General features: G+C 38.1%; 1 protein-coding gene across 1 annotated transcript; it reads left to right on the top strand.

Moving 5' to 3' along the window:
• Positions 1-1,172: 1,172 nt before the first annotated feature.
• LOC135248259 (glutamate receptor ionotropic, NMDA 2A-like) lies at positions 1,173-119,558 on the top strand. The gene is made up of 13 exons (XM_064322666.1): positions 1,173-1,850; positions 6,949-7,356; positions 65,319-65,911; positions 72,852-72,966; positions 93,337-93,539; positions 102,505-102,673; positions 102,760-102,913; positions 103,343-103,468; positions 104,274-104,503; positions 107,138-107,298; positions 109,607-109,794; positions 111,474-111,712; positions 113,411-119,558. Exons 1-13 carry the CDS (start codon positions 1,833-1,835, stop codon positions 115,220-115,222), a joined length of 4,416 nt encoding a protein of 1,471 aa, XP_064178736.1. The 5' UTR covers positions 1,173-1,832; the 3' UTR covers positions 115,223-119,558.
• Positions 119,559-144,179: the final 24,621 nt, after the last annotated feature.

Below are 144,179 nucleotides of genomic sequence, written 5' to 3' on the forward strand. Positions count from 1 at the left end.
AACACACATACGCCCCCGTGGAAACAGAATGTTCTATAGCACAACTACCAGGGATTAGTACAGCAAAATCCGCTTCAAAACAAAATATGGCGATTAAATCAGTAAAACTGCTTGATAGAAAACACAGAATTAACAAAAGTGTGTCATGTAGCAAACCTGTTAATGTATTCGCCACGCAACGTTTTTAGGCGAAGATTTGAAGTTCTTACACGAGCGTGGGGGCTGAGAGGACAGCGACCCCTCGGTCAGCTCGGCGCGAATACTTCAAATTTGGTGAAGGATGGAGATCTTTAATCTTTGTGATAGGTTCACATTCACGTAAACGAATGTCTCTTTTGTAATTTCTTTATTTGAACGACACGGGGATTTACTTGCAGTTATGTAGTTTGCTGCCAAATTAACTATGTCACGTGACCATCAATTGAAACATTAGAAAAACCTGCAGTTTTTACACATTCATTACATAACTTTTGAGGTAACGTTTGACTATAGTATTCCCTCGCAATTATCAGTACAATACAATATTGCGGTGATTACCGAAGAAGTGTATTACCTTGCTATAAATTTCATAAGAAGATACGTTTCTACTTTAAAAAATGTAACCGTATACAGAATAACGGTTTACAAACAAGTGATTCCTGCGCCTTTAAGGAATTGGCTATACTGGGTATGCAGTTCTTACTGGAAAAAGACACAAACATAAAATGGCATGTATGTGTACGTAATGGTCCATGGGTCTCACATAGGCTACGGCAATCAAATCCTATTGCGCCCTTTCAAAAACAGTCATAATGAATTGAATATTGAATATCTTAAATGTGTCCAGGTCGATGAAATCGTACTGACACCAGATTCTGCAGCGAGTCATGTTTTCTCATAATGATTGAAAGAAGAGTGAAGTGGATTTTTCCAGACAATATTTTGTTATTTGCTATGAATGGTTATAATATATGCTGTTATTAAATACAGATTAAATAGACACGTACATATGCATTTTCCTGAGATTTTCGCTTACCCTAAACATTTTAACTGAAAACGAACAGTAAAGTTGGAGCAGCCGCTATTGCTTTTGCATGGGCATGTCAAATTTCAAATTAGATAACCACGTCATCGATAGGCTAAAACTCCCACCAAAAAGATTCCACTGAAAACAATACGATCAGGATTTAAAGATTCCTCAACCAGACGAAATTTTGAGTGTAATCTTAGCCTTGTTTAGCCTACCTGTAAGAAAACGGTTTTGAAAATGATACCTGCATTATTTATTGAAACGACCCCCGTCCGCCCACCACCACCTCCTTTTAGAGCTCAAGACTCGATAGCGCCGGAGTGAGTTGTATTGTGATATTTACATACGTGTGATGGCCAACAGAGACCAATCTGGGCAGTTGTTATGTTTATTTGATAAGAAGTTTACTGCATTGCTAGTTTGATCTTTTCCAGAGGTTTACTGAAACAGGGTGCAATTCTCCTGTTCACCTTAAGGATGTGTTACTTGAAAGAAACGCTCAGTTCCCAATAAGCTGCAAGGAATGCAGAGATATACTCGAAGCTGTCCAGCAGTCCTACTGCAGAATTACATATTCCAAATATATTAGCGGATTCATTATCATTCTCTTACAACCGTTCTCAGTGTGGGAAACTCGGTGATGCAGGACTCTGACATGCTCGTGGAAACCCAGTAAAAATGAAGACTCTTGGATTTATGTAATACTGTGTTTTTGGGAAGAACTTGGAGGATTATTCTGGGTTAATTGTTATTCATATCTATCACAATACTGCCTAATGGAACATTCGGTTGAAATGTCATCTCAAATTACAGTCTTGGAGCTATGTGGAACAGCGATGCTGTAAGTAATTTCATCCATTTACTGTTTCTGTTACAGTTACTTGTTTTGCACAGTAGGAACTGTCATATTTTTCCATTTCACTCCTTTAGCCTACTCACCAAAGTACCGTATTCTAAACAGAAATGCATCTTCGAAGAAGTGCTATTTTTCATGTTTTGTGCCATAACGTGAAATTTATATTATTGCAGAATTCCTCCTTGTGTGCGTTTTATACTCTTTCAGTGGTTGAGATGGTGCGTTTAGACACATTTTCATGTGATTATTAATTTATTTTGTTGTTTTTTATTATGTTAATTTTGTCAAGGCTAACTATTTTTGGTTTAAACATTATTTGCCATAATACATATCAGAATACAATTTCTTTCATGTGAAAACACCGATGATTATTTTACCTACAACTCGTGTCGTGATCATGTGAATACCAAATCTTTGAAGCCACTCTGCCTTCGACGCTGCTTCTCCCTACGGGTTTACTGAATTATCGCATTGGAAAATGGCGAAAATGGTTAAGGATTTTACTAATGGACTGCAATGTAATGTAATTATTAATTTCCAACTTAATCATGTTGGATTTTAACCCGTTGCGATTTTGTATTTCTTTGTAGAAGAGCAACTTTGCTTACTTTCCATCTTGGTTAGTTGCTTACATGGAGGGATCTGATCGAGAATGATCATTGGATACGAGCTTTTCTGCCTTGAGAGTTATATGGAAATAAACCTTACTCTTCGATGCCAGGATTCACGACATGCCAAATCTTCAAACATGACAATCTGCAGATACATTTTTTTGACATTGAAGGTATGTTCTGATAATATGCCATTGGAACAAACTACTTACTTACGATCAGACGGAAACCCTGCTCAAGGGGGCGCTGTTGTATAAAGATTATCCCATGAAAGTACTAGCCTCAACAAGAATCCACATCCAAATTTTTACTCTTTATCATGCTCTGAATGTAGTCACGGTGTAGAAAAGGAGGTGTACATTAAAATTATTTCTTCAGTTTTTTATGGTCCGAATATTCAGCTTCTTCACATGTAACGTTGGAGACTCGGAGTAAAAATGCAGCCACTTTGAGGAAATATGAGGCATACACGTGAAAGCAAGCACACACCAGACTATATGTATGATTGCATATATGACGGACTAATTTATTTCTAGGCGAAATGTAACTGTATTTCGGAGGGTAGTTGCCTAATCGGTATTGGAGACATCTTTTAACAGCAGAGCATAGTTGTGCGCAGGTGCATAACGTGCGTTCAGATTGAACATAAATTGTATTATTTTAGATTACATTTAAAAGAAGAATTACAACGAATACATGCATACATACGTGCATACATACAGACATACATACATATAATGTTGAAAAGCTGAAAAGCATGCATACGTAAGACGATGGAATTCGAAGCATAAAATACAGGCGAGGACAGCCCAAGCTCACGCACGTACGCGCGCGCGCACACACGCATACACAAAGCTGGGAATTCTGTTTGTATTTTCAAAGTGTAATATTTAGAAGCAGATGTGTAATAGACTGCCACAAGAATGACTTGAATAACCAATAATTTAATTAGTCCTGCCCTCCACATTCCAATCATCTCAACTTATTACAATGTCGATAATCACTTAAGATGAAAATGTGTTTGCAGTAATTCTCTGACTAATCCATACACATGCATGGTGCGGGTGGTGTTTTTGACTTATTTACTCGTGTTTAAACGTACTTTCATTTTTTGAGTAGCCTATATGTAATTTCATAGTGAATGAACGAATGAGCGATAATATCGTTTGAATATAGTGATTCCCATACCCATAGTCATGCACTGGAAGTCATTCAACTAGAGAAGCTATGCCGACGTTGTAACTGCCGTGACGCCCCTGGGAAAACATTTCTGCAGAGCGATCTGGTCTTTGAGGATACTGATCCATGGCCTAATTGTAAATATCAAACCAAAAACCAGTAGCAATTACTGAGCTACATTTCATTGTTAACATCAAACGTGTGAATGCAGTGGTCCAGCATCGTGCATATAGCCTACTGTAAAACACACACAAATGGATTGCTTTCGTCAGTGTGCCTAAAAATACGTAATCAATTTTTGCTGGATCTAAGAATCCATACGTGTCAAATTTTATTAACGATTGGGTTTAGCTTTGATGCTGTTATTGAAACCTTTAGGCTATAATACAATAGGTATTCGACATTCACCAAATATAACTTCCATAGTTCACACTCAGGCGCAAAGGCAGGCGAGTCGAGAAGCATCATCTGCACTGAGTGTAATCATTAAACTAAAAAAAAAAAAACACTTTTTCCCCTTTTGTTATCAGAATGACAATATTTTGGACGCAAAAATCAATGAATGTTTAATCATAATGTAATCGACACAAAACTAATTTGGGCTGTATCACTGATGCAGAATTTTAAAATATATATCTTATTTTCCCACCAAAATAATACCCATTCGATGGGAATTCAGTTTTAAAAATAATAAAGTACAGTTAATGCATAATCGGATATGGCATGTTATCACTTGTAAGTATGGCTTTAAATTAAGCAATTGCATTTTAATATTCTATCTTGAATTATGCTATTATTTAAGCAAGAATGAGGTATATACAATGCCATCCAAAAGTATGGTAATGGTGGAGTGACATCTGTTGTGTTTGCTATATACTGAAGGCATTTGGATTTGGGAACGAAATATTCACCAACCGGCTTTTATTTCATGGTATTTATGTGCATATGTGTTTTACCCTTTTTCAGAAATTTCTGTTTTTGTGTTGAGTCCCCCCATTTTCAGCTGTGCAAAATTAACATACAGTGCTGTGACAAAGTATTTGCCCATTTCCTTATTTTCTCTATTATTGCACATTTGTTGCAGTGAATGGTTTCAGATATTTAGACAAAATGTAAAATTAGACAAAGGGAAACTGAGTAAACACAGAACACATTTTGACAATTATTATTTCATTTATGTACTGAAACAAGTTATCAAGAACTCATCACCCATGTGAAAAACAAATGCCAAATACTTTTCACAGAAATCGGAAGCATACACCGTCATGAAGTCCAGAGAACTAACTATGGCTAAAAAACAACTAATCTGTACGTTGATAGAACAGATAAATTCAATAAGAAGGATATGACAGAAAGTGGGTATATCAATTACAGCCGTAAGTCTTTAAAAATGAAGAAACCACTGGTGGACCTAACCATATAGGTCAGCCAGGGAAGACATTTGCAGTTGATGACAGAGAAATCCTAAGAGCTCTGAAGAAAAAGCCAAAAACACTGACTACGTGACATCAGCAGCAGTCTCCAGAGGGCAGAGGTAAAAAATATCATAAGCCACAATATACAGAGAAGAATTATAGAGGCTACACAGAAAGATGCAAACCTCTCGAATCAAAAGGCAAGATTAGAATTTGCCAAAGAATACAGAGATGATCCAGAAGAGTTCCAGAATAGTTTTATGGACTATTGAGAGAAAAACCTTTACCAAAGCAATGGAAAGCTGAAAGAGTGGAGAAAGGAAGGAGCTTTGTCCTGCAGCAATCAATGACCCCAAACACACCTCCTACACAACCAAAGCATTTATAGATGGGAAAAAGTGGAAAGTTTTGGAATGGTAAATACAGTCGCCTGGTTTAAATACAAATACAGCATGCATTTCCTTTGCTGAAGAGGAGACTGAAGACGGAAACCCTCTGAAACAAAGATCAACTGAAAACAGCTGCAGTGGAGGCCTGGAAAGGCATTTCCAAAGTAGATACCCAATATTTGGTGACGTCAATTGGCTGTAGACTTGATGCAGTTATTGCATTTAAAGGCTATGCAACCAAATAGGCGTACTTTATTTACATTATACTTTATCAAAATATCTGGACACCTGCTTGTCTGAACATCTCATTCCAAAATAATGGGCATTAATATGGAGTTGGTACCCCCTTTGCTGTTATAACAGCCTCCACTCTTCTGGGAAGGCTTTCTACTAGATGTTGGAACATTTGGGGGATTTGCTTCCATTCGGCCCCAAGAGCATTAGTGAGGTCTGGCACTGATGTTGTAGGTCTGGCTTGTAGTCAGCATTCCAGTTGGTACCAAAGCTGTTCAATGGGGCTGAGGTCAGGGCTCTGTGCAGCCCAGTCAAATTCTTCTACACCGATCTTAACAAACAGTTTCTGTATGGACTTTGCTATATGCATGCAGGCACTGTCATGCTGAAATGGATAAGGGCTTCCCCAAACTGTTGCCTCAACAGTGGTACCTTGACCGAACCATGAAAAACAGCCCAGACCATGGGGTGTACTGATACTTTTGGGTGTACTGATACCAGGTTTAGAAGAACATGGTAACATTTATGTAATTTACATCCATGCCCACAAATGCTAAAATGTTGTATCTGCTTTTCCTTCAGTATGCTTGTCTGTTTTCCTTGTTGAGACTTGTTTTCTGATATGTCAGGCACATGTTTTACAATCCCATGTAATCACCACTTTAAACTGATGGACATAAGAGACTAAATACTGGTCTGTAATTATTCATTCCAAGGCAAGTCTCAAAGTAATGCCTTACTTTTGGGCATGCAATGATTAGATTTGTGTAACATTTTTATAACTACTTACACTTAACTACTTAAAATGGTTTACTTTATGTCTATCCATCAATCCATTACCTATAACCACTGATCTTGGGCAGGGTCATGGGGGGTGCTGGAGACTATCCCAGCATGCATTGGATGAGAGGCAGGAATAAATCCTGGACAAGGCGCCAATCTATTGCAGGGCACACAAACCATTCACTCACCATTCACTCACACATTCATACTTATGGGCAGTTTAGTCTCCAGTTAGCCTACCTGCATGTCTTTTGACTGTGGGACGAAACCAGTGGAGGATGCCACGTGGACACGGGGAGAATATTCCACTCCACTGCACCATCGTGCCACCCTCTACTTTGCATATACATAGTTTAAAAAGTGGCACGGCATAGGTACAAAAGGGACATTGCTGATGCTCAGTCATAAAAAATGTCTCTGTGTTATGTCATGTTGCTGAAACTCCCCTCTGTTTGTGCCACTCTTTCTGCAGGGGATGAAGTTGACCACTATGGGGAATTTAGTATTGGCACTCCTGACACTCCCAGTTCTTATTTCACACATCGACGTGGCCTTTGGAGCAGAGAAAGTCCCGATCCTGAACATTGCTGTGATCCTGGGACGAACCCGCTACATCTCGGAACGAGACATTCGAGCTCTGTGGAGCAAGGATGATCCCATTGACGTGAACATGGTAACGCTGCTGGTGAATGAGACTGACCCGAAGAGCATCATAACTCACGTGTGCGACCTGATGTCTGGGACTAGGATCCACGGAGTGGTGTTCGGGGATGGCACAGACCAGGAAGCCATTGCCCAGATTTTGGATTTTATTTCATCCCAGACATTTATACCCATCTTGGGCATCCATGGAGGGTCTTCCATGATCATGGCAGATAAGGTAAGCATGCAGCATATTACACAAAGATAAACCATAACATTTTTAAGGTAAAGGTAGGTATAAAATAGAGCAATGACGTCACATATTGTCTCTATGAAAGCCTTTGAAACCAAGACCTATCTACTGATGACAAATATTAAAACTTCACCTTGGGTTGCTCAGTGTTTACTACAAAGAAACTCAATTGAAGAAAAAAACAATGAACTGTACAATAATTTTCTCTCTGGTAAAACTATGCTTGAGAGTCATAATTGTGTGAATTGCAAGTGAAACACCACTTTGTTGACTAAAGCACTTTGTAATTACCCAGAATCAGGTGGTTCATTGTCAACTATGTTGAAAATCAAGGTCCTTGGGCCATGAAAAAGTTTTTTCTCATATCCAGCTTGTTTAATTTTCTTTTTATGAGAGACTGAGGCAAGAATGTTTCAATTCTTTCTTGAAGTGGATTATATACTGTAAAGCTAAAGTAATAATGTCGACTACATGTTGGATTTACGTTACTGAACCTGTAATTATAGCCAGTAGTTTGTGTTGATATTTTCTACTTCATAGTGTTGGACAACTGAAACATTAGCTTTACCCATTGCATAACTCACAGGAATTATAATAGTTGCCTAGGCAACAGAAGTGTTTGACCGGCACCTTTTTCCACAATGTTTATTTATAGCTTTTGAAGGGAAAACTTAAGCTTTACTATTTTTCAGCAAGGACAGCTTGGGCTAGTTCCTCCTTTTAGGTCTGAATGGGGGTATCCAGAATAATTTAGCTATGCATAAGGCTGATCAAATCAAATCAAACCTGTTTCTGAGCAAGTAAAACCTTGAAGAATGTGTTATTTTGGATTTCAATGCTGAATGCCCACACTGAGTATGTGCTCAGTTGCCTTTACCAAACCAAGCATTTTATGTTGTTTCCTTTTGAGAGAAAATCCCACTTTTGAACAATTTAACAACGCAATGAAAACAAATGAATAAACAGCAAAAAAGTGAAAAAAAAAATGCTAATGGATAATCGTACAACAATGTATATTGAGTACATGTGTTATCAAGTCCTTTGCACACTTGGTTTTTGGATATTCTATTTGTCCCTAATGGAGTTTTTTTTGGAGCATAGTGGTTTGCTCAGTGTGGATCTGCTTTAATGACAGATAGGTGGGATGTAAATGCTAACATCAAGCACAATTGTGAAGACACCAAATGTCAGAATTCTCTATTCTTCACAATAGCTCTGCACATTTGCAGTTTACGTAAGCTGTGATGCAGATTTCTTGTCAATGATGAGTGGGAACAAGGAACAGTGCTGCAACTCAATACTAATTCAGCTATTAACTGGGACCTTACAAGCCATCTTTTAATCAGGACTGCTTGTGGCATAATACGCTTTGGCAATTCCCCTCTCTTTCAGCAGCTGACTTTGAAAACTGCAAATCCTGCACTTGTATAGTCAGAAAGATTATGTTCTCTCTCATTCAATTTGCCAACTTTCTTTGTTTATAACTTGTTTTCTGTTGTAATCTTCACTTAGGCAGGTTCACAGAAAACTAATGAAAGTATGTAAACAAGCAAATCTAATGCCTTTTCTGGGTGGCCCTTCTAACAGAGAGAACAAATGTAGGGGTTAATATTAAACTACAGGTTCTGCTGTAATATTCCATTGCCAAGTTTAAGTGCAGTTGAAAATGTAAAGTATTAAAGAGATTATCTGAGCTGTCCATATTTTGATTGTCCATTAAAATGTAGGATATGTTTGGGGACCTCCTATATGAGGCAAGTTACACCCTATAAGAAGAAAAAAATTAACATAGAAGGGTCCCCACATATTAATCATATTCTTATATGGCTGGGACAAAACTGATAATAAGAATAGATATGTGAATTACTGTAGATATGTATGTATCTAAATCAACTTGTAGCTGTTAAGCGACTGTCTCCCTGTCTTGTGAAGTGGCACAGACAGTCACACGACAGACAAGGTCTGCTATTAGAGTGTGCATAGACCTGATCAAGGAACAAGAACCCACAAAGCACAGCCAAAACAAGTCTGTGGAACAATCTACATTAGACTTCAGATGGTGACCATGTATCAACATGTAGCAACAGTTTTCAGTTGTACAAATATGATTTCTTGTACTTTATTTCAAAGCACAACAAACTCTATATTTAAAAAAATGATTAAAGGGGAATTTCACTTTCAAACACGTATGGGCTTATTTTGTTTATATTGTCCTTCTAATGAATGTGTCGACCTTCATTTTTCGATTAGTTATTTCGTTTTAAATGTCTAACGTTAGAAACCAGGACCTATTTTTTTTTAGCGCAAGTCCACATAGTAGTACGGTTTCTGGTTTTTTCTTCTTCTTCAAAGAAAAGCATGGTGGTGAAGTCGCGCAATGATATGCTGCCTAGGTCTACTTCCTGAATTTGTAGAGGTAAGCAACAAAACATGATAAAATATTAACAAAACAAAATAACTAATCGAAAAATGAAGGTCGACACATTCATTAGAAGAAAATTAGAAATAAAATAAGCTCATATGTGTTTTAAAGTGAGATTCCCCTTTAAACTAACATTTGGTGGGTTAAATTTTTGTCCCAGTCCATCTCCGAAAACACTGTAATTGACTGTTTTGAAGACTGCTTGTCCATGAATTACTTGTAGGGGGGCCGCAGCCCCCTCTTTACATCCCCCCTCTCTCTTCTGCTACCTGTAAGTCTTCAGTTAATTTGAGCACCATATAGTGGGATCACTTAATCATCCTAGATTTTTAACTAATTTTCTTCTTTCTTCTGTAGTGCCCCCTTTTTAAACACAAGCCAGGCAGTGTACCTTTAAATTCCATACTGTATGTGCAAACATGTTTTAACTCCTGCACATCAACAGCATCCTGTGTTCTGACTATAAAAGTTACATGTTTGGGCTAATGCTTTGCTACAACTAAGCCCACACTCACAGTTGCCTTGCATCAAATATCAGCTACTCTGTCTGCTTTCCCTGAACATTGCCTGATTTAGTTATCATTTTGAGAAGGAGGGCTGCATATATTTAACTCTACAAGCAGCTCAGATAGGAAATACAATGAGCTCCATAACGTTTCTTAATTTGGCCCTGTACTCCATAATTTTATGTTTGTAATCACACAATTCTGCTTTTATAACCAAATTTTACCTTCTACCTATAACTCTTAGCCCAGAGGAATTGTGACAGATATACTGACAGATATACTTCCACAATGGATACTGATGCCCTCTTGTAGAAAGGTAAAGCTCTGTCGGCTATTTACATGCTGTAGTAAAAATAGGGCCCTCAATTTCTAAAGAACCTGTACTTACATAAGTGGAGATGGCTTTCTAGTGAATTTAATGAGCCAATTTTATGAAGTGCACAAATGAATCTTAATTCTTAATACCTTTCTGAATTTAATGTTCTTTGTCCATTGTGAAACACACAGATATGCTCACGTGGGCACGAGCCTAGTTCAAATGGGAGGACCAGCCTAATTATTGGAATTTTTCCCCTGGGCAACACTGGCATTCGTCTGTGCAACACTCCCTTAAACCTCCATTTTGTTTACTGTCTCATTTGGCTCCAACTGTGAACATCAAAAACTGTTGTCCACCACATGCCACTGGACGAGGAAGTATTTGGCAAATCGTCTGGTTAGTGGTTGTACAGTTTAAAACAATGATGTCATTCACACATCAAGGATGATGAATATTATCAAAATAAGTCCACTGCTGAGGGTTGTAGTGTACTTCATAACTTTGAAGTGATTTTGATCACTTCAGAACAGTGGTAACCAACCCTGTTCCTGGACATCTATCATCCTGTAGGTGTTCACTCCTACCCTAATAAAGCACACTACAGCTGAAGATCTGCATTGAGCTGCTAATTAGTAGCGACTAAGGTGTGCAAAATTAGGGTTGAAGTGAAAATCAAGAGGATGGTAGATCTCCAGGAGCAGGGTTGGCTACCACTGCTTCAGAACATTTGAACTCACCAAAGAAATGTCTTTAAGAATAAGTGAATAAATTTGTAGTACGTACCTACACTACCAGAAGACTGATATTTGTAGAATGGCATGACTGTGATGACTCCCATCCTGTCAGAGTATCAGGTCATAATGCTGATTTATTTTTGTATTGTATTTGTTTTTTGGGTTGAGAAGCAGAGAATATACAGATCAGTTTTTGCAGATCATGTTCCAAGACAAAACAAAAATCTCTACATAGGGACTTTAAAATATGAAAAAATGGATGATTCAAATTGGAACAGCACAACAGATCTTTTTGCATCCCCTCAGGACAAATAAGGCAGACAGCATTGCTTGATTTAACATGATGTTATTTGCTTTTATCTCTTGCATTGTTCAGGTTTAAATGGACTTTTTAACGACCTTGATTAGGTTCCAAAGCAGTAATGAGAGTAATGTGGTGCAAGGAACTAAAAATGAAAGGCAGTGATTCGGCGGCTGGTTTCATTTATATATCGGAAACAATCCAGTGTTTTCGATGGCTCTATGGCACAGGTGAATCTTGTTCAGTCGTAGAATGCAACCGTACATTTTTTTAAACATCCTGGTGGCTTATCATGATCTTCAACATATTTAATCTCAGTGAAACATCACATTCCTTTAAAGATATCTATACAAATCTATATTTATCTGTAGTTATATGTACCAACTATGCTGATAACTGATAACATAGGTTTATATGGGACTGTGTAGTATAACGTGTTAGTGTCTTGTAACCGAAAGGTCACAGGTTTGATTCCCTGGTATAGGGCACTGCCGTTGTACCCTTGACCAAGGCACTTAACCTGTGTTGCTTCAGTATATATCCAGCTGTATAAATGGATAGATGGATATGATGTACATGCTGTGTAAAAAAAAAAAGCCTGCTAAATGCCTGTAATGTAATGTAATGTAACATCTAGCTCTCAGGTTTTGGTATCAAGTTCAGTGTCTTTGACAGCACATTTATTTGAAGAGAACTACTTTTGCCATTTTTATTGATTTGGCAGATGCTTTTGGCCAAGGACACTTACAAAATTCATTTCACATAGTAAGAAAATACCACTAGAAATCGGCAAAATTTCAGTCATTTATGTGCCACCATCAAACTGCATACCTCAAAACCTGTGAGATAATGAGGTAATTGCTAAGGATTATTTTGTTTTTTGTTCTGTTTTATTAAATAGAAAAATTGTGATGTGGACTAAAGATATTTCAGTCCATGCCACAGACTTCTTGAGGACACTTAACAAAAGAGTAAGACAGAATTATGTCCTTCAGCGGGCAGCATGGTGGTGCAGTGGGTGTTGCCTCACAGAAAGAAGGTTCTGGGTTTGAAGCTAAGAGTTTTCAAGTTCTCCTCGTGTCTGTGTGGGTTTCCTCCCACAGTCCAAAGACATGCAGGTAGTATTCCTGCTTCTTGCCCAATGCAAGGCTGGGATAGACTCCAGACCCTGGCCAGGATGAGTGGGTATAGATGATGGATGGACATCCTTCAGCTTTTGATATGAATTGACTAATATTCTACATGATATCTTGGACACTTGAGTAAAAATACTTGCTGTATTGTTATAATAATTGGAAGTGGCTTCAAAAATGGACAGAAATGATATGTGTCATTTGGAGGAGGGAAGCCTATTATGTACTTTAGCAGCAGTTCATTAGTAGTTCATTAGGGGCGACATAGCTCAGGAGGTAAGAGCGGTTGTCTGGCAGTCGGAGGGTTGCCGGTTCGATCCCCCGCCCTGTGCGTGTCCCTGAGCAAGACACCTAACCACTAATTGCTCCCAATGAGCTGATTGGTACATTGCATGGCAGCCTTTCACCGTTGGCATGTGAGTGAGTGCGTGTGTGTGAATGGGTGAATGAGAGGCATCAATTGTAAAGCGCTTTGGATAAAAGCGCTATATAAATGCAGTCCATTTTCCATTTAGTCGGTCACTCGCTGTACTGTTCATAAACTGACATGGTGTAGTATACGGTGTATTCAGTAGGGTTACAAAAATACCGTACACTTACTCAGATTTTTTCAAGGCTTTTTCACTCAATATTTCCGTTACATTACATACCTTGTGAGCCATTTTTACCGCATAACAGTGAAGTAATGCTTGCACATTTTATGTGCTGCAGCATGCCATTTAAGTAGCTACATGTTCATTACAATAGATTTACTTGGAAGTCTCTTTTGCTCAATGTCTGATATCAGAAATATGACAGAAGCAGCTAAATTGGTATATGCTTTAGTCATGGTGCCTCATTGCTCAGCTGTCTCTCCAGTCTCTCTCAGATTCTGAGCCCTCTGAGCCCCATTTTCAGTAGGAAGAGTCTAATTGGTTTTAGCTTTAAATCTCACAGTGCATTGACAGGCTCTTAATAAAAATAATTCTAAAACACTTTTAGTCAATTATATTTCAGTGCAGTGTCGGCCTGAGGAGATTTATTTGGTTTCTTTCAAGATTGAAATTAGTGATCTGTAGGGTATTGTGCCCTCTATGTATCAGATGACATGACAACTGTGCTGTGTGATTCTCAGGCCTGTGTAGTTTTTTAAAAATTAGAACTGAAATGTCTTTTTGCCATAGTCTAATCCTAAAGCTAGTGTAAAGTCACAATCACTATCAATCACCAATAGCTTGCTGTTAATACCCGTGTTTAGTAACTTTTCTATACATTATATGTCTTGAGCATCTGTTACATTGAATAATGTATATTGAAACATGACTTGATCCACAAGCTGTTTCTTAGTAGATCAAATAATACTCTCCACAGTCTGTGGAAATACATATGGAATCAGCTATTATGTCGACCTAAATATATTAGAATTACTTACTGTGGTTATATTTTTTGGAAGAGATGCCAAAAGCGCCTGACAATATTTCAGTTTTTGTTGATGAATCTGTCTAACTGTAGTTTCACATGAGGAGCTATTTCATATTTTCTTTGAAAGATTGAAATGATGGCACACTGCAAGAAATTCTACTATTGAGGCATATCATTTGTAACAATCCACAGTATTTCTGTTTCTAAGGGGAAAAGGGAATATTTCTCTTCCCGTTTGCCTCTTTAAAAAAATGAAAAAATGTAGAATACAATTGTGATTATTGAAATTCCTTTTTGCCGTAGTTGTGCAATTTTGTGTTGAAAGCACTGGAGTATGCTAAAACACAGAAAGTGGAGGAGGCCGACAAATTGCATATCTATCCCATTTGTGTACTGCATGTTATTAGTCTCACATTTATATTATGTACGAAGACCTGGTGGATCATGAAAAAAAGTTAATTGCTAACAAAAGCAGGATGCAATTAGGAAAGAAATTCACGCCATGTCTCTGGGTGGTACTCTAGGCAACATCCAATTTTGAAGATGCTGTAGTGCTCAACAAAAATGATTTGCATGTGAGTTGAAATTATTAAACTGATCAGCAGGTCACGTGATAACTGTCACTTAACTCAGTGTGGTTAAATGCTATCAAAATGTTTTTGTGAAAAGAAGAGCTTCTGAGCATGACAATACTTGGCTGCTAAATAGCAACATTCAATATTGGTCCTACACAAAAAAATATATGTTACAAAAAGGCAAAAAAGAACAATATACTGTATATTTTTATTTCCATTTTATGTTAAGCTCTTCTATAATTACTTTAATCTGCTACATATATTCTATAATATGATGGCATCAGCAGGGTTTTTGGGAAGTATCAAAACAATTACAAATCAGCCTATATCAAAGAAAAATTATGTAACCTTGTTAATATAGCTTATTTATCCATCCATCCATTATCTGCACCTGCTTATCCTGGTCAGGGTCACGGGGGGTGCTGGAGTCTATCCCAGCGTGCATTGGGTGGGAGGCAGGAATACACCTTGGACGGGTCACAAATTTATTGCAGGGCACACACACCATTCACTCTCATTCACACACTCATACCCATGGGCAATTTAGAATCTTCAATTAACCTACCTGCATGTCTTTTGACTGTGGGAAGATACTGGATTACCCGAAGGAATCCCACACAGACACGGGGAGGACATGCAAACTCCACACAGACAGGTCCAGGCCTGGATTTGAACCCAGGACCATCTTGCTGTGAGGACTCAGTGCTCAATAAACATGTGGAGAAATAACGAATGCAGATGCTTCCATACAGATGTACTGCAAGTTACAATTAAGCAATTAGCATCATATCATTCTCTGTGGCATGTGTAAAAATGTTGAGCAGACCCAGTTGACCTCAATTTTGGATCAAGATGGCAAGAGGGAAAGACTTAACTGACTTTGAAAGGGGGTTCATTATTGGGGCGTGGATGGCAGGAGCTTCAGTCACAAAGACAACTGGCTAGTGTTTCAATAGGAACAGTGAATAAAGTGACATCTGCATTTAGATCCATGGGAAAGACATCAGTAAATAGGATTGGAAATTGTGGTCAAACTGTGCTTCTTGTTCATTAATGCGATATGTAAGGAAAAACAGAAGAGCAACTCTTCCTCAGGTGACTGTCAATGCAGATTGTGATCAGACTGTGACAGGAAGAACAGTCCGTCGACAACGACATATAGAGGGATACTGTAGTAGGGTTGCAGTGCATAAACCTCTCATTACAAAGAAGAATGTACATTTGAGATTTTGGTGGTGCATAAACCATAAGCACTGGCCCACAGAGATGTGGGAAAAAATTATGTGTCAGATGAGTCATCCTTCACCATTTTCTTGACAAGTGGGCAAGTGCATGTGTGGCGTACACCACGAGAATGGTGCAGGCCTGAATGCTTGACCCCTGCAGTGAGGGGGTCCGGTGGCTCTGCTATGCCGTGGCATTTTCCTGGCGTTTGGGTCCACCTGTCCTCTTAGAGGGAAGGGTCACTGCAAATCAATACAAATTTATTCTGAGTAATCACCTAATCAACAATTTTATCCTGATGGGAGTGGTTTCTTCCAGGGTGACAATGCCCCCATCCACAGGGTACGAGGGGTCACTGAATGGTTTGATGAGTATGGAAACGATGTGAATCACATGGTATGGCCTTCGCAGTCATCTTCAACCCAGTTGAACACCTATGGGAGATTTTGGACCGACGTGTTAGACAGTGCTCTCCACCACCATCATCAAAATACCAAATGAGGAAATATCTTTTGGAAGAATGGTCTTCCATCCCTCCAGTGGAGTTCTGAAAATATTTGTAGAATCAAGGCACATTGAAGCTGTTCTGGCAACTTGTGTGAAGGCACTTCATCACATTGGTCTGTTTAATATTTATGTTGAGGACCAAATCGTTGGCATTGTTCCAGCAGAAACAGTTGTGTGTGTACTGTGAGTGACAGCAGACAATTTCATCTTCATTTGGTTTTCAGTTTTCTAACTATCATACTAGATTGAAATAGTTAGAAAATGTTTTGAGCATCATTTCCATTTCAGAGATAAGTAAACTCAGTCATTAAGGCTGACTAAAAATGGGGCATTGTTTGAAATTGTTGGTTGCCTGATGACTGATTTAGTAAAATAATTTAAACTGAAAATGTAAAATGTTAAACAGTAAAAATTTTAATTGAGAACATGTCAGACAGCAGGTTGTTGCATTACTGTAGGCTTGACAACATCCAAAAGTGAAAGAGCAGCTGACAGGTAAGTTTCATGCCTCAGGGCATACGAAAAAGCCAGAGCAGCTGGGGAGGAGGCGTTGTCAGGGGTCAGCTATGTCACTGTGAGCTCCAGCAACAGAAGCAGCAGGTCAGAGAGGAAATCTGTCTATTTTAGAAGTTGATTGACAGTTGCTGATATGCCCTGCATGTTAGAAGTTGATGATGTTAGAAGACAGTTTTTGCTCCTTGAATTTTATAGCAGAGTTCCACAATATAGACTTTACATTTTGGTCAGTTTGTACTGGGTGTTACCATTACAGTGTGGTCATTATAAAGAAAACAACTTTGGTGGTCTACTCACAAAAAAATCTTACTATGATTGCATTATAATTTGATGCTTTCTTTAGACTCTACACAACTTAAAGTTTTTATAAGTATACACAAACTAAGTCACACTATAAGAAGCCTTGTCTAATCACAGAAATACTGTAGTAATTCCACAATTCAGAAATGCTCTTTTCAAATGTCTCACATTGATACTCAACAGTGAAAGCCATTGGCATTTCTTCATTTCTAACTTTGGAGCTTTTCTTTTGACTGGTGTAATTAGACTTTGGTGTGAATGGTTTCAATAGTTATTCAGTCATTTAATTAAATTTGTATTGAATTCAAAATATTATTGTGTGGAATCACTTTAGGGGTCTTAGAAAATAATGAATTTTCAAGTTGCTACGTAATATTTTGCAGTTTGTTGATTTGTTATGCTAAATGTACTCCGCATACTCCGCTCAGTGTGCATTTTCAGTTTCATACCTGAGTCAAATTTAAATGAGTGTATTTATATAGTGTTAAGGAATATTATGCATGACATTACTCAGAATTGTATTGTCTAAATAATGAAACATGTAGGAAATGCTGCTACTGACTAATAATGAATGGTAACTATAATTCAGCTGTAATTAATACATGGAAGCTGCTGCTGTGGCAGCCCTTATTTAGCATGTGTATTCTGTGGTGTCTGTGTCCCCTTGCCCATAGTCACTCATCTATAGTGTAAACCAGTTCTTGTTCTACTTCTTTTATGGGGATCTTTTTTAATCTGCAGACACTTTGTAAAAATAGGTCTAAAGGTAGGGAAGATAAATGAGAAAACATCTGCTATTTTCAGGGTCAGCTTTGACAAACGAGGGAGTGGAGCTGGGAAGCTAGGGAGGGCTTCACAGTTAGGTCAGTGCTCTCAGGAGGCTAAAAGAAAGTTATTGTTGTTGCTGTCCTGTCTAAGGCTGAACATACCATGAGCTTAAATAGGGACATTTCACACAGGTGGGGAAAAAAGTTACTCAGACCCAAAAAAACTATTTCTAAAGTAAAGCCACTGAACAAAGTCCTGAATTTCATAAATTGTGAACAATCCCAAGCGTCACTGATTTTGCTGAGTACATTTATTTATCAGTTTTTGTTCTGAGCCTGTTTTTGTGTTTCTTACATGCCAGTTTTACACCTTCTGCTTTCCTGTCACTTGTTAGCTTATGTTATACTACAACATGATATTCACTACTTGGCATAAACTCAAATGGAATAAAACCATAATGCGCAGAGGAAGTTGATGTCCAGGAAACTGGTGCTCCTCTGATTTTGCAGTACTCACAAGGGCTGTGTAGTTATTTAGCCTGATGCTACTGTTGTGGCTTGGGGCTATGAAGCCTATCAAAGAAATGGATGGTGCAATCAGAGAATGTGGGGAATTTGTTTGCAGGCTAGAATTGCTGAATTGCATGCCCTGAGTAAATGAACACTAAAATTTATGAGAGCTGAATTGAAAATACATTAAAACATATAATTGACAATGTTAAATAGACGGTCATTGCAAAATTTGAAAATCTGATGAAAAAAATATAATTTTTTAGACTAATTTTTTGTTATACTGCTAGCAATGGTGAGTGAATACTTGGCACAAGTGTAGAGTTGTTAAAAAATGTTAAAGTTGAATTAACACTGGACATTTTACTGTATATATATATTTATAAATGGGTTATTCATTTATAAATAATTTCTATTCATAGAAATTAAACACTTTTTTAACATTTTAGAGCACCATAAAACTGTGTGATTGGTGGTTCTGACTGCAACCACAATCTCTGAATTTCAGATGTCTGAGTTTCTACTGGATTTATCTCTTCCCAGAAGATTATTTTATGTGAAAATTGTATCATTCTGATGATATTACTATTTCATAGTATTTATTCTGCTGAGTGTCATCTGAAAATCTTTGAAGTAATTGTCAGTTTGGTAAATCTCCAACATTTTTTGCATTGTGTGCTCTAATTAGAACACAGTGAAATGCACTGTCTAATTTAAGTGAATATGTTTAAAAATTCAATACCATTATTATGCTGCATAATCCTTCAATAGAGTCGGTATGAGAATATGTGTTTATAAGTTTTTAAATTTTCATGTTCCTGAATTTTTCAAATCTTTTTTCCAGATTTGTAGTATTTTAGGATTAGTTCTGAGTTCTGAAAGGAGCAACAACACATTTACTGCAAATTCCCTTTCCTGTTGCAATCATTTTAACACATTTAGACTCGTAATTTTCAGTTTAAATAAATTATTTAAATTATCTGCTGTTAAAAGTTGAATTAAACAGCCTGATGAAGCAGTATAAAAGCAATATTTTGGAGGCAGTTGATTCATTGCGAGCATTCATTGTACCGTCCATCCTGAGTAATTTGAACCCATTGAGGAGATATGCATTTTTAAAATAAAATAGTAACATGAGGTAAGTTTTTCTGAGATGGTGCCTTCTTAGCTGCGAGTCACTCATCATACTCCCAATGCTGTGTGGGCAGATTGATGTATAAATAAAGCAGATGGTGAGCAATAATAGCAGTATGGCATTGCAGAGTTGACACAGAGAGAGCACTGAGTGGGATAAGAGGTGCAATATAGGACCAAAAGTCATTCAGTGACTCACTGCATTCACTCTCTACGTTAACTCTTTGCATCTTTAAGGGGATGCTTGCAATATAATATCATTATGAAATTTGGGGTGAAGTATTGCCTCTCAAAAAGCCTCACCTGCCTTACCTTTCTGGTTTAATCAACCATTTGGCTTTTGCATCATCTGCCATGATCCCTTACTGCAAACAGACTGTAGTGAACATTTCCATATTATTCTGCAGTCAAATGAATCTGATTGGTATGAATCTGATTGGCATTTACATTTAGGTGTACCGATCCAGTCGGCAATGTACTGTGATAACCAGAAGAGGTAACTGACTGTCTTGTCAATAAAACTACATTGCCTGAATTGATCTGCATGTTCACAAAATGGCAGATCCTGTTGTTGCTGTTTGGCATTTACTTATGGGAAGAGAAGAACAGGTTAAGTGTATGTTCAATTGATCACGTTTGCTATAAAAAGACATTGGATGGCCATAATGACCTTTTAAGGCATCTTACAGCAATTAAGTCAGTTGGGTTTCTGCTTTTTATGTCTGCCTTCGGTCATCTTTGTGTTTGAATTACTACTGCTTCTTGCTCATTGACTCTTCCAGGGACAACAACAAGCCAGCCTTGGAAATGCACATCGATTACAGTGTAGATTTGTTCACTGTTTACCAAAATGGCTTTCTTCCCTTTCTCCCATACATTCTCAGTATACCAATTATGTGCATCTGTTTGCTGCGAAGATTAATAACCTTTGGAGCGCTGCCTCCCTGGATTTCTCTTGCGCTTCTCCCATAAGCCACATATTGAACCTTGGATCAATGGTTCATCCTTTAAATGATAAACAAACTGCAGACAGATTGCAATTGTGTTCTGTGTGGCACAGTTCACTGTTAATAAATATAATTAAACCTTACACAATTGTTTAGGGTTACAGCCATCTGAGTAACTCTTTGTAGTATGGGCAATGTCAAAGTCTAATAACAGTTTTGCCCTTTCCTGGGTCAAACATTATTTATTGATAATACTGACTTTGAAGGGCAGGCAGATTACTTTGGGGAAATTAAGAAATATGCCATTTCATGTTGTAAGTGAAAAACATGATTATTGTTAAATAAAAACTCCTAAATCAATATTAATATGCTCAGAAGCAGCCAGCTTTCCATCATAGCCCAGACATTACAACATTGTGCTCGCTGCATCAAGCAGATGGTTCCAATAGACTGAATGCACTTCTTAAACAATTTATACAGTAACATTTTAGATACAGATTTTTTTTTTTCAACTTGTATTTTATATAAAGCCTGTACTTCTGAGGGTGAACTGGGATCACAAAGAGTTCTGTGACTAGTCATTGAAAACCGTGGTCTCAAGCATCCTGGCAGGATAATGGAGGGCCTTTCTTTGGCTCTGCTGACAACAGCACAGGCACCATTTATATTACTGAAGAGTTTTTTCCTCTCGTCATTATTATTCTCCCTGCCTCCCCACCCCCATAATGCAACTGTTTTATCTTGGGGCAAAATACCATTAGGAAATTCAGGAACCATGTCGGCTGTGTCTGTGGCTGTCTCGAGGAAAGGGCAATGATAAAAGTGACGTTTTCCAACTGGTCAGTATTTTTAGAGCTGTGTGCAAGCTCAAAGAAGTCTTGGCAGCCCAAAGAACTGTACATGCTTGACTCTTTGATGAATAAGAAAGATCCTGGTTAAAAAGATGTCATTTGGGAATTTTCTATCTAGCTGAGTGTTTCACTATTCAGACTATTGGACAGGTTCATTGGTCAAGAATATTTGCTTCACAAATCCTTCATTCTGTAGAAAAAAAATATCAACAATATAAATACATTAAAAATGTTTTATTAATATAAAATTCAGTTATACTTTTCTGGGAACAGGATTAATTTAAGTCCTCTTGTCATCTTGCTCTACACGTATGCCTGTTTCATCCCTGAGCACAGTTGCACGCATGCACTGTCAAGCATGGCCCGTCGGAGGTTAGTGTTCCTTTGGCAGGTCTACTTGATCGAGGTTGATCTGGCACCAGGGCCTTTGTCTTGGGGGTCACAGAAGGTACTCTACTATGAACTCACAGCTGTCAGCTGCAGCTCTTGTGTTACCACAGTGTCATGACCAGAGCCTGTTTTCTCACTCAGCCAGCTCAAACAACCCCACATCCAAACCCAACTTCACTGTATGTACCTACATCATGGAACAGAGCAAGAAGGGTATAGAGGGTATGCATTGACGTCACTTTCCCACCGGAATACGCCCCCTCAGTCAGGACTGAGTGGCAAAACATGCTGCGACATGGCTGCTTTTAGTAGAGGAAACTGCAAAACCGGGAGTAAAACAAACGATTATCTGCTTAAATTAAAGGCAGTTGGACTCGACAGTGATCCTTACAACTTACCAAAGAACCAGTGGTCCATGGACATTCAACAAGAAATTGGAGCTATCTTTTTATAGACTGCTGAAAGCTAAAGAAAAGAGAAGCAAATGCATCGCAACTCAAATCCAGGCATCGAAACGTGGATTTGCGGTTGTTATTTTGTGTCAGGTATGTTGGATTTTGGGTAAAATCATACCTTAATAATTTATATGCTTGGCTAGCTAATACTATCTAACCATCCCCCCCTTTGTTGGTAGAACACAAGGCTCATCATCATGGATGTTTTTAAATAAATGCTGACAAAAACTTTACAGTTACACAGAATATAAATGAAAAATGCTAAATATTTAATTGATGAGTAGTCAATACAGTACATAACTTAAGGTATGAATTTAACCAAAAATCCAACATACCTGACACAAAATGACAACCGCAAATCCACGTTTCGGTGCCTGGATTCCAGTTGTTTCCACAAATTGCAGCGATCCATTTTCTTTAGCTTTCGGCAGTCTGTAAAAAGAGAGCTCTGATTTCTAGTTGAATCTATTTGTACAGTCAATCGCACAACAACTCTTTCCCATTTTAGATGTGTTTTTTGTGTTTTTGCGGCATTCAAACTGAATGCTAACGCTGCCACTCAGTAGTCTTTCTGCGACTCAGTGGGTGTAACCGCAGTGACTTCCACTTACTGTGACGTCATGTGCATACCCTCTATAGGCTTCTACCACTGTTTATTTTCCTCTGAATCCATAGTACAGCACATCTTGGATATTATTGTGCTTCTGTTTTGAACCACAGAGTGAGGGACAGTACCTGCCACACCTTGTGCTATTTTTACAGGTTATAGTATTTGGTCTGTTCAAATAGTATGTATTTTGTGTGTATTCACATGGTATAGAATAACAGAGCAACCTGTCATGTTTCCAATAAGCTCCTACTCTAAGTTCATCCAGGCACCTAAATACGATAGTATGGTCTTAACTGAATGGTGGCTATATTAATGTGAATTAAAGGCACGAGTGCAATTTGCAATTCTGTGTGGATGTGAAGGTGAATATGACAATGTGAAGGGCTGAGCCCAACTGCTCTGTAGAGGCCATATGCCCTGCATCTATGAAACATCTTGGCAACGGTACCTCTGGGCTTCCACCTTACACCCCACTTTTCTTTTGTTGTTGCCATTTCCCCCCCATTTTCTTTCCAATTTTAGTCTTTATACCAATTCCCCGTGTGGACCAGCCACAGTCCTGGTTGATGCGCTATCCCCTGTCGGTCTGGGGAGGGTGTGGACTGCCACATGCCTCCTCCGATACATGTAGAGTCACCAGTCGCTTCTTTTCACCTGACAGCCTGGAGTTTCACTGGGAGAGCGTAACGCGTGCAGAGGTTCACGCTCTATGGTTTACGGGAACCTGGGGTGGATGTCGCGGGTATCTATGAACTATCATATGGCTGGTGGGCGGAAATTTCCTTTTATCGCTACACAGAGTGGCCATCAAAGTTGCCAGGATGTGGAACACCGAGTGAATTTGTTTTCATTTTTCTAGCTGTCTCAGTGCTTTTCAGGGCCAGCCTCATGAGAAGAGCGTGTCCATTAGTCCCCACCAGGGTCTTCTGACAGCCCAGGCATTCCTGTGCCACCCTAAAAAAAGAAAAAAAAATAGTCAAAGTCTCTGAAAGCAGTGATTTTATTCTTCCCTTCAAGGCCTGTAGTCCCCAGCGAATAGAATTATATTTAAAATATTTATTTTTTCCAGTTTGATTCTGGACATGATTTTCCCTCTCTGTATAGAGACCTGGTTCACATTTTGATTCTATGTATTTGTTCTGTGTCTTGCTGCTTTATGAAAATAAGATTCAATTCTAATTCAATTCTTTCTATCTGAACATGTTAAATCTCTAATAAAATAAACATGCAATCCCAGTGAGAGGAAAAAGAGGCAGGTTATAGAGAATCAGAATGCTCTGTAGAATTAGCCTTTTCATAATTGATAGTAATCCACAGGAAGTGGCTTGCAGTACACAGAACAGTTTAATCTTTTAGGAGTGTATTCACAACAGCCTTCTGTTACTGCAGTATATCTCATGTGCAGAGGACACTACAGTTACAGTCAATGTGGCAGTGTACCGTATGTCATGAATTGGCTATGAATGGACTAATCATATGCAGACTTTTGGTGTGAATTAAAGTCAAATCTTCCCATTGTTTATGCTCAAACAAATGGTTGATAATATTGAAGGTATCTCCTATTTTATGGATTTTTATGAATGCCAAGATAATGACAGAAAACCCCACACAGTGTCATGGATTCATTGGGCCTTTAGGTAATACTGTTTCTGTGGTCCTTTCTTTCAGTAATGTTCAGTCAAGTATTATCAAATAAGAAAGAACTGGGCCACATTCCCTAACGATTTTCCAAGATTGTGATCCCATGTTGCAAAGACTTTTTTAAATATGATTTCTTCTGCCCTTTAAAAGTAATTATAAATTTACTGAAACTGTATAATTCCATAATTAAAACATTCATCTTATTATATCTGGAGGCTGTGTAACTAATGGATATTGTATTAAAGACTCATAACTAAAAAGAAAACCTGAGTTGGATGTGTTTGAAAAGTCTCTGAAACATATACATTATGTATTTTAAAAGACATTGTATCTAGGAAAGTGATACAGTGATGTTAATTATTGAGTTGAATTTATTTTTGAATTTACTGCATGAATTCTGACATTACCTTACAATCAGATAATTGAGATGATGAGAACTAGGTATGCAAACAGTGACCACACTGAAAGTCTCTAGTTAACTATGACTGCATTACAAACAGTTTGTTGAGCTAGCAACAAAGACTGACGACAGTGACCAAAAGTACCTAATGCATTTATGATCTTCTTGGACTGGGCTTGAACTGTTTTTTTTCAGGGAAAAACAAAAAAAGCTTACCTTGGCTATGCCACTGTAATGGCAAAATGGAAATACACCCAAGATTAAGACACACACATAAAAAAAGTTAAATATGATGCATCATTTAGGCCACAGAATAATTAACCTGAATAATTAAAAATGACTTAATTCCCTCAACTACCCAGGGGAGTATTTGAAGCCATAAGTTTGACCCACATATTGCAAATAGAGAAATACATTTTTTCTGAGAAGTAGCCTATCTTGGTGTAGAACTGTAATGGAATCTGTATTGGAGAAAGACCTTCAGGCATTGGATACAATCATAAAAGGTCTCAACACAAAAGCGGCTTCAACATATCTGAGTGCAGTGCCATTCACTGGTACTGTACTACTCAGGGAAAGCTTCAAGAAGCCTAATGGATGGAAGACTGCAATGAATGAATGCGCTAATGTTCTAACTAGCTGGCAGCAAATACCAGACATAATCAGACCATTGCAGAGAGGACATTTCTCCAGGTTACAGGAGAAGACCATTATCTCAGTGCAGTGTGGCTTCTGATTGGCCAATAGTCCAGAGAGTCCTAGGCATGCCAGCGTATTTCTCTGACCTTTAGAGAGATTACATTTCCTTTTACATTCCTGAATATGTTTTGGTTCATTATTTTTCAGGCTACTGAACAGTTTATTAAATAGTTTATAAAATAAACAGCAGGCATGAGGATCATGCAGGCAAGACAAGAAAACAGCTTCTCTGGCTATTTGTAAAGTCAAAACAAGAATAATTGGTTTCTACAGTGATGTCTTGGCATATTGTGATTCTCACTGATAGTACACAGTAAGAAAATAGCACAAAATAAATAACATTTAAATGAGTATTCACTTGAATTGGCACTTTAAATGTGAATGATCAATTTAAGGTTGATAAATTGCGAGAGAGAGAGAGAGAGAGAGAGCTGTTACACCACTGAGTATAATGGTGACTTCCAATATGACCCAAAGAAGCACACTAAGAAGCTTCAACTGTTGTGACCACACAATTAAATGCCCCATGTTAATTGAGCTATAACAGATAACATTTGATCACATTCTGGACTAGGGTTAAATTAACACTGTCAGAGTTGAATTAACACTGGACATTTTACTATGCATATACCGTTAAATCCAAAAGTATTCAAACAGTTGTGGCAAATTAGTTTTTTTGCTTAGCATATTTTGAATTACGTTACAACAGTACCATTCAATGAGATTATTTGAAGTATTGCACTGAAGCTGACTGTTACAACTTGTTATAAAATGAATATTTTGCATGTGTCAGCAAGTGTTTAGAGAGAGACTGCTAAATAAAAGGTAGAGAAACACCGTTGTGAGTCTGAATGGGAACATTGAGGAGATATTGTGAACATTAGGGGTGTGAACACAAGACACAGGAGAACAACACAAGCATAGAGAGCTGTGAATTGTTCTTTTTCTATCAGGAGTAAAACAAGGAGAAGTCCCGTGGAGAGTGACAGGGAGGTGAGAAAGAAACAGATGAACCAGGTGATGGCAGTTTAATGAATCTCTCACTGAGCACCATGTGGTCAAGTGAATAATGTACCAGCAGATGTAGGGATTTATAAATCATTACTGCAGGAGTGGTTTTAGGATGGGCTAACATGCAGAGAGCAAAGAGCTTTGAGATTCCAAACCTATAAGCAGGAAATTCTGCCTTCAAGGTGCGTCCTAGATTCGTTGCCTTTTGAGGTTCTTTTTCTGGTAGGATGCTATCTTCAGAGGGAGCTCAACGATGCAGGTAGTGAGTCTGTTGGAATAACAATACCACGGCAAGGTTTGTCCAAAAAAGGATCTAAGTAGTCCATGTTTGACCTAAAGTTTGACCTAACGTCTCTCACTACTTGTAGGACTATGCCCCATTTATGCTGTGAGATATTGAACCTACATAGCCCAATTAAGTACATTATATACATATTCTGAAAGCTCTATTTTACTTACTTTCTTATCTATCTCATCTTTTCTTATTTTAGTGTATTACTTCTTCCATTGTTTTGCCGTGTTTTCACTTCGCATACACAGAGGCTCGAGGCTAACATTAAACAGCCTATTTGCTGCATTGTTAACTGTGCATTTGACAAGGAAACTTTGATTTGATTTGATTTAATCACTCAGTTAATTTGGTAATAGACTAGATATGTTATCTGATGTTATTAATAAGCAGAATTATAGCTTACCTTCAAGAAAATGTATGTGTGCTTGTCTAGATTAAGGTATTGGCATTCATCTGCGAGTGTGATCGTCCACTAAGGCTGTCAAAAGTGCCATGAAATTGAGTTCGAATATTGCTTTTGTAATTAGTTAGAGTTTGAATATATTCGAATATCATTTGCATATAATTCACAAAACTAAGCTGCTTATTGTCGGGCGCAATATGCACGTGACACTCCCTCTAAACTGGCCTGCACGTTATTTTCCACAAGCGGGCAGTGGAATAGAGGACATTGTTGAACTTTCATACTAGGTTACTACATCTGGGGCCTCATTTATAAAACATATTTTAGATCAACTGTGTGGCGCGTACGTAGAAAATCACGTCAAAGTAGTGATTTATATCATTTCAACATGACTCGATTTTACCGTGGAAACGGTTGTGGCTCTACGTCAGGTCTTCACTTGACGCATGCACGCAAGTTCGTTTTATAAATGAGCCCCCTGCAGTTTCTATAGCCTAATGCGCAAATGAATAAAGCACTTTCTTGTTGATGTAATTTGCCACAACTCGGCATTTATTAATCACAATAATAGGGGAATGATTGTTTATAGGAAATCCCTGTTTATTTGTTAACACAAAAACTATTCAAACGGCCAATATTTGTTGCCAAAAAAACATAAATTACTTACTCTCTTTAGTTTGTTTAACTTCTTTCATCATCCAATTTTATCAAAATCTTCAGAACAGAAAGGAAACATAGTCTGCCATGGGAACATTATTAAGCCTAAATTGTTAGCTGACCAGATCTGTTGAACGAAGTGAAAGAAGAGGCTGGCTCGCGAGGCTAGCTGACCAGTAACGTTAAGTGTCCATGGAGCTGAAAGTATCACCGGAGGTTATTGGCAAGGAAAACCAGACGATCCACTTGCTCTGGGTCCAGGGCAGAACGTTTTTAGTTGACAGAGGAAGCAATGTTAGCACAGGAAATGAACTTTGCGTGCATGAACATGATTCGCCGTATGAAATTAAAGCCTGTATATTCATGTTAATTACAAAACGCGGGATCCAAAACTAATATTTGAATGCTCAAATTTAGGTTCAAACTTAAAAAAAAAAAGATTTTCGAATATTTTTCGAACTTCGAATATTTTTTGACAGCCCTATCGTCCACAAGTTTCATTCACAACAAACACTTCTTAGTCTTGGGCTTGGAAAATGGAATAAAAATAACACCCTACCTCCCTCCAGATGTTTTGGCTTATGTGTCTAGTTTGCAAGTTCCCCAACAACACTTCCAGAAGAAGCTTCGTTACTTGTAGCTAAAGTTTTTCCTGCTTTCAGATATGTTGTTGCAGACAATATCGACAGTAGATGTCGGAGAAAGTGGTATATGGAAAACGTTTCTAAGCAGGGACTGCAGTGTCATAATTTGGTAATGGTCAGCTGGCTACTTCCATCAGATGACTTTAATCAGATGTTGTTATATGTAGATGAAGCTAAATGCCCAATGGGGATAATTATTGACTGTGGGACTGTAGCATTTGTGGTGATGCAATCGGCAGGAAAAAAGAAGGGCTTTATAGTATGGACGTGTGAAGTTGCACCTGAATTTCGTGTGTTTACATGAGGTCAGAAGGTACAGAAGTTAATGTTCTTAGGGGATGAGAGTTTGTGGTCATTATGGTTATTTCTTTAGGAAACCAGACTGGGTGCAGTATAGGTATGGGACATGCCCTGCCAAGTCGCAACATACCTGCCATCCCAATCTGGGCATGATAATAAAATATACCAGTCATGAGTACATTTAACCTCTACCTTTCATGTCACAGACCACTTATTTGGACAGTCTTTAATATGTAGCAGGTACACATACATTTGATTTTTAAAATGTGCACCTTTTTAGATTCAGTTTCAATTTTAGATTTCAGTTTCTTCAGTCATGCTGTACAGGGATCTATAAACTATTCATAAAATTCTGTAGACCTGGGCCAGAGGTTCTGATCAACTCCTCTGTTCTGAAGTTACAAGCCCTGGGTGTATGCTATTATGTCTCCTGTGAGCTGGTTAATGTGAGAGAATAACCTTGCTGCCCTTTTTGTCAAAAGCAATACTTGGTCTGTCAATACCCTTGGTTTGGCCTGTGGTAGCAATAACACAATATTAAAAAGTTATGTGAATGCAGAAAAAATATCATTACATTCAATTCAAATGCAATTCTTAAACAAAATGACACAAGAAATGATATAGATACAAGAATAATATCTTTCTGCAGTCAACAACCGGGTGAGAAATATGCTGTTGAGGGGTAGACCTATAAGCACGAGGTTAAGTATCTCTAGTGCACTGGAGCTGTAGCTTCCATAAAAAATAGAGGATTTGACAAGGGTCACAAAGACGATACATAATGAACAGGAGACATTGCTAGTTAGCAGACTTGAACATAATGTTCACTTGCTATTGTCTGTTTGCTAGTAACTTGGATCTTAGATTTCAGAAAAATCCAAATTCAGGAGACATATAGATTGCTGATTGGGCTGGGGATTTGTAAGATTTTTCCATTTTGAAGTTTACCAATTTTGCCTAATTTCAATTTCTCATATAGGCCTCTGAGGAAGCCAGCATGGTCACATTGATTAAAATATGTCAGATGTGTGCTGAGCATGTGATGGATGAGATTTGAGGTCTGTTAGCTAGCATGTTAATGCTACAAATGATTGCCATTTAATTACAATGGCTATAAACACAATAACGAACGGTAGCATTTTGAGTGTTTGTCGCTATCTTAATTAGTCATTTTAGTCATTTTTAGTCATCATAAGTGAGGCCAAATTGTTATTTTAGATACGTTTCTCGTGATGTTTGGCTTTCTCGATAGCCAAAGTTTTTTGTGGCTGTTTTTATTTGCATTACTTTTACAGGTGCCCCAAGCATACCTTTAGACCATATTTGGACAATAATTATCAGTTTAATTAATCAAGTCGTGACATAGTCAATGATCAGCAACTCTGATTGCTGCGATCTGATTGCTGTCAAAGTTAATTAAAAAATAATAAACTGGCTATGCAGTGTAATGGTATAAATGCCGCAGACTAGCACTGAAACATACATAATGTTTTGCCTATGTGTCATTACTTGAATTCTGTATTCACCCACTTAGCCAACAACATTGAGCGTGCCTGTTACAGTCACTGTTACCACACTTTTCACCTGTTACCAGCACAGCTGAATGGAGCTGCTCCTTCTGTCACCATGTTTGCTTACTTACCCTTGGGCTCCTTGCAAACAGACACTTATAACTGTTTATGCTGACTTTCCTTTTTTGCAGTCCCTTTTGTGCTAAATAATTTACTCCACACATCATCTACGTTTGGATACAGCGGGACCATAAAATGCCAGGAAATGATTTTTCTCATTGGATTAAGAATTTAAGGTTTTATTAAATTGTTCTGGTGAGGAATTGAAGTTTATGGATGCCAATATTGTTTGAGAACTTAAAAAACAATATTTGTCACAAATAAAAAATTATTCTATGATGAAAGTTGGTCTGTCTTCTTTTTGATAAATAGATATACTAGAGGACATACTCAGCCTAGAACAATAATGTGCACAAAGACGTCTGCTTTTCTGGAGTGTATTCAGGGCTCTACTTTCATTGTGTTGTACCACTTAATGTCCTCCAGTCTGCTGCCCATTTCTTCCCTGTTAATATATTAATGATTAAAAAAGATTGTACCCTGAAAAACTTAATTTGGAGGAGTCTCAACTGTAGAGTGTACTCAGAAGACTCCTTTCTATCAGCTTATGTATTATATATAGTTTTTCAGAGGGAAGAAACTTCTAGAAATAGGAGTACTAAATTTAAAACTAGGACAGACATCTCCTAATTAATAAGCAATAAGAAAATAAATGATAAACAAGTCAGCTTATGATCAATTTCATGTCATGTCAGTAAGTTCACAGAATACAATTCATTCATTAAAACAACCCATAGATCATTTCAGACATTTTTCAATTCTTGAATTAAATTTCCATTCACCTTCTGAATTGAATAAATTAAAATGGACTTAACTCGTATACTGTATATGAGGCTTTCCTCATAACAAACAAAAGACAAAGATCCCTATGCGCACATAGAGAGAGAGAAAGAGGAACATTACCATTAGCCCTAGAGACCGGCAGGTTTAATGCCACTCAGGGGAGGACAGACTTTGTTTGTTGTGTGAGCTAGGTGAAATTGAGAATGAGGTTCATTTTTTGTTTTACTGTCCTGTCTACGAGGACGTAAGGGATGTACTTTTTAGTAAAATGTCCTCCATTTATGTTGACTTCTTTGAGCTGGATGATTATGAAAAACTTGAGTTGTGCTTCAGGAAGGGAATTTTCTTTGTAGCAGATTTTATTTGCCAAGCTTGGGAGAGAAGGCAGAATATTTTGTTTAAGACCGAGCTATATAATAATCTGTAATTTTGTAATGAAATGAAATGTAATGACATATTTGACAACTGCAACTGTATTTTTGGTGTCTTATAAACCCATAAGGGTTGGGCACTTTGTGTGCATGACACGAAAATAAAAGGAAATCAATCGTTCCTCATGCTTTTATAATCACATTATATTTCTAAACTTTATGTTCCATTGCATGTACTTTTGGCAAGACATCTGGCAAACTGGCCTGATTACTTTCTCTTTCAATTCAGATATATGCTATGAAGTATGTTGTGATTATTTTAATACACTATAATGGTAATAAAGTTTGAACTCTAATAGGATGCTGTAATTAAAGCCCAAACCCCATGGGCTTTCTAGTTCGTCCTCCCACCTTAATGACTCCACATAGTATTTTGACGGCTGCACAAATTGTAAATACTAGGTTTGCATTTGTACTCATAACAAAGAGGCATGCGGTCTTTGGTGTTCTGTGTCCTGATTCCAGTGTGGTTAGTGGGCTGAAAAGAGCAATAGGTTTTATCCTGTGCTAATGATCTCCCTGTAGGTCAAAGGAAACTTTCCACTAGTCTGCGAAGCTGCAGACTGAAAAGAATCAAGGCTCCTTTTGGGAATTTCAAAATACCTTCATTAATTCCGCTGTCTGATTTTAGAATAATAAGCCTAATTATATACCCAGAATCAATTTCACTGGGGTTGCACTTGAAACATGGGTGTGGGGGCCTGAGCCCCGTCCATCTTAAGGCCTGTTTGATTGAGTTGTGTCGAAAAACTTCTAAAATGGAGCGCCTAAAATGGAGCTAGCATGGACTAAAAAATTTCTACTTGAAATTCCCTAATTTAAAAAAACTAAAATAAAATGCTGCTCTTGTTTTATATACCAATACTTATGGGTGTGAGCCTATATCTACTGTACATTATTATTTACCCCCCCTTAGATACCTACAGTATGTATTTCATTTCCTCCTGGAGATCTGGAGATCTCATATTTTAATGCAGCCTGATCTTAAGAGTTGCTCAGCTTCTGATAAAATTAATTCCTGTATAATTAATAATTATGGCTCTCAAATGAATGCATTTTAATTAATTAATTATAAAATAACATGTTAAAAAACAACGCAAATTAACACATATAATAATATTTAATGTTTATGTTAATTAATTGATGTACCGATGTTACTGTAAGTTGCTGCGTGTTGAATAACACTATCTATCTTACAAACGACGACTGAAGACTGACCTCTTCAGGCTGCACCTCTCCCCATCCCTCCCTACCCCCCTGTAAATGGCTGTAAGCTTAGGGTTGTAACTAGGCAGCTGTTTCGTAGGTAAGTTAGGTGCATTAACTGTCTTAACTACTGCTTGTATTTTTTTTTCCATAGATTGCGTTGTTGCCGTTCTCAGTTTAACCTTCAGGGTCCAAGTTGAACTATGCGGTTGTTCCCTGCACTTGAACCGGTACTTCTCTCTAGGGGTTTCGTCAAACTTGTTCCTGGTTATGGTTATACACTTTGTTGTACGTCGCTCTGGATAAGAGTGTCTGCCAAATGCCTGTAATGTAATGTAATGTAATGTAATCTATATTGCCAAATAACTCAACCGTCGCATTTTGCCACACTGTCACCCATTATGAGGTTCAGACACTCAACCGGCCCTTCAGCTGGAGCGGTCGGTGTGGCTCTGAGCCTCTGAGAGCAGCGCTAATTTCTAAACGACAAGAGAGCACTCAGGGTGCCACTGACACCACTGGAGTGAATTTACGAACGCACCCATCTGACACCGTGCGTTGCGCAATGGTGCGTTAGTTGCGCATGTAAATAGTATGTTAATAGTTTAACAAGCACGAAACCATCCAGACCCACGGCGCACCTGTACAAAGTGTCATGAGTAAAATTTGGCTAACTATATAGCAAGCTAGATATGGCATGCCCTCAATTCTGTAATGGTATTTATTGTTCTCTGTGTGTCCATACATCTGTATCGGTGGTACGTGCTAAGTAGGTTAACTAAAGTAGGCAAAACGCTAACATGTTAGAGTTAGCTAAAGTAACGTTAGGTGATAAAGCTGTGCTTAAAAATCTTGTGCCGTTCGAAGTGGTGATTCTGGGAGATGCACTTGCGCATACGTCCCACCAAACGTCCCTCTCAGGTCGTCCGTGAGTGAGTCAGTGAGTGACCACAATTTACCATGCATAGCCCTGTTAGCCCTGAAAAGACTGTTATGGCCACATTGGTGCTTAAGTGGTAAGCTTATGTTAAATAATAAAAAATAAAAAAAACTGTTATGGCCACATTTTAGGTTAAGTGATAGGCTTATGTTCAATGATAAAAAGACATGTATTTGGAAAAATGATTGGAAATAAAACAATTTATTGATTTCTAATGCCCCCTTTTGATATTTCTATTCAATGCTTTACTGATGTGCCACAATAATGTAATGTTTTTGAGTTGAAATATCTTCATTTGGGGACTTTTCCAAGCAAACATTGATATATGCGATTAATTACGATTAATTCGATTAATTAATCAGCATATCATGTAATTTGATTAAAAAATTGACAATTGACAGCCGTATTAATAATCTTAATTATTTACGAGCATAGAAAGAACACTCTCTGTGGTAATAAATCTAGAGAAATGTCTTGGATGGGCATGCATGTATTTTATGTATACATATGTTTCCATTACATCAAAATATCAAGGAAAGGAAATAATTCATGTATCTACTGATTCCATCCCATTCTGGCGTGCATTCAATCAACATTTTTCCTTTGCTTGCCAAACTGTCTGAAGATACAAGCACTTGCTTTTATTTCAAATTCAAAGGTAAGGACAAATGTTGACTGAATCCAAGTATCAGAGTAATTTTGGAAAGATATCTGCAACCTACGTATTTGTCGGTGCCATGGTAACTACACAGCATTGCCATGGACATAATTACTCACACAAAGTTAACATCCAATGGCTTCCCTCACTGTTGCATAACATCAAGCATAATGCAGAAAACCTGCAGCATGTCTGATCATGATGTAACCACAACCCAGAGACATATACGAACATACACATACACAGACTCAAACATGCAGCGACAACAAAGGCAGCGAGATCTTGAATTTCAATGAATTCATGGTTATTAAAAGCCATGGCATTCGCACAGTTCTCCATGAGCACAAAGGATATGTTTCTTTCAAGCATAGGAACCCTGACACTTAAGTTGACTAAAATCCTTTCGCCCAATTTATTTTGCTGCGGTGCGAGAGCTCAGCTGAATAAGGTTTCTCAGAGATTGCTCAGATCACACTTGACTATTGAACCGAATTTCATCTGTGGTAGTTTTGACATAGAATAAATGCAGTAAACTATTGAAGTAGCTTTACTACATAATGCATAAATTTAAAAGTCAATGTGCAATAATAAGGTGGAAATAACCAGAGATTGTATTTGTTGAAGTTTACTTGCAGTTTTGCCTTTACGCGGTTTCTCTTCTTTCTCCGTATGACACTCAGTCATGTATCTAATAATGTTCAAGCAGTAAAGGTAAAATGAAAGGTATGCGCACATGATGCTGAGCACAGTCTCACAGTGAACGGAGTACATGCTATTCAAAGTTTATTAGTGGAAGTGGTTCTTGGACCGGTGTGCTGTGCAGAGGGTCAGTATGGACATGTAGTGTCTCTTGGCTTGGCTGGCGTAGCTGCTTCAGCATGAAGCTGCAGGAGGCTGGCCGGTAGAGGGCTGCACACATCTCCAAACAGCGCTGGCTCTGCACCCGGGCTCTGTGCTGTGGCGCTGGGGGAGATGGCCTATAAACGCGGGCTGAATGCTGAATGTGTCACGCTGCAGCAACAGCCCACTTATCTAAGTAACCTTGTTAAATCCCAAAACTCCCCACACATCCCCGCTGCTTCCCTCTTTTATCATTCAGTTTTTTCCTCCCCTCTTCTCTTTCTCTCTCGCTCATTTGACTGTGAGGCAGAAGGTGGATCAGTCCTGTCCTGTTTCTTTTTTTTTGTTGAACAAGCATGAAGCAGTAGCTCCTCTTTGCATTTTTGGCTGATGTCGTGTGCTGAAATATGCTTGATGGACGAGGTTTTTTTGGCGCCGTCCAGGGCAGATGTTAATGGCTAATGACTGACCCTCCGCTGTAATTGCTTGGAAAGTGGGAGATACTTGTCGAGGCTTGCAGTAATGAAAGTCATATAACATCAATTTGTGTAATGACAGCCATAGCCCTTGGCTCCTGGCAGATGTACACCTAGAAGCTTTGAATGTTAATTTTACCTCTGCAAAATATGACAATACAATATAATTTTTATAAGGTAATATGTAACTGGTCATATTTCAATAATCAGAAATTGTTTGTTTATTTATTGTTGAACATGCAGACAGCAGGCATACCACAAAGGGTAGGTCTATGTTTACAGATCGCACAGTATTGTAAACGATTTTTTATTCTTCCCTTCTGGCTGATATGTATTTTTGCTCTTTGCAATATAAATTGATTTGTAAGAACAAAGGCCTGCAAGATGCATATCTACGTACAAAGGAAACTAGTATTTCTCTGAGGACATGCCACAGTGTGGAACAAGAAAGAACAGTCTGATATCAGAGCTATAAGGGATGTTTTATCATGTCTGGAGATTTCTTTCAGATAAGGTTTGTTTGAAAATCAGCTGAATACATTGGATATGTACTAGATAGAGACATATGCACCTTTTTGATTGAACTAGATTTATAGCATACAGGATACATTGCCTCTTTAATGTTGTATTATTAATGATTTCCAAATAGACTTCATATCCAAAATGCATTTTGTATCGGTTGTTCCAGGCAGCCTAATTATTTAGGTATGTGCTCTATTTTGAATATGTTTGCTGAGAGAAAACTATCATCGTAGTACTGTGGTCTTTGCTATTTCCTGGGACATCTGTAATCATATTTTTTGTCACAGTGTGGTATTATTATTCACTGTCTTACAGTAGATATGGTACTGGGTGTAGAAACAAGTAGCAGGATGCAGCAAAAAGGTGCAGCCAAAAGCCCTTTCATTATTGATGGCACAATTAATTTTGTCATTAGCAGCTGAATTGGTCACCATCAGTTTATCATACTTTACTTACTTCACTTGCTGTAATTAGAAAGGACTGCCAAAATATAATATGGCAGCAACAACACAGAAGCACATGGCTGCCTGTCTGCAGTAATGGACAGAAGGCTTGTAATGGTGCACTCATTAAAGCTTATTATATGGTTTGCTTTGCTGTCAAGGATCTCACTTCTCATATATTCTCAGATACTGAACTGTTTTTGTCCTGCCGAATGGAGGTACCTGATTAAAAAGGGCAGTATGAAAATGTCTAGGTTATTATTTTTTCAAAGACATAAGCAGTATTATGCAGCATCATAAAGTAAACATGCACAACCTCCTTGACTTTGCTGCTGAGCCCGATTATTGGGGATAAGTTGTTCAGCACTGTGACAGCGAGTTGTCTCGAAGGCTGCAGTGTTCAGTGTGAATTGGCATTTTAAAATCTCATACCCTTTCATTCACACAGCCTTCTTTGGAACACAGTCAGATTGCATCAGATCAAACACATTTGCCCTCAGTTTCTATAAATGCACTGTAATGAGCACAGCCCCAACCTCTGCCCATACAGGCCCAGGCTTCATTTCAATTAGCCTGTTGCAGTTAACAACCATGAAATCCGATTTGGTCATCCACTCGATCTGTGGTCAGCTGCACTCTACAAGAAGGATTAAGGTCATCCGTACATTTTTAAGGCAATCAAAAACCACATAAAGCATGACGGATTTTATGTTTTTCTGTGTGTCAATACAAACTGATTGCACATTAACTCTGATCCAAAAGTATGATTTCTATAAATATTAGATAAGCTTTTGATTCAGGGTCAAATAGTTACTGAGAACCTGGATACAGGTTGATATGAAATCCACATAGCAAGCAAGAAAATTCCATGTCTCATTCTATGTGTGCTGTGGGACATTGAGGATTGTGGTCCTTATTATTTTACATATTATCACAATATTACAGCCCGCAATCTTTTAATGCCGCTTTGCTACTTATAAAAGTGTAAGAATAATTTAACACTGTATGTTACGTTTGTAGCTAGTCCTTATTTTTTTAATGAAATGTTACTTCAGCATTATTTCATTTTGCATGTGTGTACTGTATCAAAATCAATACATATTTTTAAATATAAATAGTATTCCATAATTGGGTAAAAATGAGATAAGGACCACACCACCATAAATATCTTTTATTTGCCGGAACGTTTCAGGCAAAATTCCCTTCTTCAACATACAGTGAATACAAAAAAGAATACAGTGAATGATTTTTGTCATTGGCCATTGGCCGTGAGGATGTGTTCTTATGTTCACTACATATACTTTGGTTGCCAACAAATTTGCCAACAAATTTGGAGCCTATTGTGGGAGCCGACAAGCACTCACATAAGACTATATGGTGGATGTTGAAAAAGAGGCTATCTACGAAGATGTCAAATTGTGAATGACGTTCATTGGTTAAATATGTATGTAAAGTATAATCTGAGACACAGAAGCATAGGATATTATGGTTGATTGGAATTGATGTTTCTGTGGTAACTTATGATAATGGTACCAATTTCAAGAATTCTAATCTGTCAATTTAAATTATTACTTACATAACTGTGACCACATTTTTAATTAAGTTACTCTCATTTTTAGCTATAAACCTTAGTTAAAATGAACCCATAATCAAACCAGCTGAAATAAGGATCTCATTAGAACTGCTTCTTCTATTTCTGCTTCCCGAACATACATCGTTTCAGGGACCTTTGCTTTCGTTTGCGAACTGTTAGATTTTTTTCTGGTCTTTCTTTATGTCTGAAAGCAGTGCAGTGTAGAGTTTATTAATAGCATCTAGTTGTTAGATACTGTGGTGTGGGGATGGCTGGTTTAAGCAGCCACACCTGCCCTGGGTCAAGCTAATTAGACCTGGCCAATTGGATAATTGGTTAATAATTAGATAATTGGCCAGGCTAATTGGACCCAGGAACAGGAGTGGCTGCACCTGTGCGTAGTGAGGTAATCACTGCGCACAGGTTAAATCTGCCATCCCCACCCACATCAGGAGCTTCTCTGTCATGACAGTGTTTGAGATCTGCTCATTTGGCTATACCATCTTGCCAAACCCTCATGGAATAAATGTGGACTGTTTTAACATCATCTCCCTGTGTCTCTGTGCTGGAGGGCCCCAAAGAAAGCCACTTCGGTGGCCTGTGGCAGGCGTGTTTGCCACAGTGGCGCCCAACGTGGGGCTCCTCCGGCACAGCAAAGAGGCACAGGAGGGCCAGCCAGGAAGCACACTGGAGGAGGGGCGGCTGAGGTGTTCCCGACAGGGCTTCGGGCGGATCCTCCGGGCCAAGAATGGGGAGCGGAAGATGACCAGGGAGGGGAAGGAAGCAATCCTCAGCTGGGATGCTGAGGAGCTGCACCTGGCCGAGAAGGCAGGTCAGCGACGGGCGGTGCACGAGAGGTGGTCGCGCCGTGAGCTGGACTTGGCCGGGAAGGCGGGTCAGCCACGGGCGGCGCACGAGCGGTGGCCGCGCCGTTTTGCTTCCTTTCTCGTCTGTTTGGTTGTTTTTCGTTCTTTGTTTTGGCCTGGTTGGTTTGCCCGGAGTCCATGAGGGGATAAGCCTGCAGCCGCCCGCCAGCAGAGCCGACTGGCGGCCACCACAGCCACGAGGGTTCCTGGTCCCCAGCACCACAAGGCCAGTCCACCAGCCCACCAGCCCAGCCACCCCACCACAGCCCGTGGAACAGCCCAAGCCGGTGACGCCCCCACCAGCCAGCAGAGCAGCCCAGGACTTCCCGTGCTCCAGGAGGGAGGAGGAAGAAGGGCTGCCTTGTCGTCCGAAGGAGGGTCACCACATGTACTGGACTGTTCCGGGGCCACCCACCCTGACTTTTTTTAATTATTTTTTTTTTACCGTGTTTGGAGTGTTTTTGTTTGTCTTTTGCTTTCTTGGGAGTGTGGGGGTGGGGGTGGGGGTGTAGGCTTCGGCCAGTGGTTCTCCCTGGCCTCAGTTTGGCGTTGGGGGTATGTGGTGTGGGGATGGCTGGTTTAAGCAGCCACACCTGCCCTGGGTCAAGCTAATTAGACCTGGCCAATTGGATAATTGGTGAAGAATTAGATAATTGGCCAGGCTAATTGGACCCAGGAACAGGAGTGGCTGCACCTGTGCGTAGTGAGGTAATCACTGCGCACAGGTTAAATCTGCCATCCCCACCCACACCAGGGAGCTCTCTGTCATGACAGGGTTTTTACATCTGCTCATTTGGCTGTTACCATCTTGCCAAACCCTCGTGGAATAAATGTGGACTGTCTGAACATCTTCTCCCTGTGTCTCTGTGCTGGAGGGCCCCAAAGAAAGCCACTTTGGTGGCCTGTGGCAGGCGTGTTTGCCACAGTGGCGCCCAACGTGGGGCTCCTCCAGCACAGCAAAGAGGCACAGGAGGGCCAGCCAGGAAGCACACTGGAGGAGGGGCGGCTGAGGTGTTCCCGACAGGGCTTCGGGCGGATCCTCCGGGCCAAAAATGGGGAGCGGAAGATGACCAGGGAGGGGAAGGAGGCAATCCTCAGCTGGGACGCTGAGGAGCTGCACCTGGCCGAGGAGGCAGGTCAGCGACGGGCGGTGCACGAGAGGTGGTCGCGCCGTGAGCTGGACTTGGCCGGGAAGGCGGGTCAGCCACGGGCGGCGCACGAGCGGTGGCCGCGCCGTTTTGCTTCCTTTCTCGTCCGTTTGGTTGTTTTTAGCTCTTTGTTTTGGCCTGGTTGGTTTGCCCGGAGCCCATGAGGGGATAAGCCTGCAGCCGCCCGCCAGCAGAGCCGACTGGCGGCCACCACAGCCACGAGGGTTCCTGGTCCCCAGCACCACAAGGCCAGTCCACCAGCCCACCAGCCCAGCCACCCCACCACAGCCCTGGAACAGCCCAAGCCGGTGACGCCCCCACCAGCCAGCAGAGCAGCCCAGGACTTCCCGTGCTCCAGGAGGGAGGAGGAAGAAGGGCTGCCTGGTCGTCCGAAGGAGGGTCACCGCATGTACTGGACTGTTCCGGGGCCACCCACCCTGACTTTTTTTATTTAATTTTTTAGCGTGTTTGGAGTGTTTTGTTTTGTTTGTCTTTGGCTTTGTTGGGAGTGTGGGGGTGGGGTGGGGTGGGGGTGGGGGGAGTAGGCTTCGGCCAGGGATTCTCCCTGGCCTCAGTTTGGCGTTGGGGGTATGTGGTGTGGGGATGGCTGGTTTAAGCAGCCACACCTGCCCTGGGTCAAGCTAATTAGACCTGGCCAATTGGATAATTGGTTAATAATTAGATAATTGGCCAGGCTAATTGGACCCAGGAACAGGAGTGGCTGCACCTGTGCGTAGTGAGGTAATCACTGCGCACAGGTTAAATCTGCCATCCCCACCCACATCAGGAGCTTCTCTGTCATGACAGTGTTTGAGATCTGCTCACTTGGCTGTAACATCTTGCCAAACCCTCATGGAATAAATGTGGACTGTTTTAACATCTTCTCCCTGTGTCTCTGTGCTGGAGGGCCCCAAAGAAAGCCACTTCGGTGGCCTGTGGCAGGCGTGTTTGCCACAGATACGAAAGAGGATTACACAGTGACACTATTGTGCACAATGAGAAAAAAAGAACATACATAATAATCAGATGCACATAAACACACTAAGCAGAAGTGAAGAAAAATGGATTTCAACCATTGCAGGTCTTCTTCAGATAAATTCTGACCCTCACTTCTTGCTAAACAGTCCAGTTGCAGAAGATCAGCATATTAGCATATACTTCTTTGCTTAGACTGTCCATTTTGCCTGCTAATTTTGTGTCTAAGGCCATATTCTGCCCAGTTACTATGATTATTTGCTTTAACAGAACCCCCATTACCTCCCTTTTACCATTTAGCCTACATTTAACTATTGATACCGAGCTGGCTAGTGGAGGGAAGGCTCCCCTCTATGGGTTCCTGCTGAGATTTCTTCCAACCAGGGAGTTTTTCTCACCACAGAGTCTTTGTTCTTCCCACCAGGGAGTTTCTGGTAATCTCACTGGCTGTTTTTTGGGGGGTGGGGGTGGGGGGGTGGGGGGGTGTTCAGCATTTGTCTTTCTCAAGATTCTTATTTCCTATTTTTCTCTAAAGCTTCTATGTGACATAATTGCAAAGGAACAATATCATATAATCAAGTTTCAGCATTAACCTTTTTAGGCAAAGTCCCAGAACATTGCTTAAGAGAATATCCAAAAGTACAGAAGTTTTACTTTTCATAATGCTGAGTTTATTGCATATTAAGAACAAATCTACCCTAGGCATATCCTTGGTGGTTTCACCAAATTACTTTCTGTGATCAAACCAATGCATTAACACAGCTGCACCTATCACGTACATTGTCTGGAATGCATTACTGGTCAGATGGGAACATTTAGATAATTAGCATGCCTTCAGATACAACTATTGTGTGGGGAAGGTGAGGAAGAAAATCAATTCTGGCAGAGACTCACAGAACACAATTCTGTGGAGGAATTCTGCCTGTGATTCTTTCTTTTTTTGTGGGCAAATATATTTGGAGCGACTGTGCTCTAAACCAGCATGAAATCTGTGCATGCACGTTTATCAGAATCATTAATCAAAATGTAATTTTATCACTCTTTTTGCAAACAGTATAAATCCCATATGCTTCTTTGGGAAATTAATTGAACTTGATGCCAGAATGATGAAGATTATCTAACAGTTGCATCATATTAAACCCAAAATACTTTACTGCAGCTCGTGATATGATCTGCTAAAAATGGCACATATGTCTACATAGCGCCAGCAGCCATACCACCATGTATTCTGCTCCTGCCAAATGGCTGAAGAAAAGCAAGTGTGGGCTTGATTAGTACTTGGGTGGGAGACTAAAGTTGCTTCCTGGGAAACTAAGTTGCTGCTGGAAGTGATGTTTGTGGGATACTTGGGGGTCTTCCTTCTGGTCAAACAAACCCCAATGTCCCAGTGCAGTGATGGGGACACTGTGCTGTAGGAGATGCTGTCTTTTGCATGAGATGTAAAACCAAGGTGTTGGCCAAATTCCCAACCTGACTTTGACAACCTGCCACCTGACCATCCCCCAGTGTAATTGGCAAAAACAGTTGTTCTCTCCCTCTCCACTTCAGCTAATTTGCTTATCAACACCAAAACCTCATCCCAACTGTGAAACGTTGTGGAGGGACCTTCATGGTTTGGGGCTGCTTTGCTGCCTCAGGGCTTGAACAGCTTGCAATTATTGAAGGAATAAAGAATTCAAAATTGAATCAATAAATTTTACAGATGTCAGGGTAGAGAACCTAAAGCTTAATAAAAGTTGGGTACTGCAATACAATGACCCAAAACACATGAGTAAATCAACAAAAGAATTGTATGGGAAACATCTGGTGGATGTCATTGCTGCTCAAGGGTTCACAGACTTTTCCAGCCTGGACTGTTACAATATCATACTCGCAACAATGTTAATGATCTCCAAATCACATCTCACGAATAGGTTGCATCCAGCCTCTGCCAACTTATCCAGCATCCAGCCACTGTCTAGTTATAAACTGACAATGTTTATAGTTTAGCCTTTGTTTATGAATATAATTCAATTGTTGGCTAGCTAGCTGTCTGTGATATCAAGCAGGCTATGAGACCATTTTGACCAAATACCAAAGTGAATTTTAATATTAGGTCAAGACAGCGTACCTCACATAATCTAGCTTGCTATTTAACCCAGTTGAGAGAGGAACTAGAAAGAAGTGTTTGTTGTTAAGTGATACAGGGTTTGGGATATTTGCTGGAATACTTAAATAACATTTACATTGCAGTAGAATCACATATTTTGAAATGCATGTTTTTATGACAGTTGTGTTTTTTTTGGTAATCCGTATAAGTGGGATAATGAGCTTGGGGTTGGAAGCATTACGCAGTTTGAACACCCTTCGGCTTCACCTCAGGCAATTTAGCACTGCTGTGGCATTCAAACCGCGTAATGCCCAGCTCCTCGGTCATTATCCTTTATATCCCTTGTGTGTGTGTGTGTGTGCGTGCGCACGCAAGGGGCCCTATGTCACATGTTCTCATGGGGTCTGTGATTCCTGGCAGTGTCAGATACAGCTAAGATTCAGTAAAATATTCACTACATTTTTTATAAATATAGTAGAAAAAAAAACTGCTTACCTTACAAAACACTTAATAATTTATTGAATTTATTTGGATAGTCTGGTAGGTGAAATCCAGAGATAGTATGTACTATGCTAGTCTATACTGTATATCCTTATTATAGCAACTGCATCCATCCATCCATCCATACATTACCCGCTTATTCCAGGGCAGGGTCACGGGAGCTGCTGAAGGCTATCCCAGCATGCATTAGGCGAGAGGCAGGAATACACCCTCGACAGGTCGCCAGTCTATTGCTGTACACGCACACTAGTTACTCACCATTCACTCACACTCTCATACCTATGGGCGATTTAGAGTCTCCAATTAACATATTTGCATGTTTTTGGATTGTGGGAGGAAACTGGAGGAAACCACAGACACAGGGAGAACATGCAAACCCCACACAGAAAAGGCCCATGCCGGCATTCAAACCCTCCTTGCTATGAGGTGACAGTGCTACCCATTGCACCACCATGCCACCCTAGCAACTGTATCTCCATCTTAATTTTTCACCTATGTGATTTAAATTTTTTTTTTCATTTCTATGCGTAATTATTCTGCCTTGATACTTTTATACAGAAATACTTTCTCATGCCTGTGTCTTTTTTGAAGGTTGCCCCAGCAACTAAGATGATTTCATTTCAATACCTGTATTCCTTTATTTTGAAGTTGAAGGTATACCCACACTATTGAAACACACTCCAGGTGTCCTAGTATTGCGTGGGCTATTATTATATTTTACAATACTGAGAACTGGGTTTAATGATAAGCATCTGATAATCTTTCATGATTGTGTCTTGGTTTGAATTTACATCTTCCTGCTGAATTTCCTTCATTGTCCTGTCCAGTATATCAATGCTGTACGTAATGTAGCACTCATATTCAAATGCTAATTAGGAGGTCCATCTGTTTGCGGCTGAGTCGAATGATTGAAGCTCTCTATTAGTGAAACTCTCAAGACTGTACTGACATCATTATATATTCTGTTGCCTAAATATTCTTTTGCAACTCTTTCTTACAGTGACTTACAATTTTTTTTTGACTGTTCAGGATTAAAAGCTAGTTTACCTTGAACTACAGTCCCTTGACTGAAATTCCAGAACATTTATAATGCTATGATTTCACCCAACATCGACTAACATTGTAATTGTTTGAAAAAGTTTAAATACATTCCAGTGACATAATAATAAAATAAAATAAAATAAAATAAAATAAAATAAAATAAAATAAATAATGTTCATTTACAGGATCATTCAAAATATTGCTAATATACTGCTCTGTTATTGCTCAACACTACCATTTTTAATTACATTTAACTTTTTATTTTAAGTTAGTTTATGAAATCTTATACCAATCAACTCTCTCGGGCTGTGATGGGAGAAAAGCACAACGTAAAGCACGATAACAGTATACATAATAGAAATCAGAATGAAATTAACATTATTTGACATTATATTCTTGGAATATAATGTTAACATGAACATCATTAACTGGTGCTAACAAGAGACATTTCACCCTAATGAGGGTGGTGTGGAAAAGGGTTCGCATTGCGATACAGGGAGTTACTCCAAGTGTCGGCAATAATGCCAGTTTTATAAGATGTGCTGCTCTGCATGCTATTGCCACTTGGTTAGTTACCTAGATATAGCCAAATGAACTATATAACTAGCTAGTTTGCTAAGATTATTAGCTATGTAGTATGTTACTACTTATTGCTTAAGGGAAGTGTTTGCATTTTTAGCAGCTGCTGACTAGGCTCTTTTTTGGCATATTTATAGTCACCGCATCATAGAAATATTGCAGTAACTATATTTTACAGCTTTTGCACAAATAGTCGATCACCCACTGTAGATAGCTAAGTGGTCAGTGCTAGCAGCGCTAGTTGGGGTTAGAACAGGGCTGTCCAAGACGATGTTTAACCTAACACTGGAGCCAGTGAGCAAGTCAGAGTTCAATCTATTTCAACTCTGAGTGGTGTGATCAGTGACCATCGCTGTGGGTGACTGTAACCCAAAGTATAAATCAAATTCTGCTGTGACCAGTGACATCATTAGGTGCCAGATCGATTCTTTTCCTGCATGACCTTCCAGTAAGATCACAATAACATTTTTGAATGTGAATGGATAGTTTTATGAGTTTATATGGACATAAAACATATTTTTCCACAGCAGTGCATGAGTTTTGCTATGGATCCCTGTTAGGATAATAAATTCACTTGTCCTTGAAACACAAGATTACAATGGCCCAAGGTATAATGTTGTAAATGTGCCTTTGTGCAGACATAACATATTGCTTGGTTGTATTGTTTAAATGTTTTTAGAATGTGGTATTTCTCTATGTTTATATGATGTCTTGGATGAGGTGAATCATTGCTTGACTGCAAAGGTTTTGGAATACCAAGCACCCGGGTCCCAAAAGTGGTTCCTGTCAAGGCAAATTAATTTTTGTAAGCCTTTGTCGCATCCCCTAAAAGCTGATGAGCTTCTCCTTGACCTCATGCTATGAGGTTCAACTGTCTCTCTGATTAAGTACATAGGGCGCGCCAAAGCAGGGCTGACACTTCATTCGGTGAAGCAGTGATGTGGCGGAGCAGAGATCGAGACACATAATGTCTCAACAAAGCAAAATCCCATAATTAAATAAACAAACACAGCATACACAAAGAAAGATGCAGGGCTGAGTCAAATGCATCATATTGCAGAATGATTTAAAGTGCAAAGCCACTGCAAAGTGCAAAGTTGTTTTGTGAGATAGATTTTTCCCCAAATGGGAGAGAGAAGGTTTATGATGCTTCATTCATTTGGATATTCATGGAATGTGAAGTTGTTTTGTTTTGTAGATGAGTGGATCTCCTTCTTGTCTTGCCAAAGTACCTTTTTTAGCCAGGCTGCCATAAACCCACCAGTGCCACTGTTTTTTACAGACTTAGTTCCTCAAAATGACTGCCAGTCTCCCTCAAATCTTTCAGTTTAAGAGGCGTAAGGAGAATATTTTCACTCTTGGAAAGAAAATGTTTAACAAAGATCACCACGAGGGAGATGAGGCGGTAGAACTCCATGATTAGGGTTCTTCCACCTCTGGCATTACAGCGAACTCCTCCATCACCTTTTGACGTCTAGGTATCTGTTCCACATTTGTTTCAGAACGATTGTAAAATGCCTCCCATGAGAAACAAAAGTTGTCTGAAGCTCAGCAAGTGTGGCGATGACCTTCCAAGAACTCTGTGTCCTCTTCCCACTGAAATGTGGGTGTGCTGGTGTGGAACCCAATTAGATGTGGTGTCAGCAGAGGGTCAAGCCTGTGAAGCTGTGATGAAAGTGATTTTGGATTACAAGAAGCCGGACAAACGTCAGACGAGGATTATACTGGCCAAGTTATGAAAAAATAAGCCAGGGGGGAAGACTTAAAACACAGAAAAAGAGATAGCTCTGCTATGTTTTTATTCAATGTCTATATATTTCAGTGCTGTATCTTTACCCTCTCTTTTAAATAGACTCCTAAATATAGCTTAGTATGTTCAATAAAACTACAGAACACTACATTAACAGAGTCAATGTCCAGCTTGTATTCATCACCATAAGTGACAGAATAAAGAATGTGCAGTGCTAAAATAGTAATTAAATGGGTCTGACTAACGCTAATGCATAATTAATGAACTCCCCTCTTGTAATATTTCTTTTCTGTCACAGCAGAGGATTTTGATCCCATAAAAATACTTCACCCGGTTCTCCTCCAGAATCCAAGCCTCCTAGCAACAGCCTTAAATAATAAAAATACACATAATTGTGAGGCCAGTGGGATATGTCAGCGTGCTTGCATTGTTTCACTATAAGGATTTGTTTTCATCTTGAGCTGATACTGCCAGGATTTTCCTTTTTTCCCTGTGGAAATCTCCATTCTGCCACCCACTGACACACAAGTACAAACGCTTCCTTTGCTTGAACAATTCTCCAGCCTTTAATGGCAGGCCTCTTTATGAGAGTGAAAAGGTTGTCCCCAGTCAAGGTCAATGTGGCTAACTCTCTGTTGTGATGATATCCTTTTGTACTGACAGCAAGATTCCAAAAATGTAGATGTCAGCGGACTACAAGAACGAACACAACACAAGAAAGTGGGATATTTTCCCCTAGGCTGTTTTGCTATAAATAACTGACTCGCATTTCTTTGATTTGCAAATTAGACTGGTTTTTTCCAGTCTTCATTTTTTTTTCTTCATTTTTCTATGCTAACTTTCTGTGGAAAAACGGAAGTCGTGACTGTGGCTGTGTCATTCATTTTACACGTGGGTGTAATAAAGAAAATTAATGGCTTTATCCCTCTGAAGCAGCACAGCCAAAGACTTATCTGTAACTTAAAAGAAAAAAAACACAGCAGTGTAAACTGTGACACACTGAATAAAAAAAAAAACTGGAATGACAGCACTGCAGCAGATAAAAGTGAATTGTGCATTCATCTAAATAAAAAGCACTTATAAATAAGTGGCATAAAGCATTAATAAAATCAGATGTTTTCAGTGCAGTTGCAGTGCTGTTGTAACCTTCTATAAACAGCTGTGATTATTGAGAAGCCTGTGTATATGCATGTTATTCCAGGTATACACAAGAAAAGGCTTGGCTGTAGGTCTGCTGTGCTATTCTGTCTATGAAGCTCATTTAGTGGCAGTATTTGCACCTCTGCACCTTGAACTAATGCACTTGTTGTACGTTGCTCTGGATAAGAGCGTCTGCTAAATGCCTGTAATGTAATGTAATGTAATGTATTAATTAGCGTTTAAAAGGAATGTAAATATTTAACCAAATATCCTGAACATATGGCAGAGCTTTTGCACATCAACTTTCTGGTGATTTTGTTTATTTTCCTAGCATACGTGCTGTTTTCCATCCAATGATCCCCAACCCCCTCACCCCAATATGAAGATGAACCATTTTAATCTTGCTTCAGATGAATGCATCTCTGTGCTGGCACTCGGAGACAAAGTTGAGACCTGGTGTCTAATCCATAGCATGTAGGCAGCTCCACACTCACTCAGTACAGATCACAGGGAATGGATTCAACTTGGACCTCTAATCTTTCCATCAAGCTTTTAAAGGCCTTTCAGAAGAGAGGTTTTTAAAAATTTAAACATATTAAAGTAGGTCAGCAGCTTTTCAAGTTCTCCTGTATTCAGTTCAACCTTTTGATGTTGCTAAAAAATGTAACAAAGGCATGTCTTACTTGAGAATGTAGTGAAATAGTATATTACTCTTTCATGAAGCTCAATTGCTTATTTTTGTTTTCAGCGTAGGCTGGTATTGCATAAAATAATTTATTAATTTTCATAAGAATGACCCAAATTTGACTTAGCTATTTTCATGGACATACAATTTAGACTATTATGTAAAATGTGTTGCATTAAAATGGACGTTCTTTCGGCTTTTGAACAGAATCTGATGTCATCACGGCTTTAAGGAGAGACCGCAGAAATATGCATACGTCAAAGAATATATCTCAATACTCCTCATCGGTCCTCTAGAACTGCCTGTGTACTATAGTGTTGATGAATTTAAACAATCAATACAACTCATTCAATGATTTAGACAATTTTAAATATTCTCTTCAGTTGTTGCCTCTTAATATTTTGCTTGCCAACACACAAGGAAGATATTATTGCTGCTTTAATAAATTACTGCTAGTTATAACAAACAGGCTTAAACAAACATCCAGAGGTTATGGCTAACTTGTTTTGCAATAAAATAATTCTGACCGAGGCTAAGGATAGAGAACATGAATTTGGCAGTGATATTTGGATGGCCACCAGGGTGAAACTGGGGCACTTTCATATTTATGGATATACGTACAGTACAGTAGGAGTATGTATCAGTATTTTGCAGTTACCACTCCCCCCCAACACCCCCCCCCCCCATCCCCAGTACAGACTCAGATAATTTGCATGTATCTGTTGTTTCTCCATATTGGCCTGCTATGTCTTAAATACATCTGTCAATGTGTTGAGAAAAACACATTTTACTCACAACAAATTACTGTTTTATTTTCAGTTATTTTATCTTCAAAATATCTTATGAATATGACAGGTCAACTTTGATAATTAAGAAACTGAATACACCATATTAACTTTGCATTTCCAAATAAGGTATTTGGTTTTGAAAACATACCAACAATGCAAATAGTATGTTCTTGCTCCTCATTGAACATGTCTTAACCTTTTTAAAAACCTTATTGCATATAAACAGCCAATAACAGGTCAAAATCTCGCAGGCAGCAACACCTGATCAGTGCTATTTTGGTATGGGTAAAATTGAACAGCCATGTGCATGAGGTTTCACAGCATGTGCTGGAGTCAGTGCAGACCCAAACAGTATGAAGTAGCAAATGGGATCAGTGATGGATGGGGATGCTGAAACTTTGAACTCATTTCTATATACTGTATTGAGTGTGAAAGTCAAGATTTACTGATATCTCTCACAGCATTGTGGGAGATATCACTTATCGCATTCCATGGACAGTTACTTGTGATTTTTGCTTATTTCGGCTTTTCTTAATTACATGTCTTTGGCGTTTTATTGTTATGTCATGTGAGACAATCTTACCACAATAATTTCAACTAGTTCCATGTTTGTTGTTCTATTTATAATATTTAAATTATACAATGTGAGTGGTGACTAAAGTCAGTGTCTTGGCCAGTTTTTTGATTACATATGACGTATTTTCCCAATATGTTGTATAGAACCAGCATTTCCTCTAGGCTAGTGTTAAATTACAGCTTGTATCATGTTTTGCCCCAGGATGCAAATAAAAGTCCAGAGATAACTACAGGTAACTGCAGGTTAACACCCACCCACCATAGTATCCCTCTCAGCGTTCTTGAACTGTTCTTGATGAAACTGCATGATCATGTTAGCCCTGCATTGATATTTGTAATCAACTGAATTGCTTGCCTGTTTTGTCGTGCATCTGTACTAGTACACGGGGAGTACTGTATGTGCTTTCAAGGACACGTTTACTGTAAATGATGATGTCTTTCCCTCAGACGTCCATGCCAAAATCAAATCACCTTAGATACTGTTCCCTGTGAAATATTTGAAAGTTCTTCAGTCTTTATCACTGAAGCTCCTTCTGAACATTTACCGACAACCAACACTTTTTCAAAGTCACTTAGATCTTCTAGCCAAGATAGCTAAAATAATGGGCACTGGATATGTGAGCATTTTAGTAAGTTAATTGCCCAATTCTGGAACCACACTCTTGTGGAAGCACCTGCTTTCAATAGACTTTGTATCCCTTATTTATTAAATCTTTACTTTATTTTGTCAGTTCCCTTTAGGCTTGCCATTGAACAGTCATTCATTTATTTTGCCTGCCTTACAATTATTGTTGCTTATAAATAGTCTACTAGTAATTAAATCCAGTATATTTCACTATAGGTTTTTTCTCTCTCGCAGTAACCCCAGTACTACCACTAAACTTGTGTGCAAAGGTAAACTGTCAAGATGGTAAATATCAGGGAGTGCTTTTCTATTTCTCTTTCAGGGTATTAGTCATACTGTAGGTGGAAGATTAAAACTGTTCTTAATTTTGCACCACTGTCAACAGATTGTGAACTGACATCACAAGGAATGTTCCAGATCCTCATAGTGTGGCAGTGTGTCCTGTTTTCGTCCCCGCCACCTCCAACACCCGTCCCAGGCATATCATCCAGACACAGCCCAACCTTATGCGACAGCTTGCCCTTGATAGATCACTGATAATTTTCCCATACTTTTTTTAGCATGACTATGTGCTGTCACTGCAATAAAGCCATGAATTATGAGCTGACATAATTGTTAATGAGCTGGGGCACCCACCTGCTCGCAGCAAAAGCTCTTTCCCACCACCTTGACCACTTTCACAGTGCCTCCAAGTTTGCCCTACCTTTGTCAAATCACACACGCACAAAGCGTCTACTCCTGAAAGCTGTTACAGATTCAATTTTCGCTCTTCATTGGTATAAATTTCTTCAGAACAAAATCATTTTCCTTGCATGAAGCAATTTTTTAAATATTTATTTTTAATGGAATCGGTTCAGAGATGGTGCTCATATTGTGGCATAATGTCCTGCTATTCAGAATATTATATCATTAATGGAACGGTTTTTTCAAGAAAACAGTTAATGTCACTGTTTCAGCTCTGTGGCAAGTCTAATAAACAAAGCATGCATTTTCAACAGCAGCTTTCAGGTACTACAAGCTTCATAAACAAGGTCAAGCAAACTGGCGTATGGCATTGTCAGCTTCAATAAAATCAATGATCGAATGGAGGAGGGTGAAGGGGAACAAAAACATTTCTCATGGAACATCACCCTGGGATTTGCATTGTAACGCCATAGACAATTAAGGTTACTGCACATGGATTCACGCAAGAGCACACAACGGCATTACCTATTTCTCCACTTATATACAGTATGTACTGCGTAGGTAATGTTAAAAGTTTGACCTCTTGAACTCAGGTGAGGTTGTCGAGGGCTTTCCTACCACAGTAACTCCTACCACACAGGACCTAACCTCACTGCATCACCACAACCTCCAGGCCACTATGGTGTATTTATGTTTCCCAGCCTCAGGTCTAGCTGAATAGAGTTGTCACTGAAAAAAAGTGCTTGATGGAAACCTCCCAGGGGTGCCGTTTGTCTAGTGAACTATGGCAAGCCAAAATTACTCTGTACTGTTTCCTGGCAGCATGTTAGGTGATTAAACAGGAATACCCATCAGGAGGAAAAAATAGAATATCTGAGAGAGATCTACTACCTTTATATCTGCTCTTTATATAACATTTTATTGAAGTATATAAACTTGATAACAGCTGATTGATTATGTTACTTAAATTTTTATTTTCCTTTTCTGAATTCATATTTCAGTATTATCAGGTACCACTGCCAGCAAGATATTTTTCAAATACAAAGAGAAGACAACTGTCCCTATATTGTTTATTTCCTACTGAGTTTCTCAGACTTTGCAATATTAATAGCGTGAATTCTTGTGGAACCAATTTGATTAAAATAAATCAGAATGTTGCAGTGCTGCTGGGAGCATTTGCTTTTACATAATTTATCTGGCACTCCACACCATGTACAGCCATCCTGAAATACTGCTCTTTATGGTCTAAGCAGGCCTACAACTAAATACAAAAAGTCATTCTCATTCTCAAAAAGCTCTGGATTAAAGGCAAAGACATTTGGATGCTTGGAATGTTTTACATTTGTGTAGTTCCCTTTTTTTGTGCAGGCTAAACCACTGCATGATGAAAACTGCGTGAATCTCATTGTACTGTACCTTTTCTGGTACATCATTTCAATTGCAACTGTTACCTGTAGATGCACCTGGTCAGACCACACACACACACACACACACACGAACACACCAAAAAAATGATGATCTGATTTGTTATGTGTATACAGCAAGTGGCTGTATTTCAGTGGCTCAGTTGGGCGTTTATCATGATTATGATTTATTCCCTTTAGTTTCTGAAATCTATGACAGTTACATGACTGACCAAATATCAAGCCCAGTAGGAAATTTGATCATGAGTTAAACATGTTAAGACATATTGACTTCTTCACATTGGTTTCTCCTCTATGCAGTCTTATTTGAAGTGAATGATACGGATTGCTAAAAAGCACTGGCGGACTGTCAGGGCCATCAGGGTATTCTCTGCTAGCTCAACCTAAATTGAATGTTTTTATGATGAAATCAGATTGTGTTTATTAACAAAATCATTATTTCCTAAATAAATAGCCAATTTTATTGGCAAAGTTGAATGGTTTCTTTCCATGTCATTGGACTATTGTTCAAATCTGTCTTCCAAAGGTGCATCACAAGGAATTTCCTCTCTGAGTCCAAGGCAGCCATTCCTGCTATTCCAGCCTCTGGAGGGCAAGCAATGGTCTGACTGCTTTAATATGGATTCAGACAATGAGTGACAATGCATCAGCCAATCAAATGTTGATGTGTAGTGATTAGAACATCCCACCTACTCTGTTTTGGCTACCCCTGTTTGATCTCATTATGTTTGCACCAGTAACAGTTGTTCAGACAGGTGACTATATACAGTTCTCAAAGACAATGGTAGTGTCACAACAAATCTGATCCGGGCTGCGAAAATGATCCGGGTGATGTAATGACATTCTAAAACAGCCAATATAGGCCCTTGTGACGTACTTAAAGTTCTATAACAGTGTCCGTTGCTATTCCAACGCTACCTGCTTGCTACAGTCTATGGAAACAAAGATTCTAAGACAACCCATTAATTTATCTGGTTTAATGGGTTATTTTCTAGCCTGAAATGCAACGATGCAAACTAAGATACATACGAAGAAACAAAAGAATACAAAATGTGGGCCATTCAAGTCAAATATGTACTGGAAAGCAGTTCCACATATTATCAATTCTGTAAAAGAATAAATAAAAAAATCTTCCATATATTTGTGACAAATTTACCATTGCTCATTTCCATCCAGCATCACCTTGACAGAACTCAACCTGAAGTCAAAACTCTTTGGTAATTCACTTCCTAAATCCCTTTTATGAATGTAAAAACCTATATCAAATCCTCCTTACTCTTCTTTTGTCTTAAGTCTGAAGGTAATGAGTATATTAGCTATTTCTTGTTTCCTTACATTATACTTCTACTTTTTCATACCAGAACCTTATTTAGTTGCCCATCTTTGTACTTCTCCAGTTTCCATCATTTAGTGTGGTGCGCAAAACCGCACATAATATTCTTTAGTGTGTTCTGACAAAGGCATTATATAGCTTCAATGTAACCAGGTTTTCGCATACGACTGGTCTCTCTTAAAATCTTTTGAATTGCATTAGTGGATTCCAAACTGTTTACTAAATCTCAATTAAAGGGATTTACACAATTAATTTAACACAAATAAAGGCTTGCATATGTCAAGATATGGACTTGGAATATGAGGACCATTTTTGGGACCAAAATCTCAAATATACATCAAATATCTTCCCCCTTATTATATTAGGTAAAACTGAACAGCACCCATTTAACTCAGATTACGCTGTTGCCGTGCAATAGATTACTTGGCTGGCAGTAATTTCTCAGCAAATGGAGGACCGCTCTGCAATCTATAGTAAATAAATGGACTTGATTGTGGCTCTGTCAATCTTGAATGAGAAAGAAAAAAACCAACACCAACATGGAACATGGCAAAAAAAGAAAAAAAGCACAACCAACAGACGCATTGAATTTATATTTCAACTGAGGATTACATTTGCATTGCTATTGAGAAAAATTTTCCAAAATGTCTTTATTCTGTTTTTTTTTTTTTGTTGCAGTAGGTAGTATTATTATAGCTGTTTAGCATTCACATGTTTAACCTGATAGCTTAGCATACATCACAAAATTTCAAGCTGGCCTGTTTATACAACAAGGTTGTAAAGTTAGGGTGTGCTTGTGCTCAAGATTATAAAACATTTTCATGTTGTTTTCATGCGCTTATCTTACTTCTCACACAGGGATGAGGATCACGGGGATTCAGGCCATGAGCACCAGTACGAATATGAGAACTAAGCAGTGGGAGATGCACTTCAGAGGCCGATTACTAAGAGTTTCTTTGTTGCCCTTAAGAGTCTGTATTTTCGGAGCAAGTCTACAGAGTGCAGTTTCTTGGACTGCACACGGCTTCTGAAATGCTTCCCAAGAGGCTTTGATTTAGTGTGGGCAATTTTGGTCATATATTTCTATTGTCTCTCTGTTACTAGTGCCAAGTACACTTTAATTATTTAAGCGATCTCTCATAGCATGTTCAAATAAGTTATTAAGTGTCAATTAAGATCACTGGTCTGCAGAGTACTGTAATGTTTGTGTTATAAGGCCAATAACATTTTTTGTATGATGACTTATTCACATGATGATACTTATTTTGTAAATCCAGGCTATTTTAAAGGTTTTTTTTCCCTTTTGATTTGTGACTTGATTAAGGTGTTATGCATTTTACAGTATCACGTATGTATCCAAGGCAATCCATATTCAACATAGCCAAAAATGTTAACAATTTAATTCTAAGTACTGCGCAGGCACTATACTAGTCCAAATACTCTACTCTGCCTGAAGGATACACTGTGCCTTATTGTAGCCTGAATTTACAACCATTGGCTCTGGAGTGTAGTGTGCAATAGTCCACTCAGCAGGTAATTGGTAACCTGAAGCATACAGGCCCACCATCATCAAACAGCATTACAAGTTGCAACACACCATCAGCTTCTGTCATTTAATCAATGAAGAAGCATCTAAACCCAGGCAAGCTCTGTCGTCAAGTGCTCTCTTACCTAATCAGCCAGCTATCCACTTCATAATTTGGTAAGTGAGGGGTAAAGAGAATACTATTTCTCATCTTTCCCTGTACACCAGAAACACAGAATCACTCTGGGTCAGGCTGCAGATGTGTAGTACGATACGGCAAAAATAAGGACAGGTTTACAGAGAATAAAAGACTTGATGTGATCACACCTGATGTAACTTGAAGAGCAGCCCAGTCATAACGACAACACACTGGGTTTTCAATCGAACTCTGCTTCATTAGTCAGATTGGCTTTGCTCTCTCTGACTTTTGCCACCTACCCTCCTTCTCCATCATTTCTCTTTCCATTTCTGTCTCTCTCATGGGTAAAGGGAAGTTCATTAAATATTGATCAAACTGTCCAAAAATGATCATAAATCTCGATTTTCCCAATCATGACAAGCTGAGCAATGAACCTATAAGTGATTAAACATGATCAGCTTTTTTTTCCAGGATGTACATCTATAACTTTTTTCAGAAAGGGAACAGCGATCATTTGGCTCTTGAGCAGGAACTGTAACTAACCAGGAGGAAATTTAGGGCACAGTTTACATAATCGCTACGTTTACTGTCCCGGCATGAAACTTTTCATGGTCTTAACACAATTGATCAAAGGAACAGTGCAAAACAGATGGGGATGCCTTTTAATGGACACGATATTCTGGCAAATATCGGAAGGAGCATTTCATACTTGGCAGAATGTGGTTGATAAAAATGCAGCTCCTTCTCAAAGACAACAGATGAAGATCTGGCCATCTACTGTCTATCAAAGGTGCAGCCATATTACATTTAGCATAATACATGTTGTCATGTAATGTTGCAAGAAACCTGTTGAGTTACATTTTAAATAAAGGAGGCTACATATCATCCCTATTACAATGAAATATCAGCATAATTCAAATTAAACATGCCTGACTACTGAGTAGAGCATTGCTTTTTTTAAAAATGATGCTGTGATTAAATTGGTGAAATTCCCTTACATTATACTTCAGCAGCCTGATAGAGTGAGATGCTATAAATGCAGCAGTACTTCAGTCCTATCATTATCTTCTATACTTGTTCTGTGGTGCTGGTAATCACCTGCCATTTGATGGTGTTACCCAGGAGAATTGCAAATAGTAAATAATGATGAGTGTGTTGTGATTGTTACTTCTAAACTAAGGACAATTTTGAAAATTGATGACAAAAAAGCTTGTCATGCCCTACTTTGTTTCTTAATGGAATTGGATGGGATATATTAGAGTAAGTAAAATAAAGATGCATTACCCAAAGACAAATAACCTGCTGAATCCAAGATTTTATCATAAAATAATATATCATAGAAATATAAATATCCTAAAAGCTGAAGGTTCACACAGACATTCTATATAGTGAAAATAAAGGCTAATTCCAAGATCTATAGTAATGTAAGGTTTAGTAAAGATGTCTTATTGCAATGTATTTGCGTGTTTTCTGTGTTTCTGCACATCTTTATTGAACAACTGAAATCAGTACACCCAGAAATATGCATATGTGCCAGCTGAAAGAATGTGTACAGTCACAGGTGCTAAGAAAGTGACTGTAGATGAGCATAATTAGTACTCAACTAAGGTTTGGTTCGGCAGTGTTGATTCTGAGCAATCAGAACTCCAATCTCTAGCTAAAGCCCAAACACTTCACTTGTGCAAAAATACATTGGTGGATTAATTTGGTTCATTAATATTGTAATAAAAAGTACGGCATCATGGGAAAATTATCCTTGGAGTGAACTTTTACAGAGTTCTTCTTTAAAATTTTCTGTGCCTTTGACAGTTTGCTATTACAGCAACTGCTCCTCACCATGACCTTTTCTCTTTGGTTTACTAATTTAATTTCTTGTGTATTATGTATTTATGCTTTACTATCTTATCTGTGTTGTATCTATATTATGAATTAATAGGAATGAACAAATATCGTACAAATGTTGTCATACTGTGCATTTTAAACCATCGACTAGTAGAGCATGCACAGCAATGCGGTACCGTGAGTGTTAATTTAACACAGATGGAGATCATTTATTTCTTTTAGACTTATAAAATGTTAGGTTTGAATCAAAACGTTCTATTGTCACTCTAACTTTTAGATGCCTTTGTTGTTTGGGAGTAAATGGGAAATAAGCATGACTCCTGCAGCAGCAATTTGTGTGCTGAGTTTGGGAAAGGTTTTATGCTTCTTCTGCAGAATCCAAATCATGAGCACATACAAAGCACAGTGCTAAGAAATAGGTTGCCATCTTTCATTATTTAATAGTCAATTTTCACATTTATGAGATTGATCCGATTTACAGGCCAGCTTTGATGGCACTGGGCTGTGCAGTGACTTGAGGAACTGATGGTTCATTTATAGATAGCTATGTGGTTACTATAGAGACCTACTGTGACTGTGGAATGCGATTGCTTTTGATTTTCACTCTCATAAATTTTATCCTCATTCTAAGATCGAATGATTTATAATAAATCACTGGGCTTCTCCTGCTGGGTTAACAACAAAAAAAAATTGGATTGTTCATTTTTACATGTGAATACACAGTGAAATGTCCAGTGTTATTTAAACTCTAATTATGTTAATTCATCTCTAACAGCGTTAATTGAAGTCTTAACAGATAACATTTGGTTCCATTCAGGAATGTGGGACCAAATGTTATCTATAAAACGTTGAATTAACACTGGACATTTTACGGTGTACATGTAGAGTTCTGCAATAGTTTAGTACATTTTGTCTTCCCATATGTGGCAAACACTGTGAGTGGACATGGGGGGAAAGCCAACCTTGGCACAGGGTTTGTGTGTTTTGAAAGGAGCCTTATCAATTAAGCCACCAAACAGGTTCAATCTGGGGCCCTTCAGCTGTATTCCCTTTTGGCAGGAGAGGGGTTCTCTTTGAGAAGGACAGCATTCCCTTCTGACAGGGGCCAGGAGCCACATTGCAGTAGCTAGGTGCTTCTACTACTGCCAGAAGCCTCTCCCTCTCTCTGGTTTTATTTGCATGAAAAAATAGCAATTTATCACTACAAGACATATAATGGACCAATCACACATAACAGCAGAGAGAAAGGGAAATACTAATGAGTGATAAAAAAGTGAGTAATCTCAACATTACATGTTGGAAAACAATTAAAATAGTAAAATTACTAATTTGTATACAATAAAATACTATTGTGCCCTACTTTTCTCTATCTTTAAATTTTTGACAAGAAGACAAGCAGTGAGATGCTAGCTTTGTATATGAAGTGGATATTTCAGCAGGATATCCTAATACATAGGATATATCTATGTATTATAAATGAATTATTTCTAATTAATAATAATAATAATAATAATAATTACTAATATTATTATTATAAATGAAGACAATTGATTATCTGTTGCTGAAAAAGTATTTTAAGCATGTGAGTAAATTGTAATTTAACAAGGATCATGGACAAAAGGCCTCTATTTTGTCCTTCACAGTCACCAGCTTTACTGTGCAAATAGACTAGTGTGCTGGTATTGATGATGATCACCAAAAATAAGATTTGTTCCAATGACATGCCTATTACCACTGGTTTGAATATTGGTTAATTTCAATGTTTTATAGCTGCAAAATAAGAGTAGCCTCTAATGTAACTAACAGATACAATCGATCAAGGATTCTAATAATTAAAATGGGTGACTGTCTTCACTTTGCAAAGTTGCAAGCATTTGAACATTCTGAACGATTTACATTTCCGATGCGTTCATATTTCAGGACTGGTATTGTATTGTTTCCTCGGGCATGCCTCATCTAGTGGCTCAGATGCATAACTTTACATTTTTTCCTCCCACGTTTTTCCAGTCTTTCATTTGAAGCTTCTCGAGTTACTTATTCGCAAGAAGGAGCATTGCTGCCACTGATACCAAATGCCACAATTCTGCAGGCACTAAAACTTCTGCTGCCTGCTGAGCCTTTGTAAATCTTCCCTATGACTTTTGAAGATCTGCATGTGTTAGCGTGGTGTTTGTTTTCAAAATCTATATTCCATATGGCAACATATGTAATTTTATGCTTTTTTAAAACGCATTTTGATGGGTTAAGCTTGTTGATTGCTGAACTCATTTCCCCGTGTGAAAAACAAAAAGACATTAAACTGTGAAAAGTTGATTGAATCCAGGCTTCACACATGACTCCACTGTCCCTCAGCTCACTTCTTCCACGCTGTCTGTGCTGCACTGTGCCACCCTTGGCCACAAATTCTCATCACAAGTTGGGAAATGCTTTATGAAAGTAAGACTTAATTACCTCAAGCCTGCTCCAGCTGAGCTAATTTTTAATGAATGATAATTAAGTTAAATCCAGTTTCAATTATAACAAGGCATGTTATTTAACATGTGCAAGACATTATCTCAGACTTTGAGGAGGGGTTAAGTGGTCCTTAATCTATGCATTTATGGAAGGCAGGGATGAAAGTCTCACGTGAATTACATTTTATTTTGTATTTCAACGTAATTCAAATAATTACATTGTATGCAAAGAAAAAATTGTTCGTAGAATTTCAATTCATAACAAAAAGAATGACTTCTTGATCCTGAAATTAAGCTTACTGTACCTCAATAACATTTCATGCACTGTACATTTCATGTACGTTAAAAGGCAACTATGGGTTACTAATTGTTCTACGATACAATAAAATTAAAGTGCTTTGTTGGTCAAACCTAAAGAATATTGTGATTCTAGGTAAATCACATGTTAAATAGGAACTGAATGGTGACATTATGATAATGTTTTCTGAGAAAAGTCTGTCATTCTAGATGTAAGCCAGCTGCTAAATGTAAATGACCTCTCGTAGTTGTTCATCAATATCAGAATAGGGATGTCAGCAGTGGAATTTTTGTTTATATATATCTAGGTTTTTAGGTGTTTTTGAGGCAAGCCCTCGCCAAGCTTGATAAGCCATCCAGGAGGGGGGACATCATTTTGTCTGAGTGACAGTGATATACTGATGAGATGATAGTGAATCCTTTTTCTGTCTTCAGTGATATCAAGTGTCATACTTTGCTGTAACTCTTTGAGCCCTAAGGTGAATCTGATGTTTTTCACGGCCCTCAGTTTTTTTACTGATTAAACAGGTTTATGTAATAGATAACTCATCATGCAACCCCTCATTTTTTGTTCACAAGACTTGTTCCTATCAGGAAATGTCAAGCTGTAGGTCTGGAGATCATATGCATTAGTTGGCATTTAAAAAAACAAAAAAAAACACACACATTTTGGCCTACTAAAAATGTGTTCCAGAGTATAAAAACCAGTAGTAAGTATCAGTTCAGGTATATCATCACATTACAAGAAGAGGTGTAACCACATCATGCCAGTAACCACTGCCTTATAATGTATTAAAATATTGTGATATGAATCCCAATGTAACAAACACAGTTTGAGAATAACTGTAGGTTTTCTATTCCCTGTAAAACAGTGGTTATATTATAATAGTTATAATAGTTAATACAATGTGAGAATTTATGAATAGCTAGTAACTTTTGTATTTTTTTCACACAAATAGCAAGCTCAACAGGTAACCAATTGCAATAGCGCAATTCATGTTGGTTTCAGCTTCACTTTGTCCTCAATTGCACATCATCTTCAATTGCACGGAAATAAATCCTCATCCTCAGAAAGTCTGGAAGGGGTGGGTGCAGGATTCTGGGTTTCTCATGAACAGGTCAGTTATGCAGTTTGCAGATTTGATTAATCGAAATTGATTGACTAGTAAAAGTCAGTCAAATTTGTACTTTTTATTCAAATGCTATTATTAGGCTATAATTATACAGGCATCAGAGTTTTTGCTAATGTTCAGCCATGGTGCTGTACCACAGCAGGATTTAGAGTGTCATGGTAACATAAATCCCCCGAAATCAAATAAATTTAAACATGATCACTGACAACACTCAGATACAGATACAACTTTTTGAAAAATTATCTGACCACCACAATGCATGAAACACTCAAAACTGGCATCTATAATACCGTATGCCATGTATATCATCCAAAGTTTGAAAAAGAAAAAGCCCAACTAATCTTCCATACCTCATCCCTCCAGCTGTGTAGGCTGAATAGACTTCTTACTAATGCTATGATAGCACTCTCCTACCCTGGTCCAGCCCTGCCAGATGAAAAAGTTGCCAAAACTGGACAACATGCACAGATGGGAGCTTAATCATGAACAAGGTGGGCAGTTGACAGATCCGTTTGCGGCCTGCATTGGGGGGGGGTTTAGCGGCACATTCATTACAAACTAATGATACATTAATTATTCAGACTGGATATTTCATTGTCTAGTCAGGGCCACAAACTGGACCACACTATGATTTGAAAATGCATGCATGTGTGTTTTAAGTGTTGGACTGTGTATGTGTATGCATGTGAGTGTGCGTTTGAGCAGAGGTGAGGGAAGTGTGGATGAGACGGAAAAGATAGGGGTGGGATGTGTCAAAAGGCAGTAAACCACATTCAAACCTTAGGAAGCAGTGGCCACAGACATGATACTTGGCATTAATTAGATATGAAATCAAAGCTCAGGGAGCTTGTCCGTATAAGTGTCTGTAAATGCCTATATGTAAGTATAGTTTGTCATAATTGACCTTGCTGCCTGTAAATATCTTTCAGAAAATTATACTGTCACACCACACAAAAATACCCCCCTCTGCTTGTCCAGTGAAGAAGCCAGGCCAACAATGAAAAACATTTAAATTTAAACCATTGAAAAATATTTTTCAGCACACCACAGGGAACTGCTGTTGTATTGTCTTAATTATTTACCATTTGTTTTATTTGCACAGTCTGTCAAAACCTGGTATGTTGCAATCAGTTATAATAGGACTCTTCCAGGTATCAATATTTAAGGAATTCCTTTCTCAGCAGTTTTTTTGCAACATAATTCTTGTCATTACTGTGTATTTATTTCATGACTAGAAATGAAATGTTTTATTTCCCATTGGTTAAAAATGTACATTTGTGCATTGTGAATTTGAATGAATCTTAGGGTCTATTTGATGCTTGGCCCTCATAAGTAAAGTGCGAGTCTTTAGTCCGAGGGCACTTGGCTGGAAACAAAAAGAAAATGTTGAAGAAAATGAGCAGGCTCAGTAGCAGATTTTGAAATCCATTCAGTCACCCACCATCTGTTGAAAGGAACAATCAATTACTGCTGCTTCAGCTTCAATATTTTATTAAACAGCTTAGACCAAAATAGATGACTGAATGCATGCTTTTAATGAATGTTTAAAGTTTGGCTCTGCAAAGAACTCTAATTAAGCTTGGTGATGGGTTTTGAACAAATCTGCTGAATGAAAGAGTGTCGAAGAGATTGGGAAAAAATAATGTTTAGAGAGCAGGAGGGTTCAAAGGCTACAGTGTGTAGAAGTTCATTAAGAAAAGTGAGTTTTAAAAGTGGAATGTATTTGTATGCTTTTAAATCCTTTATGTAGGCAGCTTTTGGGATGTTAAGCTTGTATGAGCCTTACCTTACTTTGGCTTTCACATAAGCTTTCCAACTGGCCAGGTCCTGTATGTATTGAATACACAGATGTGCAGTGTCATCAGCATTTCACCTTCATTATTCTTTATTTTTCACCATTTACTGTTGTCACATTCAATAGATTTGCTGGACAGAGTGAGATTGGCGTTCACTGGGGTTTTATTAGTGTGAGAGTGAGTTCATTACACAAAAACAAACAAAAATCTTCACCTTTCCCTTCTTCCAAGCAAAAATAATAAACTACTATAACAAAGACAAGACAAACAAACAAAAGTTTTCAACTTTCCACTTTTTTAGTTGTCCATTTCCTCTGCTTGGTCCTCTTGTACTTCATTCACTGACGGAGTCTCTCTCCCTGGCTGTGCGGGTTCCCAGTCTCAGCTCTCTTCTGTGGAAAGTGAGCACACCTTTAAGCTTTGGGCTGATTCACCAATGCAAACCAGGTGTGTGTGCCCACTCAACGAGTAGGCCTGGCTCCAGCCTGCCACAGCTGTTTTTGGTGGCTTTACGTGATTGGCATTACCAAGGAAGGTATTACTAAATTATGATTAGAAACAAATTCCGTTTTACATCCCAGGATGAATTTATATAGTAGGTTAAATCATTATCTTCTGGAGTGTTTAACATGAAGTCAGTCGTGTCTTCATCTGTTCCTTTTTTTTTGGTCTCAAGTCCCATATTCAGAATGGTAATGGGGTGCTCCATGAGGAGAAAGAGATTTGGCTGCTAAATCTTTCATTTCTTTATTGTTACATTGTCCTCAAGAAGTATGGCATTCATTGACATTAACTGATTAATTTATCTGAAATTACATTAAAACTTTCTCATGCTGTAAGATTTCTTTCTCATGCTTAACTTCACCATTATAAAGCAGTTCAGGCTTACTTTTGTTTCCCTTTAAAGAGAGTCCCTCCTTACTCTGGTTTATTATTAGTATGTCACAATGAGAAGACGGTAACAATACAACCATGGGATGACTTTGGATGAAATTATACTTTTGGAGGGCATATCTAATCTGTATGAAATTAAAGAGTCTTCTGTACTGAATTTTATTCTAAGATATAATTATTGTGAATGATTACTCTCACAAGCCTTTGTATATGACTATAATGGAATTACACACCATAGTGTTTAATCAAGAAGTGTTCATGTGCCTATTTTATCTTATATTAACTATAAAAATAACCATCAATGAATTTGCAAAAGCAGAAACAATACAACAATGAAGTATATTTTATAAAAACAGTCATGTCTAAGAGATTCTTTCTCCTTCAACACAATAGGCCTAAAATCTTTGTGTTCTTTTTATGATGTATTATTTGTTCTCTTTATTTATATTGTGCATGAACTTGAGGTTATTGCATTTTTTTTAGTAAATCACTTTTCTTATTCTCTCTGGTAGGATGTGAAGTCCACTTTCTTCCAGTTTGGGGCCTCTATCCAGCAAGAGGCCCTTCTGATGCTGAACATCATGATGGAATACGACTGGCACGTCTTCTCCATTGTTACAAGCAAATATCCAGGCTACCAGGATTTTATTAGCGTCCTTAAATTTACGGTGGACAACAGTTTTGTGGGCTGGGATTTACAGAACATCATCACCCTGGACGCCGTAGATGGGGATTCAAAGACTCAGATCCAGCTGAAGAAGATACAGTCCTCGGTCATCCTGCTCTTCTGCTCCAAGGATGAGGCAGCCTACATCCTGGAAGAGGCACGCTCCCTTGGCCTGACAGGCTTTGGTTTCATCTGGATTGTCCCGAGCCTGACAACTGGCAACCCGGAGATCACGCCAGAAGAGTTTCCCTCCGGGATGGTCTCGGTGTCCTATGATGACTGGGACTACCCCCTGGAGGCCCGGGTCCGAGATGGGCTTGGAATTATATCCAGCGCTGCTGCGGCCATGCTAGAGGAATTTGGGGACGTTCCAGAAGCTAAAACCAGCTGCTATGGACAACTGGAGAAAACCAAGCTGCCACCCAGTGCATTGCACAAGTTGGTCTCTCACTTTCCCTGTTGCCATTATGTCTACCTGTCTGTCCTATATCGGTCTCTGTGTGTATGTCTTGTCTCTGTCCATGCCGACACAATGCATTTCACGTAGCCTGTGGCCTATTTCCGTTTTTGAGTCCTCTCTGCTGTATGACAGTTGGTGATATGACTGAAGGTGATTTGATGTCAGAATACATAACGAAGCTTGGAATGTTGAGATGCATGTTGAGCTGCACTTCAGACTGCAGCAGACCTGCCTTAGTAAATGATGTCGGCATGAGCCTGACTTTGCTCAGCAGTCCCCCAAGGACTGTGCAGCTCCATCAGAAAACTAATGAGTTCAACTCTGCAACGTCTTGTGGGAGTACCAGGGAGAGATCTGAAAGGGCTTAGGTGAGCTCTCAAAATTTAAAGAGCTCTAGATTTGACCTACCCTTTTGTTTTGACTCTCTCTATTGCTTTAAATTCATCTCCAAGTATACACCTCCGGTAATGTGCTTAACTGGTCCTGTATCTGGTTATGGGTCTGCCTGGTCTTATTTCTAGCATCAATTTTTCCAGTATAAGTCCAGTATTTTTCCAAGTGTTTTCTAAGGAAAAGTAACAGTAGTTCAGTAGTATGTTTTAATGTTTATCGTCAAATAATGTAAGCCGTTTCCCATGAGCTGTTCAACATGTATCACTGTAGCTTAACTAAAATATCTTCTTATTTTTTAAAACAATATTATCTCACCTTGAATGTCTAGTCTATAGTATGTTAATATATGGGGACACAATCAGGTTGATTAAGTTGAATGATTTCTTACCAATCCTTTTCCTTGGATTAGGCCTGTACAGTTTTCCAGAAAATGCACCCTGTTGATAGTTTTCATAGAAAACAAAGTCAAGTCAAAACCCTTTTTCAAGGCTATATGGGGTGTAAAAGTTTTCAGTGCAAGCAGAATGTTGCTTTTGGACAGATTTATATGTCCTAGTTCAGTGCACTGAAAAATAGACCTGTACAAAATGTGGCCCATTTGAGTGAATAATGAATACTAAAAATGCCTGTCATTAAGGAAAAGTCATAACAGAATCCTCCAGCTCTCAAAGTATGTGGGACCATGTAGTTTGAGTGTGGGACTTGTCAAGTCTGCGAACAGTACACAGCAAACATTCACACAAAAAGGTCAAAGGTCAGCTCCATCCAAGTTTTCCTCATAACTAAGAAAATTTAAAACCTCAAAAACAGGCATCTTAAATTTGAGTATGTGAAAACAATGAAATGAAAACAATGGCTGAAAATCAGCCAATGAAAGCTTAACTTTACTGATTGATGGCCATGTGTAAGAAATGCAGAGAAGATTTGACAAAATGTTGCAGTAGCCTCCTGCAGAGTCCAGAGATTTACATATGCTGCTTGCCACTGCCTGTAAGTGACAAACTGAAGTGAACATATGAGGTTTTAGTTCATAGGGTCACGGTGGCACTCTGTGCTGTGAATGGTGAAAGTACTGGGCTGTAGCAATGAAGTCTATCTTCTTTGCGCCATTATCTAATAGTACACAGATGAGTCAGTTGTTATATAATGCACACAACTGCTGTCTTTTTTTCCACTCTGGTTTTACAGGGTGGAATTATTTAGCAGGAGAGGTGATATGTTGATATGTTATGAAGAATGGTGTTTGAAAATGTAAGCCATAATGACCATAAAACATTGTAATGGACATCTTAATGGAATTAATTGTTCTTCTGTTATAGTGATGTTGAAGCAGACAGGTGAAAATACATTTTGACTAAAATTTGCTTAACAGGTTCTGAATATTCCAGCTTGTACAATTCATTTTTAAATGTATTTTTGTAGACTAGAGGATAATTGGTCATTGTTAATTCAAAGTGGATTGAATCGAGTGGATTTCATTTTATTGCCCTTTTTAATTCCATGGGTGAAAAACCAATCACAAGCACTTTAACGTCCTGTGGATTCATTGCATTGTTATATTCTCAAATTCTGCTTAAGAACCATTAGTGATACTTTGTAAGCAGGAGGAAAATACATATAAATATCCTGCTGCTGTTTCTAATGGTAATCCCTGCATATTTGTGTCAGAGTTAAATGACTATAATTTTCACAGCAGGTATGTAGGCAGTGTGCTCTGTAGTGAATTTGATGGAATAGCATCCATATAAATCTTACAAAAAACCTTGTAGTTCTCACGTTGATTCAGCACATTGTAGAAATAAGCAGGCAGTTTACAGTTTCAAAGGAAACATGATGGATGAGAACGTGCTTTTGTGAAAATAGCATGTTTTCTAAGAAAGCAATTTTACCATCAGTACCGTAAGTGCTGATGTAGCTTCATGATAATATCATGGGCATATTCTGTTTCACAAGGCAGACACTTCAAAAATGACTGGGTACACAATTTGCTAAGGCAAAAATGTGTCGCATAGAGTGAATCATTGTGCTTTTTATTGAAAACAGCACTTAAAAATGATTACTCTGTAAGACAAAATTGATTACTCAAACAAAGAATCATCTACACAAAGGGTGAACTACTATGGAAAGATTGGATTTAGGTCATGTTGTCCAATTTGTCCATTGAATATAAAGCATCAGAACAACATCTGTGCCCAGACCAGGGAACACTCGGTACAATCCAGTGTAATACTAAATACATTATACCTATACAACTCCCACAGTCAGCGTGGGTCCTTAAGGTACGTTTCTTATAAGAGACAAAGTCCTGGTCATAGATGGGTAAACCCTTGGACAGTGAAACACTGCAAGTTTCCTTAATTGTATCCAGCACTGCATTGGCAGCCATTTTGGTTTCTTAAACTCTGTCCGATATTGATTGGCCTCTGTGTTGCCATGTGCTAATTTCCTTGCTCGTGTTCCTCTAGTGGGAGGTTTTGGAACTGAAATGCACAAGTCTAGAATGCTGCTGGAAATAATTCCACTGCTTAGCTCACTGGGCTCTATCACTCTTTGAACCTTCACCATTATCTGTTGCTGGCAGGGTTTGATTCTGAAGAAATCAATGCATGGTGCACTCTTTCTGAAGCTGCTGCCCACCACAAACATTCCCCTTCTTCTGTGAGGCATGAAATATTGACAGCAAGCACAACTGATTGATGTTCATATGAATAATGGCAATTTTTGTCTTTTCTTTTTAATCACTTAAATGCAGTCTGCACACAGCAAATTGCTATTTTTTGCTCTGTGGTATTCCATCACAACAACTCTATGACATTAAAGGACTAAATACATTATTCAAAAAATATCCAAACTACATGGGATCCAGAGGTGCTTTGTTTAATTTAGGAAATGACTGACATGCCAATGAAAAGCATTTCATTGACCTAAATGTGCCTTCAGCACAGCCAAAGCTATTTTTTTACTGCATCACTCCCACGCACATCGTCCCTCAGATCCTACATTCTACTGCTGCACTTCTGGAGCACTCGCTGATGCCAAAGGTTCTTCTGCCCTACTTTGAATCACACAAGCTTAAATCTACAGCAGTGGAGCACGCGCAACTGCTATTGTACCAGCTCTCTATCTGAGCCTTTTGGAAGCTATACAGAATATTTGTGAAACCTCAGGGTACATTCTTTTCACTGCACCAGGAAACAGCATCAGATTTACAATTGACTTGGTGTTTGCAAGCTTTTTACATAATGATGCCAGTCCTTTTTGTGGTGTTTATACAGATTTCCCATGGTAGACTGTCTGTACACATTTCTCAGGCAAATACAGTGGTACAGTGGGAGCATGCAGACATAGGAAGGATGCTGTGCAAATAAAATTGACCACACAGTAAACATTTAAGTGTTAAATCGACTCTTACAGAGTGCATATGGTCCCTACTGGAGTCATATATAACAGTTGAGGTAACACTGGCCATTTAAACATGCAGGATAAGTAGCCCAGCTGATAAAAAGATAACACACCGTAAGCCTCTGTACATATAATTCAACACAGATTTTGGGGAATAAATAAACACATTCTGCTACATACTGCATGCTGCTCTGAGCTCATTCACCTTTTAAAGCATTCCTCTGCCTGATATTGTAGTGCTAAGTAGAGCGAATGGATTTAAGACTCGTACAGAATATAAAAAACATCTTGCCTGCATGCACACAATAATGAATGCATCCTACATGCAACTGATGACTGCCTGCCCTCGTTTTTTAATTCTTCATCTCTGCAGAAAAGTTTTTTGTATTTATTTTATAATTAAAGACCATGTTCTCTTTCTGTCTGTCTAACACCACTATATAGTACATGGCCGCTCTCGAGAGTGACGTTCATTTGTTATGTACAGCCTCCCCTTGGCTGTCTGCATATACTGTACTATTCCATGTGTATGAGCATGGTGTCAAAATGGCTATCATAGCACACAAGGTTTTCCCCCTAAAATCAGAATTCTATTTATTGCAATAAGTGTGGTACTGCATTTAGTTTTCCAATTATTATCATCATTACTATGTATTATTATTGTTTATATTTGGGGGAAGAAGTTATAACTTCTTAGGGGGAAAGGTTCTTGGAATTGATTCCCAGGGCTGTGTTCAATCCTATTCAAGGCAATCAATAAATAAATATCAATGCATTTCTGCTATAGTACTACAATCAAAATAACTCATAAAGTACATAAAGGCATATCATGGAAATATATATGTGGCACTTGTAGAGAACAGAAAGTAATACAGAAAGGATATAACATAAAGTACTAGAACATAGTCCCATGGTAAACAAACAACCAGCTGGAAACAAGTGTATGTATAATGTATAATCCTCTTTAATAAATAGACATAATGAAAACTATTCAAGTTCAAGATTTGTGGCAATCATGGTAGTAACATTCTCGTAACCAGCTACATACGCTTACATTATGCCAGCTTACAAATAATCATTCAGCATCTGCGACACTATAATTCCTAGATCTGGCACAAATATTTGCTTGGTTAGATTAAAAACTTTTTGCTTTCAATTTGATTTTGTCCTTAAATGACTCATAATTAATCATAAACATTTTTTGTTTTTATTCTCACCTACTCCTTCAAGTACAAAAGTACCTTTGCCAAACTATGATTGTGAAGAAAAACAAATCATATCATTTTTATTGTAAGCACAAAAATCATTTTAATTGTCAGCTAAAACTGATGACAAATGTGTTCAGATGTTATGCCTGGTGCCATCAGCTGAATATATACTGTTTTCCCTTTCACAGAACTGTTTGCAGCTGATGCAGGCTTACCATGCCCCTATCCCCCCAATGCTTTTGACAGAACTGGAAAAATAGTAGTAGTAAAATAGTAATAAAATATGCTATCCTTTCAATTGGACACCTTTTATTTTTTATGGAATCTTTTCTGTAGATCACTCCATGTAGCTCATTGAAGGAATGATACATGATGATAGTTTTTATATCTCATACTTTTTTTGTATACTAGAGTTTAATATACTGGAGTTGAATTGATTCCAGAAAAGTCCCAGATATTTGTGGTTCTGAGCACAGCACAGCATTACAAAGTGGCATGAAATCTTATCTTGGCATCATCACATCTATTCAGAAAGTGAGGTCATTTGTCTGTGTATGAAATCTGTTTCACTACTTCAGGTCTGGCACAGTTCTGGCCCGTGGGGCTGGGGTGTCACAGTGTTTCCCTGCTGATTAATTTCCTCTGTCTTTCTCTCCCTCTGTCTTACACAGATGCACACACACAGACACAGACACATGCACACACACCAGAACCTTACGAAAGATCAGAAGGCAAAATAATCCTTGCCTATAAACTCAATACACAATGAATGCTGTACAGTAAGTTCCTAACGGGTTCCAGGCTGCGGGTCTCCAGAGGCCTCTGGGCTCCTCTGATGCAGCAATGGATGAGTGTTTCGTGGTGACACAACGGGGCTGGTGAATGTGATAATGGAGCTTAACCGGCTCCAGCAGGTTGGGCTCAGCCAGTTGAGCACTGACAGTGAGGCTATTGGCAGCACCACTGTGACTTCCTGTTGCAGCCTGGACAGCAGCCCAAATGTGGCTAAGCAGAGCGTAGTCCTCGTGATGGTTTGCTGCTGATTGAGCTCCTCTAAATCTGTGGGACAAATGTCTGCAGGCCAGTGTGCCAAGGTGATTGATGTGTGACCACCCCCTCTTTGGCACTTCAAGGAAAGGACTGGTACAGACATTGGTGGAAAGAATGTAGTAGCAAAATAATGAGGTCAATCTATGCTGTGGCAGAGCTGGTCATAGGAACCTCTTTATCCATATAGTACTCAGGAGCTTGTGAATCTGATTATGGTTAAATTACCTTTTTTTATGGGAATAATCAGTCAAACAAGCCATTAAGCAAGCCGCTAGCAGTCCAAGAACCTTTGAATAAATTGATCAACCGGTTCTACATATATCGGTGATATCACTCATCAATTTGCATCACTAAAATATTACAATGATTGAAATACATTTTTGTACCACCAACGCTTTAAGGCAGCTGAGAGGAGTTGTGGAATTGCCAGCATGGTGGAGCATTGAATTGCCATTAGGAGCAGGAAACAGAGTTGCAGTACTGTGCCCTCTTGTAGCTCTCCTTGGTGCATTCTGTTTAAGAGGTGGAAACAGTGCACAGTGTGTTCACTCTCACACATAAACCAATATGACAGGAACAGGCAGACTTTGTGAAATGTCATGATTCATGTTTCCACAAACCGCTTCATCCGAGCAAGAGACAGCCATTAAATCCCGTGTGATTCTGCTTCACAGTTCACATCCTGGGCCCATCCTGCTCATAAGCAGAATTTGTGCCACTAAACAACAGCTCCCCACCCCCATCAAAAACAATCATACTGCACACCATGACTTATCATTGTCCCTAGGCTTCATGTTGGTTAATGTATTGGGCAGGTTTTGATGACCCAATAACTAGGAATCTCATAAATGTTTTTGTCTTTCAGATACATGATGAATGTAACCTGGGAAGGCAGGGATTTGTCCTTCACTGAAGATGGGTATCAGGAAAATCCCAAGCTGGTAGTGATAGTTCTCAACAAGGAGAGGGAGTGGGAAAAGGTAAGATGTAACACACGTTCTGAAAAATAACCAGAATTGCATTTACTGCAAACAATCTATTTTTAGCAGTACTATGTTTTTATGTGCCATTGGGAGTAATTCTGTAATATTCTGGTCCACAAACTTGAAATTGCCGGCCCTCCCATGCTGTCCATTTTACAGTATCCTAAGGGAGCCTGGGTTGTGGCTCTACTGTAGCACGGATTGTCAGTGCTACATTTCTGTGCCTCAGCAGTGCATCCTTGTTGCATCAGTGTCAACCCTACTCATTGTCTCATTTGTACTACAAAAAATACACTGCACTCAGTCTCAATGCCACCATAGAGCAGAAGAAATCATCAGATCTTGATCAGCAGTTTCATCATTTCTGAAGATACTGTAAGTGACCTAGTACTAGCCATGCCCAAACCATAACACCCCCACCACCATGTTTCACAAATGAGGGAGGGAATGGGAGGTGCTTTGGGTCTTGGGCAGTTTCTTTTGGCCTCCACACTTTCCTCTTGCCATCATTCTGATACAAGTGAATCTTCGCTCCACAAGACCTTTTCCCCAGAACTCTGCAGGGGCTTTTGGGGAACTTCTTAGCAAACTGGCCACCCAGTTTTTACAACTATCTAGTGGTTTGCACCTTGTAGTGTTGCTCCATAGGTCCTTCAGGCAAGCTGACATCCATAGTGAAACTGGAGTGTCAGAATGAGGCAAAGAATGAAAAGCATCAGGAAAAAATGCTTCTTTCAAATGCATTGTATGTCTAAGCCTACAAAATTACAATATATTGTGGTACATTGCATAATACATAAGAACTATTCAATTACCGTGTCCAAATGCAGCCCACTGTAGATATACTCTTGGCCCTTATATTTACAGCCTAAGATAAACTTTGTTGCTAAGCAACTACTCTGCCAGCCAATACTACAAAATAAACAGTTGTCAATCATCGTTATCAATACGAAATGACAGGATCACAAAAAAGCAGCCCCCAATACTGGAAAATAACATGCTTTAAAAACAATTTCTATGCACTCCCGGAGGATGGTTATTTTCACACGCACTGTGATGATGAAGGGTTGTAACAAACATCACTTCATTCTCCTAATGATAAGTGAGCACACTAACAGATACATAGTTTAAGAAAAATAACCAAGCCTGAGAAAGATCACAAGTGAAAGATAATAAATAAGACAGCCATATTTGAAAGGCATTGCAAACAAATCACCATTTTCTATAACATGTAGCCAGAACTTCTAAATGGCATATAAACAGCCATACAGGTGCAGAAAGTATTACCTAAGAAGCAAATTATTGAATTACATCAACAGAGTAGCAGATAATCTTTTAGACTCAGCACCTCCTCATGTTTATTTTTTAATTTATTTTTGTTCCCTTACTATTTTCTCAGCACTTGTTCACTCACACTCACATACAATCAGTCATGTCACATGCCGTTACATTTTGACTCCTGCCTGGTAGCCACTGACCATTACTGAAGCTTCACTTTCACCGTGATCAGTAAAGGTGAGAGCTTCAAAGCTCAAACTGTTTTCATACAGTTTTGAATCCATGAGAAAGCTATTATGTAAATGAATTTAATTTTATTATGTAAATTGTGCCTGATGATGTTGATGATTATATTGTTTTAAAAAAAATTCTTGGTTGGGTGCATCGTTCTATCCGGGCTTTGTTTTTTCTCCTCTCCATGGTCTGCAGGGGAAAGAGACAACAGAAAATGTATCCATTAATAGCTCAGACATCAGTGCTATATTTATCAATGTGTAGGAAGCAAATCCTAGAACAATATCAAATGAATCCCCCTGTTCTCTGGATTATTTGGAACATAGTGTAGCTGCTAAGCAGGGACAGAAAATTCTACATACTTATCCTACTTTCAGGTATTGTAAGTGGAATTTCCCAGTCATTGTGAATGGAGTAGTTGGAATGCTGATGGGCAAGTGAGTTTGTAGAATTTTAACCAAAATATATTCTTTCTTATAATGCAGCAATCCTCAGACACTATATAGATATAGAATATGTCACCTCTTCTGGTGTTAAAACCATATACATTTAAAAAGCAGATTACTTCTTTTGGCTGCCACTAACATTGAATAATTTAGAAGAACCATTTGACAGTTGCATTGTTCTGGGAATCATAATGGGAGGGTAATGAAGTTCAGCTTGGTACTTGGTTGATATTAATCTGACAGACTCAATACATCAGCTTGAACTTTTAACTCTGCAAAACATACATTCAGAGAATTGGATATGACTTACTGCAGCTAAGGTGTACACTGACAAACCCTCAGACATTGTCATTGCAGCCCAGGGAGCCCTACACAGAGGCTCTTATGACTTACAGCGTTTCGTTCAAAGATTGCTTGGCTTAACAGTTAAGTCTTGAGTTTGAAACTAAGACTATGAGGCATGTATAATGACTCAAATTTAGGCATGTAAAGTATATGTGTTGTAAACCTTTTCTTAATTTGTCAGACTCATACATACATGCACCAAATATAAAGTAAAGCACATTTTTTATATGTGTGCCCAGTCACAGCTACAACAGACATCTTTGATCAGACTTTGAAATTTGGTTGGCTAGACGTAAGTTTGCAAGGATAAATGAATTCATCCCTCCAGAGAATTAAGAAAAGTCTTTACCCATTTGTAAGGTAGGCAAGCGCTTTTTATTAACTTCCAGAGTTGTTACTGTAAACTAGCTAATTGCTAATTGTAATGTGTTGCTTTACTGTGTTGAAACCAACCAACATTTATTGTTAACTGTATACAAATATCTTTTATCAAGCTTATGCTGAGTTCTGCATTTGTTTGTGGAATTGGTAGCGTGGTCACATTGCAGAATGGATGTTTATATTTTCCTTATGGACTCATGGCAAGTTTGGCTAGAGTTAGTAATAGTTAGCTGATCTTATTATTTCTCAGATACCTAGTTAGTAGAAAGCAGGGGTAGGCTGCTTTGTTTATGGTGATTCAGTCAGTGAGTCTGCTGTCAGTCTTTCTGTCAGGTCACTGGTTCAAGAGTGCCCATCACTTGTGCAAATTTTACTTATAGTTTGTCTTTTTATGACCAAATAATGCCACCTGTGATCTGCATTTAAATGTAAAAATGATTGTTTATAATTCCAAACATAATGCAAGACCCCCCATCTTGATGCCAAGTCAGAGCCCCATCTTGATGCCAAGTCAGAGCCTATGACTGTGGGTGAATCCTTTTTATCTAGGTCATTTTGTCTACATGCACTGAACTGTGCTTACTCCTACTCTGAGTCAATATTGTGAGTTCTGACTGGAGCCATGATTTGACCAATGATATCCTAACTGACCTACTGGAATGGCCAGATATTGACTAGGATTAGAAATGGAAGTATGTTTCATACATCTAATCGTTTTCTTCAAGAATGCACTGGCTGTTCACTTACCAGTGACTACAAATGCAAAATTGGCTGAGGAGCAAAAATCTAGATTTTTGTTTTCCATGTAACCCTGAAAAAACAGAAGAATGAAGATGAAAGATGTGGTGTTGCCAACTCAAAACTATAAGCCACCAAGGTACCATACCACTTGAGCTAGAGGAAATGTGAAAATAAAGCAGTATTCATATGGAAGCAAGGGCGTGCTCAGCCATATAAATCAAATAGAAGAGCACACTCAGTGTCCGTAATCTACTTTGAAGCCGAACAAATGAGCATTCACTGATGTCACACAGCCACGAGTGAACCGAAATGAAGTGTCTGCCAAGCCGGTCCAAGATTTATGACAGGCTACTAAAATGTCAAATTGACCCTTCTCCAAGTTGTCTGCCAGCATTTTCTGTTGCTATTTTGGAACCACCAAACTGAACAATAGACGAGCATCTCCTCTTTGGAGGGTTATACTCCAGCTGTTGGACTGCACCACTTAAATGCAATAGCATCAGCATTCAGAAGCTACAGCTAGATTTAATTTCCCAAACTGGTTATGAAGGAGCTGGCCAGAGGACTGAGAATCACTTATTACAATGCAAATGAGAGAAGCAGTCAGTGAGCAGAAGCCAAATATCAAGCTGCAATGGGAGGCATATACTGCTAATTGAAACAGATGACGTTTAGGAGAGCACAGGTGTGTCATTGGGCAGTTACTCAATGCTGATGTAGCAGGTGGGAGGTGGCTGCGTGACCAAGAGGGGAATCATTGCCAGCTGATGACCTACTGTATGGAGACCAATACCAAGACTTTCATTGTCTCTGACTTTGATGTTGTGCTTTTTTTTATTGTTAGTGTATGGACCTGTTAGTGTTAGTGTATTATTAAATATGATAAGTATCATCCCAAATACAAGTATCACCCCAAATAGAACTTATAGTAAATGTTATTACCAATATTTATTAATAATACATTTTGGATGTAAAGAAATTAATTAATTAATCAATCCTTGATATGTGTGTGGATTACAGTTTTTGCCGTCAATCAGTTCTCAAAAGCTGTCCTCCACTCAAAGTTTGCCTTTAGAATGCAATTAATGTCCAAAAGCTGGGGAATATTAACCTGAGATTCTGAGTGCCGGTTGTGAAATAAATCTTGTCCCATCTGTTCCCGTAGTGATAGGGGATTGACAGGTAGATGAACAGCAACCCTTTGAATCAAGGACAGGCCGTGAGTTGTGGTAAAAAAAAATCCACCTGAAGCACAAAACCAAGCGTTGACAATTAATATGTTTGAGTTATTGTGAGCAGTGCATGCTGGCACCATCGGGATACGCTTGCACTTGTGTTATACATACATGCCTTGAGAAGGTTTTAACCCCTGATTTTTTTCTTCATTTGGCTGCATCACAGTCAAGCTAAAATATATTGAAATGGAATTTGTGTTCTACTCCTATTTAAGCAACTCTTTATATTTTCAAAATTAAATTAAGTGCTTGCATATGTTCAAAACTATATTAACAATAAAAATGTCTTCATTGATAATTATTCAACTCCTTTGTGTTAACCTAAATTTGGCCAGATGTATTCCGTTTTCTTGTGATATTGCACTAAAAATGTTAACAAGGTCCCCCATGTTGATTTTGGATCAATCTGTATTCACTTGCATGCTTGTAGAATAAATATCACTGGCTTTGTAAGGTCTCACAGCTGATACAGCAGGTCATATCAGTTTCATGAACACATGTCATGAACTGTCATGAACATCAAGGAACTGCCTGAAGAATATTGAGATGAAGTTGTTAATAGACAAACACATGTAGAAGGATGTAAATAGATTGGCAAAGCTTTGAGCCTTTGTAGGGGCACTGCTCTGGAAAAGAAACATGACACAACCCAGCCAATGCCACGATCAGGTCAATTTACCTAATTGAGCTATCAGACAAGGAAAGCACCAACTGCCCAGCGACAACACCGACAGAGTTGCAGTGCTCATTAGCTGTAATGGGAGAAACTGTCCAGAGCTCAACAATCTCTTCAGTACTTCACAGATTTAGCCTCTTTTGGTAGAGTAGATAAATAGAATACACTTTTGAGACAATTTTCCAGAAGCCATGTGACCGACCCTGAGATCTTCCGGAAGAAAATGATGAGACTAAAAGTCTTTTTACTTAAAATAAAGCATTGTGTTTGTTGAAACCAAAGAGCAATATTTACTCAGATTTAATATGAATGCAACTTTGGCATCAAATCCTCTTATCACTCCCTGTTTATAAGCCTGCTAAAATGATAACAGGCAGTGACCACTACAAACCCCAAAACCGCTTGAGCCAACAGAGCCTGACCTGGCTATGCTATCTGTCTGTGAATAGTAGAGCGCCCACTGTACAACTGTGCTGATATCCTACTTCATCTCCAGAGATTATGTGACAAAATGACTGGTTGACAAGTCAAATGACTGAAATGCATTTACTTATGATGCGATAAATATTAGCTATTTATTATATAGAAATATGTTATTTCACACAAAACAATTCAATAACTGCTGTTAACTTTTTGGGAGTTATGCGTGTTATACAGTAGCTCATTATGATTCGCATCCTTATGATAAGCTCTTACAGACATACGAGATAGACATGTAATGTTAGACATGACAGACATTTTATTTATGCCATAGGCCTTTCTATGCATCATTGACTTTGGGCGTGAATGCTTCGGTAAATGAGTAAGTAAAAAATTGTTGACTAAGAAATTGTGTTTATTCTGGTGATAAGAATAATAAAAAGAATAATTAAAGAATAATTTTGAAAGGAACCATTATTCCTCAGCATTTATGTCCTTTGAATTATATTTGCTATGATTCAATTTTGTAATTCAGCTCAAAAGAGGTTTTTCCAAAATTGAAGCTCTGTGACCATCTGCACAGAATTCACCTTCTATAACCTCCCTCTAGGTATCCATGATGGAGGAAAAATAGGATGGTAAAATATGTTGGAACCCACAGCGGTAAATTTATGTTTCACCAAGGGGTGCAGACAGGCTTTAATGTAACAACTCACCCGCTGTTCTCTCTATTGAGACTGCAGCAGGTGGAAGAATGCAAACTATTAAATGAAGATTGCCTTCTGAAGTTTAGTGTTCATTTGAGAGATTGGATGAAGGAAAGCATGACAGTCTTAATCAACTGAGACCAAGCTTTTTCAGTGTGTTGTCTTTGAGAAAGGGGGCAGGAGGCCTTTCCTCTCCTGTTTTGTATGTCTTATGGGTATGAATCTGGTCTTAGTCAGCTGGCTATAACAAACCAGTGGCAAACTAATCTTGCTCTGCTTGTCAGAACCAAGGACTTCAGATCTGTTAGTTAAAAAACAAAGAGCTTGCAAAGCTCTCAAGTACAGCGTATCCTAAATTCCTTAATACTGCCAGGCCAACATAAAAAAGATTCTCTTTAAAAATAAGGGGAAAAAATTCTTGAAGGAAGGGAGCAGGCACTGCCAGTTTTTTTCTATAGGAGCACATGTTGATGGGAGAGCTGTGCAATTGGAGAAAAGCTGACAATACAAATTGATACCCTCAGAAAATGGAAGTAAATGTGTTGATGTGACTAATCAACTTATATATTCAGTTCTCCAGTAATGTTCTCTGGGAATACACTCCACAGATATAGCCTTGAGGATTCATTACAGCATTGAACTGCTTATCAAGTGTTGTTCAAATAAAGAGGATGTTCAAATACAACAATAGAGATAAAGATTGTCTAAAGAAAAGATTGTCTAAAGAAAATGTTCTTCATGAATCTGGGGTGCCTAGGTTTTCACATCTACCGAGGAAGATTGCATTATCAGAATTCATAAGCAAATTACTCAGATTGCACAGACTGAGTCCAGATTGGTTTCAAATGAAAGGGATAGTCTGATTGCTTTTTAATATTCTTTGTACATCACTTGATCTCCCTGCTCTCAGTATGCCATGGAAAGGTGTAAGGTGCAGTGGTGGCATGTTGTTTTGTTGTGCAAATGAGTTTGGGGCCAGTGCTTCCTTCAAGAAGCTCCTTCTGGGGGGTCAGTGCTGGTCTACTTGTCAGCTCTGAGAGGAGGCTCTTGACATTGCACCTTAAATCTTAGCCTCACCGATGATTTTGATGCTATTGCCTGGGAATGTACTGGAATGTCAGCTCAGTCAAACTAATCCCTGTATCTCTCTGACCTCCTTGGGGCCTGCAGAAAATTGGCTTGGCGACTAAGCCATGGACTTTGCCTGCATGTTGTGAGGTGCATCATAGCTGATATTTCCTCCCTTAAAAACAAACAACAAAAAAAACATGAGTGTACAAAGCTAGTCAGTATACGTTCACAACCTTATATAAGCAAGCATTTCAAGGTTCTCATTCAAAAATCCTTCAATCAGTTTTGCACCTCCCCATGTATCTTGTGTAATGCGATTTGTAATGTGCAAATTCCCTTATGAAAAAATCATGTATTCAAAGATACCCAACATGTGAAGAGTACACATATAAACTATAAAAATAATCCCACTCATAAGGCCTGAATGAATGAATGAATGAATTTATTTGATGATTAAAAAACACATATAACACTGCACTGCAGTCATTACATACATTAAAAATCACAGAGGATGAAAACACAATAAAGCTCGAATGCTTATTTCCATTGCGGTCCTCTAGTATAACACTTAACACACCACAGAGCAGGAAAAGGTAACCTATGCTATTTCAAGACACATGTTTTGTTTTCACATGTGAAAATTGTAGTTCACATTTCAAAAATTCACTCAGGAATTTCTCATGATTTCATATCACGTTTCGTTCTCGCATGTGTACATTTTCATTCACTTGTGAAAAAAATCACGTGAAAATGTTTAATTTTTTGTAATGGTTAATGGACATTAATACCATTAATACATGAAAATAATAACTGTAACAGCTTTTGGGACTATGTTCATGGCTGTGTGGGGGTATTTCATATGTTTTGATGTTTGGAAGGTTCAGTAAATTGCCCTTAACTAAGAAACTTCTGAAGTAATGTTGGCCAACATTTAATGGAAGACACTTACCTCTCACAGTGCAATAAATAATCATGTCAAAGGCTTGAATTTTACCTAAGGCAAACTTAGGCCCTTAAAAATTTAAAGAATAGGTTAGCTTCTTTCAAGAAACAATCATAGAAAGTACTTTTGTGATTAAAGAGGGCTGACTGGATCCAAGGGCCTTTAATCAATCTTGCCTTGTCTACTTTTCTTTTATTTTTTATGTGTATTTATTTTCTCTCAGGGTGGACAGTGAATAGGTTTGTCACTACACTTTCTGGTAACAGGACAATGTTAGTTGTGGTTGACTGCTACTGAAAAACAAAAGGAATTGCATATTTTAGAGTATTTACTGTTCTGTACTAAAGGACAGCACAAACTTATTTTCATTATATTCATAATTATAAGTCAACATTTTTAATCAACAAATTTATGAATAATTGTTTGTGACTTTTGTAATAGCCCTCACAGTGATACCTTCAATCAATCAATCAATCAATCAAATTTTATTTTTATAGCATATTTTACAGCAGTTGTCACAATACGCTTTACAGACAACCCTGGCCTAAACCCCCACAGGAGCAAGCCTAAGGCAACAGTGGCAAGGAAAAACTCCCTGTGGCAGATGGGAAGAAACCTTGGAAGGAACCAGGCTCAAGGGGGAAACCCATCCTCCTCTGGTCGGCTCTGGGTGCCGACTGGTGACCAATATGTCAGTCAGTTTTATAAGGTTTATGATGTGGCTCAGATGATGGGTGGGGCCGGGTGGCGGTGATGGGGAACAGCAGGTGGCAACAGATGTGGGCAGGGTGGAGGCAATGACGAAAAAGGGGCTGGATCACAGAGGTGGGGGAGACCAGAGGTGGGGGAGATATTCCTTAAATATTGACTATGAAAATTAAATCCGTCCCAAAATTAAACTGCAGGTTATATATTTCTGTAAGTTTCCTATATAAAATACTGTTGAAACATATCTGTATTTTAGTCCAGTTACATATGTTTGTGACATAGTCTATGCTGTGCTATGTACATGATGAAAGGTGTGCATCATATATCTTGCATTTTTCTTGTTCTAGTTTGATGAGATTCATTGATCAATACATTTCTTTTAAAGTAAGTGAATGATGCAAGCTAGGGCAGTTGACCTTCTCCTCCGTAAAGCCTCTCTGCTACAGCACAGCTGACTGGAGTAGGCAGATAGCGAACTCTGTAAGATGGCAGGATCCCTGGGCAAGTGCCTCTACGGTCTGTTAGTACAAGCTGCCTCCTCCTCTACAGCCTTAATCACAGAAGCCACAAATAATCCTTCTTAGAAAATTAGTCATATATTGTGTCTCTTAATGGATTTGTGATAGGAGCAATCTAGCCTGAGCTCTCCACTCTTGGCTTTAGAGCATAGAGCCATATTCCTCTCATATCTTCTCTAACAGAATGAGGAACAGTTCCTATGTGCTACTGATTTAATGTTTGTTGCCTGCAGGTGAGAGTGGTACAGGTAGAAGTATAGATTTGTGTAATCATCTCTCAAGTGAGATGTAGAAGGACAGAGGAGGAGGTTGAAAAGTGCGACCAGGAAATCTGAGCCATTAAATTGCCTCTGGACAGCAATGGGGCTGACAGAGCCAACAATTAAACTGCTTATTTCTGTGCCTGTGGTGACATGAAAACAGCCAGGTGTGCCATTTTGTACAATTTTCTTTTTGGTGCAGGTGAAATATGTAGGGTTGAAACCAATTAGTTCCATTTAGACATGCAGAATAAATTAACAACTTTCATTATGTCAAAATGACATTCAGTTCAGCTGAGAAATGTCTAACACAGACTAGAGGCATCCCGTTATGTTATGTCTACTATACACTTGGTTCCAGTTCCCAAATGTTCGAGCTGTCGGTGTGCATTTACCAGCTGTTATTCTTCACAGCATCTGGATAGAGGAAATGCTGAAAAACTACTCTGGATCCAATGACAGATTCCAGTTATATATACCTCCCTGAAGAACAATAGCTCTCTTTGGGGGGTGGGAGGTATAATTGTTGACGCTGTTTCTTTGGTTTAGTCTGACAAATTTAATAGGTGTAATTAATTAAATAAGTAATTAAACTGTACAGTACAATTCACCATGTCTTTATCAAGCCTCAAGACATTCATTCAATTTATTTGTCACCACTATCAGACTTGGTGTCTATGCTGCTGGAGCTGGAGGTGTGATTAGTATGTGCTTGCTACACCCACGGAAATGCTGGCTTGCTGAGGAGAGCTGGGGAGGTCAAGAGCTGGTCTGTTTTCCATGTGAATACATTACGTAGGGTACCATGGGACCTCATACAGCGCGGTCCATAAATATTTGGACAGTTATACAATTTTATGGGGTATTTTTTTGCTCTGTTCTACAGCACACTGGATTTGAAATGAAACTATGCATATGAGGTTGAAATGCAGTCTGTCTTTAATTGAAGGGTATTTACATCCACATCCTGTGATCCATATAATAATGTCAGCCCTTTATATACATAGTCACCCCATTTGAGGGTGTCAACGCAAGTAAAGCAAGCCATCATGGGGTGGAAAAATTTCAATGAATCACTCAGAGACATAGCCAAAACATTCAGACAGTCATCGAATGCAAATGATTTGCAACCAAGTACTAAATATGATGACTTCATTTAAGACTATGTTAATCTCTCCAATTAGTTTTGGTCTCCTAAAATGGACTATGCATAAAAACAGGTGCAATTCCTACATATTTAAACATATGGATGTTATTACCAACATTTAATTCTGATAGATGACAGTCTGCACTTTAACCTCATGTTTATTACGCTCACATACAATTTGGTGGAGTACAGAAACAAAAACTGTCAGTTGCACAGTGCATACCTGTCTACATGAGTGTTGACCCATAGATTCAGGCATTTATGTGAAAGTGAGCAGCTTAGGGAAACCCTCGGCCTATGACCCAGTGCCAAAAATCATGTAACACACATAAATTCCACAAACATACATACATGGTTGTTTTCTGATGCTGGGTGGCTTCCCTTCACTGTGAGCTTCATGTTGACCAAATGTGTGACTAACATGAGAAAGGTATGGAGCAATAAAATAGAAAGCTAGCCTGAAGATGCAGCCCAGCAGCATGTGGGATGAATGTAGCAGGCAGTGCTATGACTGATAAGAGGGCCTGCCTCACAGACCTGTGTAGGAGTCAGAATAGAATGCCAAGATTGGCGGGGGAGCACTGAGATGAGAGGTATGATGTCACTCACTGAAGGAGAAGGAAATGAAGCGCTGTCATCTGGAATGTCACTGGCGACATCATCTGTGGGCACGGGGAAGAGGCAAGGTGTGGTGACTCAGAGGAAGGACTCTGTAGTGGACCAGAGAACCACCCAAACATCTCCAGCAGGCAAAGTCTCTTCAGTCACCCTTGTCAGCTGTCAATCTCCCATCAGAGATTTTAGGGAGTCCAGAATTTTTTGGTGAACATTGACCATTAAAGCAGAGCATTCCTTGCAAGAGTTGTGATACAACATATTGCCAAGGGGCAGTCTGTAGAAGGGGAAGCCCTTTTTCCCCAGAGCGAAGATATTCAGTCAGTGAGGTAAAAAAAAAACAAATGAGCTGTCTGAGAAAATGCTCAGTGATGTGTCAGGAAGTAGCAGCAGGTCCTGACACACAATTTCATCTGTTTGTGCCAAGGTGGAAAGAGTGAACCAGAACTTACATTCACCATTGACTGCACACAAAGGGCAAAATCAGCTCTCAATGCATCATTAGAATAGTCCGGAAAACATGCACCATTCTGGTATATATTTAGTTGGAAATGGTACTGATACAATGAGACTTAGTCCCAGGAGGAAAAAGTAAAATGAAAAATATCAAACCAAACGAAGCCACATGTACCTGTTAAAAATGCAAAAAACTAAAGAATGGGGGTTTATGCACTGCAACTGTACCATAATATCCCTCTCTATGTAATTGTAAACAGACATAGTCTGATCAATTTATGACCCTGTTTACTGATTTCTTTCCCATAGATATTAATGTTGATGTCCCTTTAGTCACTGTTCCTACTGAAACACTAGCCAGTTCCGTCTTTGTGACTGAAGTTCCTACCATCCGTGCCCCAATAATGAACCCTTTTTCAAAGTCACTTGGATCTTTTCCTCTTGCCATCCAAAATCGAGGTCAACATGAATGCCACAGAGCATGGTAAGATGTTATTTGCTTAATTGTATCATGCAGAAGCATATGCATTTGTTATGTTTCTCCACTCATTTATTTAGTTTATCCTTTAATTTGAAACTCTGTAGTGTTAAGATGCAATACACATTGCTTTTGTTCAGTGTGAGGACTGATCTCAGGCTTTTCATATACCTCCAGGCCCATCCCATAGCCCACAGACTTTATAGCAGCAATCTCCAAGAACCTTATGTATTTTGGTGTACCATTCCTTTCTGCCAGGGGTACTATTCAAGATCTTTTACTATTACATCATGTTACATTACATTCATTTAGCAGATGCATTCACTTTATTAATATGCGCAATAGTACCCGACCTGGAAAATAACAGTCTCTGACCAGTTACTATGGATACAGCATCACTAAAGCAACAAGTTAGTTAACTATTTTAACCAAGAACTGAAATAAAAATTAAAAGTACATAAAGATAGTTATCTGTATATTATTCCCTATCTATATCAATAACAAGCTCTAAAAAGATAAATATAAAATGATAAAATATAGCCTAAAATCATACTATAACCTTAATTAGTACAAAAGGTAGAGATGCTTTGGGGTGGGGATTAGAGGGAACCATGATTCAGTCTGAAGAGGTTCAGATTGCACCTCATTTGCATTTCTCTCCTGTCTGGCTTTAGTATTTTATTGGACTCCAATGCCACATTTACACAATGAAAATATAAACCTATTAAAATGAGAGGTGTTTTTATATTTTTCTAGTTTTTTTTTTTTTTTTACTTCAAAAAGAATTGAGAACTGCTCACATTCAGAAGCCACAAATAGATCACTTGAAAAGTCTGGTTCCACAGGCAGTGTTTGAAATGATACCCAATGTACAGTAATTATGTTACTGGTTGAGGTGCACTGCTGTATAAATATTGTTAAATGCAAAAGTATTGGGACAGTTTTGTAAAATTGGTTTCCCCTGTACTAATCAAATTTGTATTTTCAAATCAAACAATGACATTCACATTGTCTGCATTTATTTGATGTGTTTTTTTTTAAACAGGCATTGAACTATATTACAACAATGCCATGCAATGAATCTGGTCATACTATTCCAAGTATTAGTATTTGGACAAAGTCATTTTTGACAAATTTAATGACCTGTAAGGCCAATATTTCATTCCATACCCCTTAAATCTGATGACTGTATTGAGTCTGCGACTCATGGACATCACTAGAATCATGATATGATCTTTTGATATACTCTGCCAAGCTTTTACCACTGCCCGTTTCAGCAGCTGTGCTCATGGTGGGGTTTCAAACTTCAGTTTCCTTTCGACCAAGTGAAAAGCATGTTCAGTGAGGTTTAAATCTGGTGACTAACTGGGCTAGACTGACTGGACGTCAACCACCTTCACCTTCTCTTGCTGTTTAGCACCTTGATTATGTCTACTGTATGCCTCGGGTGGTTTTCTTGCAGAGCATCAACAGGGCAGATACCCAGTGTCTTCTCTATGGGGCACAGACAGACAGTCATCAAATGCAAAGGATTTGCAGCCAAGTAATAAATATGATGAATTTATTTCAGATTATTTTAATTTGACTTTTTAATGCACTTTTATTCATTGTGAATATACAAGGCCTGGTTGTGATAAATCCCCTCATGCTTTATAGACCTCTCCGTTTGAAATTCCATTCCTGCATATTCATGTTCTTAATAAACTAGAACTTTTAGAGTAAGAATTTGAGCTCTGCTTTCTAAGGAGCTTTTCATTCATAGCTTTGTGTGAGTCACTGGATCCATTTAAATCACATCTTTTTAAAATAACCTATTCTAATGCAAATGTTCTTTGTCAAAGGTGTCCAGAATTACCAGCTTGGAGGGTGAGGTATTCAGCATTTCTAAATTTTACACCGGAGGTCCAAAGGGTCCCAGTCTTCTCAATTCACCCATATGGAATACCAGAAATGCTAAGTGAAAGTAATTAGCATACATGTTCATTCTAGGGAACGCAGTCTCACTGAAATAATTAATGAATTCATATTTCAGGGTGTTCTTGTTTGAAATCAAATGTTATATTATTTATAGGACCTATCACTTATGTGTGAAACCAGATTCATAAAATCAATTTAATTTAAGATTTTTTGATGCTGTTTTTATTTTTTCATGATAAGGGTGCCATTCTAAGGATTACAAATCAAAACGTGAAAATGTCAAAACAAATTTGACAAATAAAAAGTGAAAATTGACATGTTGATGTGAGCTGTGCCACTGGAAAATTGAGAAGGAAAGTATTGTCTGGGACAATCACAAACATACACTAACACTGAACTATTAAAAAAGTGAATTGTGACTTTAACATTGAAACTATCTGCTACTCTTACTATGAAGCACTTTTGATTTCTTCTCTTTGGTAGTCTCTTCCACATGCCCTAAAAGTAATTCAAGGCTCCTTCAAAATGATGAGCCCATGTACTGTATGATGATACTTTGTGCACAAGGGCACTTTTCAGACACTTGTCTGTGCTGCTGGAGGTTTCAAAGGATGATGGTCCTTGTGTTATTTTACGGATACATGTCTATAAAGTGCCCACAGATTATGCTTATCTTTGTTAAAAGGCACAGATGTAACAAAGCTGATGGGTTTGCAAATATGTAAATTGGTGGTATTACCGCACTTCACAAGTCTAATTGTGAGGAAAGCAGTGCAATTAAGCACTTGACTCATGTGCAGTGCCGTACAATGAAACTGAATTCTAAGGATTTTCACATATCAATAACAGTTTCTGACACAATAGAAATGAGTATAAAGAGAAATCATGTGTTGACTCCGGTAACCAGAGTATGTGTTAAGCAGAAACTTTAAATTCAAATGCTTAATGTAAGCATCGTATGATTTTTAATTATTCAAAAGAATTATTCAAAAGAAAATTGAAATTGATTTTAATTAAACAACAAAAAAATTGTTGTGCTCTACCATAACTAAATTTATGGTATGAGGTCATTTCAGTTACTGCTTGCTCAGGTACTGCACTATACACAATTATTATACAGTACTAATGTACCTTATATGTTTAAAACATGTAAAACATAATTTCTGGTAGCAGCGAAGGATCTGATCCAAAATGTGTGTGTCATGTGAGTAAATCAATATACAAATTATGTATAATCATTTACTTATCGATAAATCTTACAGATTCATGTAGAATCTTCTTCAGGAAATCAATGCAAAAATAATCAGGGAAGTACAAGAATGAAAAGGAATTATAAGCATTCAAAGCAAAATTAGAGGTTAAACTTGAGATGCCTTTTTCATATCTTTACAAATTTATGGCTGGAAGACTCTCTTAACCAAACCTAATCAGAATTATAGTAAGCACTGGGTTAGGGACTAAAATATAACACTTTTATATAATAGTTCTTGATTTGAGGGTGTATTTTAATGATGAGAAAGGGAAAAATTCCCAACAAATGGCCCTATTGGCAAATACAAATGCACCTCAAAGTGGAATTACTTGTTTCATCTGATGCAGACTGAATATGCACCAGTTATGGTATTATGGTCTACAGTAAAACCATTTGTGTGAACACAGGTTGGGCAGTGCAAGGGGTGTGTCTGTCGAGGCATTTGGCACCGTAAAAGTTTGGTCTTGAATAATGTGTTTGCATTTAAGCGCAGACCAGGCTTTTACTCAAACTCTGACGCACTGTACTATTTGGTTGACAATATGAATGTGCCACACATACAAATGCATGAAGACATAACACAGACATATTCAAGAAATATTTTATTATAATTTGAATCCTTGCCATGCAACCTATGTTCAGTTATGCAGTCCAAATTCAACCACACATCTTGGATGTGACATGGACCTCACAGAGAACATATGACAGGACTTTCATATTGACAGTGGCAGAGTTGCATGTAACAATTGTGATGGGATTACAAGGGCAGATGTACAGAGTACACAAGAAAGCAGGGACTGCTAGGCTGCCAAGCTGTTTCCCTAGTAAGTGTACATTCAGCTTATAAAAATGTGTGTCTGAAATGAATGAAACTTAGTTGAAGTGGTGCAATAGTTTTGTTTATTTTAAATAGTGGTATTAAACAGAAATTGTCAGCAGAGAAGCAAAAAAGGCTATGTCAAATTCAAACGAAATGTGCTGTTTTCTTTCCTGTCACAACCTGTTCACAAACGTGATGCCTGCCAATTTGAAACAGTCACGGCAACAGCACAATGGGGAGGCTGACTGGAGGCGATCTGATTGGCAATAATGAAGCCAATCCCCCACCAGAGCAACAGTTCATTTATTCTTATTGAACTAGCCTGTTTTACAGCTGGGCTGCAGTTGCACTAACGCCTGGAGTCATGAAATTACTGAAACTGAGTTGGACATGCCCTAATTTGACAGCGTTTTGAATTACCGCTAGCATTTGCAAATTGTGCCTTGAATGTGAAAATAGGGCCCAAAATCTTTAATGCTAGTTTTCTCAGAATTGTGTTTTGCAACAGCACTATATTCATATCTCCAGAGATATTTACTCAATAATATAAAATGATACCTCATTTTGTAACTCAGATGGGGTGCCATAAAAAGATTTTAAAATATAATTTTGTAACATGTATCCAAAGTATGTTTGGTCACATATGGAATTACTAGTTTCTGAATGCAAATTTTCAAAAAAAATGTGAAAGTCCACGGGAATTTAAAATGTTGCCATAAATGAAATGTCAAAATATCAGCCCATAGCAGCATACATCACATCCCATTGGACATTACAATCACACGCACAAGATCATGATGTTAATTCTAACATTCTGCTATATGATCTGAATCACTTGCAAACACAAAACAAAATTAACCTTTTTGTATTTTTTAATATTTCAGAATTCATATGGTTTAATTTACAATTTGTAGCACTGCGTGCAAAAACAAAAATAATCAGAAAAGTACTTTTGAATTCTGTTTTGTTGATTGGTGTTCTTGATCGTAATTGAATCTCTGTCAGTGCTAATCTACATGTTCCATCTGCTTTAGAATGGTTTTGTCTTTTTAAATTGATTTGTTCTTAAATGCTATAGAACACCCTGCCATTCTGTTGAGAATGAATTCAATGAATGCTGCAGAACTAGGTTGGGATTAAATCAGCAAAACATGATTTTAAAACTGACTTGTTTGTTTACTTGCAATAATTCTGACCTGGACATTTTAACATTTGAACATGTTGGGATTTGCTTTACATTGAGAAAAATGATGCATATTATTTTCACTCTGAATTTTCTGTAAATTACAACAACATATCTTTGAGAGGTGCCTTTGGAAAGGGGTTATAAATCCTTCAGTGGAGAATTTCACACATCCATCTGAAAGAACTTGCGACTTTGTGTGTAAGGTTTTCAAGGGCATTCAAAGACCAGCTTCAGAGGCACTGCTTTGTGTAAAGTCAGCTTTTGCATCCTTCAAAGGAAATAATGACATGCATGTGCGAGAGGAAGAGAAACTTAGAGAAAAATGGGGCAGGGGGCGGTGTTATCAGAAGTTAAAGAAATGTGAGTTATTACATTAAGTATTTATTGTCTAAAGTCCACATTTCCTCCTAGGCTGCTTGACTGCTGGCTGTAGGTTTCTCTGTGGTGTCATCTAGGGGAGGTGATGATGCCATTATTCTCTCAACCAACATTAATTATTTACAGGTCACTGTACAACTAGCCTTGTACCAGTGAGAGAACATGGTGAAATTTCCCCACTTCATCAGAGCACTAAAGAGGAACATGGCCCTCTATATACAGTAGGACCAACTGCGCTTCCTCCTGCTCACTGCTGCTTCACACATGAACATCTCTATGTAAAGGAAGAAATCACAATTGCCAAAACTTTTCCCTGTACCATATAATGATTTAGATTTAGCTGGGAGCGAGGGGTACACTCCCCCCCCCCCACCCCCGCCGACCATAGACCATCTTTGTTGGAACCCTGCATGTGGAGTATCGTACTATATGTGAGTGCATGTGTGTGTGCGCTCATGTTGGGGTGGCAGGGGTATTGGTAGCTCAAGATAATGATCAGAAGTGTTGCTCCCAATGTTAAAATAAATACCTACCTGAGGATGATCACTGAAATATATTACATTCAGAGGCTGAAATAATTTTTGACCACCACTTTATGTAATAAACTCTTTTTTAAAGGCAGGAGCACTTGAAAGTCTTAGAAATAGTTTAACTTTGCAGTCTAAGGTTTCTTCACTGTACCTGTACTCGTTATAGCATATCACCATGCCCACACACTTTTGTTTAACATGTAGAGAGTCTATTAAGCAGTGGTTGGATTTTTTTAAATGCAGTATGCCATTTGTTCATCTTACTTACAAACTTGAATAAAAGCCGAACTGATAGTGATTGCAGATATTTTCACAGTCTGTATAATGCAGTAATGTTTTTTGTGGTAATAAACCTGTTATTGACATTTGTTGTATGTCCTCTGTTGATGACATTTGCTGCCATTTGCTGTCTTGCAAATGCAGTAATTTAGCTAAGCCTTTAGTGCTGTCTTGCCATTTGCTGGAAGGCTGATTTGCTACTGCCGCTGTATGGCTTGTCAGTATTTCAGTAATGACGCATAAACATTTGCGTACAAGGACATTTGTAGAAGTAAAAACTAGGTTGAAAGTGGCTGAGAATTAATTTGGGTTGTGTATTTCTAGCTTTGGACAAGAATCACATGCTTCTGCAGTGTATAAGATGGTGGCCTCATAGCAGAAGGCGCAGCACTATTTATAATTTTGAGAGCAGGTCACCCTGGATATCCGTGTGTTGGGTTGGGTTGCTATTGTGTTCACCTACACTGTAGAAACTATTTCAGAGGGACTTATACCCCTCAGTGCAGAATGTTTGCATACAGCACAACTTTTTTTTAGTCCCATCGGAGGCTGACGGTATAACTGACATTAACCTCCATTGCATTTGATGCAGGTTAGTACCACTTGAGCTGCAGCATTTCACAAGTCGCCATTCACTGGTGCATTTACCCAGCATGCTGAATATTCATCTGTCTGTTAGGCTTCTTCTCAGAAATTGTGGAAGTACAATATATTTGTGAAATCTTTCTCCCTTGAATATTAAAACACGTCACACACAGTGGGCACTAAAACATTGTTTTACAGCCTTCTGCAGGAATCCGTTTGATCATGTAATGACAAAAACTCAATCACACTGATGATTCTGCTGTGGATGAAAATAGGATTTGACCATTTTCCACAAGAAAATATGAACATATAAGCCATGGTGATATTTTACTCTTTAGTTACCACAGTGCATTCTCTTAGATCCTCAAGCACGGAAAACAGTAAATCGACAGTAGTTCAAGACCTGATATATACAGACTATATGATGCCTCTGACATTTTGTCTCAACCACAGATGTAAATATTTGATCTTTACTGTTAATTTGATATCTATCAGTATTAAATTACATTCCCCTCATTCTTATATCAGGGCATACACAGATTTAAAGAATAACTAGTTGAAAGGCTACTTGCATTATATTGAATAACAGAGGGCCATACCAGGGCATGTCAAGGAAATGCTACCTGGAGTGTAGGGGGATGCATGATGTCCTTGGTTTGATACACAGCCTGGCTTTATCACCCTCTGGTCCTGATGTTCTCCGAACATCATGCCTGGTGAACAAGCAGGCTGATTGAGTGCTGTTGTGATTTGTGTTTCAGATGGGCAAATGGGAGAACAAGTCCTTGACCTTGAAGTACCCTGTCTGGCCCCGCTTCAACTCCTTTGGTGATGCGGAGACAGACGACAACCACCTGAGCATCGTGACTCTGGAGGAGAAACCCTTTGTCATTGTGGAGAATGTGGAGCGCCTAACAGGCACTTGCATGAGGAACTCTGTCCCCTGCCGCAAACACATCAAAGAGTGAGTCCACCCTCCCCTCACTGTGCTCTTTTAAACACCTATTTTAGGGTTGCTCCCTCTTGACTATTTTGGTGCTGCATTCAGCAGTTTTGTGCTTCACATTCCCAAGCTAGCCCTTTGGAAGTTTTCTGTGCTACAAATTTCCATAACATGAAACAACCAGAAAGAAGAACATTTCATGTAAAATTCATCCCATCTAATAACTCACAGGTCACTTACTTAAGGCAGTGGGTTTTACAATCTATTATTGGCACTGGGAAGTGTAAAGCGGAAAGAAGAACAACCAGCTCTTACATGATTTTATCGAGTGACCATTAGAGGAGAAAGCTGGAGGCCTTTTGATTAAGTTGGATATTTCTCTGATTGGCAGCCCTGAGATGCGCTGGCACACTTGTTCTCTTACACATGGGCTGGTATTTCCCATTCCATTACTCCAACATCACAATTCCTGCTCAACAATTCATTGTGCATGCTCAGATAGGGACTGCTGAAGTGTGCTTAATGAAGTGTGCTGAGACATTGGCAAGAAGTGGAGCATGACTGGAACCTCCATGAAAAAAATAATAATTTCGTAGGACAAATGATTTCTCTGCCTTTGGGGAAAAAAAATATCTGGAGACTGTTTGTCCAACTTTCTAACTAAACTCAAAAGTAAAGTGTTAGAGAAGTAAGTTACATTTGAATTCAATATCTAGGTCAGTGGTCTCCAACCCTGGTCCTGGAGAGCTACAGGGTCTGCTGGTTTTTGTTTTCACCGTAGAATCAGCACCCAGTTGAGACCCAAGACACCAGGTGAGTTGCGTTAACTGTGTAATCAACTGCTCTAATTGATTCATAAAGTGCAGAGTCATCATGAAAACCAGCAGACCCTGTAGCTCTCCAGGACCAGGGTTGGAGACCACTGATCTAGGTACTGCTGATAAATTGTTGAAATCTGGACTCATAAGGCATGCGCATCCAAACGTTATCAAGGGCTTAATGTATGCAGCACAGATCGAATCGGAGCTGGAGTAGCCTGAATAATTTAGTGATGGGTGTGTTTCAGGTGAATTCAATCATAGCCAATCAAATGACAGTTTTTCATTCTTTTTAAGAGCCCTGTGCTTTGTGTCCTGGCATGCTGTAATACTAGAAGATGAAGATATGGATATATATTAATGAGATGTTTCTCACAAAACGTTCTTTTGTGGGAGGTGCAGAGTTTGGCTGTCACTGTTTTTCAAAAATTGAGGTCAAATTAATCTCATATACTTAAGTGAACACATATATGATTCTTTACTGCTGAAGAGGTTAACACATTTGTTAATAATATGCTCAAATTGTTTTATTTGAATGATTATAATAGGGACTTCTATCTATAATACAGTACATGTATGTATGTATGTATGTATGTACGTACCTATGTACGTACATATATATGTCCTTTGAGTGTTAGATTGGCATGGTTGGGAATTTGGAAACAAAATGATTTCACAATTACTGGGATTGGAGCTTTTGATGATGATGTATTCTAGAAATATCTGTGCACTATATAGGATTACACCATGCAGAATGCTGGAGTAGATGATTTGATTATGTAAGAATACATATAGCTAGTCCCTTGGCCTGAGGGTAATCCTGTCAGTGTAGTATGACATGAAATTGCAGGGAGAAGTTTTGCTTCATCCTACTGAGACTGGGTAGTGTTCAGAAAGACCATTAGAGAACTTCATGACTGGACATCTTGCCGTTCGCCTGAGCAGTCACATGGAGCAATAGCTCTCTAATTAACTTGAACTTTCTAGGAACTGGACAACGTTATCTCATTGTTGTCAATAACATAAATGCAGCCATCCAGTTTGAAGGCATCTCTATGGTTTACTACACATCACTGTATCAATAAATAAAAAACATAGACTAATAGTGTATAGATAGATTCTTCTAATGTTAAATTTTAACATCTGGCTAACAATAATATCTAATTAACATCAGCCGGCTCTCCATCAAGGTGTAACAGCACAGAAGTACATATGTCTACTGTATTTCAAACAACATGTAGCTGGCTTTTAAATAACTGCCATCAATCTTGATACCCAGCTCTCTTCAAATCACATACTTCACAAACATATTTAAGTAATGCTAATATCCATTTGAGTAATCAATGCTAATATCCATTTGAGTACTTTATTTGGTACACCTGCTCGTTAATGCAAATAGCCTGCTCCTCCAATCGGCAAATCTGCAGCTGCAGCTCAATATATAAAGCATGCAGACATGGTGAAGTTTTAGTTGTTTTTGCAGTGAAATGGGGAAGGCATGTGATCTAAGCAACTTTGACCATGTTATGTTTGTTGGCGCCAGATATGGTGGTTCCAGCATCTCAGAAACAGCTGCCCTCCTGGGAATTTCACACGGTGAAGCTACAGTGGGTACATCATCACTAAACCAGGATGTTTGAAAAATAGAAAAATGTTGCCTGGTCTGACGAATCTCAGTGCAGATGTGTCGGTCATAATTTTCCGCCAACAGCAAGAATCCTTGTGTCAATGGTGCTGGCAACTGGTGGTAGTGTAAAGGTGTGAGGAATGTTTTTTTGGCACACATTAGCCCCCTTAATATCAACTGAGCTACATTTGAATGCCACAGCACACCTAAACACTTTCTGACCATGTGCATCCCTTTATGGCCACAGTGTACCCTTTTTTAAATGGATACTTCCAGCAGGATAATGCACCATGTCACAATTCAGGCTGTCCTGAAGACTAAGTTAGGTCCTACCCAGTACTAGTGGCCACTGACTGTAGTTTCAGTTTTTATTTTTATTATTACAATTACTCTTTGGCAAGTATGGCTTTCGTGAAAAGAAAACCCTGATATTTAATCGTGAATGACAGTTAAAGACAAATTTTGAGGAACAGTGTCGCTTCACCGAGGATTTAAATATGTATGTTGTATATAGTGCAGACATATGGCTTAATAGTCCAGAATCTAGAGTTATGGACGAAGCATCAGTTGGTGTTGGAAAGAAAAAAGACAGCATCAGAACGATCCATCTACTGCCCCACAGAGAAACACTGCAAGGGAACAGATTGATTTTAACCAGGATTTTGTTGTGGCAGGTAATTGAGCATCCCTCTCACTTTTTAGAACAAAAACAGAAGTTTATATTCTGGGTAGAAACAAACTCCACCCTGTTTCAGGCAGGTAAAATGTGGATTTTCATTATGAAATCAACAAACACAGTGGTTTCCCTTTGAGATGTAACCATTTGAATTTTTTTATTGTATCACTTTTGAGACAATTTATTTAAACTGCTTATTAAATGCAGAAAATGTATGTAATAAAAACAAGTCATACAAACTTATAATTATATTCCTTCAAGACTGGATGATTGGCTCATATTTCAACTGCAAATATTTTCAGTTTCTCAATAGCTGCGTTTTCATGCAGAATATTTAATCATTCCGAATACATTCATTCTGAATGAAGATTCCAAATGAACTGTTTACATGCATGCTGAATAAAGTGATCTGAATAAGGTATGCATTTACATGCCCCAAGAATGCAATCAGAACAAAACTTTTGAAATGTGCAGAAACCCAAGCTCTTGCAATAACTTTTTTTGACATGTGCTGACTGATCTCTTGTTCGAATACACAGTACACCTTTCCAGTATAAATCGGCTTATCTCCAAATATGTGTAATATTTATGTTTATACAGTTCTTACATATTAGTGTCAGTAGAATATAGTTCCTCTGCAATCATTGAACAGGAGAAGGCAAGTGCAAGAGCAGTTTTGCTGCGATAGCTACTTAGCAAGATAGCGAAATAGAGCGAAAGTGGTTCTTATAGAGTCGCTACCATACTGTAGGCCTACAAGCAAGACGGCCATGCATCCCCAAGTGTGAGTCATCTGAAAACAAGATCAGAATATTTATTCCATGCAAAGAAAGTAGTTGGTTTAAGCATTTACATGACTAATATTTCCTATTGATCGGATTATCAAAAGGTTTACACCATCCCTTTCAAACTGAATTAAATTTCAATTAGAATGGTATCGTCTGTTCCAGCTGAGGTGGTTACATGACACATTTTTATTCTGATTGGGTTGTTAATCTGAGGAGTCAAGGAATATGAGGGTCCATGTAAATGCAGCCATTGAGAGCATTCATACTATTTTCATTTGCTGTCTGGGATTAAATTCCTTTGCTTCTACAGTTTTAATTTTAAAGGACTGTTATAAGTTGCAATATAGCCTTTTGCCAACTGCTGTGTTCCAACACAGATGGGAAGGCCTCTGTGTGCTCAGGAATAAATTGATGTTTGGTCTCCATGCAGTTTTAAACTGTTTTTCAAATAGATTTAGAAATCTTGGCTTCCCACAAGTTGATTCTTATATAAACTCTTCAACAACCTGCAATTCACAGATGGTTTGTCAACTGTACATTTTGCACTCTGTTTTCTTTCGAATACACAGACACTGAAAGGGGACACTTTCTTAATAAAGAATTTTGCACATTTCGATGTGTAAATGGTGTGAGAGTGATCTTAGCATTCTAAGAGAAATGTTTAAAATTAGGCTTTATCTTATGTCTGAAAGCTTATTAATACGTTTCAAAAAAAGGATATTTTCAGATTTCTGTGCCAATAATTGACCTTATAAATCTGTAATTAGTTACATATTGATAAAGGTTTTGAATTGGCCTCTTTCCCTAATTCTTTAATGGGGTTGAAAAGCAGATTTGGGCAAATGTTTTGTGGTTGCGTTCTTGAGATTGTTCCACGGATTGAGACCAGATGAAACTCTGGGACAAGTCTGATTAAGGAATAAATAAAGCTATGTGAGACATACTGGCATAGAAGTTAGGTGCTGCTGGCATGAGGCACATTGCATGTATGAAGCATTGTATGCCGTACCAACTAAGGCCTGTGATGCAGACACATGCCAGGATTTTGGCAACCTTTAATAAAATAAGAAACTTTATTTCCCTGTAAATAGAGTGATGTTCTTTTTCACTTGGGGAGACATAAGAGCATGTGCAATTAAGGCTGTGCAGATTGGTTGCTGTCTTTATGAGGCGTTTGAAATCTCAAGCCAGCAGCCGTTTTTGACACTGGTTGGCTTCAGACAGAGAAACAGATAGACTGGAGGCAAGCCATTTATTCATTGTAATTAAGAAATTGTTCAAAGCAGATATTTCCTCCCTCCAACAGAACTTTTAGAAGAAGCTTTTAAATGGAACATGATCTTTTTTTAGTGAATGAAGTTAAGTGTATCTTTGAAGAGCGTTTACTTTGATGATTTAATGAATTTTGGAACCAAATGTTATAGCATTTGGGATTACAACAGTTTTTAGGCTTGTGTACTCTCATAGTGATTTATGCAGTCTTTTGTTCTTCAAGTAACTACAATAATTTCAACACTTGATGATTTCATAGGTAGCTATGATTGGATGAATTTATATAACAATAAGAATTATCTGCCCTGTGTAAGAGCACATTGAAATGCCATTGCCTGTGGAACTGAGTTATGAATAGGAAAATCATGCATTAATGCACAAAGTACACTAAAAACCTGTACAAATGTTCAATGCCTGAAGACATTCTCATAAGAACTTTGAGTGATTGCTTCTTGTCAGGCTGGTACAAAGTAGCAGGACATTTTTTATGTAGCTGTATTGGGGAAGCATGTAATACTTTTAAATCAATTATGTATGCACTGGGCAGAAGCACTTCATAAAAGTAGTATCAGGCCTCCATAGTGGCTCACTCACCAGTTTGAGCTTTTGCCATGTCATTAACTGCCGATGACCAAGAGTCTGTAGCAGCCAGACACAGCAGCTTTCTCCCATCAGGAGTAGTGGTGGGTTTAAGTCAGTTTGGGTTCAGTGGATTAAAGCAGAATTACAGTAAGCTAAATACCGGGACAAAGGAAGCAATTGAACACAATAATGAAGACTAAAGACTAATGAAGAAAAACCCCCAAACACCTGTCCAACATATGAGAAGCACTCTTCAGGATGCTAGTGTGGATGTGTCAATGAATACTGTCAGCAAAACACTTGTCAAACAGAACAACAGAGGCTACACTGCAAGATGCAAACTACTAGTTCGCTGCAGAACGGGATGGACAGGTTACAGTTTGCTAAGAAGTACCTAAAAGAGCCTGCAAGCTGAATTACTGTGATCTGGTTTTTGCAATCTTTGTAAGCACACTTTCCTTTTTTCGCTTCCTTGAAATCAATAAACATTCACTAATTGCAGTTCCATCTCCACCATTGTTTATATGCGTGGTGTGCATGTATGGCTCAGTCATATTTTATGTCTACATGCTTGAATGAATATTTGATTCTGATTGGTTAATAAGCATGTGCATAGAACTAGTATTAATGGATTTCAGTCACGTAACCAAATGGCTGAGGCCACCACCTTGGTAAATGGTAAATGGACTGCATTTATATAGCGCTTGTATCCAAAGCGCTTTACAATTGATGCCTCTCATTCACCAGAGAAATTAGGGGTTAGGTGTCTTGCTCAGGGACACTTCGACACGCTCAGGGCAGGGGAGCAAACCGGCAACCCTCCGACTGCCAGTCAACCACTCTTACCTCCTGAGCTATGTCGCCCTAATGACCTAATTGATGACCTAATTGTGACTGCTTACTGGTGTTGACAGCAGACAATGGTGAGCAAACTTCTGAACAAAGATATAAACTAAAAATTGACATTTTCGGTGGATGTGACCCATATAACTTGCCTCTCAAACATTTTACCTCCCTCCTGATTGCTGACAAATTACCTGACTTTTTCTTTTCATAAAATTTAGGCTGTTTGCCTGATCCAGTGTTTCCCAAAGGTTTGGAGGTCATGTAACATGTTGCACATATGGGCAATTGGAATCTTCACACTTTGCTGAAGGTGAAATTCGGTCATATATTGGTCATAATATGCCAACTCACAATAACACAATACATGTATGCCGTTTATAGTTTTATTATGACACACATAACAGAAGCTGGATGAAATAGGATTAGTGGGATAAGAATGAGATGAGCCAACATTACATGTTTCTGATCAAAACTAATTTTTTCCACATAGGCTAGTAATATATAAAAAAAATTCTGTTTTAATTTATTCATGTTGAGCCAGCTAGCCAGAGCATGACATCTTGTTTTTGACTTTTCATTCATATTAAGCACATTCTCTTTGAATCTCACAATGTTAGATATGGCTGTAGGTGTAATATTATTAGGCCCGTCACAAATGTCAGATGTCGAAAGATGACTGGTTTGGAGAAACCGGAGAAATTATTTTGTTGTGGTCTGGGTCATTGCCCAATGTGAACTTAAAAAAGAGACTTCTGAATTCCAACCTTTATTGAACGCAGTGTTTTCCTGCATTGACACAACCACTGAAAAGTTACATCCCATTACCTCGTCATGGATTTTTGCAATCGTTCATCTGTAATGATTGAACTGTACTGTCTCCAAATGTGCCTTTGATAAATAAATCCTGTTATTGACTGACTTTTTAATGTTGCAGCAGTTCCCCACAGATGAGTCAATGTAGGGGAAACGCTGACCTGATCCACAGTCTGTTTTCTTAATGGAGAGAACCTTAAGGTCTTTTATTAGGCTACTGATACCTTCCATGCGAGCTGGGGACATGAACCAGGGATATGGCATATAAAGGATAAGATCGCTGAACTAACTACATGTAGCTGGGTAACATTAGGCCTAGACTAAATTCATAACAGACGGCATTGGTGTCTGAAGTTGTCTGCGCATCACCCAATACAATGCATCGTTGTATTAACTTATTATACATGTTACATAGGCTATTTAATGTGTTTTAATTCATACATAAGCTAATTTACTACCAGACCTGGCTAGCAAACGCTGTATTTATTTCTTTTCATGTGATGGATGACTGTAACGTTAATCAGAACTAATGTTAGCTAATCCATTGGTGTATTTTACCTTCATATGCCGCCTAAAATGCGGTGAATAATTGACAACCGACAGCACAACATATTGTTGACTTTTTTTAAATTTACAATTACACCCTATAACTAAAGGCAGTCGATTAGCTAAGCTAAATGATAGTCAGAAGTATGACCGCTGGTGCTGGCTGACAGAAACTAAACTAGCGTTTTAAGTCATCAGTTTGGCAGCTAGCTGTTTTATGATGTTAAAGCCATGAATACTGCATGGTAAAATTAATCTGAGTATCTTCGCTGATGATGCTCTGCCAGGCCTGTACTGCAGCCATCTTCAGTTTCTGTATGTTTCCAGGGTGTCTTGCCTTCCGTCTCATATTCAGCAAGTGAAATGCTTGTTCAGTTGGATTCAAGACAGTTAATTCACTTGGCCAGTCAAGAACATTCCACTTTTTGAAAAACTCCTTGATTGCATTTGCAGTATGGTTTGGATCATTGTTCTGCTACAAGGTGAAGTGCTGTCCAATGAATTTTGAGGCATTTGGTTGGAAATGAGCAGATAAGATGTTTCTGTCCACTTCAGAATTCATCCTCAATTCTAGATATGTTGTCAACTTTCTTGTGCATGAACTACTTATGCAGTGACACGCATGTGGCTAAGAAACAGCTGGGCAGGCGAATGTCCAATTGGTTTTTCTCCCGTAAAATGGGAAGACTGAATAAAAAAGACTGTAATTTTTACGCAGAACACCCAATATGGATGTGCTTCAAATTAAAGCTGACAGTCTGCAATGTAACCTCATATCCATTGTTTTATTTAAAATCCAATGTCCTGGAGTCAGAGCAAAAAAACGGTATCAATCATGTCACTCTTCCAATAATTTTGCATTTAACTGTATATGCAAATATTCAAAGATTTGTTTAACAGTTTGTTACAGCGTGGTCAGTGAAACTCAGTGTGACTAGTTTTACATGACAGTTTTGTTCATCTAATTAAAATGCTGACATTAGACACCAGCCTGAAAATCATACTTTGTATTTGTCAGCAATTCCACTGCAGAGGGAACGTACATCAAAAAATGTTGCAAAGGCTTCTGCATTGATATCCTGAAGAAGATCGCCAGGAATGTGAAGTTTACCTATGACCTGTACCTGGTGACCAACGGCAAGCACGGAAAGAAGATCAACAATGTTTGGAATGGCTTGGTGGGAGAGGTGAGGACTGCTGGGTAACCTACAGTTCACTTCATCGCTTAGGCCTGTACCCTGTATACTTACGGTTTTCTGACCTCTTTCCACAGGTGGTATACAAGAAAGCAGTCATGGCTGTTGGGTCGCTGACAATCAATGAGGAACGTTCTGAGGCCATCGATTTCTCTGTTCCCTTTGTGGAAACAGGCATTAGTGTCATGGTTTCAAGAAGCAACGGCACCGTCTCTCCATCTGCATTTCTTGGTAAATAGCTAAGGGAAAATTTATTTGAGAGCAAAAGTGTTCAGCACAATTGGAAAAGCACAAAGCTTTAATTTTGCTTGATGGCATACGTGATCGCTTGCTCCAAGGCAAACAAAAGCTTTGTACAGAGAACAGCACACTGTGACGTTAAACATGTTTGTGGCCCCATTAGCATTATATCAATAGTCTGTTCCAAGATATTTGATAGTATTGCATCCACAAATAATGTAATTAACATAAGGTTGATAATTACATGGCTTTATCAATGAAACCCCACTAATGGCCTGATGCCAGATCCTTATTTACTTCCCAGAGTAGAAGTACCCTAATCCCCCTCAGATTGTCTGTAATCACTTGTGCTGGCAGACGCAGTGTGCTGGGATTTTAGCTGCTGACTTTCCCCCCCCCTATTCTCTCCCCTCTCTGTAGAGCCCTTCAGCGCTTCCGTGTGGGTGATGATGTTTGTGATGCTTCTTATTGTGACTGCTATAGCCGTCTTCCTCTTTGAGTACGTCAGCCCTCTGGGATTCAACAGAAACCTTGCACAAGGCAGAGGTGAGCCAGAATGTGTGACATTCTTAAGCGACGCACCCTTGCGGCTTTAAACTCAAAGACCTTTGGGGTGCGTCAGATGCAATAACCCTGCAGCTGGTGGCACACTGTGTGCATCTGTTTGCAAACTGCAAAGTCTCTTGGGGAAACATGGCTATGAAGCTCTACCCCATCAGTAGATTAATTTAAGGTGATAAAATATTCAGAGTGAGACATTTTAGTAGGTCTTTAGCAGAATGTCTGGGTTCACAAATTATGTGCATAGCTCAGATGTGAACACCTACACCGACTGTTACTCAGAAAACAAGGTTGATTTTTTTCCTAGTTTTTTTTACAAGTCCAATATTATTCATAAAGTTGCACTGCCATGACTCATCTTAACATTTTTCTGACTTTTGTGACATCATCATTCCATAACAGAGATACAGTACAGCTTGCAGCACACTGAACACAATCACTGGTAGCTATTTTAGAACCAAATTTGAATATAGTGATCAGTTACCATTTGAATATAGTGACCATAATAACAATGCATGGTACCCAGTGTCATAATGGACTGATTTTCATTTGTAATACAGAACTACAGACCTGATTTTTTATTTCTGAATGATATGACTTCGGTGAAAATAGATTTTATACAAGGTGGTCAATTGTCTGACTAAACCTGTCTGGCGCACAGTGTATAACTGGAATTGGAAAATGAATGTACATTATCTACTTAACATATAGGTGTGTCAAAAAAGGAAAAAAAAACAACACTTTCTTAAGACCTTTTGATTGTTAATTCTTCTGTTTAAATTCTCAACAGACCCCCATGGACCCTCCTTCACAATTGGAAAAGCAATATGGCTACTGTGGGGCCTGGTTTTCAATAACTCTGTGCCTGTTCAGAACCCCAGAGGGACCACCAGTAAATTCATTGTGTCTGTGTGGGCCTTCTTTGCTGTAATCTTCTTGGCCAGCTACACTGCCAACTTGGCTGCCTTCATGATCCAGGAGGAGTTTGTTGACCAGGTCACTGGACTTAGTGACAAAAAGGTCAGTTTTTTATGTTTCTATGGCTGTTTGTCTATATGTTTATGCATTTGTTCAATGAAAATGCATTACATCAGATCCATTGATTTTGTTGGGGAAAATATGAAGTATATTCAGTTCAAAGTCTTAGTTGGTTTTGAGTGGAGCTCATTTGTGCTGTGAACAGAAGGTCCAGTCATGCAGAGTCAAGGATGCATTATTTGTCTGGGGCAGTTACAGGATTCAATCAAAATGAAAAAATGTTTAAAAAGATTAAAAGAAAACAAAAAAAACTATGCTTAAAATTACATTGGAAATCTTCCTTTTATCCTGATGTGACAAAATGGAATTGTTTGGTTTATGCAGGGTTTATTCAGGTTTTTTTTCTGTAATTGTTTACTTGTTGTCTGAAGTCTCTAAAGCTTGGCAAAGCAATTAGATCACTGACCTGATGTCAACACCTGTTCAGGCAAGGCAAAACAAAATGAAAAACTAATGGTTAATTCTAAGTACTTGTTTAGCTTTTTTTTGACAGGCTGATGGTGCAAAGCAGTCTCTTGAAGGATAGCTCAAGTTCACCCCTAAGATTTCTTATTATGTTTAGATGACTCATTCTTATCATTAAACGGAGGCAAGCTAAATAATTAGGAATACTCTTGGGCCACGTACTGGATAGGATTAGTCACTGTGGAAAGAAATTAATTGAGTTACCTGGTTTAGCACACACATCTGCATTGTATACTTTATCTGGCAAGTATAAAGATGCAACCTGAATATACTGTCACATGTACATACACATGTTAATGTTAACAAACTGTTCAATGTACAAGATAATACATATGAAAAAATACACAGTGCATTTTTGCCCAGAAATTCAGTGGGCTACAATATGTGTGTGCCATAATGCCTTTCGAAGTTTTAAATATCTCAGAGGAGAGGCTTTTATGTTTGAACTGTGTACTCATGCAGTCAGTTATGTAACAGCAAAATACAGTTGTCCTAAAAGGCAGAATATCTGGAGTGATTAAAGTGTGAAACTGTGACAGACACATAGATCTCTAAAGCGAGAATCTGCATGTAGAAAAAATTGTGAGAAAAGGAAGTGTGTTTGAGAGATGTCATTGGGGAGATTCAGGGAGTTAATTTAGCATTTTATTTTTCTTTCCACTCTCATTTTCTCACTTCATACCCTTACCCCTAAATAATTAGAATTCAGCTCATGCATAGATGATGCCATGCACAATTTGAAGATGTGACATAATGAATCAAACTAAAATAATAAGCCTATCAAAAGCATTAATGCAAAGAGTTAGAACAACCAACTAGAGCATGTCTATAATACTAGCTGTAGCTTATCCAATGAAGCTATTTGTAGGTTTTGATTTGTAAATTCTAAAAAGGGAAATTATGTTTTGATATAGAAATAATCATAATACAATTTGCTATGGCGTGTGTGGTATTCCAATGATACTACAACAGACCACATCTGAGTTTTAATGTGTTTTATTAGGTATATAATTGTGTCCTCTCTCCTTTCTAATGTACTGAGTTCCATGCAGTATGTTTATAGAGACCAATAGAAATCATGTGTTCTATATGGATGTGTGCAGCCTATTACAGGATGCTATGCACATTGGAAATGTAAACTTATGTGGCTGTTTACTGAGCATATGTGTCCAATTTACAATGTAGAAAATCTGTTGTTTTTTCAAATCAAGTAACTATTGAACTGTATGCATTTTTTCATTATTTCTAATCACCAACAAGTTATCATTACTGTGTACAACATTCTTAAGCAAGTCTGTTTAAGAAACTTCCATTTTAATAGATTTGATAGGCTTATTTTTTGTCCATGTCCTCTTAATATACTGTAAGTTGAGGTTCATTTGGAAAATTATATGTTTACATTGCATTATACAGTGCTTTGCCAAGTTAGTATTAAAGTACTGTTTGTTATTTTTGTGTGTTTTTTTTTGTTTGTTTTTTTTTGTTTCATTTTCATACGGTCACATTTAAAGTATTATTGGCTGGAACGCAACAGCGGGGCCAGCCCTACAAACGCGAATGTCTGTCACTGAGTGAGTGACTGAGTGAGTGAGTGAGTGATGAAGTTACACCATTGGTCGGCCGGATCACATGTGTTAGGTCCAGCCATATACTAGGTTTTAACCTGGTCTTGTTATTGTATTCATTGTGTAACAAAGTGGTTCCAGTAACAAGCAAAATAATCCTAGTGTCCACCAGAGATAAACTAAATATAAGTGGTTTTGGCTGATAAATGGTGCTTTAAAAACAATGTATTCATAATTTATTTACCCCAATCAATTATTATTATTATTATTATTATTATTATTATTATGCTGATGGAATCTATACTAGTGTGTGTGGTTAACATTAAAAAAAAACAAAAAACTAAAAGGATGCTATTTAAATTTAAAAAAAGATGCAGTTTTTTATTTTATTTTATGGGGAAGATCAAAGACACTGCAAGAGCAACATTTTCAGATCATTGCTTTGAGCTATACCTTACATATCATGCCCTGTTATTGCTTCGCTTTAAATATTGTAGATGTTTATTTTACTGAAGCCTGCAAGACCTGACTGTGGCAAACGTAGCAGAAAATCTGTTTTCTAATTGTTTGTTATTCCTCTCCACAGTTCCAGAGCCCACATTCATATTCACCCCCATTTCGTTTTGGAACAGTTCCCAATGGAAGTACAGAAAGGAACATCAGGAAAAATTATCCTGACATGCATCAGTACATGGTCAAATATCATCAGACTGGGGTGCAAGATGCACTGGTCAGCCTCAAAACTGGGTAGGTTTTCTAATCTTCCAACACTTTTCCTATTGAAAGCAATACAAATTTAATGCCACAGCATAGCATCATAGCATATATTGTGGTGGAGATCAAAGTGGTATTTCTCCCCATTGTAATAGGCGGATTGACAAGTAGAACAGCATATGTCCATATCTGAACCTTTAAACAAGGAGATGTGTATGGTTCTACAAAATAAAAATACAATCAACTTATTACAGTTAGTTACATGGTAATACAATTAGATATACTTGTAGTGAGGTTTGTTTAGGTTTATTCAGAACAAATTAAGCTCAACAACAGAATTATGTAAATCTGTGGAGCCCAACTTAGTGAAATAATGTAGACAAAACAATGGCTCAGAAAAAAAAAAATATTTTATTGGCTATGATATTTAAAGTAATAATTTTGAAGATTTTCATTTAACCTTTCTCCAGTGTTCGTTGCTCCCCCCCTTATTATAGTGTTTGCGGCCAAATAAGTCATAACCCCGGTTAACAGCATTCAAGAGCACCACCTCCCCCCCCCCCCCCCCCCCCCCCGATCGACAACATCCAACAGCACCGCCCCGTCGACAACATCGGGTGACACCAACGGTCGACCGCACCGGGTGTCACCAACCCTAGTGACGCCACTGATAGATATGAAGTTTAGCATAGCTAGCAGCTTTGAACTACAGTGCAACTAGCGTATATAACGGGATAACAGTTCACATTTGTTTAAACCGATGATAAATACAAAGTACGATAGACATAAGGCAACGTATAGCTAGGACTATGGATGGCTACTGGCTATCATTAAATTTGTGACAACGTTCACTCTCTTCTTTTACATATATTGAATATTACCCGTAATTCCACCAGCAACGTATTAAGAACTATAGTTACATTCGGATGCAGACATACAACATATCTAGCAGGGAGTAAGATGATACAGCATACAAGTGAATATCCCCATTTTCATTGGTGATAAAACTATTGCTAGACTCACCTAGACTCTCTGGTGCTCAGATAATTAGTAATATTAGACATGTTCATGTGCTGGGTGCATGGGCTATAAATAATTAATCCCAAAGATCATGCATCTACCTTGTATGTCTACCCAGTTCAGTACAGTCTAACTTGCCTGCATGAACTTTGAGACTACATCGATGCGATTGATGTGTAACAAATGCAAATAACCAAACTTGGCAGAATTGATATGGCTGCAAATTCAGAAAATAATTTATTTCATACACACCCCCTATTAAGTACTCTGGTATTGTCAGTACATGTTTGCATCTGGATATTTTTTCTGGTGGCTGAATTTTCAGACTCTTTACTGCATATTATATTTACACCAACCCACACCTCCAAATGACAGGCCTTGTGCTAAAAAGGACTAAAAAACAGCGATGAAAATACCAACCTCCATGATAATGTCCTTGCACAGGCCTTTGCCATTCAAAAATATTCACTTCACACCAGTGAGGTGTCCTCATAATATGGGGTCATCTTTCCCATTTCTGATCTTTTCATATTACAACACTAGGAAGCAACCTTTGGGTTTAAAGGTTAAGTGTCATCATTTCAAGCACAAAGCACAGAGAATTTCAGACATGCTTTAGCATGGCCTTCTATAGAAACATATAGCATAATGTCAACAAGGTGAGGATTATGTGAAATATGTTTAATTTTACAAATTCAGCAGTTTTAACAGCCAACACCCTTGTTTAATGTCTGGCACTATGAATACCGAACACAAGTGCATCAGTAGATAAAACACCTCACTTATCCTACATGTAAAATATGTTTATTTGATTTAATTTGGCTATTATTATCAAATATATCAATTATCCGTTAAATCACTAAATTGTATTAACCTTCATGAAAATGTACAACTCACAAAAAGATTAAAATTAATACATTTATTAAGTTAGAACAAATATTCACGTCTCATCTAAAGACAAGGTTCAACTACCTTAAAAGAATAATAAATGCTGCATACATGGACAAATTCACTGCCATACAAGAAAGGAATGAAATAAAATAACCAAACCACAGCATGTCTGTCCCAAAGTAATCCAAAGATGTGCCAAGACTGAAGATCAAAAACCAAAAAAACAGCAGGGTATTCCAAAAGACCAGTGGTCTGGAGGCTAGACCTAGATGCAGGACTCAGATGCCTGCTTCCAATGAACAGTTGCAAAGTTCTAATTGCCCAAACAGACTGCTGTCTAAAAGAAAGCTGCATCCAAGCACATTTTGTGTGCCCTCTCTCTTGTTGGGAAACATTTTAGTGTAAACCATTGTTCTGGTTTTTTCGACAGGAAACTGGATGCCTTCATTTATGATGCAGCTGTGCTAAACTACATGGCTGGGAGAGATGAGGGGTGTAAGCTGGTGACCATTGGGAGCGGTTACATCTTTGCCACCACGGGCTATGGGATTGCTCTGCAGAAAGGCTCATATTGGAAACGTCAGGTCGACTTAGCAATCCTGGCCATCATTGGAGACGGTACACACTCCTTCATTTTGGAGAAGGGTAGATGGGGAATTTGTAGGTCACAGTCTCAGTCAAAGTCCTTCTTTCCTATATCCCTAGCAAACAAGTGGACAAATGTAATGTCATTTTTCTTATGTCAATCAAGGGATAAGAAAGGTGACAAATGAAACAGACAGAGAAGCAGAATCCACATTGAGCATGCTAGCTTGCTAAGAAACAGTGAATGAAGTGATTAGCTTGTCATGATTCTTTTTCATTTAAAAAGGCAAAAAGACACTGTACATTGTGGTAACCTGTCAAGTTAAAATTGTGAAACTGCTGCAGTATATGAATTGTTCATGTTTATTGGACTTTTTATAGAAATGCAGACTCCTGTCAACCTACAGGTATATAATGTATTCATCTGGCAAGTACTCTAGATTATTGGAAAGGTTATTTGGAAAGGGTGGTGAGGTTATTAGTCACAGCCTATGTTGCAGATGATTGTGGGAGATCAGCATGAACTGTACACATATGCAGACTCAAAGACAACAAAGAAAAGAGATCACAGTGGATTAGAGAATCTGCTAATGTAATGTAATGAAGCCCTCCTGTCATTTTGTGTGGATTGTACTGGCCCTTAAGATGGTGGCCACAACAGTACTGCATCTCATCCTCAGGGTTTGTTAGCTGGAGAACCATTTGGGATGCAGCCTTAATTATCTGCATAACGGGATGTGTAGTGTGGGAGCCAGAGGCAGAAACACATAAGAATCAGTGCAGGCAACAGAGAACTAGTAAAATAACATCATGCTACCACCCACATGCACTTGATTTGGCCTCCCTTGTGGGAATTGGAATGAAGTTAAAATGAATAAACATGGCTTTTTAGCATTGCATTAAATGTTGGAGGGGGGAAAAAAACAAATTCTGTATGTATTTCTTATCCATTCCTTTCTCCCTCCAGTTCTTCTGTGAGCCTGCCTGTCAAATGGGTAGCATGTATCCAAGCAGCGTAGCTGTGTCTGTCACAGCTTGTGTGATTATTTCTCTGTTCTTTTCCATACATAATTAGGCCTGTTTTGAAGTGTGTGCCGAGACAAAAAAAAAAATGTAGAGTAGGAAAAGTAAAGCAGAATTTGATGACACAATTGTCACCCTCCTACATTATAGTCACTGCATCTGAGCTGAATAGCGCAAATACTGAGGACTGAATGTACAAGTGAATGTATCGTACGTTCCATGAATATTTAAAGCATATCTATTTTCATTTGATGTGTTTTACTGAGATCTGAACTACAGTAATAGACTGTTATAAGTAAATATTTTGAATTTCCTTTAGAAATTTTGTGTTGAAAAATACCATGTATACCACAGGCAGCATTGCCATGTCTTGTAATACTCCTTTTGATTTGAGACTATAAGTTCAGGCCAAATAATTTAGAGGTTTACATTAAGTGCCCATTTAATGTTTTGGCAAACAGTGCTGTTCACATGGAAGATGCACCTCATACAGCAATGTGTTTTAAGGACATACAGTAAGTTACTGTTAATGCTGGAAGGAGGCTGATTCCATTCTGTACATTATGCACAGGATGCCGGCTTACATTGGATGATTTTTAAAACCAAATTACATTAGAATTTAAAAATAAAGTATTATTATTATTATTATTATTCATCTGCATTGTAGTAAATTTCTAATGTGTTCCCAGGTGAGATGGAAGAGCTGGAAGCACAGTGGCTGACGGGCATCTGCCACAACGAGAAGAATGAGGTTATGAGCAGTCAGCTGGATGTTGATAACATGGCTGGTGTCTTCTACATGCTGGCTACAGCCATGGCTCTCAGTCTCATTGTCTTCATCTGGGAGCACCTGTTCTACTGGAGGCTGCGCTACTGTTTCACCGGCATATGCACTGGCAAGCCTGGACTGCTGTTCTCCATCAGCAGGGTATGTTCCTGCCTCCTCTGTCCTTATCAAACTGAGACACAATGCTATCATACTGTTGTTATAAAACTGCTCTGTGAGACACAAGTGCACTAAATGGTGCCCCTTTCCCCCATGACTGTTGGGGGATGTCAGTGAACATTTAACAGGTTTGTTACAGAGTTTCAGGTATGCTATCTGGAGTCAAAAAATTTAAATTATGAAACTACTAAAGTGCATTTGAAGCAAGCCTTCATTTGTTTGGCATTTATTTTAAAATATAAAGAATACAAAAGAAAGCCACAAACAAATTTGTGAACAGAACAGAATATTTGTTGTATTTGTATATTTATTATTTTAATAATATTTTTTTTGTAATATTTGTTAACAAGTCAGACAAGGCACAGATGTAAACGTGTTATATATGGCACTTTATGCTGTCCGAAGTGGAACTTAATTTTCCTATTATATTTTGAGGCAAACATAGTAACAGCAGTGACTAACTTGGCAGAAGTAAATATGCCTTTAGAGCACAGTAGAATTTCCTGCAGAGACAAAACTTGAGCAAAAAGTTGTGCAAAGATGGTTTCAAATATTTGTTGTTTACTAAAACTTAAGAGATCATCTTCAATTTGTCCCTTGTAGGTTTACCTTAGATGGTCCAGGCTCTTTGCTATTAAAGTGCATTAAGGAGAGTGCATTCACAGTACATTCTCACCTAAATCAATTATGTTAGTGATCATTCTTGTCATATCCAAATATAATTGCTGTATGTAGCTAGAGGTAAATTAATGTTGACATTTTTATAAACATGTCATATCCTATGGTGTTGTAAATAACGAAGTAAATTAAATGTAAAGCAAATGAACAGCAACATGTTCACTAAACTGTCATCCAACCATTTATATAGTGGCATCTAGCTAGCTAGCCATATACTGTGTAGGCTTGTGAAGTAAATTATCATTAGCATTTTCTCTAACTGGTCATGTCTTATTGTGGCATACTAGCTAGCTCCAAGAACTGGCCTCATAGGCTTTGTTAGGTAAATAACATTAAAGACACCTATTCTGTTTATTCCAATCTGAAAGACTTGAGCCATGAGCTGTCTTTATATTTTTATATATATATTTTTGGAGATGTACTGAACAGCGTGTACTTTAACAGACCTTGTTTGAAAATACAAATAACTGAAAGCCCTTTTCTCACATTACACCTTCTCCTATTGGTTGACACACTATTAGGTCAGACTGTAGGGCATTGAAAGTTCGACTTCGGTCAGCAGACAAAATTGTATTTCAACTTTTCATAGCAGCAGAGCATTGCTATGACGGACTTACTCACACTGGTCAATGTTATCTGCCTACACATTCCTCTCTCAGAAAACAATGGCAGTGCATTTTTTTGATGAATACCAAGTTGGCAGTGTTTACACAGCCTTTGGTGATCAGCTTTGTTTGAATCAAACTGCCAAATCCAACCGGCTTATCATTTGTATTATTTGCATTGGAATGTAGTGAAGTACAATTGCTCTTATTATCAAATGGTTTCTGACAGCTAGCTATGAAACCAATCTGTGATAAAATTCAAGGGACATTTATTTTCATACAAAACTCAAGCTAAGTTATTACAAAGTCTCTTAGTTCAACATTGAAGTGCTGGGATATATTACATATAGGGCCATCATGTAATAGAGCCACTTTAACGCACTTGTTTCTTTTTCAGGGTATATGGAGCTGCATTCATGGTATCCATATTGATATGAAAAAGAAGTCCCCTGACTTAGACTTCAGTCCTCAGGCTAACATGCTAAAGCTTATTAAGTCAGCCAAACAGATGACTAACATGAGCAATCTCAACACATCAAGGATCAACTCCCCTAAGCGTGCCACTGACTTCATGCATTCATCTGGACCCATGCTAATGGACATGATGGGAGACAAAGGGAATTTTGTCTACACTGACAATCGCAGCTACGCCCCAAAGGAGATGATTTACAGTGACTCCAGCGACTTCCAGGCCTTCCTGGCCAACCGCCACAAGGACCACCTGAACAACTATGTGTTCCAGGGCCAGCACCCCTTGACCCTGAATGAGGCCAATCCTAACAAGGTGGAGGTGGCCGTCAGCGCCGAGGCCACGCAGACCAGCTCCAAGCCACGGGCGCTGTGGAAGAAATCGGTGGAGACGCTGCGGCAGAACCAGGGCGGTGCTGCTCCAGACCCGCTGCCCCCTGATTCTCGGCTGACCATGAAGAGCCAGCGGTACCTTCCTGAGGAGGCAGCTCACTCCGACATCTCCGACTGCTCCAGCAGGGCCGCCTCTTACAAAGAAGCCGACAATAACCAGAAGCACCTGAAGCCCAAGGATAACTTAAAAAAAAGATCGATGACATCAAAATACCCTAGGGATTGCAGTGAAGTAGAGTTGTCCTACTTAAAAAGCAAGCAGGTAGGGCAAACCCGTGAAAAAATATACACCATAGACTCAGACCGGGAGCTGAGTTTGCACTCGGATTCGCTACATTACAGGGACAGCAGGGGGCTGCCCGAAGATTTGGATTACCCCGAAATGTATTCAGACCACAATGACAACTACAGAAAACCTGATCAGCCAATCATCCATCTCAACAGTAGTCCCCTCCATCACACTGACACTGAACTTGTCCCCTCTAAAGAAAACAAATACAACCAGTACACCAAATACTACAGCTTGAAGGAGAAGAACGTCACTCCACACGAGACAAATGATCGCTACAAACAAACTCATTGTCGGAGCTGTCTGTCTAAGATGCCAAATTATCCCCCCCACTACACAGTCAGATCCCCTTATAACCGCTGCGAAGCCTGCCTACACATGGGCAACTTGTATGACATAAGTGAGGATCAAATGTTGCAGGAATCGGCCAACCCCTCGGTACAACCGAACGAAATGTTCACTCAGTACTGGAGCCAGACTGACGGGCCACATGCAGATAAAAGGAATAGACTGCGACTTAGCAGGCAGCATTCCTATGACAATATCCTAGACAAGCCCAAGGACGCGGACCCGGGCCGGCCCGCGCGCAGCATCAGCCTGAAGGAGAAGGACCGCTGTGTGGACGATAGCGCTTATGCAAACATTTTCAGTGTCAAACAAGACAAACTGTTCGGCAGCAAATCCATGCTCTTCAATCACAACCTGGAGGAGATAAAGAGAAGCAAGTCACTTTACCCTGACCACCCCACAGAAAACCCCTTCTTCCATTCCTTACGGGACGATCAGCGCCTCGTCCATGGCAGGAGCTCCTCTGACATTTACAAACAGTTGGCCCCGATCAAATCAAGGTCAAGTGACAACAATCAGAGGTCCTCAGTCAAGTCCACCACCTCCTACTGCTCTAGAGATGATCGAACACCTAATGACCAGTACTTTTCAGAGCAAGTAATGCCTTATGTAGCCAATAAGACGAGTGCATACACAACTCCCCGGGTTCTGAATTCTTGCAGCAATAGACGAGTATACAAGAAAATGCCTAGTATTGAGTCAGACGTTTAATGCTCTGTTTGTACAGCTTAAATATTAATCCACCTACATGTAAGTCATGTAACCAAGTACTTTCTTGACAAAAGAAAAGAAGAAAAGACTTCACTTCCAGGTTATTTTTTGTGTATCAATAAGTTTATCATATGGGGCTTGCTGATGATTTTCAGTGTTTATTTTGTCTTGGTAATATTTTTTAGACTTAAAGTATAATTCAAAAACAGGTCTATGCCAGTGTCATTGGGAATGGTTGGTTTCTGTCTGAACAGTCTTACTTTCTGGTGCTGGTTGTCTCTCCAGCTGGATGAAATGAAATGATGATACCTTGTCAAAGCTGGTGGACCATTCTGCTTGAGACTGGCATTGGGTAAAATGTAAAATGCAAAAACAAAAATTAATTTAAAAAAGAAAAAAAAAAGAAAAAGAAAAAACAGAGGCACTAGTTATAATGATATCATCATCATGATTGTGCATATAGGCATGGTAGATGGATGGAAGCCAGAGACATTTGTCTTCATTCAGAAAATCTGGCCAAAAAGTGCTCATGTAGTGTGGTATTCACTCCTGGTACTCAGATATGAACCTCATGAAAGCGAGGGTATATGATATGCAGTATTGCACTTATAACATTTTGCAACATTGCTTTTGTTGTATTACTATAGATGTGGGATTTTGGCATTCTAATCCCTACTTAAAATGGTTGAGCATTTAGCTTATTTAGTAGCACCCTGAATCCATTAGTTAACATCTCATCTTTGCTTTAAAAAAAAAAAAAAATCTAATTATAGTCTGGAATAGACTATTTTGCATGTATTATTTTGGTATTCAAAACAAAAATAATAATTTACATTTGATGGAAGTGGTCTTGCTGATTCTAGGTGGATGCGTGTGCAATCAAAGCCTGAGCAGTAATTAGAAACTGAGACTAATGATCATGGTGTGTATAAACAGAAAAAAAAGTCTGGTGAATATTTGATAGGGAATCATGGAATATTGTATGGATTCTCAATCTGAAACAGGGTAATAAAGATTTCAAAGTTGTTCACAAAATCACAACATTTGTATTACTTATCCTGTACAAACATTCAGTACTTCACTTTGGGGTAGTACACTGATTTTGGCAGGATCATTTTAATTTGCATTCTGGTATGAATTTATTAAGAACATAATTGCTCTTCTAAATATGGTTGTGTTATAATATTTTACTTTGTTTTGTGAAAAGAATAATGAATTGAAAAGGCTGTAATTAAGAGTTTGTCTCCGTGTTGCCATCAAGTCATATTACAGTACTTAAAAGGCAAGTGTGAAACTTTGGGTAAGTTAGAAGTGTTAAACGGAATATTAATGTTCATTGATGGCCATAACAGAGTGAATAAACACTGCATCAGCAGCAAATCACAATTATCATTTTCAGCACTATAGAACATTAACATTTTTATTCAATAAGATAATATAATGAACCAATAGAGATTAAATAAATGGTCATAATCAGTTTAATTTACAGTATTAGGGGAAATACACTATACACGTTAAACTGACATTATCCACTCTTTACTTTGTGTGACTATGGAAAATACCTCAGGAGACTGAATGCATAGTGGAAAAAGTGTGACTGATTCATTGATTCAGTTCATCAAAAGGACATACATGCATATATCATGTGTAACATTATGCACAAGCGTAGAATGCAACAGTGATGCAATAGCAATGAGAGTCAGACTGTACATTGCATTGTTGAAATTAAGTGGTTTCAGGGAAGACTGGTTTATGAAAATTCATTTATTCTTTCATTATGATTGTAATCACTATGGATATGCATTCAACTGATATCAGGCTTTTCAGAACTATATTTTCCAGTCCTGCCTGCTCATATTTTTATTTTATTTTTTATTTTTATAGAGTGGCCATCAATGTAACTCTCTTAGAAGTACGTTAAACTCTCACCAGCACAGAGTTTAAGATCATGCTTGTGATTCTCAGTCTCTGATCACACTGTTAAACATGCTGCAGAGATGTGAATATATAAGACTTCCACACAGCCTGGGGACACAGCCTTTTTTTTTTACACATGACATTAATGTTTGGGTGTGATATTTTAAGATGTTTTTCAAGATTTTCATATTTGTGTGCAAATATTTTCAGTATATTTTCCAGAATGGAAAATACTTATTTAAGCTTGCCCATTGTTTTGGAAAAAATATTTTTTGTGCATCATTGCTTACATGGTATTATGTACTTTGCAGGCCATTATTTATTTATTTATTTATGGTTATCAGAGCATTTTTTCTTCAACCAGTGATATTAAATGTAAGATGCTGCCAAAGGAAGCTAACGTTTGAGCAATATCCACATGTATAATATCAAGTTGCAATATAAGATTGATATTGAGGAATTAATTCTTTTTTCTTGGTCACTCATTGATTTGTTTATTTTGATTAATTTGGTGTAAGTACCCTTGTCTTATTTTAAACAAAATAAAAGTTGTGAATGCATTTAAAAAGATGGCATGCTAAAAATCTTTATGTAATACACTAAATAGCTTTCTTTTCTTTGATTTTGTGAACACTAATGATTTTTGTCTGGTTGAAAATAAATGTACAAGTATGCGCATTTGAGGAGAAACATTCCGAACTGGACTTGAATTAAGTACTGTTGTTTTGGAATACAGCAAGAGAAGGCCTTCTGCCCAGTCTATTGCTTGATACTCAGTATGTGCCTCTGTACTATAACCTTTTCCCCTGTATAGTAAAGCAGTGTGTTTTACCATGTATACAATGCATACTTTCTCTTCCTTGGTTGGTTAGTTAAGTGACCAGCAGTCACCCCATGTTTTTCTTTCAAAGTACATTCAGATATAAAATGTAAAAAAAAAAAAAAAAAAAAAAAAAAATGACCTATTGTAATTTTTTTTTCATTGAAGAACCATTTCGTCTTTTATTTAAAGGAAATATTTACATTTTAGGCCCAGAAAATGTTTACTAATTGGAGATGCATATGCTATGCATTCATCACTTATTTCTTTATGGGGTATCATTGCGGTTTCATGAAAGTGTGGCTAGCTGAGCATTTCAGTAGAATGGGGAAGGAGAAAATTTGGGTTTTGAGATGAAATTCAAAGAAAATGCAAAATGAAATTACTGGTATACAGTCAAATCATGGGTGTTTAATTTTGTATTTTTATCCTATATTTTAATCACATTTCACCTATTTCATATCATACTTTCCAAGCAAAAAGGACATATTATTGAAGGGGAAATTAACTTGGATTCCTCTTTGTATGCAGTACGTAAGCATGCTTCCAATAGCAGCTGCAATGCCCTGATTTATTGTTTTCTTTTAAATTCATAATTGAAGGTTAAAACTATTGAGAAATAGGGACAGGCAATGGGACAGCAGACAAACTTGTATTTGAAAGCATCTTCATTTATTTAACATATTGTATGATTCTCAGTTTTGTCCATGATGTAATGTGTTAGGCACAGACAGAATTACTTTGGTTGACATTATAAACTGGTAAGGTTGACTTGAACAGGTATTCAGTGCTAGGATAAACAGTGAATATTAAAACTTCTCTGCTGTCAGCTATAACCTTTGCAGACTGCATTATGTCCTCCTCAAGAGTCAGCTGTTCCATTGATCTGGAATTGGCTCAATAATAGTATATTCAATAGTACATTCTCAGGCATAGCCTAATGTGAATTAGCCAGCCCGTTTTATGCAGACATGAACTTTGCCTTGAGGCAGTGAGGACTTGGTAAGAGCACAGTACAAACTGGATCTTAAGCACCTTTTGAGAGGGATGAAAATATTTAACCATACAACATACACAATGTTTTAATGACACCAGATTTTTATTTCAGGTGTAATGTACAAACCCATGTACAATGAACAATGCAATCCATGTTATGTCACAAAGTTATTGTGCCATGATTTTGATATATTAGTCATTTCATTGGAAAGCACACACACAAAAAAATGATAATAAAACATGCATATGCATTCACATTAATTCCTGTGTTCTTACATGCCCACAGCAGTGAAGTATTTATTTAACTAGTGCATGTTTCTATAGCATTCATAATTTTGTTTGATACAATAAATTCTTTGTCATTTAAGCACTTGGATGTATGGTGCAGAGGGCCCAAGAGATGGCAAAAAAGTGGTCCATTGTGACCACTATAGATCGCATTATAATGGATGCTCTGCTGAACATTCTAAACTGTTGTATGTACAGTATGTGCACAATGCTGCTGGATTACTTGCACTTGTTAAAGGTGAAGGAGCTGTACATTTGGTATTGTGTAAAAAATGTATAGATCATAAAGGACTTGCATTAAAGGATTAAATTGTTTGGAGAAAAGTCACTTGTGGTTCCTGTTAAATAAGAACATTATTTTGAGTGCACTCTATTCATGATTTATGTGTTGAAGTAGGAATTATTTTAGAACAGTATTTACTGTCAGGGGAGGGGGTCGTATGATTGCGATTAGATCATATCACTGAAGCTATGTAACCATCTGCCAAAAAGAGAAAACAGCATTATTACTTGTGTGTGTAAAATATCTTATATATAAGATCCTATCTTTATACTGTATATACGATCAGATTTTCACTTGTAAAAAGCTGATACAAACTGGCATCAATGAATAATTATTGCCATTGGCAAATTGCATGAGAACACTCTCAAGTAATTAAGATTTAAATATATATTATTCTATCTGAAGTATCATCTTTTTAACATAAGTTGAGATTGGGTGCCACAGTTGTCTTTTAATGAGTAATGTGTTTTCATTTTTGTATCTAGAACAATAGGGGGGTGCGTTTTGGTTGTCAAAATGTAAATACTGCCACCGAAGAAGTTGTGGAAAGATGTAAGAAGGTAAATACGTAAAAATGTCATGTTTTATAATAAAGGCACCTTCTGCCACTTTATATGAATATTGTACAATAAATGTTTATCCAGACAGTATACTGTATGAATATGACAGCTTTGATAATAATTATGATATGTTATTATTTCCTAATGTGATGTTTTACCCGGTAGTACACCTCCTCACACTTAAAGACATTGAAATAACACTAGTATATGACATGTCATTAGCTATTAATTAATTGGATAGTTGACAAAGTGAAACAATGAACTACATTATGCTTCCTTAAAAATATGTCATTGATTTTAGCCCGGTGTGAAAAAATATTGATGATATGCACAACATAGAAGCAGGGCACAATCATGTTTGGGACAAATGGTGTCATGGGTGTTTCTGATTAGTCAGGTGTATTCAATTGTTTCCTTAGTGCAAGTGTAAGAGAGCTTCCAGTATCTAGTCTTGATTCTAGGCTTTTGATTGTCTTTTATGGGCGTTTGTCAGCATAAGGACGTGGGTTGTGCCAATGAAAGTCAAGGAAGCCATTATAAGGCTAAGAAAACAGTCACAGACATAGGTCAAACCTTAGGCTTTGGAACATCAAGACAGTTGAAAGAGAGCACTGGTGAACTCAGTAAACCCAAAGGGCCTGGGAGGCCAGGGAAGAGCTCTATAGTTGATGACTGAAGAATTCAAACCATAACAAAGAACAACACCTGTCCGACAGATCAGAAACACTCTTCAGGAGGCAGCTAAGATGTGTCAGTGACTACTGTCCACAGAAAACTTCAAGAACAGAGTGACAAAGACTACACTGCAAGATGCAAACCACTAGTAAGTCACAGAAACAGGATGGCCAGGTTACAGTTTGCTAAGTACGTAAAAGACCCTGCAGAGTTCTGGGAAAATGTCTTGTGGACAGATGAGACCAAGATTCAGTTATATCAGAGTGATGGCAAGAGCAAAGTACGGAAGGCAAAAAGAACTGCCGAAGATCCAAAAAACCCCACTCCTCATCTGTGAAACATGGTGGTGGGGGTGTTATGGTTTGGGTCATTGTACTTTCATGTATGGTTGCCAAAGGTACTGGCTCATTTGTCTTCATTGACGATGTAAGTGCTGATAGCAGCAGCAGAGTGAATTGTGAAGTATACAGAAGCATTGTCTCTGCTCATATTCAAGCACATGCCTCCAAACCCATTGAAAGGTGCTTCGTCCTACAGCAAGACAACAATCCCAAACATACTGCTAAAACAACAAGTTTTTCAATGCCAAAAACTGGAAAATTCTTCACTTGCCAAATCATTCACCCAATCTGAATCCAACTGAACATACATTTCATATGCTGAAGAGACAACTTATGGCCACTAGGTTCCAAAACAACTAGAAGCTGAAGGTGGCTGCAGTATAGGCCAGGCAAAGCACCACAGAAAAGATACTCAGCACCTGGTGATGTCTGGGTCATAGACTACAAGCAGTACTAAACATGACCTCTTTATTTTATTCAACAGTAATATGTCCGAAATGTTTTGGTGCTCTGATATAGGAGGTTAAATATAAAAAAAATTGCTGTAAATTCTACATGGTGAAATCAAAATATATAAATAATACCATTAATTAAAAACTGAGAATATGGACTTTAACCTCATGTGAATTGTTTGATTACAAATCTAAAATAGTGGAGTAGAGTCAAATCAAGAAAAAAATATGTCTTTGTCCCCAACATTATGGTGCTTGCAGTATATAAATAACTGAACTGGCAGCTACATATTGAATGTCTTATATATGCTGTAGTATCAAACATTTCATCAATGAAAAGCACTGGTCTTCTAGATAACCATATAAATGTAAATCAAAATGTGTAAGTGATTTTCTATGCTTTCCTTTCATGCATTCCCAATAACAACTTTCTTTCCTTCATAATGTCAGACTGTGTTGATGAAATGTGTTGTACAGTACCAACAATTGGGTATCAGCACTGACCCATACACTGACCCCTAGTAATTTGCATTAATAGGTAAAAAGGAGCGTGTGTGGTGGCCATGTAAACTGTTGTACCCATCACATTAACATATCTATCATTACGTGATTCACCATTATAGTTACCATCATGTCATTTGTGTTGTTAGCTTTTGTGTAAGAAAAGTTTTTTTTTAAGTATTTGTAGCCAGTAAATCTTGCTTTGGAGTTAATATTTTCATATTTTTCTACAGTTTGATAGTGTTGATACATTACTTTCATGTTCCCATAAATACTTGTGAAATTAGTTAGAAATAATGCCCCAAATATTTTTTCTGTTTCTTGTGAAGAATAAAAAACATAACTTTTTCAGCTATTGGAACAATAAAGCTTAATCTGATGTAAGGGGAAGCTATTGATGTGCATTGCTCTATGGCTGAAATAATAATTATTCAAGGTTATTTCCAGCTCACAAAGCCACCCAATTCCCAAAGAAACCAGAGCTAAAATTACAGAGGATCAGGCTGAAATATTTTTAGGCACTGTTCTACTTTAGAAATCCTTATTCTTCATGCATCTTGTGCATCTTCTGTAATTGAGCAATGCATTCCAATGCAGTCTCTTAAACCTTTTCACTAAAGATTTTAATTATTTGATAAAATTACACTTACTTCAGAGATAATTCAGACATAGATATAGCTTTGATTCGTGTTTGGCAAATATTGATTCTCTGTCACGTTTTCACATGCTGATTTTATTACACCGTAAATGTTATATGTACATGTATTTGTTAATGTAGATGTTTATCTTAGCGGATATGAGGTGCAATATTTTTTGAAGATCTGGTGGAACTTCTAACAGAATTTTATTTTATTTATTTATTTTTTTGGAGCAATTTTATGACAAGAATGTACACCAAGCATTATTTTGACATTATTCCAATCAAGTCTTGAACACACATATTTAAGGGTATATCTCATTGACATAGGAATGTTCATATTCACTTGTCCATTGCTGTCATGATAATAGTAATATTCAGAGACATCCAGAAGTATTCCCAGTCTTGATGAAAATGCACACAGAAAACAGTATAAAATAAATAATAGTAGTACTAAGCTATATTCTCAAATTAAAATATTGTACGTTAATGATTCAATAGAATCAGCTAAAATAACAGTTTTCTAAAATTATACAGATAAATAAATAAATCTTGCTTACACACAGAATCTTTTAAGATTTCAAGATCAAGATCCTTGTCTTTGCTTTTTGACTGCCCTCAATTCAAAGCACACATTTCTGATTTGTTTCAAGCCTGGAGAGACTGAGATGATCATTGTAAAAGAGTAATTTTGTGGTCAATTGACCATTTGTTTGTTGATTACGTGCTGTGCTTGGAATCCTCGTCTTGCTGAAAAATCTGTTTACAGCCCATTTCGAACCTCCTGGCACAGGGAATCAACTTTTTTGGCCCAAATATCTTGTTACTTCCTGGAGTTCATGATTCCATTTCCATGAACAATAGCTTCAGGAGCAGGAGATGCAAATAGTCCCATAACATCAAAGAACCACAATAATATTTCACCATTAAGTATGATGGGTTTTTTCCCCCCCAGCATAAGCATCATTCTTCTGATGCCTAATGTTGATGGGCAAAACTGCTATTTTGAACTCTTGACCATAAAATCTGGTTCTAATTGAAGTTCCAGTGTTGTTTATTTTCGCTCATTGGATATCCAGATTCTTATTTTTGTTGATTGTTTTATTGCCCTCAAATAGAGGCTTTTCTGACTACCATCCCAAAAAAACCTATTGGCATCTGATGGTACATTTTGGAGACATTTTGTACCAAGATGCAACTAAATTTTGTAGATCTTGAAATGTGGCTTTTTACATGCCCCTTCCCCCCAATTATCTGCCTCACTGTGCATTGGTGAAGGGTGCACTTGTGTTCTCTACCAGGCAGGTTTACCACTATTCCAGTGGGTTTAAACTTACTCATTGACTTAAGAGGAAAGTGGTCTCTTTCTCTTCTGAAGATCGATAACACCACACTTTGGGTCATATTTTCTTAGTCAAGGCACAGCTTTCAAACCACTGAAGTATAATCAAAGCAGACAAGTCACAATTTGCAGCTGTATTTTGGGGTCACGAGGAATTCTATATTAAAACAAAACCTTTAAAAATAGTCATTACTCCAGTCAGGCACAAAACATAAACAGCATAGGTGTTGGACAAAACAGGTCTGGCCAAAGCAGGACCTACTAACTACTAACCCTGATCTACTACGAATAGTTATCTGTCTCCCGATGAAAAGTGGTGAGCCTTCTGCAGGTTTCCTAGTCTGACTGAGGCCCTAACTAAAAACACGTGCATGAAAGAAAAATAACCTTCCCTGTCCAACATCACACAAATAGATGAAGAGATGACCAAACAAAAGCCACAAGTCTGCATCATGGTATAGGGTCCAGTCATAAAACTGCTCAGCAAAAGCATCTCTTCTACTTTAGCTGAAGTGGGCTTATGTACAGCCACAGGCAGGTGTAGCCAATCAGACAATCAGAAGCTCATTAAGGAGGAGTCACCGGTAGAGAGAGAGAAGCACAGATCACCTGCAGTGGGTTAGTTTAATCACCAGCACGTAACACAAAGTAATTTTGAGATTTTGCCATTATTTATGTTGAAACCAGGTTTATTTCATTAGGTTTGGTGATTATGTCAACACCAGGCAGTATTATTTGTTACACTAATTTAGCTGGCGAGTTTATATTCTGTCAATCTGCGTAACATAGTTTTGAAGTTCAAGCAGTTGAATTCATGTGTGGGAAAAACTAGAGCCATCGGCTGGTGATGCTTTATGATGCTGTCTAACTAAAAGTCTGAAGTAGGCTATTGGTGAAAGCTGAATGAATGAAGCAGATTAATGTTATGATCAGGCAGTGACACTGTCTTGATGCTTCCAATTCATCATACAGTACATATATTCATTGTGACATAACATATAGTATATGGTGGTCCAAGGTGATTTAACCCTTTAAATGATGCCCTGAATACATACCTGTATTTGGTGCCATATGTATGTAACAAGTTTAGTCTCCATTTTATACAGATCTCGTTGGGCCAGGCTAAGTTCAAATTCACAGTACATGCGTACATCATGAAAATATCATGTGAATATTCAGGTAAATGAGCATTGCATACCTTAAGTGACACAGCATTGATTATTGATGAATTCCTTATTTTTCTTTTGTTGAGCCCATCACTATATACAATGTGGCAAATATAGCAAGCAAGCTCCATTCAGACGATGTCAGTAGATGAAAAATGCCAATAATGCCAGGCCAGCAGAAGTCCTACATATGCCAAACACTTGCATGCCAAAAGGCTAGCAAGTAACAGTTGGTCTACCATCCACGTGCCAGTAATGACCCACAAAAGGAGAGTAGTCAGTAGGATAACAGATGCAAGCTGATGGAAATAATTTACCTATATTTTTCTCAAACAGGGAGCCAACCTGCGTGAGTCAACTGTATGCATGCATGAGTTATCCAGCACATAGTTTACTGTCTACAGTGCCTGGATCAGATGGGTTTAGGTAGCCTATATTGAGTTCAAACTTAAACTTTAAAATTGTTAAACTTAAAAAACTTGAAATAATAAATCTGTGTTCAGAAGTTTTTATTAATGTGATAACATTTAAAGGTGACAGTGCCTATCCATTACATCCTTGGACACTGACAGCTGTCCAAAACCCAACTTCACCAGAGATGGAGCAGTACAGCTATGTTGCTTTCTTGCCATATGTAAGACACATCTTAAACACCAACTGAGCATTCAAGTGAACTAGTTGTGGCTGTGCTTGTTTACATAACCAGACTTAGCTGAACTGATGCTGCGACGCAGAATTTTGCAGCCCTGACGGTAATTTGCAGCATGCTTAGTAAATATGGCCCTAACTATCATAAAAGGGGATTGCAACCAGCTCCTGGAAGTCTCACAAACATCCAGCTCCTGGATGTCTAGCAAGTCATTGTTGCAGTGAGACAATTTTAGCTTAATAATAAGAGCCTTGCTCCCTAGGTTCTCAACCAGCTATCAACAAACAGATGAAGTCATCTAGAAATCCATCTGTATTCGGAAATGCATTCATTCATTCTGCTGCAAATAATACACTGCATTGGTCACATCTTGTAACTCCCAAGATGGACTTTCCCTGAGGCTGTGCGTGGTGTAGCTAATACTGGGATATGGTCTGCAGTTGCTCTGGACAACCAGAAGCTGAAAGGAAAAAAAAAATTGCTTTAGTTTGCTACTTGCTGATATGAATATATACATCTACTTGAAACAACAGGGGTAGGGGAAGTAACCTCCTATAAAGAGTTATTTGATTGTATTATTGTTTGGTTTGAACCACTTGATATGTTGCCCTATAAAAGGATTTTTAAATATAATTTATTATTTTCTTTGAGATAAATTCTCTTTTATAAACATTAAAACAGACATTGATAGTCATATGAGCATAAGAGAACACTCACACATACACACGCACACACGCACGCACACACATACTGTACAAGAAAAGAGGAAATTACTGAAGTTTCCCCAAGATGCAAGCATTCAGAACATGATATAAATTATATGATACTGTAGTGTGCTGCCAGATGATCGAGGTAACTGAAGCCAAATCACAAGTGTAATATTTTTTTCTCTCCAACAAAAAGGAGTGTAATGCTCTAATTGTGCTCTAGATTTGGTTTCAAAGATTCACTCATACTCTCATTGTATAAGCTTGTATTCCCCCCATGATTGTCTATTGTGCCCAGGATGATAAAATGCTCTGGAACCTGGATTGGATGTTACCTCTTTTTCCCACAGCGCACAGGAACTGGCGCCATGGGCTATGCCTGGCAAATTGTGGTCAGTGACTCACTCACTCACTCACGGGCAACCTTTGAGGGAGGTTTGGTGGGACGCACGCGCGGGTGGTGCTTTGTTTAGTAGGACGCATGCACAGGTGGTACGGCACGACATTTTTAAGCACAGCTTTATCGCCTAGCGTTACTTTAGCTAACCCTAACATGTTTGCGTTTCACCTACTTTAGCTAACCTAGTTAGCGTGTACGGATCGCCTACTTTAGTTAACCTAGTTAGCGCGTACGGATGCTATCCTGCACGCATGAGTAGGAGCTAAGGACACACAGCTACAACCACCGATACAAATGTATGGACACACTGAGGACAACAAATAACGTTACAGTGGTGAGGACATGCCATAACTAGCTAGCTAGCTATATAGTACGGAGGGCAAAACGGAGCTTTACAATGTCACCAGCAGTGTATGCGCGTGAGCTCGACTATGACATTTCTCATAGAAAAGGTTTTTAGCCTTTTCTTTTAGTTCATTACAGTGGTGGTGGTACAAGTGACAAAAAGTAAGTGGCACTGTGCTATTAGCCTTTATTGATCACCGTACAAGGTTCATGTAAAGTAGCTAGCACAATCTGACAGCACTAACCTATAAAAATGTACTGCGAATGGTACTTGCTCAATCAAACGGTAAATGTGAAAAACATTCGATTACAGTCAGCGGCACTGCAATTTTCTGTCACACCCTCAATAAACGGCAAAACTCCCAGTAGAAAATTGAATTAAATCTTTTAACGTCATATATTTTCTGAAACGTTATCGATTCCACTTGGCCACAGTGAGTGAAACTAGGCAATCTAAGCAAAAGTTTCTATGTAAATTATGTCACAAGGATTCCACCTTGCTACCTAAACTTCACAGCATGTGACGTCATGATTGTAGCATGAAATTTCTATTTTCAACCAACTGCCATAAATGAGCGCGTAAAATCAACCAAAACATAGTTCGCCAAGTTGCGACGTGGGTCTGGACGGTTTCGTGCTTGTTCTTGTTTGCACTTCATTTTGGTCAAAAAGAGGATTCCAACAATTTATTTCTGAATAAAGTTTCCTTACTATGGTTTACAAAAACCAAATCTTAAGCAAATCTATTGAAAAGGCCTGCTGGCCTTGTTTTTCTTTCTCACAAATTATTAACATTCACATGACAAACTTTGGTCTGGATTAATAACATACAGAAAAGAGTATATCTGAATTGTCCATGCAACTTCATATTCCATTGTGCAGGGGAAGTGCATGGGCATACAGATAACTCTAGATTTACAGTAGCTTTGCAGCTGACTTAAAGAAAATGAATTGCATTACATCACGTCAGCAGGTTAAATGTGGAGTATCTTCTGCTTGAATCACTTAAAAGGTTGCAATTAATCATTACATGCTCTATCTTGGGTTAAGTAGCATTGAAGCTGTAATTACACTACAAACTGTCTGAGGAAAGTTTACTTCAAATGTATATGTCTTTATAAAGGATATACACAGATAAAAATGTATCTAACCCTTTGATAAATGGTTTAAACAGTACAGTGTACTTATACTGTTAACATGACATTTCGGCTGACGTACCCTTCCTTTTCTGAAAAGTCACACTTAATAATTTCAGTTTTTTTAATTTTTTTTTTTAAAGCAAGATTTATTTTTTCCAGGTTGTTTATTGTCTTATTATATTATCCTGTCTTGTTTATTACTTTAACCCCTAGTTTAGCTGCCATGTTTAAATAAATATGAGCTCAGTTGTGCTGTCAAACTGATATTCTGTCTTCTCTCATTACTCACGATGTCATCACCATCTGCACTACATGATTATGTTTGGTATGGATGAAACTGATCTTTTATTAAGGGGATAATCATCACAGTTGTACGTGATCCAGAAATCTCATTGCACGGACTCAGTTTAGTAGGCCTATAGGTTACTAGAAGTGTTGCTACAAGTGCATTGTGTATTAAGCAGTTCTGTAACAATGTAGCAATAGCCGATTGAGCAGTTAGCTAGTCAGTATACTGATTGGTAGATCACGTTGTGCTGGTCATTGGAAAAGTAGACTACAAGCCAAAACAGTATGGGCACCCCTGTTCTATCCCATTCAATAAAAGCTTTTTATCTATAATTTCACCTGGAGACGGAGTGCCTTGGTCTTTTTCCTTGGTGCTGCATGGTCCATGTAGAAATGGTTTTGTCGAGAATGGTGTGAAAGAACTTGACTGGTGCACAAAGCCCTGACCTCAACCCCACCTAACATCTTTGGGATCAATTGGAAAGCCAACTGCGAGCCAGGCCTAATTGCTAAAACAGTGCCCGACCTCACTAATGCCCTTCTGGCTGAATAGTACAATATTAATGATATGGATTGACTGACAGGTTACCTGACTAGCAGACAGATTTGCTGACTTTATTCCTGTTTTAAGCTGTGGAATCCTTGGGAGTGCACAAAAGACAGGAAATGGAATGTGGTAAGTAGGCGTGATTGTACAGTATAAGCAACTGAAACCAACAGTTGGTACAAAGTATTTCTTCATAAAATAGAATGTTTTCTAAGCATAAATGCGTTATACCAACTTCTGGTTTGCCTTGATTATTTTGGGTGGTCTGTGAAAGAAGGAAGTGCTTTGAGGTTTGCAGACTCCCAGTCAACAATGCTGAATCAATGCTAGACTTGGAAACCTAATGTAACACAATAATGACAGTAGAATATTCTTTGGGTCATGTCCCTGGGATCTCCCCTGGTGACTGTATTGCAAATTAAACTATTGAAGCGCATGTATTTGGGTGTCTGGTTCATGTATTCAAATACATGCCTCCCAGGGACGGTTGTGAACTCTTAATGAAACCCATTGTTGGTTATCATCAATATTATTGATGTCTTTTGGTTCATATCCCCCATACTCCTATTTGGGTATAACATGCCATCGATCACACGCAAACACATGTGCATGAGAGGCGAGTACTCTTATTATTTTGTAACTAAATTAAATTCCACATTCCTGCAGCAGACAATGGCCCTGGCCATGTTATTCACTTGGTTTAGTCTTTCACGCTCCTGTTGTGGTAAACCAGCTCTTTCTCTTCTTCCTTGCTGCTTGGGGGAAAGGCACTGCACTCAGAATAACAATTCTCTCAGCAGGAAGGATTAGAATAACATGCATTACCATTCACTCAAGTACAAATTATTTCCCTGTCCCCATTTAAGTTCCCAGCGTGTGCTTCTTTGCTTAGCCCCACCAGAAAGAAACGAGTTCAGTGTTCAGTGAAAAGAGTTATTTTACCAAAGTACTTTATTTTGGCTAAAGATAATGGGGAGCACTGCTGCTGCTGACATGTCATATAGAGCTAATTACCATACCCAGAGCATTCAAATCTACGGAAGCTCACGGTGATTGACTGGATGAATGGGTGCCATAATTTTAAAGTACCTTCAGTTTAAAGTTAAATATGAATGGATGATGATTACATTCTTTTCCCCACCCTCATCTCCATAAGACTGATGAGAGTGACTAATCTTTGTTATCCAAAAAAATGTTGAATGAAACATATTTGGAATGGGAGAAGATTATTACTGAATAAGAATATTTTATTTAATATTTTTTGCAACAGACATTATGTTCTGCCAGTTATTAGTATATTATACAAAAACAATGTGAACATGAGCTTAAGAACCTGGTTTTACCTGGACATTTAAGCGCCTTCTTTGATTCTACACCCCATTAAACTAGTATGATTTACCATCATTTGTTATTTGTACTGTAACTATTGTTGGAGGTCCCTTGTGACAAGGGATCAAATGAATACCCACATGCAGTACTCCAGGTGTCAGTCACTTAGGCTTATTAGTAAGCTATGCATTATCATCTCTTATACATCCATATTTTCTCTTTATTAGCTACCATGTTCATGAAGATTTGAAGGGATTTGTTTCTTCATAGAAGTATTCTGAAAACAAGAAGGGAGAGGTAATGTATTACAACAGGACTGTCAGTTTTTGCTAAACTGATAATTCTGTTTATATCCATTTTACACAAGCCATTTTGATTTAAGCACATTTACTGTAAAATAGTTTATGGTCCTGATTCAATCAACTTTTATCCTTAAATTTGCCTCACAAATAGTGCAAATATGCATGTTTTTTCTTCACAAAACAGTTCAACTCAGAATGTTTTTCTACGTTTTTTTTCCATTAAAACCATAACAGTTGCCATACACGTACGAGTCAAAGATGTTGAATAAATTCAGGCCAGTGCTGGGTTTGAGACAGATTTGTGTGATGTAAAGGCATTGGTATACTTTTTTGTTGCTGGAATGCAGTGCTATGAGAAAGTACTGTGTACCTGAATAAACACAAAACACATTTTTAAAATTATTTCATTTATTTAATTTTGCTGTTAAAGGTGGTGCAACCCGTTATTAAGTTTAAGGGGGCAATTACTTTTTCACATCCGTGATATGGGTGTTTGACAATTTTTCATTAAATAAATGAAATAATAATTGAAAAATGTGTTTTGTGTTTACTCAAGTTTCCTTTTGTGTAATATCACATTTTGTATAAAGATCTGAAACCATTCAGTGTGACAAATATGCAATAACAGAGTAAATAAAGAAGGAGGCAAATGCTTTTTCATGGCACTGTATATTGTGCTAATCTTTCAATGATGGTAATGTTTTTTTTATTATTTTTTTAGAAATACCATGGGTATGTGCATTGGGCTGTGCAGTTTTAAATGACTGACTTCCTTAATAATTATAGTATGCCATTTGGCTATATCGGTTGTGTTTCCTTGTTGACAGGTGTGCTCTTGAGGGGCAACTGGATGGCTTGTCCTGTTAAGGCACTGCACAAGTACATGGATGAGTCCCATGGTCTGGCTTTGAATCTTGGACCACAGGTGGGTGGAATATACCTTGAAATTTACTTTTAAACTAAGAATGAATTATAATTGTTATGTTCTTTGATTGACACTTACTGACATGTGATATAAACCTTGTTTTGTAATGCTGGTCTTTGTTGATCTGGTGCCCAGTCTTTAGTCACACTTATAAGCAAACCTGATATACTGTACCTAGATTTTACATTTGGACGTTTTTACATTCTGCGTAATGCTGTCAAGTACTTCATCTTATTGTGGCTCACCCACTCTACAGTACACTTTAACACAGCAAAGGCATCCCCAGAATAACTCCCCAGAATAAGTAAAACATTTCATCTGAGAATGAAATTCTGTGACAGCGAGGCTGTACTGACACTTTGATGAGTAAGTCTGAAATCCTTATGCAAAGACTTGGCAATACAAAAAAAAGTCATTTTATTTGAAGTGTATCTATATACTGTATTGCACATTAATCTTGTTCTAAAATTAAACATATTTATCCTACCAACTCCTACCTCTTAAAAATTAAATTAAATAAGTTTGTGGATCATATAGATCTATTGACTTAGGTAACATGTTGCCAACTTCTCAATTTTAATTGAGTTAACTCAGTAAATGTTGAGGCAACAATTATAGTTGCTGCACTCAGTAGAATTTCCATTATCCCCCTTTGCTTCATTCTGTCTCTCTACAGTACCACATTCTGAAAGCAACAAGAATACTTGGCACCCTAGCCTCAAGATAGCAGGAGGCCAAGAAGATCATTAATTCAGCATTATTGGACCACCCTGCTTCAGTGAATCAGATGCCCAGGCAGGCACTTGCCCCATAATCCCTTGGATTACAACGGCAGCCCCAGCCATAGTCTGCTTTAGGCCACCAAAGGCCATGCCTCGAGCCAATTGAGAATTTAGTTGATGAATTTAGTTGGCTGCATTAATGAACTAGCTGCCATTTTTTTCCGTCTTACTGTTTTCTTTCTATTTCACTACTTTCCTGGAAAGGACATTGTCATAAAAGTCTGTAACCATGTATTGAACATTAGGGGGACCAGATATGACTGGGCGTGGGTGAGTGTTAGGGGGAGCATGAAAAAAACGAAATATATTTTTGAGGTTTTAGGTGAATGTTTAGGACAACATGTCCTCAGTAATACTGTGAGGATATTTTTTCAGAACTTCTATTGATTTAATTTTTATTTGGCAACATACATTTTCTCACTCTGACTAGGACAAAATTTTGTATAGATAATTTGATTAGTACAAAATCTAGAAATAACAATATTGTATATTTCGAGCTTTGTTGTCAATTTGATGTCATTTTATTTGGAAAAAACTAATCAAACTTTTTTTTTTCTAGCACAGTGAAGACAGTAGTGGTTTAAATATATGAATTGTACAAATTCGCTGATAACTAAGGGGGAGCGGGGAAATAACTAATGGTTTTTGTATTTGGCTCAATTATGAAAATATCACTAGAGCTAGATTAATCATTTTTAATACAAACAACCTACATCCCTTGGAGTGCCACATTTGAAATATCACGTTTTGGCAAACCTTCATTCAGAGAATACAAGTCTGACCAAGAATTAATATGAGTTAATGAGTTAATATTTCCAGAATACAATTGTGAGTACAGTCATCTCTCTATTACTAACAATTACAATGGCATTCATAATTTTGTTTAATTATGGATGGTGAAAGGAGGGAAACCGTGTTGCTTGGGATCGTTAACAGAAAATAGACTTTGCAAGCTGATGCCTGTGTCTGGTTGGATGAGCTTTAATCTTCGCTGGAGGCTTTCACTGTTTCATAACAATCCTCCATGTGCTCCTCGGTTCACTCACATAACCTTTCCTAGGACTTTAGTTTGTATGAAGGGCTCAACCCTCATTTACTTTCACATCTCAAGAGAGGAAAACAGTTTGAATAATTATTTCTGCCCTCTTCAGGGCCCCATAGGTAATGGAAATATATTTTATCTTTTAATAAAATCTTTTCTTTACAGCATTTGTAAATTTCAGGTTATCCACACTTCTAAAGCATTCATATCAAGCAAGCATCCAGCTGTTCAAAGAGTCAAGCTGCCATATGTCCTTGTAAATCACTGTCAGGCAAATATGTTGAAACACATCAATTCAAATGGACAAAACATATGGCTTCCTCCTACTTCAAAATAATAAAAGAATCCACACATGGCAAAACGCTCCCTTATGTCAAATTTATTTATTACCAAATATGACATTTCAAGCTACCATGCTTTTTTAAAAAATCAGAAATTATCTTTTATTATTCTGTTTTATAAACTTTTTAAACTTTCTATTGTTCACACAATACTGAACCAATGGCAATCTGAGAAAATACCTAATATCTTGAATGTATCTATGGATTGTTCAAAAAGATTTTATATATGAACTATTATTTTAATTAAAGATGATTATCATGCTTTATGAAATCACACTTTACACACATTAGTCAAGCACACATTAGTTTAACACTAAATGAAGTTTGAATAAATAAAACAGAATCCCATGGTGCATGGATAGCCCTCCATTAATATGTAGAAAAGGACAGTGGTAGTATTTTTTAAGAAAAATATCGCACAAACACTGGTATTCCTGGAGCTCTTGAGCTGACATGACTTGTCAGACCTTCTTCTGCTCTCAAAGATTTGTCCCATGTTCCCTCTTCTGGCACTGTCACTGACCCACTTTGATCAAGCACATCTGGAACATTGTTTAACACATGGATGGAGAGCTACATGGCACAAAACAGAACGCAGAATGTATTAATTATATTTCCAAGAAAATGCAAACATATGGTAACTCGCACATATGGACAGCACTATGAAAAGACATACAACATTTTAGCTGCCTGCCTAATTTTCTACTACACTGGAAAAGAGCTCTACTACATCAGAAATTAGCTCTACTATTAAAATAAAAGTAATTAGGTGTAATTAATAATGTCATTATTCTGTGAACAACAAATACCTTCTAAAACCGTTCATACGTGGCCCTCAAAGCACTTTCCAAATCAAAAGACCTGTTAGTAGCCAATGAAGAGGGGTGTGACATGAGCATGCTTGGTTAGACTGCATGCAGGTTGTGTGGCTGTTTTCTGAATTAGCTGCAGGAGTTTAATGACTCAGGTAAGAGTAGCAAGAAGGGAATTGCAATAATCTAGTCATGAGAGTACCAGAGTCTTGACTAGAAGCTATGTAGATTAGGTCATGAGGAATAGGTGGGTTCTTAGGATGTTGTATAGAAACAATGTGTACACTCAACTCACAGCCACTACTTGGAGGCAGAAAGAGAGTTAGTGATCTATGGCTACTTCTAGGCTCCTTGCAGTAGAGTTCTGCTGTAGCACCCAGGCTTAGAGAGAGGACCTGGAGTGTGGTGGTCATCCAGCATAAAAAATGACCTTCAGACAAGCTGAGATGTGTAGTGAGACATGAGGGTCAGATGGATAAAAGGAAAGGAAAGGAAAAGATGAGCATCATTAGCAAAGAAGCGGTATGAAAAACAATTGGATGTGATACAGTAACAGGCCCTGGAAACCTGTCATTGAAAAGAAAACTGGATAAGGCCAAGTACTGTGCCATGGGCGACACCCATGGAAGGTCATGGGGCTGAAACAAGAATTTAAGAGCTATGCCTGAGATACCTGAGATGGTCAGAGTGAAGAGAAGGAGACTGAGTGATCAAAAAGCTGCAGACAGCTAAAGTATGATGAAAACAGAACAGAGGTTAGGTGCTGTTCTTTCCAGGGCATGGACTGTAATGTTTAGTAAATCATTAAGAAAATAACTAAAGTAATTATTGTGTCTTATTGCTGACAGGGTGCATTACCATGAAGGGCAAAATATTGCTGCATTGCAATGGGTTGATGTTGACATTGTAAGAATTTCAGTCATTTCATATATGTTTAAGGGATTTTCAATAAAATATATATGATGGATTAAAGGTCATTGCATTCACTAGTATAATAGATTTTCACATGGATCATGTCAACAATGGAAACAATGAATTAACTGTAAGTGAACTGAACAGCTAACAAAGACATTTTGAACATTTAGAAGGTATGTGTAGTAAGTGCATATACAGATATTATACATTATTAGTAGTAATAAAATAATATATTTATTATTTTTTAAATGCACAAACACACACACACACACATTGCAACATTTTCAGTGTTAAATCAACTCTGATAGTCAATTTCACACACATAATGTCCATCTGATCTATCTTTGACTCATACACTCTGTTAGTTTAATTAATGGCAAACATATTACTGTGTAGTATAAAAAAACTTTTCACTTGGCAGTGTTTGTGGGTCGGGAGCCGATGAGGATATGAGTCCTGATCGTTGCATTAGTGACTCCTACTAGTTGGTCGGGGCGCCTGTTCAGCGGGGAGGGGATCTGGGGGAGATAGTGTGAACCTCCGCACGCATTATGCTCTCCCAGTGAAACTGCTCGCTGTCAGGTGAAAAGAAGCGGCTGGTGACTCCACATGTATCGGAGAAGGCATGTGGTAGTCTACACCCTCCCCAGATCAACAGAGGATAGCGCATCGACCAGGACTGTGATTCACACGGGGAATTGGTATGACGACTAAATTGAGGAGAAAATGGGAGAAAAATGGCAAAAAAAAACAAAACTTTTCTCTTTTATTATGCCATACACACTCACACAAAACACAAACACACACACACACACACACACACACAAAACAGAGGCTCAATAAGGTCAATTTGTTCACAAGCAACATGAAAATTTGTGTATGTAGAAAAACCAGGTCTCTGAAAAAAAAACAACAAATGCAATTTCAAATTGAAATGCTGAAATGTATTAACTGCATTTAAATCCAGCTGGAGCAGCAAACTGCAATTCTGGTGCAGTTCATTGCAATTTTCCAGTCCATCTGGTCTGTGATTTGTGCCATCTCCACCCGCTTGCTCAGACCAGGGGCTCGTTTCACGAAAGCAATTCGCGAGGATTTTCACTTGCAGATCACAATATCTTGTCAAAACAAGTTTCACAAAAATGTGTCACTTACGAATCACAAATAAATCTCAAACAACTTCAGACCTATTGCACAACCAATTTTCCCCTTACAAATAAAGCATCCTCTGATAGTGCTGATATGGAGGCAGGCTCCAGAAAGAATCTTCTTGATTGGGCCCACCCTTTAGATAACTATGGAGATGATGAGATGATTGAATGATTTATATTTCCACAAAATATTACATTTATGCAACCTTCATGGGTCAGTCACTAAAAGGTCCTTATGCTAGTTTCTCTTCAAGTGTCCCCTTACAAAATGTAGTACATAAACATTTATTTGTTTAAAAGTGTAGATTACTTGAGTAAATCAAGGTTATTTTTAAAGTATATATATTTAGTGGGTTGTTGGACAATGCAATGGAGTACAAAAGAGAAATCATGCACATTTTCCCACCATAATACAATGAGACAAGAAGCCTGGCAGATGACATACATAGCACATAAAATATGGAAAGCACTGATCTAGACTGAGACACAGATGCAGAAAACACACTAGAGTATACATGTACTACTGCATATATGTACAGTGACCAGCAACGGGTGGTAGCTGGATGGATAAGATTTTAGTTGAACCCCCAAAAAATGTGTTAACACACTGTAAACATCCTTGACATCCTAACTGATGCAAAATCTTCCCAGTGCAATTACGGTCCCATTGAAATGAAGTCTATAAACACTTAAAATTATAAAGCCAGTGGCCTAGTTTATCACCAGTGTTTATGTGGAGTATGCACAGAAGGGCAGTCCCCCCCCCCCCCTTTAGAATAGCAAAGCATCTGTGGTGAGAGATGTCACTGTTTGAAATTAAGGCATTAAATCCTTTTCATATATTGATTATTGTGTCAGGATCTGGTGGTATTCACCATAATATACTAAACTATTCTGCCAGTCTATCATAAGTGGTGAACAACTTTTTTTCTGTTTCATTATTCTGTGTACACTTGTGTACTTTCAGCTTCTATGCCTGCAATCACAGCCTAGCCCAGCATTTGTTTTTTTCATTTTATAACTATGAATGCAATTATTTTATGATAGGAATTGGGCAAAATAATAAAGTCCTTATATTATCCATAAACAGAAAGCTATACAGTACTGTATAAATAATTGCCTTTTTCCCTTATTTTATTTTGTCATCTTGCCTCTTTTTCCTGAATATACAGTGAGCCCCATAATGGGGAAAAATACATATTTTCTTGAAAGAATTTGTCTTTGTCCCTAACATTATGGAGCTCACTGTATTTTGGTGTGCTTCAGTTGTACATGTATGTCTTGTGGACATTGTTTTTCATGTCTTGCGGTTGACTTGGTTTTTTTTAAGATTACTGTAACAGCTGGCATGTTAACAATTGTATGGTCAGGTTTTAGGTAACCCCCTTCCCCCTTAACAAAATGTACTGCTGATGATAAAGACAATGAAAATGTAAAGTAATTGCACTGACCTTTTTAATTCTGTACATTTAACAGAAAGATCAGCTACACTGAAGACATTCCTATGGTGTAAAATTAAATGCCTTAAATGCCCATGGGCATAAGCCAGAATTATGCCATAGAGCTACAGAGGTGGAACAGAAGACAGAAATATTGAGGCCAGAAAAGGCCAAGCCTGAAAAGAACATAATGCTGCAGGGAAGGTGCTGAATATAAAATTGGTTGTTGTTGTATGGTCATGTGCTACTGAGACGTTTAACCTCAACACTTGTGGCAACAACAGAACAGAACAGTACTTCATAAAATATATTTTTCTTATATTCCTTTAACTAGGAATTTTACACTGGGCAAACTTAAAAAACAAAGGTATTTGCAGGGAAAAATAAACAAAGCATGGCAATAATCCATCCATCGATCCATCCATCAATCCATATCCATCCATCAGTTTTCTAAACCGCATATTCCTGGTCAGAGTCACAGGGAGCTGGAGCCTATCCCAGCAGAGATTAGGTGGCCAGCTGGGATTCAACCTCTCATGCCTGTTTAATGGCCAATTAATCTCAATTCACCCTTAGTCATATGATTAAATTTCAATTCACTTTCCAATTCTGATAAAGGTTGCTTATGTTGGTTTAAAGTGGCATATTTATGCACCTGTGATATACAAATCAAATTAAACAAATCAACATAATTAGCCTGTCTTGTGAATGTGGCCAATAGCAACTTATATCTAGTATAAACTTCACATAGAGATACAATGAGAGTTGTATCTTAAAGTTGGATTTTAGAAATAACACCTAAATCATGGTATTCTGGTAAACTGCTATTTTGGATACAATTTCATCATAACACAAACACCTTTATTTTTTAGGCTGGTCCAGTGGAAAATTCTTAGTTATATGAACTTGGTCATTTTTGGATTTGCATTACAATGGAGGAATACATGTAGTTCACATAACTGAAAATATTTTACTAGACATATTAATCTTGTTTGCTCAATAGCATAATGTGAGTTAACAGAACTTATTTATGGTTGCTGTGCCAACATAAAAGGCTTGTCACCAGAGCATAGAATTTGTCCACAGAATCGAAGTTGAGAACTTAAAAAGTGCTTTGCAGTCAGTTGCTTGCAATTTTTTAGTTGTGAGGGAAAAACAAACAATTTCATTTTTTCCACTAAATTGAAGTTAAGGACAAATAAAAATTGGTTCAGAAAGTAAAAGTCCTCCCCAGTATTTGGGGTTAATGATTTTTAATTCCAGTTCCATGTATGAATGCCTTTCAGAGTTATACTTTCCAGTTTACAAGTAATTTGCGAGAAAGAAAGGTAATTTCCCTTTCTTAATCTGACAATAGGACCTCAACTAAATAACCAGAGAGAATCTCTCACAAATCCTGCATAAAGGTCTTCTAATTCAATTGAGAATTTACTCTCACACAGGTTGGAGGTCTTCCAGCAATAGTTAGGCGAAACCAATGGGGAAAGTCCCTCTGAAAAAGAGCCTCACTCTGCATTTTATATCGTTTTACCATAGAGAAATACAGATGAGACTTCTGGAGCTGGGAGATGCAGCCAGGAAGAAGCATGCGCTTTTTGCTTCTGGCCTTATCAGGTACTGACAGCTGCAAACACTGTCATTCCTGTAATTTGGCGGGGAAATCCTGATTTTCACCTGAACTGTGAAAGGAACAGAAAATGTTTGCAGTTCAACATAAATTTAATAATGTGAGCAAATATTTATTCAGTTTTTTGCGGACTGTGTTATTATTATTATTGTTATTTATAATAATAATAATAATAATAATAATAATAATAATAATAATTCTGTCTAATTGCATAGTGTGAATACTGAATTGGCACACATTGACCTTCCTTCAACATTACAAAAACAAGCTCTAAAACAAAAATACTCGATTAGTCTTTATCTAACATATGCTTTGAGAGACCCAGGAAGCATGACGCCTGGTGTAAATAGCAAGGGCGAGGATAAAGGAAAGGCCAAACTCTTGGACTCATAGAAATGTATAAGAGAGAGAGAAAGAAAACACACATACAGAGACACACACGTAAATACAATATTTCTAAAACTTCTTGTTGTCCTTGGGAAGTTCTGTGCCTTGAGTCAGAAGCCCTGGTGGAAGGACTGAGAATTTAGCATAGTTCATGCTTCTAGTTGCATTTTTGGTGTTAAATTATGTCTATCCAGCTAAAAAAATAATAATAAATATTTTAATCATTCACTCTGTTAGAGTGCAATTAATGCAGAACATTCTACTTTGTAGTTTTAAACATGTATTTAAATTTATTTATGCCATACATGCAATCTGAACCGAAGGACATATCCTCTGTCAGTTCAGACAGGATGTACACACTTTCATGCACATCTTTAGGAAAGTGTTGGGTTGAGAAGGAAACATCCACCCTCCTCTTGGAATAGAGAGGTAATCCGGTCAGGAAAACAATTCACACTTGATCCAATTGTAAGGGTCTTTCTACAGAAAACGCACACCTGCTGACAATGTCAACACCGCCCTGAAATAGCATTATTTACAGCGATCCTTTATACCCACTCCGAGAGGCTGTGCAACCGTGTGCATGTCAGTACCAAGGACAATCACCTCATTAGGTCGAAAAGAAAAACTCAGTTTCCCACCATCCAGCTGTATCCTGCTTTTTTACTCAAGGCTTATAAGGGTTAGACATATATAGGCGTCTGACTCACATAGTTATTCAGTCAGCTCTTATTGTACCGAAGATAACAAGTTTAACAGGATAGAATACATCATTATATATAACCGGTAAAATAAAATGTAATAATAAGATGGATAGAAATGTTTTAGCCCTTGAATGCATAACTTCAACTTCTTTTTAATTCTGCAATTTGCAAGCAGACCTGCCACAATTACTGAAACCAGTGCAGCTGCCACAACAGATTGCGATTGCTTGCCACTAGTGGAGTCACTACTGAGTAATGAGGCAGGGTATACAGCGAGATCTAAACTTCTCTTCCCACAGGTAACACTCCAGCCCATTATCTGCCATCTTGTGGAACCGTGGAACAAACTGCTGTTGGCACTGGTACAAAGTCAATACCATAGTGGTTAAATTCACTTTTCCATGACAACTGTAAATTTCCTAATAGACTACTATACAATTTACTATACAATTAAAAATCTTACACATAATTTGTTGTGCATTGTAGCTGCTTACCTACTTAAATAGCTATTGTACATTTTTTAATGCTGTTTTCAGCACAGTGCTTTCAGGGAGAAGCAGGCTTCTTCAAGACATATTGCTGAATTTAATATATTTTTAACACCTTGCAGTAGTACAGGGAGAGAGGGAAGATACTGTAGCTGATTGAAAATAGACAAGCAGACATAAGAAAGGGCTTGCAAATGATGAAAGTCATGTGTTCTTTACTCTATTCAATGTAGAGTAATGGCAAATAAATCTAGATGTAATTACTGTACAGTGACACAACATATTTTTACGTTACTTCCAAAGTACAAATATTTAATTGTTCTGGACAACCTCCATTCCAGTGCACATTTCAGTTTGTCTGATAGAAATTAAAATAGAAACATCGTCATCACATCCTGTTTATGTTCATGTTGCTTTTAAAATGCAACAGCCAAACCTGTTAACAGGTCAGGGAGTAATTTAAAATATCAATTAGGACCCAGAAGAACAAAAATAGAGGATCTGACATGAGTAATAATGCAGATGAATTTAAGAGGCAAATATTAAGGTATTAAATATTAATGTGCAATACTCTAGATTGTCTCATTAAATCTACAAATAGAAATGTACTTCAAAATGTATTACTAACTCTTTTTAATTAATCTGCATATATTTATGCATACAGATTTAATTAAGCAAAATAAACACTAACCTGAATGATTGTTATAGAATAGTGGTTTAGTGGTAAGTAGTGTCATTCTAATTTACAGTGTCATTCATTTATTTCCTTTGCCATATCAACTTGGATCTCAGGAAAGAAAATTGACTGCAATGAAAAAAAAGTTTGAGAATTCAGTGAAGCAGGGTCATCACCTTCCTGCACTTTTTCCTGTCTTGTTATCCTTTTTTAAATTAACAATGGTGTGCATTTGATCTGAGACATTAGTTGTGGTTGGATATCTATATTAGCACTTCAAAGGACATAGCTCCAACTCCAATCTCTGATGAGGCAGACAGATTAAAATAAGGGTTTGCAGAAACTGTGTGTCTTCCAGATCCCAGGCAGGAAGCACACTTGACAGCATCCTGTTTCTTTGAAGAAAGTATTGAGGAGATTTAAGGCTTTGAAAAAACAAGGCCCTTCCACATTCAAGGTTTTCCTTCAGTTCAGCAAACTGGCATTATATTGAAATGCATCAATATACTGAAATTTTAAGAAAAATGCAATAGTCTTAATCAACTCAGTACATACTCAATAATATTATTAATGAGGAATGTGGGAAATATTAAATCAATTTCAATTCATGCCTGTAGACTGTAAAATTGCATGTTCATATTTAGAAGTAGTATAGTATATTTACACCAATATTCCAGAAAACATTAGTTAACTGTTCATGAATGTCAGCTTCTATAGTATTACAAAGTGAATCTACAAGATGTGTTAGATCAACAGAAACATTTTCAACATAAATATTATTCACATAAATCATACATACAGATCCACAGATCCAGCAGCAAAGCAAGTTCTTAACACATAGGGATGGAGCAATGCAATTACTTAACACAGGGATGGAGCAATACAAATTCTTAACACATAGGAAATGAGAAATTCTTGACGCATGGGGATGGAGCTGGGGTGGTGGAGAGGATTTACGAAGCAACGTGCAGCGCTTGCATGCAGGAGGAGCAGCCAAATGAGTAGAGGGAGGCTGTTTAAGTAGACCGCCCTGTTAGTGAATGTACTGTGATAGGCGAACATCACTCAGCTGAGCCATCAGCTGATTCAGCCGGAGCGCTTGACTCTCGTGGCCTGCCAGAACTACGCGATGCTCCATTTTCTGAAATTTTCTTTGACTAAGACCTGCTGGTTTAGTTTTATAAATCAAAACCAGCTGTTTGACATCAGATGTTATTGCAAGTATTGAATAGAAGGAAAAAACTTAATTTCTGTGGGAAGTCCCAGCCTATTAGATAGACCTCTCCTATGATGCAAAATTCATCACAAAAGACAGGCCTCTAATTTTCCAGGGCATAGGCGTCTATTCTTATCAGGAACAGATGTGAAGAAAAAAGAGAACAGAACTATGTGTACTGTGATCCTATATCCATATGATAAATTATTGCTGATTGGCTCACTGAGAACAAGAGGTTGACACCATTGAGAATTGTTGATCAACTCATGACATCACACAGCTGACGAATCACCTCAGGTAGGTGGTGGCTAGTTCCCTGAGGAGGTGGTCTGTGCAAATGTTTAAATATAGTTAATCAATGACTGTAACAAGGAAATTATGAATGTCAAATTTCTAAGGCTATGCAAGCATGGACAATTTGATTAGCTTTTCAGGCACTTCACAGTTGTGATAACCTGTATGTGAATCTCTTTTTAGACTCACTACAGATATCCTTCTTAGGGAATAAGACGTTTTACCAAAAAGTGGCATTGCTTCATTATCCTCAGTGATACAGAGGTTTGGTTTGCTTTGGTTTTTGCCTTTCTGAGCTGATGACCTAAGAAATAGTGTGACAGATCTTCAGAAATTTAGCCTGGCCAAAATTAATCATGATCTGCTTCAAGAAATTGCATACTATATCAAATCAAAGGAACTTGAGGAAAATTACACCCACCCTGAGAGTTAAACATTTATTATGCAATTGGTGTCAAACATTGCACATATGTT

The sequence above is a fragment of the Anguilla rostrata genome, chromosome 2 (genome assembly GCF_018555375.3).
Source record: "Anguilla rostrata isolate EN2019 chromosome 2, ASM1855537v3, whole genome shotgun sequence".
Classification (NCBI taxonomy): Eukaryota; Metazoa; Chordata; class Actinopteri; order Anguilliformes; family Anguillidae; genus Anguilla; species Anguilla rostrata.

Bases quoted from the DNA above. Each gene is read 5' to 3' on its own strand.
- LOC135248259 (XM_064322666.1), top strand. The intron at 102,674-102,759 runs GTGAGGACTGCT...CTCTTTCCACAG, and splicing joins GGAATGGCTTGGTGGGAGAG to GTGGTATACAAGAAAGCAGT. The intron at 103,469-104,273 runs GTGAGCCAGAAT...AATTCTCAACAG, and splicing joins AAACCTTGCACAAGGCAGAG to ACCCCCATGGACCCTCCTTC.